This window comes from Zalophus californianus, chromosome 1 (assembly GCF_009762305.2).
Source record: "Zalophus californianus isolate mZalCal1 chromosome 1, mZalCal1.pri.v2, whole genome shotgun sequence".
In the NCBI taxonomy this organism is placed as follows: Eukaryota; Metazoa; Chordata; class Mammalia; order Carnivora; family Otariidae; genus Zalophus; species Zalophus californianus.
The window spans coordinates 149,229,479-149,351,374 of NC_045595.1; the positions used below are offsets into that span (position 1 = coordinate 149,229,479).

The 121,896-nt window shown below is 51.6% G+C and overlaps 1 protein-coding gene across 2 annotated transcripts; it reads left to right on the plus strand.

Moving 5' to 3' along the window:
- Positions 1-1,497: 1,497 nt before the first annotated feature.
- Positions 1,498-120,708, plus strand: SEMA5B (semaphorin 5B). Of its 2 annotated transcripts, none has more exons than XM_027587675.2 (22): positions 1,498-2,279; positions 79,998-80,199; positions 85,402-85,501; positions 89,103-89,148; positions 99,447-99,509; positions 99,895-99,993; positions 100,539-100,752; positions 101,419-101,704; positions 104,032-104,167; positions 105,330-105,537; positions 105,636-105,843; positions 114,560-114,677; positions 114,819-115,000; positions 116,181-116,324; positions 116,535-116,682; positions 116,811-117,036; positions 117,240-117,458; positions 117,898-118,068; positions 118,172-118,309; positions 118,653-118,697; positions 119,145-119,350; positions 119,580-120,708. In XM_027587675.2, the coding sequence occupies exons 1-22, from the start codon at positions 1,824-1,826 to the stop codon at positions 119,736-119,738; spliced, it is 3,774 nt and encodes a 1,257-aa protein (XP_027443476.2). In that variant the 5' UTR covers positions 1,498-1,823; the 3' UTR covers positions 119,739-120,708. The 2 variants fall into 2 exon arrangements, with proteins under 2 accessions (XP_027443476.2, XP_027443475.1); XM_027587674.2 differs by lacking the exon at positions 1,498-2,279 and adding an exon at positions 38,389-38,554.
- The last annotated feature ends 1,188 nt before the right edge of the window (positions 120,709-121,896 follow it).

Here is a 121,896-nt window from a genome sequence, read left to right on the forward strand (position 1 = left end):
TTGTCTACTCTCCCAGCAGACAAATGGGCAACTCTCCTGCTCACCCCGTTTCCCTGCAATATATGGAGTATTTTCCTGTTTCTGTATTCATGGTGTCTATATATTGCACACATTTATATTTTTGCAATGACAAAAACAGTTTCATGGTTCTGTAGGGAATGAGAATGGGGAGGTGAGTGTGGGGCAAGCAATTCTCACAGCTGTGGACGTGTCTCAGGGTTGGGAGACCTGTCCCCACCCCAGCCTGGAACTCTGGGAGAACTGCTTTCCTTCTCTAGATCTCATTGTCCTTACCTATAAAATAATAGGCTTGGATTCAATGCCCTGCATTTCGTCTTTCAACTTGATTTCTACCCCTAATTAAATGGGTGGGCTACCAGGCTGGTATGCCCTGACACACACCTTTCTTCCCTTTTTTCCTCTTCTCTGCATCTCTCTCCTCTTGTCCAGAGTGTGTCTTACTTTTGCAAGTTCCTCTCCATTCTGCACTTTATGAGTTCTGGCATTTTTGTTGCCCTAGAAAGTCTTTATTTCTGAGATTGTGCACTGTTTCCCTTTTTACAGTGTCCCATAAACTCCCTTCTTGGATTCTTTCTTTCTTTCCCATCATTCTGGCCAAATTGCGTCTCATCTCAGTTCAGGTGTGTGTGTGTGTGTGTGTGTGTGTGTGTGTGTGTGTGTGTGTGTAGAGAAGTGCCTCTCTGGGGCTCTTATTGTCCCCATTCCTCTGCTTTATCTGGGATTTCCTTTACCCAGAATTTTGTTATATAAAATGATTCACTGTAATTCTTCCATTTCTGGCATATTCTAGAAAATCTTTTAATGTTTTCCTTCTTCCGACTTATCCAGTTTTATTTCACAGTTCTCTTTGGTTATCTCTTAAAATTACACTTCTCGAGGTTTAATTTTTCAGGTCTTTTGTCTTTATCCTTCATTCTTCCATTTTCTTAGGTCATCTTTTTAAATTTTTAAAATACCTTTTTTTGTTCAGCAGAGGGCTCCCTTCCCATCCCTCGTGCAGCCCGGGCAGATAGGATTTGAAGCCCCCCTCCCCCCGCCCCGTCTCTGCCTCCTGCTTTCTTGCAGTCAGGAACACTAGATACTTAAACTTGTAAACAATCAGCCTTGATCAGTGTGATCGCGGTAAACCTTCGCTCTCAACCGAGAGCACTCCTCTGCCTCACGGGATCGCTAATCTCCTGGATGTCCTCTCAATGTTCCTGCAGCCCCTACTGTTGCAATATCTCCGTAAGATAGGTGTTGCCAACCCTAGTTCACAGTTGAGTAAACCGAGGCTTGGAGAGGTTCACTCAAGGTCGTGCAGAGTGTAAAGTTAACCCTGATCCAGCCAGTTCCGGCTTTCCAGTCCCGCCCAACAGCCTCGCCTCACTCCCTTCTACCGCAGTTTATTCCAGATTTCCCGTTTTGTACGAGATTCTTTCCCCTCTTTCAATCCACAGGCAGGAAGATCGTCTCTGGCTAATAGGGCTGGGGAATTTGGGAGCTGGGGGTGGCGAGGGTAGGTGGGGGAGACTTTCCTCAGACGCCAAGGGTTGGGGTGGGTTCGGGTGAGCTGACCCCTGGAGGAAGTCAGGTTAGAGATGGGGGTCACCGAGGACAATAAGGCAGGTTGTGGCAAAAGGTAGCAAGTGCTCAGGGGGACCTGGGTCTCGCCGTTCGAACACCGGCTGCGGAGCGGGACTCGTGTCCACCCACCGTGTGACACACACTTGGCAGGCCAGGGGCGGGAGTCCGGCCGAGCCCGGGAACGTTGAGATGCAGGGCGCCCCCTCGCGCTCCTCCGCGCGCCTCGGGGCTGGAGGATGAAGCGCCGGCCGCGGCAGGTCCTCGCCAACCCCCTCCTCCTTTTTGCTCCCGCTCCCTCCCTCTCTCCCCTCGCTCCCAACTCCTCCCCCCGACCGTCTCTCCCCCCCCCCCCACCCCGGTCCCCCTTCGGCTCCCTCCGTCTCCTCCTCCCGGCTCTCACCCGCGCTCCGGGTCGAGAGCTAGTTGGAGCGCGGGGACCGCTGCCAGAGCCCAGCTCCGCGGAGCCGGGCGGGTCGGCCGCGCGTCCAGCGGCTGCTGGAGGAGCCCGAGCGCAGCGGCCGCGGGCCGGGGTCGGGACTGCTCGGAAGCGCCGAGCCCAGAGCCGGGGCCGTTCCTGCGCTGCCGCTCCATTCCCAGACGGGCCGCCAGCCTTCCTGGTTCGCCTCCGGCGCTTCGTGCCACCGGGAGCCGGGAGCCGCCGAGAGCCGGGCACCTGTGCCCGCAGCCCGGAGGTGAGTCCCCGGAGCCCCGGGCGTTTGCCCTGCGCGGGCTTGGGCTGCAAGTTGCAAACTTCAGCAACTCGGGTGGCCAGAGGGGTAGGGGCCCCGAGGCGCCAGCAAGTTGGAGCCAGGTCGGGGAGGCTGCAGGCGGGAGGAGAAGGGAGGGTCCCTGTGCTTCCTCGCCCTCCGCGCGGCCGCTTTCCCGCCGCCCGCCTGCTCCTGGTCCCCGCTGCGCGGGGCCCTCGTGGGGCCGCGGACAGTGCGTCTGGGCTACAGCCCTGATGGGGACCCGCGGCCCGGGCCTGGAGGACGGGACGGACGAATGAAAGGCTGAGAGAGCGCCGGGAAGAGGAGACTGGCGCCGAGATGGAGGCTCCCGGAGGGCCGACGAGGAAACCGGGTGGAAGGAGAGTGCGGGCGGCAGAGCGCGTGGGAACGCGTGGCCCCGCTCGGAGTGTGAAATCTCAAGCTCGCTGGCGTCCCCGCTCCGCCGCCGCCTGCGGGGTCCCCACCCGGATTCTTCTCAGACCCCCTGCCCTGGCAGGGCCCCGCGGAGCCCAAACTCTACCCTGCCAGGCCCCAGACGCAGCGACCCGGGAGCCCCGCGCTCCCGCCTCGGCCAGTGGAGAGGGGTGCGGCGGCGGGAAAGGGGGACGCGAACGGCGATTTCCTGATTTATTTTTCTCATGGTAATTTGTCTTTGTGGTTGGGGCTGCTCATTCACTTTCTCCTCACGTCGTGCGGGAGATCCAGCGCGGAGGGAGGGAGCGGGGGGCGCTCGGGCACAGGGAGGGATGGAGACAGGAGAGGGGATCCGGGACCCGCGCGGGGCGGGAGCCGAGAGGGAAGTGGCGGTAGAACGCGCTCAGGATGAAAGCGAGGCTGAGGCGACCCGGCCGAGCGGAGCCTCGAGCCGGCGGCACAGGGGGGGACAGAGCCGGCTCCTTTGCCTGCGGCAAACTTTAAACAACGAGGAGGAGCCACCTGAAGCGCCGTTCTTGCCTCCTCCCCATCCCCCGGTGCCCAGTGTTCGGGTCATCCCGCCCGCCCCGCCGCCCCGAGCTGGAGTGGGCCCCGAGTTGGATGGGGACGGGTAGCCGCCGGTGCCTGCCCGCACCCCTGCGATCCCCTCCAGGCTTCCCGCGGTGGGAATGAGAGCAGCCTGAGCTGGGAAGGGCAGCCCACCCTCGGGATGCGCTCCTAACCGGCCCTGTGCCCGAGCAAACGCAACTGGGTTTGGAGGCTTGGAAGCTTGCCTGTGTCTAGACCCCACCACGATCTTACCTTTTCTGCCTCCAGCTCCCATCTTTTTCCTTCAGCCCCTAGCAATTCCAGTGTCCTTCCACATTTCTCAGGCTCCCCGCTTCCCTTTCTCCCCAGCCTCCCACTTCGGCCTCATTCTGCTCTGAAGGCAGAGGCGCCTCTCCCAAGCGCCCTCCATGACCGCCTCGACGTCCTCCCCACCCCCACTTTCCCTCATCTTTTAGCCTATTCTTTACCATCACTTTCCCCCCCCCCCCACATTTCTTGTTGACATTTAAAAGTGACCTCTCACCTTTTCTGAGTCTGGATAGGTGACCTTGAGGAAGGGCCAGGGGGGATCTTGAGCCTGAGAACTGGACCTCACAACTAGGAAAAGGGGGACAGATTAAGAAGCAGATTGGGAAAAACCGCCAGTATTCTGCCCCAATGTAGACTCCCAACAGAGGAGGAAGGGGGAGAAAATATCAAAGAGAGAGGGAGTTCGCAACTTGGTCATCCAGAAGACGGGATTGTTTTCCGAGACCTGCTCAGCAGGAAGGGCTGCCTCTCCCTGTGCTAGGTTAGGAAAAGTGTATGTGTGGGGGGGAGGGTCAACAACTACCAGCACCAGTTTGGGAGGGGGTGGCAGATCTTCCATCTCTTTTCTGTTTCCAGGGATTAAGTGCCAGAGCCTTTCTCCTCCAGCATTATCATCACTTGGACATCAAACGCTTTTTAAGTACCTACTGTGTGCAGTACACCAGGCTAGGTGGCCATAGATACAAAGAGGTACAGGGCTGAACTCATGCCCAGAGAGGCTCCTAAATTCACCAGTTTGATCCGAAGAAGACATTTGTGTATTTGTTTGGGGAGGGAGAATGTGAATGGGGAAATTCACAAGCAGTACAAAACAGCAAGGAGTTGGTACCAAATGGTGACCTAGGACTTAGGACAGGATTGTTTGGAGAAAGCTCCATGACTCAGGTGGGACTGAGAGCTGGGCTTGTTGACTCTGCCTCCCTCCCCACCAGCTGTCTGTATCAGGAGGGTGGGAGAAGAGAAGAGACGGTCAGGAAGGGGCTCCCTTTCCACTTCTAGAGCCGGACCAGGAAGACAGAGAGGCTAAGGGGTCCACCCTGGCTCTGTGGATTGACCTCCTATTCAGGACTGGTGGAATCACAGAAGCTTTTCTTTTTTTTTCGCAGAAGCTTTTCTGTTTTGGTGTACCCTTCCTGGCTTGTTTGAAAGCCCTTCTGTTACTTCTTATTGAGGCTTGAACCTGGAAGAAGAGGGCTTGGAGATTGTCCATGGCCGGGGGGGGGGGGGGGGGGGGGGGGGGCGGTCACAAACTGCGATGCCTACAGAGGGCAGGCAGGTAACAATGTGCTGATCAGGCAGTTAGAATGGCTGGACAACTGGATGCTCGAAGTCAAATTGTCCAAATAAAATGGCCTAAACAAAACCAATGTGCCGCCCTTGAGCAGCCTCAACTCCTATATTTATAGATCAAGAAATTAAGATCCTAAGAAGCATTATCTCTTTGTGTGTATGTGTTCTCATGTCTCCCAGTACCTTGGGGATTGGTTAGAACATCCCACAGCCTGGTCCTACCTCTGACCTGCTGGACTCCCAGCTCGCTCTCATCCTCAGGGCCCATTAGGATTCTTCTATGATGACTTCTCTAGATGATGAATTCCTTGAGGTTAGGGAGTCATCTGTCTTATATAAATCTGAGCATTTCACCTCCTCTGATACAAGATTCCAGATGCAGAGCCAGAACTGGAGCTCAGGTGTCTTCCTTCTCCCTCCCCAGCACCCCAGGAACCCAGTGAGCGTAAGCCAGCTTTGTTCTTTACAAAAGAGGAAGAAAACCCAACCATGACTTTTTGCTTCTCCTAAAGTAATAGGACCTTATTCAGGGGTTAGATAAGAAAAGTCTAGAAGCTCACATAGGATGTTCAGGGATCCCAAGGAATATCCAGAAAGTCCTGAGCCCTGAGTGTGGGTCTTAAAAGGGGAAGAGGAGTCCCAGCAAGGGGAAGAGGGATGGCAGACATTTATGGAGGATTAGCCTGGCAAGGCTGAAGATTGGTAGGTAGAGTGCGTACACGTGGGAGGAAGATGCGGTTGGGTGCAATTATTTTGAACATTGATCATGACACTCTTGTTTGTAATCTTGGTAACCCTCCTATATCCCTTGAGGAGGTTCAACAAGGTAGCAATTCAGATCACTACCGTATAATCAACCAGTTTACTACTTTCAATCAGCACTGAAGTGATAGAATGGGCACAGAGGGCAAAGGACAGTTATCTGATTAGAAGTGCATGCTACCATGTAAGCCTTAAATGACACTGGGCTGAGCCCCATGCCTCCAGCTGCCAGATGTTCCCTGAGATCTTCAAGTGTTAGCTTTGTTATTGCCTAGGTGCAAGGTAGATGAGACCAACAGTGGCAGTAAGCTCACATGTTCACCATTTACTAAGCACCTACTGTATGCCAGGCGCTGTGCTAGAAGCTATGGATATGATGGTAAACAAGACATATCTCTGATCTGAATGGAGGTAAATTGGTATGACTTGGAGAACATGATTACTAGCATTGCCTCAACTTCTGTGATGGAATTTACTGGGAAGGTTGGTTTGTTTTTTTGTTTTGTTTTGTTTTTTCTTTCCCTCTGAGTTTGGGGATCTGACAGCTAATATGGAGTTGTCCAAAGGACTTGGAGTCCAGGGTTTGTGGGGAGGGCTGACAGAGCCAGGATGCCACCGCCTCACATCTTCCCTCAGTTCCTCAGATTTCTCACTCATCAAGTGAGCCTGAATACCTACCTTGTACCTGTGGTGTACACAGAGGCAAAGCCAGGTACTTGAAGATCTGGGGATGAGAACTGTTGGGAGGGAGTGCTGGTTTTTTAATTCTTCAGGGTCTGAACCCCACTGGGTCCTGGGACCATCCTTTGCCTCATCCAGTCGCCTAGATCATTATTGTCTTCATTGACTGGTGTGTGTGTGTGTGTGTGTGTGTGTGTGTGTGTGTGTGTGTGTGTTGGAACTAGGTACCTCCAATGAATGAGTTTCCTTCACATTCGGATCTTTGCATTTGAGTTTAGCCACCACTAAGTTGGTCTTAAATCTATGATAAAGCTTAACTAGCTTGGTCTTAAATACATGAAAAGAAGCCAAAGCAGGTGGCTTGACTAATGGAGTTTCATTGAATTGCCGAATTGAGCCCTTCTTTTACAGCTTCTGTAAACAGCTGTAACACCTGGATTTCACAGGGCTCTAGTGTTGTGGAACTCCCTTTCTCTGACTTTCCATTTGATAACATGTGTCTTAGCTAAAGAGATCGCTCAATGATGAGTAATCTGGAAGGGGATCTTTGCATATGCCGTTCTCTGTCTTAGATGAAGGATTCTCCCCCAAGACTTACTTTTTGAAAAAATTTCGCTTATGACTGGCTTCAATGCTAGAAAGTAGCAGGGAAAAATTCCAGCTGGGAGCAGAGTTCTGAAAAGGAAACAGGGTGCTGAATGTTCTGTGGCTCTGCCATGTCACTTTCCCTCCCTTCTGCTGTAGTGTTTTGCTTTAGTGAGCCTAAGAGATGAAAACCAAACCTTGCAGAATGCACTCTTTAATCCTGACATTAGTCAGGGTCTCACCAATGAGAGAGCTATCACTTGATAGCTTCAAAATGGAAGGAAAAAGAAGAAGAAAAGAAGAAGAAGAAGAAGAAGGAGAAGAAGGAGAAGAAGAAGGTGATTTCCTATCCAATTTGCTTCCGGGCACAGTGGGGAAAACAGGAGGAGTGCCCCTGGGATGGAGACCAGGCTTGGGAGAGTTTGACCTTGAGCACACTTCCCAGCAGGTGGGCTGTTCATCCTCCTCCACTCTGACTTGAAACAGGAGGACAAGGATTCTGTTGGCCTGTTCCTGAGCAAATATGAAAGCTTTAAAGACAAGGCTGTGTGTGCTGAGTTGTGCCATGACACTGCCCTCATTGATCTGAGTTTAATAAGGATGACTTAATCAGACTTGCACCTGGAACTCGTTTGAATCTGAAGCCTTGTCGATATTATCAGAATATCTTTGCATTTGAACCAAGAATGTCTCTGGCTGGCCTCTTCTGTGATAAGGAAGTGTTGGTACTGGAGGATGGCTGGTGACCATCTGCTCTGTCAGTCCCCTGAGGATCAAACTGGAGCAGGTAGGTTTAAATTCTCAAAGGAGGAGGTTAGGTTAGAAATGAGGGAGTCCAGGGGCGCCTGGGTGGCTCAGTCATTAAGCAAAGCATCTGCCTTCGGCTCAGGTCATGATCCCAGGGTCCTGGGATCGAGCTCCCATGGGGCTCCCTGCTCGGCGGGAAGCCTGCTTCTCCCTCTCCCGCTCCCCCTGCCTGCGTTCCCTCTCTCGCTGTGTCTCTCTCTGTCAAATAAATAAATAAAATCTTAAAAAAAAATAAAGAAATGAGGGAGTCTGCCCCCCTTGAGCACTTCGGCCAGACCTCGATTCCCCATCTGTGAAAATGAGGTGGTCAGATGAACCCTGAGACTTTCTGGCCCTCGAGGTCAGCAGTCTTGAATGGAGACTACAGTCACTTCTCGATTTTCCAGGAAAATCTCTTTTTTTGTGGTTCACTTGTGGAGAATGTTTTGTCTAAGACCAGTTTCCAGTTCTCTCCAGCCCCACTGCTGGTAAGCCTCCTGACAGCCAGAATCTTCAGAGAGTGCATTCTCCTTTTAGCCTCTGCCTAAGCCAAACATCATTTGGAAGGTAAATCTGCCGCATATTAGGTATATGCGTGTGTGTGTGTGTGCGCGCGCGCGCGTGTGTGTAAATATGCTCATACCTGTCCATGTATAAACAGATGCAGTGCATTGCAAAGCTGTGTTATCATTTGATCGTCTGGCATTTTGGATTATCGGCATTTCCGTTCATCTGCCAGAGTTGATGTAAGGCTGTACCTAGAGAGACAATTTCAGGGAAATGGCTGGTGGGGTAGCAATTTAGATCTATCCCTACCTGCTAACCCCACTGTTCCACCTGAACCCTAACTCCCTCTGTACTGCCCTAGTCATTGTCCTGAAGGGCCCCCAGGAGCTCCCCTTCAAGGAGTACAAAAGAGCTTGCAGTTGGCTCTTAATTATTCAGGGATGGATGGATCCAGTGTGGAAAGCACCCGACCCAAGCCTGTTCTTTCCCTTCTTTTTGTGCCTGGGGTAACTCTATACCTGTAGTGAGAAGCTGGGGGGAGATCTTATCATTTAATACAAACTTTTGTTTCTAGCAGCTTGTTGTCTCTGCTCCTCTTCCCTCAAGGCGCCTGGGGGAAACCAGGAGCCCTCTGAGAGACCTCATCCACCTAGAACAGACTGCCTTTAAGGTCTACACATCGCTCTGTTGACCAGGGTGTGTTTCTGCCCCAAAGCGGGACAGAGGAGGAAAATACCACTAGACTAAGTCCAGCTTCTGAAGAATCAGGTCCCTACAGGTGTCCTGGGATCCTGGTTTTCTTCCCTTCTCCCTTTTGTAGAGCCACCTGTACTTGGAGTTTATGGAGTCAGCTGGTCACCTGGGCCCCCTCAGGAGTCTCCGTGGAGAGCAGTATCCTTGTGGCAAAAACTCCCAAACGGCCCAGCTCCAAGGAGCCCTTCTGTGACTGCCCCTCCAGGTTGAGGGGCATTTTCCTGCCTAGACCAGGTACCTCGGGGCCACCTGCTCCCCCTTTCAGCATCTTTCTAGCTTGCAGAGTGAGTCTCTCTGGACGTACAGGGCCCAGTCTGGAGAGCAAGGCTCCAATGACCTCTGTATTCAGGTAACAGTAGCCTGGCCCAGCTCAACTCTAAGTCATGATTTCTATTAGAATCACCTGGAGAGCTTTGACAACCTGTAGATGACCAGCCCCATCCTAGACCTTAATTAAGTCAGAGTCCCTGAGGATGAAGCCTGAGCAATTGATTTTTTTTTTTTTGAGCTTCTAATATGTAGCCATGGTTGAGAGCCACTGACCTAAATCTTCTTTCCTAGGCTCCCCCTGGCCTCACGCCAATGGCATGCAGAATCTCTTTGCCCTCAGCCCTTCAAAAGAGCCAGGTCCTTTCTAGTAGTAACCAGTTACAGCTCCTGGCATTCAGATTATAGCTACTGTTTGTGTTCCTGTGTTCTGAATTTAATGACTTTCTATTATAAGTTGATTGTGGGAGCACCCTTCTAGTGTAACTTCTTTGTGGTCATTTCTTCTTAAAAAGCATATATAAAAGTAATGCATATTCCTTCAACATTGTTGCTTATTTCCTTCTAGATATGTATGTAACAAAATTGCGATTGTACTCTGTTGCTTTGTAACCAGCCTTTTCCATTTAATAACATATTGTGATAATTTTCCCATGTCTGAAGTATTCTTCTCAAATGGGCTTTCTTTTTTTTAAATTTTTTTATTAACATATAATGTATTATTTGTTTTAGGGGTACAGGTCTGTGATTCATCAGTCTTACACAATCCACAGTGCTGACCATAGTACTTACCCTCCCCAGTGTCCATCACCCAGCCACCCCATCCCTCCCACCCCCCTCCACTCCAGCAACCCTCAGTTTGTTTCCTGAGATTAAGAGTCTCTTATGGTTTGTCTCCCTCTCTGGTTTTGTCTTGTTTCATCAAATGGGCTTTCTAATAGCCGCCAACATTCCATCCATCTAATGGATGTGCTGTAATGTATTTAATGAATCCTCGTGGGTTGGACATCTAGGTTGTAAACCATTTTTTTTTACTATTATAAATAATGCTGCAGTGAACATCTTTGTATGTAAATCTTTGTACCTATTGATGATTATTTCCTCAGGACAGATTTCTAGAAGTGGAATATTTATGCTTTTTTTTTTTAACATGGACCATCTAGACAATTTTTGATTGACTTCCTATCACAATAAAAATTTTTCATATTCAGAGCTGAAAAAACAAACTGTTTTCATTGAGCTCCTCTGAGGCTTTAAGCTGGCTGCTTCACCCCACTTGACCTGAAGGTCAGAATCCTTGCCCTAGCCTAGTGCCTCAGCTCCACCTCCAGGTCTGTTCCACAAATTACTGCTTCCCCCCTCCAGGTGAGCTCCAAGTCTCTCCTGCTCCTAAACACCACCCCCCCCCCCCGCCCCGCTTCTTTAGTTTCTTCTTTCACCTGCTTGGCTTTTTCTTCTTCACATCTCCAGCCCAGGAATTATCAGCATTCCGAGCCTTCATGCTATTGTTCCATAATAACAGCTATTATTTATTGAGCTGTTACTATGCACCAGGCAGTCTGTTGAACTTTGTATACCCATTCTCTCTTTAATACTTATGGGCCTTATGTGTGTGTATTCCACACGAAGAAACTGAAACCTTGAGGGAGAAAACAATTTGCCCAAGGTCACCCAGTTAAAATGTAGCAGAGCTGGGATTTAAACCCAGATTGTCTGATTTCAGAGCCTAGCTTCTTAACTATGTATATTTTGTATACTTTGAATGTCTGTATATGTATGTACACTTTGTTCCATCCTTGGCTTATTGTATGAATACGTTGTTCACAAATGCTCCGTCAGCATCCTGTGGACATAGACTGTGCCTTTCTCCAGCAGAAGAGCAGTTCTCTCGTTGGAGTGGCAGGAGTGGCTATTCCTTGAGACCCCCTTTTCCTTTCCACTTCCTTGATTCTGTCCTCACCCCTTCCTCCAGGTACCCCGTGCCAGAAAACATTTCTTGCTTCCTCACTGACCAGCTGCCAAGATCCCAGCATGCCTTGCAGCTTAGCAGGTCCAAGTTTGACATATCCCTATTGCAGTTTCCCCACCCAGTCAGAAGAATTTGGATGCTCCTTGCCCAGTATGGCTTATAAAGCTGTCAGGGAGGCATGCTATAGTAATGATTGGGGGATAGGCTGTCTGACTTCTGTTGGATGTCAAATACTGTTTAAAGTGGAGGCGTGGATACATTTTTGTATTCTTGCCTCTTTAACATCGCCATTGCCCACCAGATAGAGAAATAGCAACCAAAACTATCCTTCTGATTTGATTCTAACCAAGAGCTAGGTGGTGATGTAACGGTGCTTGGATGAAAGACACCACATCAGCCACGTGTTAATAACAGCCAGGGAAAGAAATGACGTGTCCACAGACCTTCCCTAGAATCCAGGAAGTCTGATTTTAGGAAGTCTGATCTTATGATTAGGGATTCCAAAAGGGAAGATGGTTTATGGCAGGTGAGATTTGAAAAATGAAGCTTCACATTTTTATCCATGAGTGGGATGACACTGGAGTAAGTGAGCTTATCAAATTTGTTGATGACAGGCTGTGATGGGCAGCTCCTATAAAAGACAAAATAAATATTCAAAATGATCTCAACAGACTGGAATGCTGGGTTTAAACCAACAAGATGAAATTTAACAGGGGCAGATGGAAAGTCACATTTAGATTGCACAAATTAATTGCTCAAGTTCATGAGGGGGATGGGGGTGGGAGCAGACTTGATTTGGCTGTAGATCCTGAGGAAAAGATCTGATGGGTTTAATTGTGCACAGACTTTATAGGAACCAGCAGGGTGATGGACTTGCTCAAAACAATACCATCTTCAATGGCATGAAGAGAAGTGCAGGGACCAGATTGGGTTCTCCCTGGTCATTATGTCTTCATCTCTGGACATGGATTTTAGAGGGGACCCAGACCAACTCCAGTGTGCTCTATGGAGGGCAGCCAGCAACAGGAGGGGTTTGGGAAATGCAGCCACAGAAGGTCTGGTGAAGGAAACTCATCCACTTAAGAGAAGGGAGAAAGCCCTGGGGGTCATGGTGGCTGACTGCCGAAGAGGCAGGACTTCCTATAGTAGAGAACGCAGTTCATCTGCCTGGGAGAACCGGAAGACTCCAGAGTGGAGAGTACAGGAAGATGGATTTTTTCAGAATGAGCATCTTCCCAACCAGATGGGTTGTGGTGAAGCAGCACCAGCTGTCAGTCTTGCTGCCCAGGATGCTGCTGGGGGACTCCCGTACTGGAGACAGATGATTGACCTGGCAGTGAACCTCTATCTCTGTGTGGCTCTGAGTCTGGAGGACACCTGCTTCCTTTCCTGATTGCTCCAGAGCAGTTGTTCTCAAAGTGACGTTCCTGACCAGCAGCATCAGCACCGCCTGGCACCTATTAGGAATGCAAGAGTTCTTGGGCTGAACCCCAAACCTACTGACTCAGTGATTCTCAGGCTGGCGCCCAGCAACCTGCCCTTTAACAAGTACCACAGGCCATTTTGACGCTTGCTGAGGTTTGAGACACTACTTTAGACCACACTAGGTTCTTCTTTCTGTGGCTGGGTGCTTGTGGCACTTCTACAACCCATAACACTTTACTGGGGAAGTAGTGTGGAAACTCGGAAGGAATGTGGGCTTCGGGATGAGACAGACTCGAGTTCAAACCCAGCCCAACTGGCTTTTGTTCGTGGGTTTCATATGAGTTCCTTTCCCTCTCTGAGCCTCCTTTTTGTACTGTAAAATGAGGGAGGACTGGTTTAAGGGAGGGTTAAGTGAAGTAGTGTAACTCTTGTAGATAGATTATGCTCACTGTTAGTGTCACGTCATCCTGGGAAGGGTCTTATTAGCATAGGAGTTGCTCAAAGGGAGGCCTGGTGAAGCCTCCTTTGTATCCCCTCTTTGAACCCACCAGCAGGGCACTCCCTCAGGGTAGGAGTTGGTTAACTCTGGGGCTGCCAGTTTCCTCCCTCCCTGGACAGTGGAGAACCAGGGCCATTTTCCTTCCCACCCCTATTCAGGACCCCATCCTTGTGAGCATGAGCAGGCTCATCCTTCCAGTGGCCTGGATCTTGCCAAACCTGATCTTCTGAGGGGTATGAGTCTAGCATGCAATTTGACCCACAAAATCATTGATGAGGGCCCAAACAGCCCTCAGTAGCCTCTAACTTTACATGAGTAAGGAGCCTGAGTTGCTGGCGTCAGCCAGGCTAGGGAATGTGAGTGGGTCCTTCTGGGAGCTGGAAGGTGCCAAGGTCACCTCTACAAGTCCCTCCTGAGTGGTCAGCAGGTAGAATCTTTAGTTCTTCTTACCCACAAAGGTACCCATTCCATTTTTGGTCAACAATGTCTAATAGAATGTTCTTACATTTCTCCGAAGTCTGTGTCTCTCCCTGTGGGCTCCATCTCTTCCCATATGGCTGTTCTGGGTGAACCCCAGTCACTTCCGTGCCACAGCTTTTCAAGCTTTGGAGACCAGTTGCCTTCCCCACTTCCATTAGTGCTCCTCTGACTTGTCTCTTCATCCCTGGGCACAGAACTCTGAACGTCCTCCCACTTGTCTTAAATTGCAGTCACCAGGACCAAATCTGGTCTTCCAGGTGAGGCCCGGCCAGCACACCCACATCAGTGCAGGTACCTTGAACAACTTCTGTTCATGCAGCCTCAGTTCTGCCCTGGCTATTTTTGGCAGCCGCGTGGCCCTGCTGACTCTTTCTGAGCTTGCAGCCAACCATTCCCCTCAGGTCTCTTTATCCTAATCTGTAACTTGGCCCCATCTCCCAATTGTCTTTGTGTTGCACTAGTTGCACTAGTTGCACTAGTTTGCTAGTTTGCTAGGGCTGCCGTAACAAAGTACCACAAACTGGGTTACTCCAACAACATTGTCTCATAGTCCTGGAGACAAGAAGCTTGGTTCCTTCTGAGGGCTATGAGGGAGAATGTTCCCCTAGCTTCTGGTGGTTTCTTGACAGTCCTTGCTGTCCTTGGTTTATAGTAGCATCCCCCTAATCTTTGCCTTTATCATTGCATGCTGTTCTCTCTCTACACCTGTCTGCCTCCAAATTCCCCCTTTTGTAAGGACACCAGTCAAATTGGTTTAGGGGCCCACCCTACTCCAGTCTGACCTCATCTTAACTAATTACATCGGCAACGACCCTATTTCCAAATAAGGTCATATTCTGAGGTCCTGGGGATTGAAACTTGAACGAGTGAGTTTTAGAGGGACACAGTTCAACCCATAACAGTGGTGTAGCCTTTTTGGTCTTATGTTTGGGACTCTCTATTTTTCCTAATTCATTTCATCTTGTCTAAGTTCAGTCCATCTCTCTAGCTGATTAAAATCTTTCAGATTCTGGGGGTGTCTGGCTGGTTCAGTTGGTGGAACATGCAACTCTTAATCTCAGGGTCATGAGTTTGAGCCCCACGTTGGGTGTAGAGATTGCTAAAAAATAAAATCTTAAAAAAATTTTCAGATTCTGTCTCTGACGGCCAACATATCTGCTAGTAGCTCCCACCTTCAGACGCTTCCCGTCTAGTGACACAAGGAACTGCTGGGATATTGAATGCAGAGGGATAATTCAGAGCCCTACGTGCACCTGGATGCTTCTGTCCAAGGGGACTTGATCCATTGGCAGGTACCCATGGGCATGACGGTGCAGCCAGTTCCGTGCCCTGCTAATATTCCCACCTTTTAGCTTCCTTTCTCTAGCTTCTATGCAACCATTTCCTGACGAGATTGTCAGATGGTTTCAAGATCAGCTCTCCCGGCAAACCCCATTTCCCTCCTCTACCAGCCTGGTGACCCTGTCAACAGAGAAGATGACCTTTGGCCGACAGGATTTTGTTACTGAACACACACGGCCTGCCCGTGATCTCAGCCACCTTTCCCGAGGGCCCACCACCCCTCATTTACAGTCTTTGCAGGAATTTTTCTCAGGTAGCACATTGAGTTCCCTTTGTGTGGTTTGCAAAAACCACCCCAGACCCCTTTCTGGAAGTGAGGGCTGCGTAACCTGCCTGAGGCCTCCCAGCGCCTCTCGTGCTTGCCAGGATCCTGTCAGGCTTCCGGCGAGACCCCCACAGCCTCTCTCAGCCCCGTCTGCGTGTACCCCGGTGGTGCAGCTGGGCCAAGTGGCTCCAACGCAGGCGGAGCAGCTCAAGTTTTTACAGTCTGTGCCCCAGCCTCCAGCTCGGGCTTCCTGCACCCGGGGCTCCCCTCACGCTTTCCGTTCCATGGAATCCCACGCCCTGATGGGGAAGACAGAAGCGAAGCTGGAGGAAGAGGTGAAGGCCCACCAGAGAAGTCCCCAGGCCTGCGGACACCAGATTAGTTCCCTGCAGCCTCCTTTCCCCTTCCAGCGTTTCTCTTTCCCCAATTCCTCTCCCGTCCTATAGTCTCTCCTTCTCTTTGACTCCTTGAGGGTAAGGCATAAGTGAAGTTGAGACGGGTGCGTCAGGAGCTGGGCAAGCACCGGGCTGGACTGGGGCAGGGGAGGGCGGCCGGACGTGGAAGGCCTCGGACACTTTGCTGAGGAGTCTCATGTGGAAGGCAGGCGGGAGCCCCCACAGTAGGGCTTGAATTTCTGCCTCTACCATTTACTGGTAGAGTGACTTTGGGCAGATGATTTCTCCTCTCTGAGGCTCAGTTTCCTCATCTGTAAGGCGGCCATAATACCTGCTTCCGAGGGCGATTGTGGGGACCGAATTAAATGAGCTCCTTTTAGTAAAGCAGGATGTCTGGAAAAGTACCTGGGGACTAAGGGTGCCAAGCACACCTGCCTTTCTGCAGAGTGGACTGGGGAGCTGGAGGTGGTTGTGGTGGGGCAGAGGGAGGCCTGTGGGGAGGCTGGGGAGGGGGTGAGGCCACAGGCTGGGTCCAGCATCGGGGTGAGGGCCCTGACTGCCATGAGGCCATGGGAGTGGAGAAGAAGGAGTTAGTCTGAAAGAAAGGGGAAGGAAGAAGCCCTAGGATTCTGAGCCATTTGTGGGAGAGGGTGCAGGTGTTAAGAGGATTTCTCAGAGTTTACTGAGAGCTTAAGTTGTACCAGGCCATTTAAAAAGCTGTTTTCTGTATTTTAGCTCACAAAGGCCCTAAGAGTAGATATGACTTTATTACCCCCATTTTACAGATGGGGGGACTAAGATACGGAGATATTGGGTAACTATTAAGCCAATCCAAGCCTCCAGCCCAGGGGGACCTGCTACTTCCCAGCTCGTACTCTCCTCCATCCGACAGACATCCTTTTCCATTCCCCATCCCCCTTCATCCACCACATTGCCCCCATCCCTGGCTGGATCCCGTAGGATCCTCACCCGGTCTCCTCTTCATGGTTGTGGGGTGGGACGCAAGGCCCTGCCCTTCTCCAAGGACACTTCCCAGGGCACCTTCCGTGAAGCCCTAACTCACATCACTGTCAGTTCTCCCCATTCCCACTGTCAATCTGAGGATAGATTTAAGTTGGACTACAGGGAGCGCTTCCTAAGTATGAACTGCAAGAGAAATTAAAACGACTAGTTGAAGGCAACTCTGGCATGACTTGGCTGGAGATCTTTAGGGCTGAGGTGGAGCGGTAGAAGAGGGAGAGGATGTGGAGAGCGGGTGTGGCTCCTGCGTCCTGGACCTCTGGGAGGATGGCTCTGGAAGCAGGAGGAGCGGCGGTGAGGTGCTCCTCTTGGCAAGATGGCTGCCACTCGTAATTAACCCATGGCTTTAATTACACTTCACAGCCTGGTCCTGCTGAGAGAGAGGATTGCTCTGAGATTGTCACACTGGGCTAAATGTCAGAAGGAGTTTCCACTTCACAAACTCCTCTCCTGGAGAGGGCAGGGCCTGGGAGAATGGCTTTGCATGGGCCCGAGCCTGGGGGGATAGGAATGGGGGCATGCCTGTGACTGTCGCCTGCCCTGTCCTGCCCTGGTCACGTCTGGGGAAACCTCCCTGACTGTGACTTAGACTTCTGCTGGCAGTTGGGTGCTGCGGCCTCATCCAGGGGCTCTGATAGCGGGGAAACAGGGAGCCGGGCAGAAAGGAGCCCACGGGACGATGGCACAGGTAGCCCTAGGGGTGGATGAATGCCTCCAGCCCCAGGGATTAATTGTGGTGGGATCTGCTTTGTATTCTCAAATAACAACCACTGTGTGGGAACCTACCATGGGCCAGTCTCTTTTAAGTCTTCCTGGAGGGCTCTAATGGAGGGATTTAGCTCCTGGTTTCTACAGGATGAAAAGACCTCAGGGAGGTGAAGAAACTTACCTAACATCCCACAACTATATAGAAGTGAGGGGCAGGAAGGATTGAACCCAGGCCCCAGCGAACCCAGAACAAATGCTCTTTCTACCTAACCCAGTAGCTGGTCGCCTCTCCCAGTAGCAGTCTTCTGTAGATCCTGTAGATCATTTCATAGACAGACCAGGGAAATGCACTTGGTGGTGGAGGGGAGATAGGAAACTAGGGGGTTCAGGCATTTGGGGTATGCAGTGTTCTCTGCTGCAATGTTGTGGGAAGCCTGGGGCTCTGGATTTCTCTGGGTCTTTCTGGGTCCTGAGGAGGTAATGGGGAAGCTTTATGGTAAGCCATCCCTACTCTCCCATAGCACAGCCGTGCTCTCCTTCCCCTTGACTCTCTCTCTCTCTCTCTCTCTCTCTCTCTCTCTCTCTCCCCCACCCCCAATCCCCAGCTCTGTCCTGGTTCTCAGGCTGTCCCTCTCCCGTGACCTCCCTGGGGCAGCTACCTCGCTGCCATCCTGAGCCCTCTAGTGACCACTCCCAGGCCTGCACCTCTGCCAAGAGCCAATGTCCCGGACACTTTCTGAGCCTGCAGGATAGAACCCTTGGCCCTGACTCACAGGCTGTGTATGTGTGCATATATTTGGGTAGGGCGCTCATTTCACAGAGGCCTGAGGTAGAGTCTGCTGCCCTAACGGAGGCCCCATCTCCCCTCCCGATCAGAATTCCTATCCCTGTTGCTCTTGGGCAAAGCTCCAGATTCCATCTCCTGTCATCCCAGATGTCCCACGGTGCCCTATGTTGGACTTGCACAACCCTGAGCTTGCTCATGTGTGACAAGGAAGGCTAGACCAGGGGGGACGATGTCTTGGATGCTCAATCAATGTGCCTGACATTCTGCTCTCTAAATTACCAGGGAACTGGGCGCCTGGGTGGCTCAGTTGGTTAAGCGACTGCCTTCAGCTCAGGTCATGATCCTGGAGTCCCGGGATCGAGTCCCGCATCGGGCTCCCTGCTCGGCGAGGAGCCTGCTTCTCCCTCTGACCCTCTCCCCTCTCATGTATTCTCTCTCTCTCTCATTCTCACTCTCTCAAAATAAATAAATCTTTAAAAAAAAAAAAATTACCAGGGAACTATCCCAAGAGTTGTCCCCTCATCTTATGAATGGGGAAACTGAGGCTCTGGTAGGTAGGTAACTGGTCCCAGGTCATACTGACTGATTCCCTCTGTTTCCTCGCAGCCCTGACAGGGGAGGGCTTGCAAGAGAAAGGGGCTCAGCAGCTCAGAGAGGGGCTTACTACCCACCCGCCTTTTCAGCATATTCAACAGTGGCTTTTGGGCCTGCTCACCAGAGGCTAGGCTCCCAGGACAGAGCACCAAAGCTTTACACCCAGATAGTCAGCCCAAACCACACCCCATATTTGTCTTAGAGATTTGGGGTGGTGAGGCTGGAAGGGGGGTTTGGAGAGGCTCGCATCTCAGAAGGACTAGTAGAAATCAAAGTCCACTCACCGCAGGTCTCAGATGATCTTTCTGTGTTAAGAAGACCCATTTTGTGGGTCTGACACAAGCTGGCGCCCTTTATGAGGGGGCGTGAAGGTCAGTGGGGGGGAGGCTGGGCTTCAGATGCCGGGTGGTCCGTGTGCATGGACCATCCGTCCTTGCAGGCACTGAGGAAACTGACGTTTCTCCTGTTGGGTTTGCTCTGATGGGACTGTGCCAAAATTCTTCCTGGTTCTAAACTCAAAACCTTGTGCAGTATTTACATTGTGGGTAAAAATGTTTGCAGTGAACTGGGGAACCACAGGGCTTGTAAGGATCTGGGATAACATCTAGTGTAGGCAGCAAGAGCTGGGATGTGGAGGTTGTAGTGGGTCTAGAAATTCGGCCGTGCCAGTCTGTGAACTTGGCTTCCCAGCCAAGCCAGTCCTCCTCATTGAGAGACAATGAACATCGATGAAAGATGGGCTCCTCTGGGTGTGGGGAAGATCACAGTCATTGTCAGGGTTGGTTTGTCGTTGTTGTTTTTTTAAGATTTTTTATTTATTTATTTGATAGACAGCGAGAGAGAGGGAGGGAGCACAAGCAGGGGGGAGGGGCAGAGAGAGAGGGAGAAGCAGGCTTCCCGCTGAGCAGGGAGCCTGACGCGGGACTCGATCCCAGGACCCCGGGGTCATGCCCTGAGCCGAAGGCAGACGCTCAACCGACTGAGCCACCCCAGGCAACCCGTTCTCAGGGTTTTGAAGAAACAACCTTCTAGAGTTCTCATTATCTGGTGATGATATTTCCATTTCAAAGTGAGAGGTGGGAAACCAGGGATACCTGGCCTTGGTTGGGTGGGGAGGTTGAGATGTGAGGAAATGGCAGCATCTCTGTGTCAGGGTTCCTGCAGCCTCACCACCCCACGTGTGAGCCCACATGGAGCAGAGAAGAGCCAGGGTGGGAAAGAGAAGGTGGGGGCTGGCAGGGGTGTCCAGGATCGAGCTGGGTGCCCTGGAGTTGCCTGCTTGGTCCTCTGGGCTGTGACAGCTCTCCCCGCAGCACAACCCAGGGACCTTCTTTGGGTTCACAGACTTGAGCCCTCAACCTGCCCTATCAGCCTCTCCAGTTCCACCTTGACCAAGCTGTCCAATAACGAAGATTGTTGAGTTGAGCAACCATCACGCGCCAGGACTGTGCTGGGCACTGGCGAGACAGGGGTGAAAAAAGCACAGCTCTTGCCTTCCAGAGGGTAATAGTTCCAGGGGGAGGCAGGAAGCCCTTTAGCCCCACTGCAGTCTGCGGAGTCGCTGGCCTTGCCTGCCCTGCCTGCGGGGCTACGTGCCTAGGAAATGCCCGGGCCACTCACTGGCTCCATAGAGTGTCAGGTAATTCACCTTCACCTGCTCTGGGCAAAATGACGAGGAGGATATTGACAAAACCCAGGATTTAATGGAGTGCTTCACTGTTATCGAAGAGCATCCACATCCTTAGTTCCTTCTCCCAACAACCACAACTTTCCTTTACTGAACTCTATGCCGGACATTGTTCTGATTGCTTTGTACGTTATCTCACTTAATTCTTATGCTGATAACAAACAGTTCTGAGTTTGGTACTCTTATACTCATTTTAGAAATGAAGACAGGCGCCCAGGGGGCACTGTCGGTTGAGCATCCCACTCTTGGTTTCGGCTCAGGTCCTGATCTCAGGGTTGTGGGATTGAGCCCCACGTCAGGCTCCACACTCAGTGTGGAGTCTGTTTGGGATTCTGTCTCTCCCTGTGCCCCTCCTGCTCGTGCTTTCTCTCTTTCTCTCTAAAATAAATAAATAAATCTTTAAAAGAAAGGAAGGGAGGGAGAGAAAAGGAGGGAGGGAGGGAGGGAAGAGATTCTCCAGGAAGAATATGTCCTAGTCACACATGTACTAAGAGGCAGTTTCAGATCCTTGTTTCCAATTCCAAACTCCATGCTGTGTCCCATCACACCACATAGTATCTGCTCTCAGGGGACTCGTGCCAGGCTCTGGTGAGCCCTGGTGTTCTGGACTTGCTGAGGGCTCCCTGCCCCACACCCAGCAGAGCTAGCCATCTTGGCTACTTGCTCCATTCCTTAAACCCTGCTTGCTCCTCTCTAGATCTGTTTAGAATTGGACTTGGAAGATGCCCACCCACAGTGCCCATAGTTATCCACAGTGCCTCTCCCTTCCCTGGGCATCTAGGGCACTCAGCAGGGGTGCTGTTCCTTTTCATTCCTCTAGCGCACAGGAGTGCTTAAAAAAGGCAACAATAAAACACAGAAGGAGTTTCAGAAAGAGAGGGACAAGATGCGTCTTTTCCACCTTTGAGGTCCAAGTTGTGGGGGGAGAGAGCCCAAACCATTCCCTTCTTGCTCTGGGTTGTCCCGGCACTGGCCAGGGTGGCCATTTGAGGAGCGGGGACTGTTACTGCCCACTTGCCATGCCATGCCATGCTCTGGTGGGGAAGGGCAAATCTGAGCTGGTAGCGTTTCCCTGGGGCCCTGGCCCTTTATCCTTTGTCATGTCCATTTTGAAAAGGGATGTATGCTTTAACAGTTCTCTTACCTGGCAGCACAGTGGAATCATCAGGGTGTTGGGGGGTGAGGGGTGGGGGTTGGTTTAAAACTACTGAAGCCCAGACCCCACCGTCAAAGAGGGATTCCCTCGGCCCCGGCGGGGGGAGAGGGGGCTGGGCATTGGTCTAATTTTCAGGGCTCCCCAAGTGAATCTCAGGGACAGTCAGGGAGAGAAACCCTGGGGCACCTCTTTCTGCCTTGCCCTCGGCCCTTGGTGCTGCCCATACTGCCTGAGAACCTGTGATGGTCTCCCTGATGTGAGCTCCGTCTCCCAGGGCAGGGAGAGAGCCCCGTTTGTCTTCGTGTCCCTTTGTCCAGCTCAATGCCTGGCACCGAAGCCTCAGTCAGTGTGTGTTGGGTTGTTAATGAAAGCTGAAGCAGAAAACATCCTGGCCGCCCCCTCCCTTTCTCTTTCTTTCAAAGCATGGAATGGGGCATGTTCTCAAAAATAGGGTCCTTGATTTTATATCTCCAGTGTTGGGTGAGGAGTAGAGTCCTGAACCCCCTGCAAGAGCTCAAGGTCACTGGTGAGTGTCTGTGGCTGGAAACAGAGCTGGGGACATGGGCAGGGTCCTTTACGGAGCAGCTATGAAACTGCATTCTCTCGTATTTTATCTCTCTGTCTCTGTCTCTCATATATGGTTAGAATTGTGAATGGAGGTGGTAAATCTCTAAACACAGGGGTGGGGTTGGGCTGACGTGCAAGGGCTGAGGGGACAAATTTTGTCTCTGGGTTTTTACCTTGAGTATGCATGGCTCCCTCCCTCATCCCACAGGGAAGCCTGTTGAAACCTGCAAAGATAAGGAAGACCCTTCCCTCAATCCCCAGTCTCTCTCTTTACAGACACCCCACTGGGTGTTCTTCTCCTCAGTGAAGTGAGGAAATGGAAAAGAGAGTAGGAGTCTCAGCCTGCTCCCCACACTGAGAACCCCTCCCAGAGAGGAGAGAATGGAGTGCGGGTGTGTGGGTACGAGTCTGGGTACGAACTCCCTTTCATCTCCAGTTGAAATGCTGCGCCTTGATTTCCTGCCAGCCCCGCCATGGGCCCACGGGCCCACATCTTCTGCGGCCTCATTGAAGACTGGGTGGCATTGATGCAGTGGGCCACACTCGGGAAGCTCAGGTTTCTCTGCCCCACAGCCTGAGCCACATCAAAGGTGCACCTGCGGTCCGGCAGGCAGCCCCCTCCCACAGCTCTGGGCAGCTGCAGGCCCTCCCCCTCCAGCTGGAGGCCCCGCCTCCTGCCCCAGCCCCTGAACCCAGGGCCCAGGGGAGAGCCCTGTCCAACAGGTCCACATCCTACCTGCTACTCGGATGGCCATGCCTCTCTCCTCCCATCTCCAAACAGGCCCAGTTTGCCCCTTCTCCACAGACGTGCACCTGCCTTGGCTGCTTCCTGGATTGCCTCTGCTTTGTGTCTCATCTGTCAGGTTTTCAGATGTGCAGTCTCTGCCTGCAACCTCCGTCACTCCCTTCCCCCGTTCCCACCTTAGCCTCTCACACTCCGGTGACCACTGTCCCTTTCCCTGAGCGACTTTCTCGGAGGGCTTCCAGTGACTCAGCCCGGTGGCCATTTCTCAGTGCTTGGCCCCCTGGGATCCCCCACCTTGAACACTCTCCACAACCTCTTCTCAAAACCCCGTCCTATGCACCCCAATGTTTATAGCAGCAATGTCCACAATAGCCAAACTATGGAAAGAGCCAAGGTGTCCATTGACAGATGAATGGATAAAGAGGATGTGGTATATATATATACAATGGAATATTATGCAGCCATCAAAAGGAATGAACTCTTGCCATTTGCAATGATGTGGATGGAACTGGAGGGTATTATGCTGAGCGAAATAAGTCAATCAGAGAAAGACATGTATCATATGATCTCACTGATATGAGGAATTCTTAATCTCAGGAAACAAACTGAGGGTCGCTGGAGTGGTGGGGGGTGGGAGGGATGGGGTGGCTGGGTGAGGGACATTGGGGAGGGTATGTGCTATGGTGAGCACTGTGAATCGTGTAAGACTGGTGAATCACAGACCTGTACCTCTGAAACAAATAATACATTATATATTAAAAAAAAAAAAAAGAAGATACTAGGAAGGGAGAAATGAAGGGGGGTAAGTCAGTGGGGGAGATGAACCATGAGAGACTATGGACTCTGGAAAACAAACTGAGGGTTCTAGAGGGGAGGGGGGTGGGGGGATGGGTGAGCCTGGTGATGGGTATTAAGGAGGGCACGTACTGAATGGAGCACTGGGTGTTATACGCAAACAATGAATCACGGAAGACTACATCAAAAACTAATGATCTGGGCACCTGGGTGGCTCAGTCGTTAAGCGTCTGCCTTCGGCTCAGGTCATGATCCCAGGGTCCTGGGATCGAGCCCCACATCGGGCTCCCTGCTCAGCGGGAAGCCTGCTTCTCCCTCTCCCACTCCCCTTGCTTGTGTTCCTGCTCTCACTATGTCTCTTTCTGTCAAATAAATAAATGAAATCTTAAAAAAAAAAAAAAAAAACTAATGATCTAATGTATGGTGATTAACATAACATAATAAAATTAAAAAAAAAAAAAAGTCCTTCCCGGGGCTTCTTTCTGGCCGGCCTGCACACCTTGTCCTCCTGCTCTGCCCCCCAACAGCTTGGGACCAGCTCGCCTGATGCAAGTGGCCCCTTCTCCTGGGCCCTGAGCGGTGGAACGCCTCAAAGAATCCTTTCACAAATACCTGCTGTGCATCCCGCAGCTGCACGTGGCCCTTCGGGTGCTTGCGAGTGGGAAGCACTGATGAGAAGCCCAGCCCCACGTAGTTTCTTTTCTAAGCAGGAGACACAGAGAAAAAATCACAGAGAATCATGTAGTGTGTGAGAAGATGGTAAACATATGATAGGAGGTGGTGTGAACAACAGTTTGAACATATTCTCAAATAGACCGATACATGCAACCCCATGTATCCCTTACTTCGCTTCAACAGTTGACAATACTTTGTCCATCTTGTTTCATCTATTCCATGCCCGCCACCCCGCCCTGCGCCAAACTTTTATTTATCCTGGCATATTTTAAAATAAATCCTAGGTTTCATGAAATCTTATCGACAGAGACTTCAGTGTATATCTCAACTGGTTAAGATGTATTTACGTTGTACACGAACACTGCACCATTGTCACGCCCAACAAAATCAACAGTGATTCTTCTGGGACTGGTTAACTCTGCTGTGTCTGACAGTCTTGCCTCGCCAGGTGTTGGAAGCCCCTTGAAGGCAAGGACGCTGGTGTCAAAAAAAGCATCCAAAGCTTGGAGACAAGGCAAAAGGCTGATTGCATGTCCTAGCAACAGCATACCGTTGCCTAACAGGTCCACCCAAAGGTTATTTAACGCTCTAAGGGGATGTACTTTTGCTTGACTTTCAATGTATTATTGATTGGGGGCCAGACTTTATGAAGTTAAATGTTAACATATAGGTTGGTAAGATAACACAGATCTTTACCCAGCAGAGATGCAAATGATTTCTGTTCAGTGGAAGAGATAACTCCAAAGTTATGGGGGTTTTTTTTTGCCCTGTGGGTCATTAACCAGTTGTGTCTCGGCTTCAGAAACTCATTTCTGCATGCCTTCCCTGACGGATTATACAAACCCCCATTTTCAAATTCTCTTTGGAGCTAGCCTTACCATCCCTCATTAATGAGTTAAATTATAAATTACATTTATAGGAGAGCATTTGGAAAACTATCCTTTGACTGTGGCTTATCCATTTTCTGCCTCTTTCCTTTGTTTAGTCTGCTGCTTGGCGTGGACTAGATGTGTTTGTGGAACTGGATTTATACTTGACTCAGTCTCCTGTTAAAAGGGAAGAATCGAGGTTTCAAGTTGAGAAGTGCTCAACAGATGTCAGGGAGCCGGGGGGTGAGGGTAGAGGTGGCTGGCGTGGGTCCTGTGCTCTACCTATCCCGGAGAGAGAGAGGAGGGTCAGGTGCTGTGGATGTGGGGCTCTCCAGAGCGCCCTTGTCCACCCTCTGCTCACGGGAGCAAGGCCCCGTCCAGCTCTAACGCGGAGTGGGGAGGAAGGACGGGAGCAAGAACAAGATGCATGTATGTGCATGCGTGTGTTTACGTGTGTGTGGCAGGGCTGTGCCCAAGATGGTGCGCTGGTTTGCCAGTTTGCCCCCACGTTCAGAGGGCGAGGGTCACGGTGTGGGAGTATTCTCCTATGTCCCCAAATTACTACCTTCTGATTCCCCATGCTTTTCTGAGTTGGGAGGGGGTTCTCCTTTAGAGCGTATCCCACTTAACGCTATTACGATTTAGGCCTGGGGATGCAAAGGAGGCAGGAATATTGACAATGAAGTGGAGACTAGTAGGAGGGATTGTAGGTGGTGAAAAGCAGCTGCGCTTTTCATCTCCTAAGGGGTCGTGTTTCTGTTCGGAGAATGGGGGTGGTTGTGGGGGGTAGGTGGTGGTGGGGTAGGTGCAGGGAGCAGAGCTGATGGGGGTGGGGGGTGGGAATTGCCTGTGGGTTCCCAGGACTGGAGCCGCTCCGTGTGTAGAAATAATTCCTCCCTTTACTTAAGTTATCCAATTATCATCCTGGCTCCCTCAGCCTCTGGAGTGCCTGTTCCTCCAGAAAACCAAAGCAACATGGAGTTAGGGGAAAGCTGTGCCCTCCAGGGCCCCACCCCAAGTTTCCAAGTCCCCCAGTTCCCAATCCCAGTGTTCCGTGTGGCACCAGCCAAGGCGAGCAAGCACCTTGGAAGGCTGGTAACAAACAGGGGTTTTCCATTTACCTTAAAGGTTGGATGTGTTCACAATTTTATTTAAATTGGCATGGAAAAGCTTTAAAACATCTTTTTCTATTTCTGTTTGGAGCTAGAGTAGCTTTTAAAAGCTACCTATTTAATCAGTGGTGGGGGAGCACCATTTGGGGGGCATTGTTGGTCCTGGAGCCTGGAGGGTGATAGGAAAGAGAGGGCATTTCTTCTCTCCCCGACTTTCTTCATTTTCACTGTCCTGGCTTGGCAGGCACTCCCATCCTGCTTTATTGCCCTTTCCTCATTCAGTTCATGTACCACCCCCAGCCATTCCTCAGGAGACATTTGCCAACTCCAGACACTGGAGACACAAAGATGAATGAGACACATTTCCCAGCTGGAGATGCTCTGAGCCCAGTGGACAGTGATCCTTCATGAGTGAACAGTGCTTTCTGGTTGACGGAGCACATTCACATTTGTTGTGGGTTTCAAGCCTCATGAGAATTGGGGAGATAAGCCAAGGCAAGCATTATCCATCCCAGAAGAGGAAACTGAGGTTCAGAGAGGTTGCAGGCCATCTCCAAGGTCACACACATGGTGCTAAGTGGGCCCAGAACTGGAAGAGCCTTCGGGTAATGGCCAGCCCCATAATCTCTGGCTGCACACAGGCTGGTAACTAAAGGTCACAGGAGTTGGAGAGGTGGGGGCAGAGTGTCAGAGAAGCTGAGGGCTGGCCTGCAGGACATGGTGACTTCTGTTTGCAGTCACTTCTGTCTGACCTGGAACCCATGTCTCCCTGGCTGGACTGTTTGAGATCAGGACATCACGCTCTCCCTTGTCTGGAGAAAGGTAAAAAGTACATATCTCCCCTTCAGGCTAACCACCCTTTGGTCCCTGGAAGTCATGTTCTGGTGACCATGGAGTCCTGAGTCTCAGTTCCACCCCCACACTCAGCCCGTTGCAATGAGAGGGACTGGGCCTGGATATAACATGACTAAGGTCTTGAAGAGTGAGACAGGATGGGGGGGTGGTCAATTACAAAGGGAACCTGTGAGTAGAAACTGGTGGTGGTGCCATTTGTGGTGACAAAGAATGTCCTTCCTGGCTGGGGAGGGAAGGGGGCTGTCAAGCTGTGGGGGTGGGGCCTGGCGGGGAAGACTGGGCAGGAAGAGGTGGAGGAGGGGAGCAGCTGGGTCTAGGAGGTGGACTGGCTGCGATTCTTGAGCAAGAGACTTACCTGATGGTGGTGTGTGTCAGGTACTGTTGCGACGTTCCTGTTGGGGGTGGGGCAGAGAGGTGCCTGTTCCCAGAAGGCTAAGTGCCCACAACATCTGCTGTTTCTGACATTTCATGCTGGCCTTCCTGTTATAAGAAAGTACAAAAGAGGCTAACTCTTATGAGGCCTGGCTCTCTCATTCGTAGGGCTTTAACCTTTGCAGAACATTCTGGGTTCTCAGAGAGGTTGCATGAAGTTTAGTCTGGCTGGTCATCAGTTTTTTCTGGGGGAACTTTAAGGAAAGAAGAGTGTGGGCCACACCTGTGAGACTCGGATATGATAAATCTAGGTGGGGCTGGCAGTCTGAATATTTGTTCTTGAAGAGCAACACCATAATACTATTTGTTTGGCATTGGTAATCAGCTACCTTGTCAGGAGATGAGGGGCAATCAATTTCCATCAGCACGCAGGAGTCTGGGAGGAGGCCAGGCGTGACATCTTGCTGCCTGCCGGGGACCCTCTTTACAGTCTGCACACTAAAGCCCAGCTCTCCAGGGAAGCTGGGCTGGGTCATTCCAAATTTCAAAGTCTTCTAACTCATTTAAGATTTGTCCACTTAAGCAACAGAACTTGAAAAAATTGTCAGCCACTGTGTTTGCGATTCTCTGTAAAATGTATTACATGCGCCCCTGCCTTTTTAAACAGTCACACAAGCATAAATGTAACCTTTTCTTGATGTCCCACGGGTATGTTAGGAACCTTAATTAATGTATGGGGCTGTAATTCAGTGGGGCTTGGGGGACTCTTGGCTTATACCAAATGGCCCCCTGAGGTTTTGCGTTTTTGTGTCTGCTTTTTAGTTTTTCCAGCTATGCTTCTTGCTGACTGATGTCCCTTCTTGCTAGACACAATGTACCTGTCTAAAGCAAATGTCTCTTCACTTCCAACTTGCGTTTATGATATAGGTCTGGGAAATGGATAACTAAAGTCCTTGTAATTGGGTAGGAAATCTTGTGGTTAACTTCCTATTATTCATTCCACACCCTCTCCCCGAGTAGCAGCAATGACATTTGGGATTGACCTCAGCCTAAGGAGGTGGCCTGCTTGGTTTAAGGGGACACTCTTTTCCTTCATTAGTGGTTGGGTCATAAATGGACACATGACAGAATTTTGACTAATGGGATTTGAAGAGAGATTCTCCGCTGATTTCTGAGAAAGTTCTTCCTCACTAGCAATAGAGGGCCACAGGAATTCATTCTCCAAGTAGATAGAAATGAAGAGACAGACACACAGCCCTGATTGCTCTTGGCAGCCAAACTGTAACTTTCAGAACTTTCTTTGCGAGAAAAAAAAAAAACCTACTGGGGATGGCAGAGTGGGATGTGGCATGACAGAGGTTGGCACAGTGGAAAAATTGGAAAGAACCGTGAGCTGGGTGGGTTTTTTTTGGCATGTCTACACCTCCTGTCGTGTGAGTTATTATATTTGCTTTGGTTTCAGCCCCTTCCAACTGAGTAGGGTTTTGGGTTACTTATGACGAAGAGCATACCAATGGATAAATATCAAATGTATGAAATAAAAGCGAGTGGGCTCTGGGTGAAGCATGGAGATCTGCAGGGCGCCCTCTCCTTCCTGTGGGCATTTATGTGAGCCTGTGGCTCTTTACCTACCAAGTTTATTACAATGTTAAAGACATACCACAAACTCTTAACACTAGTAATTTTTTCGTAGTGCTTTCCAGGTTACAAAACACCACTTCAGCCTTATCTCAGGAAAAAGGTAGGGCCTGGATCATCCTCCTTTTACAGATAAGAAAACCAAAGGTCAGTGGATTTACATGAAGCTTAATTTTATAATTAGTTCTTAACAAATTTAATTTTGAAGTGGCATCCAAAGCACTTCCTCTGAGAACAAATAACCCTGGGCTTAAAAAGGAGCCTCTCTTATAAGACTTCTAAATGGGTGCTCCTCTGGTCGCTAAGAGACATAAATCACGTAATGATCAGCCACTGCGGGTCAGGTCTTCAGGATGGCACTGTCTCTACCTCCCACTGCCACCTGAAGAATTGCAATTTGCTGTCAGCTTAAAGCTCTTCAAGATTCACAGCTTGAGCTTCTCACCTAGCTAATTGGTGCTTACTCTTCAAATTGGGTTGCTCTCCCCAGTGGAAGAAAAGCCGGAGTTTGCCTCCGTATGCTCTTGGAAGTTTTGCAGCTAAAAATGCAATAGTGAAACTTGAGGATTTCCTGCTCGGGACACGCGTCACGATGGTGGTCCACACAATGGCATTTGGGAGCCCTGAAGTGGGTCTGCTGCTGAGGGAATGCATTCCCCCGTGTATATCAAAGCTGTGAAGGGCTCCTTCGGTATACAGTGCGCAAGGTTCATTGAAGGGTTAAAAGTGATCTCTACCACATCCCTCCTTTGATGCCTTTCTGCCTGAACCCAGCCCAGAGCCCCCAAAATGATGCTCTCGTATGGTCTCTTCCCTTCTCCCTTTCCATCGTCCCATGGACCTAACCCGTTTTTGTTTTCCTGCACTTGAACTTCTGCCGGGGCCTCTCTGACGATGCTTGCCACGCTGGGTGCACAGCCTGTTCTGATTCCTATCCGTTTGGTTATGGCGAGCTGATCTCTGCTGCATTTCCAAACATCAATGGAAATTACTGTGTAGAACACTTATTTTGACATTATTTCAAAAATGACATTGTGTGTATGCCTTGTTTCCTGCAGGGCGAGGATTATGCTTTACCTTGCTCTTGTATGATGCACAGCATCTAGCATTTACCTTATCCTATAGCATTTTAGAGTTTTCAAAGAAATGCATTACCCAATAAATACCTGAGGAATGTCATCGCCTTTTAGTGTTCTACTTTATGGAGTATCTGTGCTTCCTCCCTCTGCCTCTGAGTACCTTGCCTGGCCACTCACTGTGAGACTAAATTCGGGACTCACGAAGCTTGGGCTTTTAAAGGGGATGAGGGGGCGTGAACATAGTTTATAATGTCTGAGTGCATTCCTCAGGACATTACGAATACATTCTGAGTGTCTGGTCCCCAGGAGTCCTGAAGGGGAGAGCAGTGTGAAAAGCAAAGTTGCACACCCTGGGGTTAGTGTATGGAATACTAGGAGAGAAAGGTTTGAAGGTCCCCTGCTCTGCTCTGATGTCACATCTGATGATGAGGTGGAGGGTTTCCCTAACGATGGGGACACAGGTGACACAGGGCTATTCCAGCCCATTTGGGGCTGCTACAGCTCTTTGTGAATTTTCTGCTGCCACCAGCCGTGCTTAAAAAAATGGCGGGGGTGGGGGGTGGCTGAGGGGGCTGGGGGGCCTTGGTGGCTCGGTTGGTTAAGTGTCCGACTGTTGATTTTTGGCTCAGGTTATGACCTAAGGGTCCTCAGATTGAGCCCTACGTCAGACTCCACACTCAGCAGGGAGATCAAGCCCCGCCCTATGTCAAGCCCCCAGTGGAGCCCCATGGGGCTCTGCACTTAGCGAGGAGTCTGCTGGAGTTCCTCTCCCTCTCCCTCTGCCCCTCCCCACCCCCTCAAATAAATAAATAAATCTTAAAAAAAATGGTGGTGGGGGGATAGCTTCTTCTCTAAAGTAGTGGCTTGGGTCCTCAGACTTGTTTCTCTTTATCTCCATGATACTCCTCCTGCTACTCTGGCCTCTGTGGGAAAGTCACCCTCTGAGATTCTGAGGGCTGTGGCCAGTCTGGGCCACCATGTGGAAGAATGAGATGCTGGGGTCCAGGGGAGACAACGGAGGGAATCCCACACTCAGACTCACCTAGGGTTTCCCTCTCAAGCCTCCGTGTCTGGCTCTATGGCTTCTTCTCCCGCTCTCCCTTTTCATGCAGCATCACTCTTGCCTACCCCTCCAGCAGCAGCCCAGTACCCTGAGCTTTGAGGGGGCTCTTGGAGACAAACTCCACCCTGCTCCTCCCAGGCACCCCTCCCAAGGTTCGGCCAGCTCCTTTGGCACCGCAGCCCCCCCCCCCACAGAGGGAGCCAAGCCTCTGGGAGTCAGTGCATCTCCCCACGGCATCCTTCATTTCCCACTTCAGGTGGTGCTCCTGGGTTGGACCCATCCACCACGCCGGTGTCTGGAAGTGTGGAGCTGTTTTTGTCGTCAGGGCGACTTAGGAACTCTCTTGTTGTTTGGTGGCAGAAGCCAGGGATGCGAAGTCTCTGCAGGGCTCAGGGAAGGCATATCCCTCCAAACATGCCGTAGGCTCCTCCACTGAGAAACACTGTGCCCTCCAGGCTGAGTGATGAGCTTCTGATCTTCAGGTGCACCAGCCGGTGCAGCAGAACCAGAGGTCTGAGTCCCTGCTCTGCCACTTCCTGGCCCCGTGGCTAGTTTTCTAGCCTGCTTCCTCATCGTAGCATGCAGTAACAACCATGCCCCCACTTCACAGAGTTCAAGTAGAATTCGATGTGTTAATACACATGAAGACTTAGGACAGCCCATGCGTTATGAGTGTCAGAGAGGCTTTCGCTCTTCCTGCCTGGGCCTCCAGGACCAGCCCTTGGCCTCAGGTCAGACTGTGGTCCTGGCAGACACTTGCCTCATAAACAGCTGGGCCCCTGGCCACCAGGACTGAGAACCTTGGCTCCAGGTATGGGCCCTTGCCCAGGGTCCTGGACCTGAGCCACCCCAGGAACCTGTGCCTCCTCGACTCTGTTCCTTGTCCAGCTCCTCTCTCCTGCCCTCACTCCGTTGGACCATTCTGGAGGGCCGCTCCTCTGATCCTCTCATTAGAAGTCTCCTGTATTTCTCTTTTTCTGTCTCCATAGTTGTTGTATATGTTTGTTACTGTTTCTTTTTTAGAACCTCTATTAGGCTGTGGTACTCAAAATGCATATTTTTGGGCCCCATTCCAGAGCTTCTGAGTCAGGATATCCATCTGGGGACCAAGACTCTGCATTTGACTTGCTGCTGGTAGCATCCACAGAGCCAGCCTCTAGCTCCATAGGTCCAGTGTATGTGTCTGTTCTTGTCCAGGAAAGAGAGGACCACTGCTGCCCCCACTTCCAGGAAGCACGAGGCCCATTAGCATGTCACAGCTGATCACCACAGGGCTCAAGTACATATATCATCAACTAAAAATATCTACTTAAAATTCCACATTTGTATTCTCTTTCAGCTGGGGTCACACCTCAAGCTAGAATCGCTCCTTTGGGAAAAGGATCGATGAGAGCGGTGAAGGGTGGCATTGCTTTCCTTTAGAAAAGTGGTGTAGTGGGAAGGAGGGTCTTTGGGCTGGAACTCAATGGCTTGGGTTTCGAGCCCCGATTCTATCACTAGCCAGCTGTGTGACCTTGGTTGAGTCACTTAACCTCTCTGGGCCTCACCCTCTTCATTTCCAGCATAAGGGGGTTGAACAGGTTGGACTTGCCAAAGTTCTCTTCCAACGCTAAAAGTTTCTAAGTTTACAAGTCTATTTAAATGTGCTGACAGCTTTAGAATGGCTAATTAATGAGTTTTTAGTGGGAACGCAATTAGGTGATAATGAAGGCCTCAGAAGTAAATCTCTCCCACTTCTTGTAATGAGTTGAGTGGATGAGACTCGGATTGTGTTTTCACCTAATGGAGCCCTTGGGAAGAGGGAGCCTAGAGCCACCCGGCTCCTACCTGGGGGCTCAGGGAGGCCAGGAGTCAGGAACAAAGCCACGCATAGAGGAAGCTAGGTGGCACTGTCCTAAAACAAAATGAGTCACCCCTCAGGGTAGGCTTGGAGCCCTGTGAATAGAGCGGAATATTGGCAGCTCTGTAGATCTGGGGAATTGTACTTCTGCCTTACATCCATTTCCAGAACATGTTCACCTGCGTTGTCTTGTTTAATCCTCCTACACCTGATGAAATAGATAAGCTTGGGACTTTTATCTCCCCCATTTAACAGATGAGAAATGGAGGCTCAGAGGAGTGACTCACTCAAGGTAAGGTTAAGTTGCTAACAAGTGATAATCAGGATTCAGCTCAAGCCTCTTGATTCCAAAGCCCATGTCCCTTCTACCTTACCAGGCTAGCTTGTCCTGCCTGGCGGACCATCTCTACTGGCCTCCCTATGGAGGGTACTCTGAGGGTCTACAAGTCACCCAGGATACAGAGGGCGTCCGATCTGCGATCAGAGGGCTCCTAGGGGGCTCCATGGCTCTTGACAGACCGTGGCTTTGTAGCCGAGAGCTGGGCTCACCCACGCCTGCCACGGAGCCCAGCATGGCAGTTCCGAGCATGGCAGTGCTCAGACAGTGTTTGCTGACCCCCTGAGGTTGCATTTAAGGGAGGAATGCCCTAAAGGGGGGGTGTAGGGTTGAGAAAGTGTGATCCACAGAGGTGGGGAGGATCTCTGTCCCGGGGAGACAAACAATAAGGAAGTCCACCAAACAATAAGAAACCCCTCTATGTGGTGTGGGGAGGGCAGGGTCTCTTGGCCTGGGAGTAGAGGCCAAGTCGCCTGCTGATGACTTTGACTGCAGAGACAGAAGACCTTGACCTTTCCCTTCTGAGTGAAACAGGGTGCAAGTATTATGCAGAGATGCAGTCTTTGCTGCAGAGGAAGGGAGGAAGGGAGCACGCCAGCAAGCATTTATCTGCGTCCTGCCCTAGAAACGCTTCAAGTAATAAAATCAGGATGACTTAAGAAATCTATCACCCCTCTGGGCCTCCCACAGGCACCCACGTGCCCCGGTGGAGATAGGGAAGAAGCCTGGGGACCCAGCCAGGTAACGTGGCCTCAGTCTCCTCATCTGTAAACCGGGGGATGGGGGGAGATGGTCCCAAGGTCCCCACCTGCTCTGAGCTCAGGTGGTCTAGAGGAGGTCTTTGGGGGGGGGGGGGCAGAAGGACTGAGAAGAGATACCAGAAAGAAAGGGGAGAAGGGAGGAGACAGAGATAGAGGTGAGGAGAAGAAAGCCGTGATAAAGTGAGAAACACACAGAGCGCAGAGGTTTAGTCTCCGCCCTGCCACTGGTGCGTCAGAGCCTCTGAGCTGTGCCTTCCACACTGGAAACATGGCACTGGGGATCCGAGGGTAAAACAAGCAGGGCACAAACCATAAAGTACCACACACGTTAACATGCTGAATTCGCAGTCAAAAGCACAGAGGAGAGAGGCAGGGAAGGCTGGGGGCAGGGAGCCAGGGGAGATCCTTTTATGAACCTTTTCTTTCCTGGGGACGTGGATAGAGGAGAGGGGTGGGGAGCGAGAGAGAAATAACCAAAGATGGACCAAGGAAGACATAAAACCTTCCCTTGGTGAGGCCGTCTGTGTTCCCTCTGGGAGACAGAGAATGCAGGCGGCTGCCAGTCGTGGGCTGTATCTGCATCTCCAGCTGAGGAGCCTTTGCCTGGGTGAGGACAGCCCCGGTGGGGCTCGGGGAAGGGAGACGGCAGACTGAGGCTTTGAGGTGTCGTGGAACTCCCCAATTTCTGTCAGACTTGAAACTCTTCACCGAGGAGGCTGGTGTGAGGGGGGCGAGGTAAAATCCTGAGGCGGTGATTTGAGAGGCAAAAAGAGAAAACTCTGGATGAAGGAATTCTGGGAAGCCAAGCCACGACAGGACCTTCAGTCCATGTGGCCCAGCTCTACCCACGGTCCCTCCTGCTGCTGCTTGTGTCTGGATCTTCATCTTGGCACGAGGCAAGGCCAAGACAGGGGGGCGGGTGGTGGTGGTGGGGGGGCAGCACAGGGCCGGGGTCAGGGCAGCCAGCTCCCCTGGCAGGCTAGATTTATGATTTGGCTGAGTTGGAGAGAGCGGGAGCCTGCGGCAATCCAGGGTATGAAAAGAGGCCCAGTGTTTCCTGGAGGAGCCACAGTGCCAAAGGCAGGGGCATCCATCTGGCCTCTCTGTGTAGTACATTTATCACCCTGGAGCCTGGAACCGGCTGGCCTCCCCTCTGCCATCTGTAGCCGCAGCTCCCACCTTCAGCAGCCTCTCCTGCAGGGCCTGCAGCCCCAGCAGGTGCTCCTAAGGGGGTAGCCTGCTCCCTTTCTTGGGACCCTCTCACACTGGGCCCTCCAGCTGGTGGCCATCCTAGCTGGTAGCTACTTAACTTCCCCTGGGAATAAAAAGCCTCGGTGTCAGAGAGGTGAAAGGACTGCAGACACAGCTAGTACTGTAGTTTCATGCTGTGTTCTGGGAGCTCTGGGGTTTCTCCGAGCTACCCTGAGAGTTGCTGAGAGAGGCGGAGCATCCAGGGCCCAGCCCCCTGCCCACCAGTGTAACTCTGCGTCTATCTGATTTAGATAAAGATGTTCTAGGTAAGTTTTCATTTGAAGAATGGGTTCTGCTGCTGAAAACAAAGTTTGAAGGCCACAGATCTGGTCTCATTTCAAAGAGGACGATACAGAGGGCCAGAGAAGGCCAGTACCCTGGCCAGTTTTGCTGGCAGAATGGGGACTGGAGCCCAAACTCCTTGGTTCCCCCATTGCTCCACGATACTGGGTTGCCTCTTTTGAGGTGTTGGCATGAGGATTCATGGCCTAGAAGTGCTTTCCTTTCCCCCTCCCTGTCCAATAGGGTCAGGCCTACCTCTTGAGCTGGGGTGCCATGCTCTCTTAGCTTTTCCTCTACCAGCAGGGTCTTCAGGATGTAAATCACGTATAGCCTAGGCAAGCCCATTTCAAGTGGGAAGTAAGACCTCCATGGCCAACCCTCCTCAGCAGTGGAGCTGTCTCCAGGCCCAGATCCTTTGGTGGTGGCCCCCTATATCATCCCTGTGGGCATTGGTGATTATTGAGGGTTTTCTGGGAGAATCTGGTAAAGCTGGCTCTCTTCTATTTAGGCTTCAGTTTGTCAATTTTGGCTTCTTCTTCTTTTTAAAGATTTATTTATTTAAGTCATCTCTATACCCAACATGTGGCTCAAACTCACAACCCTAAGATCAAGAGTCCCGTGCTCTAACTGAGCCAGCCAAGCGCCCCTATCCATTTTGGCTTCTGATTATGGGTGCTGATCCAGGCACTCTATGCCTCAGTCCTGGATTCTTTTCTAGAAAACCCCAGACTAACATTCATTCTGGGCAGGCAGCTCTCTCCACCACCACCACCACCACCACCGACTACGCCCATTTCTCTCCTACAATTTCTATGGGTCCTGTTCTCTAGCACGGTTGCTCCGTTTTCTGTTCTGCCTCCTCTGCTGGGCTCACTTTTCCCCAACACTCTGCCCTTGAGCCTCTCCTCTCCAGATCCACGCTCTGCCTCTGCTCCTTCTACACGCCTCTCTTGGTGTCTTAGAGCCCAGCCCTTCTCTAATCAGCCCACCTGGAGACCACTGTCGGAGGCACCACACCCCTCTCAGGATTCCACAGATGAAGAAAACCAGGGGCCAGGCATTCCTGATACAGGCCAGGCATGCGGGAAGCACCTTATATATTTTATCTCATTGACTCCTCACAACAGTCCCATAAAGTAGATTTTACATTCCCAGTTTTCAGGCAGGGACACTGAAGGTCAGAGATTTGGCAGTTTGCTCAAGATCCCACAATTAGTAAGTTTTAAAGTCCTAGTTGTGCCTAACTCCTGAGCCTAAGCCGTTACCCACGATACCAAGCTGCCTAGGTGGTCAGCTTGCACGGTCAAGCTCGTGACCTTTAGGTCTGGCGTGGCACACTCGTGGTCTTTCTCCAAAGCTCCCATCCTATTCCAGGCCCTCCACCCGGTTACCGGCTTCCCCATTTTCCCCGACGGGAAGTTCCACGATGGTCGGCTTCTCCTTCTTCCCTAGCCCAGGGCCCCCCCAGGAGGGTGGAGAAGAGGAACGTGGCTTTGTGATGGGAGCAGATGGGGGAGGTTTCTAGGCTTTCCATCTTAGGGAGCATGGGCCTCGGGATGGGAGCATGGAGGCCAATGACCAAAATGGGGACGGCAAAGGACCTGGGCTGGAAACAGGAGAGATGGTGCCGCTGACTTTTGTGAAACACTGCTTCCTCCGAAGTTGTTCCCCGAGAGTGTGCGGCAGAGGAAGCTGACTGCTGACAGCAGCAGCTGTGGAGGCGGCAGGAGCTAGAGGGGTGGCATTATCACCCTGCGGTGCGGGAAGGGGGGTGGTGTCTCCTGCCTGTTCTGGAATCTGTCTCTCACCACCCATCCCCCTGCTCAACACCCTCGGGCTCAAAACCCAGGAGGAGAGAGAGGGACAGACACCCCAGGAAGATGCACACACCCTGCCTCTCACACTCCTGCTCACATGCACACCCCCACACAGACATGCACACGAGCGCGTGCGCGCGCGCGCACACACACACACACACACACACACACACACACACACACACACACAAACTCTCGCAAGTCTCTTTCTCTGTCCCCGTAAGCATTGCACCACTGCTCTCTGGTCCAGCCAAAGTTGGAGTATTTCTGGGATGAGCAGTCTACTCCATGAGGATAAATCATCCTAAGCCATCCTTTGGCGCCTTTGAAGAAACTCAGGAGACAGAGCCTGCCCTTGGTGGGGTGGCCGGGAGGACAGCCTGGGAGCTGGCGATTGGTGTGTCACCGGCTGGGGCGGCGAGCTGTTTCCAGCGCTTTTGTCTGGTGCTGGGAGCAGGGCTCAGCAGTGAGAGGGACAATCGGAGCCACTCAGGCGCGCTGCGGCGTTGTGTCCTGCTTTCCCTGTGGCCAGACCGGACTGCCAGGGCCCCCGGGCAGGACCGAGATGTTGTCTTGCTAACCTGAGCACAGAGGCTCGGGTTGCTTTTACCAGCAAATGTTTCTGAGAGCAGTGGCAGCAGCCTTGGTCCTCTGGATGGAGAAACACTAGCAGGGACTCAAGCCCTGGCCCTTCATCATCCCAAGGAAGCCCCCGCCCCTTTCTGAGACCTGGCAGCTGGGCTTGCCTGTGACCCTGGGTCTGCCCCCAGGCTGGGGCTAGGGGCCTGAGCGCTAGCACTGGGGGCGAGGAGCAGGTGCGTGGCTGCTCGCCTGGGCTTGCTGCCGGGCTCATGGTGCTGGCTTCGCCAGGATTGCTTCTCCTGCCTATGCTGTGTTTGGCTCTTGGGTGTCCACGGCTGAGCTACTAGTGGTGAGTACTTGGACAGATGTCCCTTTTCATGTTCACCGGCCATGCCCACATGAGTCACAGTGGCTAGCTCAGCAGCTTTATTTTCAGAGACTAGACATGAATTTGCCTCACCTCATGCCAGCTGGGTGGGGTGGAAAATCTAGGGAGCAGGGCCCACCTGGGGTGAGGAGGTCACGCACCTGGGGCTGCAAGTGTTTTTCAGAGGACTAAGGGAAGGAGAAGCCTGTCTCACTGATTCCCTCTCCTGGTTGGGTAGAGATGTGTCTAAGAGTGTGTGGAGGAATGGCTGCCCCCAAAAGCCTGCTCCTCACAGGTGTTTCAGGCTTTGGGGCCAACTTGTGCTCTTGCTGCCCAACCCCTGCTGGTTGAAGGCCTGAGTGAGGTTCCCCTCTTCTTTTCTGCCCCGTGGCTCATTGTCTCTTCCCACCATGACACCGCCACCCTGGGGCCGGGGGAGAGGGCCCTTCAGTTCTTCTCCCTGCTCGCTGGACGCTGGGCTGCTGAGGGCTAGGTTGCTGCTAGCACTACCAGCACCGAGCATTGGGACGGGGGCAGGTCTCCACCTCGAACGTGCCAAATGAGACATGACGAGGCTGGGGAGATGCAGGGGCTTGGGACCCAGGGGCTCTCTGTTAGAGCTCCGTTCCCTGTCTACCCCTCTAAAGCGTGGTTCTTGCTGGTTACGGATATGTTTTCAGCGTGGGCCGCCTCTGGATATAAGGAGGTCTGGGAGGCCACCGTATGCTGCATGAAGTCATATTTCTTATATTCCTACATGGGCCCTCCGCTGTCTCTTTGGACTCCACAGTCAAATGCCCACTTTCTAGCATTCCACATGTGCCAGTGGTCATGTTTTCTGCTCCCTTGGGATTGCACAGTCTTTGCTTATATCTGCGTAAGTTTCATACAGTAAATGTGTTTGGACATGACTTCTGAGGTCCCTTTGGGGAACATCTCCAACTTTCTGGAGATTGTGGGGGGACGACTCTGTACCCCATGTCCCATTATACCCCAATCCTTTGGGGCCTGTCTGAAATCCAAGGCATAGCTGGAGAACTGTGATTCTGACTCATTTGAGAATTCTGATCTTAAGATTCCCAAATCACGGCATGGGGCGGGGGCAGCAGTGTGTGGTTAGGGTGGGTTTTCTCAATGGTGGTGCCATTGACTTTTGGGGCTGGATAATTCTTGGTGGGTTGGGGGGACAGTCTTATGCCTTGTAAGATGTTTAGCAGCATCCTTGGGTTCTACCCACCAGGAGCACCCTCATTTATGACAAACAAAAATATCTCCAGACATTATCAAATGCTGCCCCAGGGACAAAATTATACCCATTGAGAATTGCTGGTTCAGGTTAATGCTGCTCCTGATATGTCTCTCCTTTGGCCTCATGGGTGTGGGTCCAGTGTGGCCAAGTGAAATGCAGCCATCTCTGGCCTGGGAATGCAGACACCTGGGCTCTGAGCTTGAGTGATCTTGCTTACATTCCCACCCAATCTGGCCTGAGAATCACCTCTAGCCCTCCACTGTCTCCACCAACTTCCAGATCTTCCAAGTGGAAACATTGTGGTGAGGCTCAGAGGAGCCTGGGTAGGGCCTTCCCTCTGTGGGGGATGAAGTCTGGGAAAGAAAATCCCATTGCAGGGTATCACCGTTTCTTCCTGACATTTGCCCAAAAGCCAAAAGTGGCATGGAAGCCAGGATGGGTTCAGTCCCCAGGGCAAGTATGAATGCATACACATGTGCACCTGTATATGCACATGCACTTGCTTGCAGCTTTCTGGATCCTGTACTGAATGAATGATGTGGAGGTGAGCCCTGCCTTGGGAAACTTGCAGAGTGAGGTGGACATCCTATTATGTACCAATAAAGAAATAAACCAATTGAAAGGATTCTGTGCCTTGTTTGGATTAAGTTTCATCCTTCTAGGCAAATCATTTCTGAGGAAGAACAGACAAGGGGAGAAGAAAGCTCTTGAGTTTCTTGTTTATTGGAATCTCTGTGGGGTCATGGTGGTCTTGTTCTTTATCAATCCAGGAGGACTTCCTGAAGGAGGAGATATTTCAGAACCTATAATGTGGGTGGGAGACAGCATGGTGTGTGTGTGTGTGTGTGTGTGTGTGTGTGTGTGTGCGCGCGCGCGCGCGCGCGCGCGTGTGTGTGTGTGTGTGAAACCCTTGGACCTTTTTGCTGACAATGACTTTGGGGGACAGGTAGAGAAGTTGGCTAAGGACAACCCTCTCAAGGGACAGCCCTCTCAAGGTTCCTAACCAAGGTTCCAGCCCTTTTTCTCTATGCCTCTCCTGTACTCTGCTGAAACTTGTCTTCAGAGCTGGAAGGTAGACTCTCTCGCCCCCAGCACAGAGGAGGGACTTACAGAGAGTCCCATGTTGCAGAGAAATTATGGCCAAATTCTAGTTTGTGGATAGAGCAGAGAAGTGCTTCAGGTGGCACAAACCGGGAAATCATTGCCTAATCAGCCTGCTGGGCTTTGAAATGCCTCGTGTGATCCATTTGCAGCAGATTATGTCTCCTAATGATGCTTGATTCTGGTGGGTAGGTTTACGGGCTCCAAACGAATGGCATCTACACTGCAGGGATGCGGAGGTGGCTGCACTGTGCCACCTGGCATCTCTAGTCACCCCAGATGAGCCACAGCTCATCGTCCTTATGCCCGAGTCTCCACAGTCTCCACCCAACTACATGGACTGTTTTCCCCAGCAACTCTGGGAGCCTTTGACCTTCCATTTTCCTGGCCCCATCTCCCTCAGCAAGCCAGTTTTCTCTGAAAAGCTTGATGGGCCTGGATAAGGGGAGAGAAATCTGATTATATGGGGAGTTTGGGGGCAGTAAAGAGCTCTGTGACCTGCAGCTTTTGAACCTATAGTGTCGTGGTAATGCTCTGAGCTTTGCGGTGTCGTGGTCCTAAGACAGAGCCGGGTACTCACCTACTACTCTGTTGTTCTGAGCTGGCTGGTCTTAGAGGAACACAGGGCTCGAGGGCAGGGCCAGGCCTGGGTGTGTGACATTTCCAGGACTTCCATGAAACTCATCCACTGTGGAACAGGTACACAGAGGTCACCCAGAAGGACAGAGGCCCTTGTTGCTCCCACAGAGGGCACACGCATATGTATGTGAGACACGGCACAAACCAGGATGCCCGCCTGGGGTCTTGGTGGGCCACTTCAGGGTCAGCTTACAAGGGAAAGTCACGGCACAGCGGTACAGCTCCGCACGTGGGACCCTTCTCCATACCAGTGAGGCCTGGCAACATTAGGCAGCAGCCCTAACACAGCCCCCTCTGGCCCACCCGCTGCCTCTGTGTGGCCGCTGCGGAACACTGGGAAACGGCAGGGCTCTGAGCCTGGGAACTGGATGGGCGGTTACAAGAAGCTTCTGAGAGGGTCACAGATTCCCAGCCAGTCCCCCGAGTAGTGGCCAGATTCTGTCAGACTCTGTCAGAATGTGTGCTGTGTGCTGGTCAGAGGCAAAAAAAGATTTTTTTCCCCATGGGGAGCAAGGAGAGAGAGATGTGGAGAGGGCATGCGGAAGGGGCTTCTGTTCATGCCATCCGTGCCAGTGAGCAAAAGGAACGCTGCTGGCCAGCCCCAGCCTGGGAGTGACACTGAAAGCTTAAGCAGATGTGATTCCTCCTGAGGAACGAGACTGAGGGCAGAGCCCACCTCTCTGGGAGCAGGAGGCTACATTCATCAGGGCGTCCATTTCTTTATCCAACTTTAATGGAGCATTTGCCAGCCCTGCACCAGGTGACCCCATCTCTGGCTTCTCGGAGCTCATGGCCAGGGGCAGGATGGAGGCTGACTGAGACGTGGTGGCCCGCACACAGCTGTGGGAGCCCACTTGAGGTCCAGATTAATTGGATTTTTGGCTCTTCTCCCAGCAGAGCTTTCCAGGCCACACCCCAAGGCATTTAGGGAGATAACTGAGATGCGGGGTCAAATCCCAGCTGGACCCGGTGGAGCTGTTCCCAAACTGCGAAGTCCTAAAGGGGCTTGTTAATCTCTGCCCCCCAGGGCTGGCGGAAGGCTCCTCAGTGCCCCTCGATTCTCTGCTCTCATTTAATTGCTCTTCAAAATCTGTTTGCTCCCTGCCTGCCTTTCTTCCCCCTGCTGCCATCTGCCTGTCCAGCTTTGGGACCGTCCCTTCCACCCCACTTGCCCATTCAGACCCTCCAGTGGGACCCACGTGTTTCTGTAGGGTGTTTCTGTAGGGCCTACCTGAACACACGGAGGATAGAGAGGGGGCGTGTTAGATTTTAATTGTGTCTGGTGTTTTTCCTCTCCTTCAGCTCACCTCCACGTTCCCCCGTTCCATGGGGGGAAGGGCTCCGGGAAAGGGGCTGTTAGTACTTGGTTCTACCATTAAAGCCCCGAGGCTTGTCCCTCACATATAAAATAAAGGGGTGTTCTAGATAGAACCGGGGGTCCTCCTCGTTTGGTCCTCAGACCAGCAGTATCAGCAGCATCTGAGTGCTTGGTAGGAATGCAGATGCTCAGGCCTCCCCCCAGACCACCGAGTCAGAAAGGCGGGGTTGGGGCCCAGCAACCTGTGTTCGACATGCCCTCCAGGTGATGCTGAGGCAGCTCACGTTTGAGGACCACAGTTCTGGAACACTTTGGGCCCCTCTCCAACTGCAGTTCTATGGCTGAGCTCATCATTTCTCACCTTGCAATAACTAGTGACTTGCAAAAATCCGGTAGCCACATTCTGGAGCACGGCCAGTCATCCTGAGGGCGTCATTAAATTCTCAAAATTACAAAAACAAAAAAACAAAAACAAAAAACAAAACCAAAAACCAAAGCCAATTCAAATCGAAACCAAGCCCACTCTTCATACCCTACGTTTTTTTCCAGAAAGGGCTTAAGGTGGTTTCCATCCCAGTGTCTTTAGGGAGGAGCCTGCAGAGGTGAGCCGCAGTCTAGAGAACAATAATAACAGGGCGTCTGCAGTGTGGGCCACCGCCCTGAGAACGGCTGCTGCGGGCAGCCCCCTTGCAGGATGCCCCGCTCGGATCCTTTCCATGAGCCCCCCCGCACGGTGGGGCACACAGGCCTGCCCCAGTGACTTCAATAACGCCTCTCTCCTGGGAGGAGTGGAATGCCCTAACATCTCTCTCCTGCTGCTGGCATTTAGCCCGTTGCCGAATTAATTCAAGCAATACTAATAACCAGTTTGCCGGTGAGAAGACCTCTTGCAGACCCCTAAATTCTCCTCGCCGGGGTGCTGATAACAGCCTAGGAATCCTGTCTGGCCACCTGCAGTCATTCACAAAACAGCACGGGAAAGGTCTGGCGCTACACTGGATTCTGTGATGAAACCAAAAGAAATAGAACCTTTGTCCCCGCCCTCTGTGAACCCTTGGTCTAGCAGGGGGGCTGTGCCGCTGTCCACAGCGTTTAACACGGGCTTCCTCCCTCCCCCTGCAGGCCTTTCCCCTGGCCCAAAGCCTCTCTCCTTCCTTGGTGCAGACAGATGGCATCAGTTTCCTGGAGGTCCTCAAACCCCCGCTGGTGGGGCTCCATCGGGTCACGCTCAGCATCCCACTTCTTGCTGCTTCTGTGAGCGGCCGGGCCCCAGCTGAGACCTTTCCCGGCCTTTCTCTGGTCTCCAAGGAGCCTGCAAGAAATGCAGCCTGAGAAAACAGCCTCTCTTCCCTCCCCCCACTGCTCTTTTCTCCCTGCCCACTCCCCCCAGCTCCCCCAGGCTCCCCCAGGCCTGCAGCTCCTGCCCTCCCACACTCATGTTTTATGCAGAAACATCCCCATTCTCATGGAAAGTGCAGCAAAGTTGGGGAAGGAATTCCAAATCTCTTTTGAAGAGGGCAGAGCGAATGCGGGGTTATGGGGGTTAACCTTGGCTGAGAGTGTTTTCCTGGCTGAGTGGATGCCCGTGTGTGTGTGTGTGTGTGTGTGTGTGTGTGTGTGTGTGTGTGTGTGTGTGTGTGTGTGTGTGTGTGTCCCTTGTTTCCCTTCGGTCCACCATTTGCAGGGGAGGGGTGGGGTGGGGAGTTGGGGAGAGGACCGACACACACAGACACCCACTTTTGTCTGGAGCCAGCCTCACCTCCCAGTGCCCCATCCAGCCTCTCCTGCTTTCTGGGGAGCACCAGGAGGGTCTTAATTTGGATGTAAATATTCTCAGAAATTTGGGAGGCATGGGCACAAGAGATGGTATGTTTTTTCAAAGACTAGAAAATGAACATACATATAAAACTTTCTTTTGGTGATTTTCACAAAATCGGATGCTCCTTTGTTGTGAAACATCAAAATGGTTGTAGATAATTGATTTTTGAAAAAAATAAATAAAATTAGCTTGTTGGGTATGTCTAATTCCTACAGTCTATCCTTGCTAATAATTCTATGTTTCCTGTGGTAAAAGCACCCGCCCTTTCAGAAGCCTTGCATCTCTTTTCTTCTGATCGTTTTTTTAAGAAGTAGTAAAACCTTGAACAGAAGACTCCATCCACAATACACTTAGAACAAGACAAAGGACAGTATTATGTTTTCTGGACTTGCTGCTGGAGGAACAGAAAAGCACTTATTTTCAGGAAGGGAATTGTGGAAAGAAAGAAGAGGGGAACCTTCCAATCTCACCGGACACAATTTGCTCCACAGAACTTTCTCTAAGCAGCCTGATTCTCTGAGCCCTCACCTTGAGTCATTCTTGATTTTTTCAGAACTGCATTTTTATGGTCTTCCCAGAGTCCTGAAAACTGAAGACTCGCCTAGATTGAGATAAGCAGCTCTCCTTTTTCACCTGTTTATTTATCTCTTGATCTGCACCATGTTTTTCCAAGTATGGCTCCATGTGTGTCACATGCGGTAAGAGAGCTGGGGGCAGATTGGAGCATGTTGGAAGGATTTGCTTGGGACCGCCCCCCCCAGCTTTCCCTAGACCCAGGCCCCCCAGCAATGCCCACTGTCTGCAGCACTGGGCAGCTGAGGCACGTTCTCGTGGCTCAGTCAGGTGCTGTGGTCAAATTCTTCCCACCTGCCCACAGATCTGCCTCTGAATCCTGGACCCAGGGCTTTCACAACAATTTGAGCTGCTGAGGACAAAATTTTTCCCCTACTTGATTCAAGCAATTTATTTTACTTTCCTCTGTACTTATAAGTGGAAATGCATTTGGATTCCTGGGAACAATTGATTTTTCTGGAGGTCATTTAGAAAGGAATGTCAAACAAGGTGCATCATTATATCCAGACGAAAAGATTTATGTAGTTCGTTTAACATAAAATCTTACTGCATAATTTTTAGAAACTGTTTGGAAATATAAAAACACTCCATTCTCAACACTTTATTCATTCTGAAAAAGTTTTAGAATCCAGAAATATATTTGAAATTATCTGTTTCAAAGAGGTCCTTGGGACCAAATGGCGGGGGGGGGGATTATTTTTTTCCCCTTATGTGTTTCTTCTAGGCCTCCACATTTTCAGTCTTGTCCCTGGAGAATCTCCTGTGTTGAGCAAATTTAGAATGAAGTCTCCCTTCCTCGTTCCTCCTCTGTAGCTTCCTTTGTCATTATTTTTAAAGAAAAACATTTAGGATGCCTTCAGAATTCTACCATGGCTTTCGGGCCCCAAGTGTGTTTGGTTGGGGCAGGGGAACTCAAGATTGTCAGAGAGGGAAAGAGCAAAGAGGTGAAGACAGGGGCCCAAACCGAAGAGCACAGATGGACATAAAGAGACATGGACAAGGGGCGCCTGGGTGGCTCAGTCGGTTAAGCGTCTGCCTCCAGCTCAGGTCATGATCTCAGGGTCCTGGGATCGAGCCCCACTCCTTGCTCAGCGGGGAGCCTGCTTCTCCCTCTCCCCCTACTCGTGCTCTCTCTTTCGCTCTCTCTCTCTCAAACAAATAAATAAGATCTTAAAAAATAATAAAGAGACATAGACAGATTGGCAATCCCACTTGACAAATGATAAAGAAGACTTTAGTGGCAAATCCAGACACCGTCGTAACAGTGAGCCTGTCCCCTGGCCATGAAGGGAGGGAGGTTCGCCAAGCACTTTGCCAGGCATCTTCCTTCGCTGTGGGTGTGGGGAGGTTGGGCAGGCAGGCCAGAGAGGAGCTGCCCCCTCTGAGCCCTTGGACCAACATTTGCAGCTTCCGATACCTGGAGGATGACCCTATGTGAATGAATCTATGGGGGCCACTTGGGGGGAGGCAGCCAATGAGAAGGGAGGGGGGAAGGTTGGTTGGAGAATTGCGGGCAGACTGTCTGAAGCAGAGCACTGCAGGATGGTAAGGGTGGCTTCTATCTGCCCTGCCAGCCATTTATTGATTTACCCCTCTTCATAGCAGGACCGCTTAGGAGGCTGCTGAGTTAATGTCTTTCAAGGGCCAAACCCTGAGGGTGACCTGCCCTTGCTTCTTTGTCCTCCTTTCTCTTTTCCCTTCATGTACCACGTTCCCGCTACCCCCTCCCCTTCTTCATAGGGCGGTAATGGGATTCGGAGTCATAATAGCCACCAATTATTGAGCAGTTACTAGCTGCTGGGCTGAGATGAACTGCCTGAGCCTTAGGTTCTTTTTGGTCAGCTTGAGTACTTCCAACCTTTAAGGGTAAGTGAGGGCTATAGGCCCCCTTCACACCTCACTATCAGGTTGCCAGGAAAGGCAGTCTCAGGCCACATTCTATTTCTCCATGTTGATTGGTGAACCAGCACATAACAGTCGTACAACCTGTCCTGGAAGTTTGAGGAAGTGCCCTCTCTCTCTTCTTTTCAGTGGGCCAGCAGCACCTCGCCTGAAAGGTTCCCTTGAGACACATGTCACAGGATTTGGCTAACCATCTGGTGTGTGTGTCGGGGGGATCTGAACCTTGGGGGGGATGCTAACCAAGTTGGGGTTTTTCACCCCAAAGAAAAGCTCGTAGGGAGGGGGGCCTGAAGGATGACTCAAATGACTATTTTTAACACTAGGATGATTTATCTTTTCCTTTTAACTTTGAGATATAATAAAATAAATACAGAAAACCACAACATAGATGTTTTAGTAACGGGCTCGTGCCTCACACCACCGCCCAGGTGCAGAAAGAGAACACTGGCAACCACTCCAGAAACTTCTCTGCATTCCAATCTCAATCTCCCCGACAAGGCAGCTTGACTACCTGTGTGTCTTTATGGTTTGTTTTTGTTTCCATGATGATTTATTGTACGAAAGAGGTAGGGCCTCAGCTTCCTGAACCCAGAACAACCCATAATTCATTGAACCTACAGCAGGAAAGATTAAAATGAGACTGCATAAAGAATTTAGAATACTAGAAATCAGTGACACCAAGCTAGAAAGAGAAAGAAAATCCATGTGGTGACTGAGATGTGGTTCTGGTCGGGGATGGGGAAATAGAGATCACCCCAGTCCTGGGGCTGCCCTCAAAGGGTTAGGTGGGCTGATCAGCAGGACATGGGGAGGCTCTGTGGTGGGGGAGATGGAGACAGGTGGCACTTCAGCCCACAGCACCCTGACTGGCTGGTCTCAGAGGTCACCTGGTGTCTTCTGTGACCAGAGGCCTGCTTTTCCTCCTGAAGCCTCTAATCCTGCCATAGCCCATCAGAGAGAGTGACTCTTGAAAGAAGGAATGACCAGCTGGGGGACAGGCCTGGGATCTGAGCCCACCCCATTCCCGGGTGACCAGGGCAGCCGAACAAACACACTCTGGCTCTAGGCCCAAGGGACACCAGGCAAGGTGCCTGGAGGAAATGGGGCAGTGGAATAAGAGGAAAGTGAATGGCCTCCCTGCTTTCCCTCCATTCAGTGTGTGGTTTCCATGGGGCCCCAAGTGTGTTGACAGGCAGCAGACCTGAGTGGGGGGAGCCCAGGGGATTGGGGCTGCAAGGCTGCAGGGACAAGAAAGGAGAACTAGGGGGGCGGGCAGGGATGGTGGGGGCACTTGAAAAACCAAATGAAAAGTTGGCTGTCGAATGCTTTTTGCCAACCATAGTCAATTCTTAATTATCCCCGTAATGGGAGGGAGCAGTGGTAAGAATGATTCAAAGCAGCAAATAATCCCAAACCATTTAAGCTACATGATTTTTAAAAAGAGAGAGGAGATTTCCCTTCCTAATGATGTCTGGCTCAGGCTGATGTTAAATGAGGGAAGTATTAACAGCGAGCTCCCCAGGGATCAAGGCTAGAAGCAGTCTTATTTAACATGTTTATAAATTATTTAGAGTTCACATTTCATGATTTTGTGAACGGGTGCGGGGAGGGGGCTGTAAGTCCTCCCAGAGGCCAGAGGAAACCCTCTTCCAGGGATTATGCACTCGTTGGAGGGAATCCCCAAAGTGGGAAATGAAGAAGAGATGGGAGGTGCTAGGCTAACCAGGCCAGTCTCACAGGAGGGCACGGGTCAAGAGGGATACCTTCCCCATCCCGCCCCCACTCCCCCCACCCCCGCCAAGCCCATGGCTACAAAAAGAGGAGCATGAGTCTCTGCTCTAGAACATGGAATGGCTCCCAGCTTCTCCCTGAATTAAATGCACCTAAGGCCTTCCATAGCATGGTCCCAACCTCCTCTCCCATCATTCCAGCCATGCTCCTGACATTAGGAAAGACAGCCTGCAGGGCCTGGTGACTTGCCACAGTCACGTGGCTAAATGCAAAGCACTTGGAATTGTACCCAGAATTCTGACTCAGAGTCTTTCCATCCATCCACATCACACTGCATCCTGGCCGACTCCCAAAGCCACACCTCAGTTCCTGCCTCTTCTCCTCTGTCTGCTGTCAGGACTCTGTTGCTCTCCAGTGCCACCTCTTCTGAGGAGCTGTCCCTGCTCCGAAAGTGCTTTCTCTCTCTCCCTCTGCTCAGAAAACCAGTGGCTGATGTGCCTCTCTTATGGCTCATGTCAAGCTCTGCCTGTGTGACAGCCTTGGTGTTCTTGTCTCATTCCACCCAGACACCCTAGAATTTCTTGCTTAGTCCATCCTCCCTGCAGTACCCGCGGAACCCTGTCTTGCCATCGGCATGTGCTGTCTGGGGGTTACTTGAGTAGAGAGAAGGGGAACCTCCCCTGGAATGGGTGTAGCAAGTTAGAGCTGACTGTCATAGGGCAGGCCTGTTCTCCAAAACATGGTACCATGATTTCCCGACAGAGCCCTCGCCTGTCGGTTTTCACAAGAAGTCAACCAACACCAACTGTCTACACATGAGCTCAGGCTGAGGTGAAGGCCTCCTTTTGTCGCACATGGAGCAGTTCCCACGACCGTATGTCTCCCAGAGTTTGGTGCCCGGTCCCCTGCCTCAGCATCACCTGCTGTAGCCGGCCCGGTAGGAACCCTGTGGGGCCTGGGACGGGCACTTTGACCAAATCGTCACGTGTCTCTAATGCACAAGGAGGTCTGAGTACAGCTCCCAAAGGGCAGGCGGACAGCCCTCTAGGATTCGTGGGGGTCACGTGGCAGAGAGTGTGCAAGCACACGTGCATTTGCACACCATGGACCCACAGGAGCCAAGTGTGTGCTAATATGCATATTTATGGGTGCCACTCTGGTAATTGGGCCCCTTCTTATGTCACCATGCCCCCAAAGTGCCACCTGCTGGCATGCCTTAAAAATATTTTGGTGAGGGGGCACCTGGCTGGCTCAGTCGGTAGAGCATGTGACTCTTGATCTTGGGTCATGAGTTCAAGCCCCATGTTGGGCATGGAGCTTACTTAAGAAAAAAAATTGGTGAGACATGCCACAGCATGGATGAATCTTGAGGATATGATATGATGCTGAGTGAAACAAGCCAGTAACAAAAGCACAGATACTGTATGATACCACTAATACGAAGTTCCTAGAGTAGTTACATTCATGGAGACAGAAAGTAGAATGATAGTGACTAGGGGCTCTGACAGAGGAGGAAATGAGGAGTCAAAGTTTGTGGGTACAGAGTTTCAGTTAGAGAAGTTGAAGGAAGTTCTGGAGATGGATGGTGGTGGTGGTAGCAATGTGAATGTACTCAATGCCACTACAGACTTAAAAATGGTTAGAATGGTAAATTTTTGTTATGTGTATTTCACCACAATAAAAAATATTCTAATACTTTGAGCCATTGCCCTGCCCCTGGGAAGAGCCCTGCTAGCTAGAATGTTCAGCCCTGGCCTGGCCTTGAAACTCTCCAGAGAAGGTGGGACTGCATTCACCACGGCCCTGCCCAACATCCCACACCCCTGGAGACACGGAGACCTTCCTTGGGTCCTTCAGATCCACACCATAGTAAGTCATCCTGGGACAGGAGCCCTTTGTGTCCTGCGTGAGTCAGAGACTGGCTGACGAAACAGAAGGAAATGATACTTTTTCACATGGGGGAAGCCAAAGGCAGAGTCTCCGAGAAAATGTGGATGACATCAAAAGCTTCCAAGTGATGAAGTGTTGGGTCAGCTGGTGTGTATGGCCCCAAACAGTGTTGGCTTCCCTTTACCCCAGATGTGTAAGGCTATACATTTAGGGAAAAAGAGGTAAAGTCATGTCCACGACCGGGCATTGCCAGTGGCCTGACATAGCCCAGCCAATCTAAGAAGCTGTTGGAAACATTCTCCTAAAGGCTTTGGACTGATGTGCTGCTTTGGACAAAAAGACCAGCCAAACACCCAGGCGTTACAGTGAGGGTGCTAGAAACAGCACGGCATTTGGGTCTGACCTCGGCAAACCTTGGACATGTAGCCTGTTGCTCCTTCTTGAAGGGATTGTCTTTCCGAGGTGAGACTAAGTCTACCAGGACTCCAGGACGGGAAGGAAATCATGAGGTGGGGGCCATCCCCACTGTGAATGTCCTCTCCTTATTAACTCTGTGGCTGAGGTGACATATGAACTTGATCTGCTAGTCCCCAAAATCAGAACGAGGATGTGGCAAAAGGCAGCTTTGGCACAAACGTGAGCAAGTGTTATTTACATGGCAGGTAATAAGCATCTATGGAACTTACAAACCCCAGAGGTGGCATAAACCAAATGCAGGAATAGACTCAGGGAGAGCCTGGAAATGTTCATGGATGACAAGCCGTAATGGGTGGTCAGCGGATGCTGGGCTGCGGGGCCAGCTTCTGAGCTCTGTGTCAGGTGGAATGGCATTTCCCCTTGGAGACACCCTGAGTGCCCTCAGAGAGCTGGATCTGCCCCGTGGTCCCAGTTCTGATTTTTCTTACACTCTCTTTGCCTTGTTTTGTCCTCAGAGCGATGGCTGTCTCTGGTCATCCCCTCTAGGTGATAGCCTTTCAGAGCCTTGAAGATTTTGACTGCCTCCCCCACCTCCTATTCACTGATATCTCATTCCTGTTCCGGTCTGTAGAGTCCCAGCCCGTTATCTTTTCTTTTCGAGGTGTCCCTCTGAACCCCCACTCCTAGGCACTATGTAATGGCAGGGCGAGCTGAAGAAGTTAAAAGCACGGGGGCTGGATGACTAGGGGTGAGGGAGCATGGTGGCTTTGAGATCATGGGAAAGGGGCAGACAGAGCAGCCGGGAGCCCCAGGACACAGTAACAGGTGCCCAAGGGGCCTGGAAGGAGGAACCGTCCTCAGCCTCCCCCCCTGCTCGGTTCTTTCCCTCCCTCTTTGCCCAGTTGAGTTGATCATGCGTTTATGGAGTACCCACACACTCCATGGAATGCTGAGGGCGAATGAGTCTTCCAGAAAGGAGCCCCTGTCCTTCCTCTGTACCCCTGCAGAGCTTCACTCTGGGCCACTTGGCCGTGGCCTCCATTCCCCTAACTCATGTTACTCTGTGAAGCTGGTACTGGGAGACAGGCTAATCAACCACCGAGTGTCTGTCTGCCTAACTCCCTCTACTCCCAGGCTGTTTGCTATTTAGCTGTTAGGTTTTCAGGGACAGAACTTTGACCCATGGTTTATGGGAGTCCATTAAAAAACAAGCTGTGTTATAATGGGCTTCTACTGTCCTGGATCCATTTCCCTCCTTTCTGCAGGAGAGGAAGAATGCTGGCTGGCTGGTGTTTGGGAGGCTGTGATCCCGCAGCCCGGCACTCTGCCTCCCCCACGGGCCTGTGAGCATTCAGCTGCTCACTTCCCCAGCTGAGTGAGTGGTTCTTTTCAGGGCCAACCAACTGCACACAGATTCCTGAGCCATGATCTCATCGGCTCATGAGAAGCCGAGCACGTCCACCGACTCACACTGGAGAGAGAGAGGGGCATTCTAGGGTCCGAGCGGGGTTAGGGGAGGCTCAGGGGTTCACCCCTTAGGTTAGCGGCAGAGCTGGTGTAGGCACAAATCTTCCCGTCTGTCTGCCATGTCTGTCTGCACACGCTGCTGTGGATCCCCACCTGGGTCAGGACTGGCTGGCAGGCTCCCCATCTGCCATGGCTGCCTCCACACCAGAGCCCCCAGGACACAGTCTTGCAGGGGTGGTCTGTCCCTGGCTTGGACATCTTCCTGCCCACACTGTTGACTTCAGCATTCCTTTAGTTGGCAAATATTTATTGAGCTCGAACTGTAGTGCTTCCCAAAGTGGGCCCGTGGAGCTCTTGGATTGGAACCATCTGGAATGATGGTTAAAATGCTGGCTCCTGGGCACTATGCCAGACCTAATGCACCAGAATCTCTGGGTGGAGCCTGGGTATCTGCATTTTAATCAGTTCCCCCAAGTGATACTTTTGTGCCCTAATGTTGGAGACTCGCTGGCTGTGATGGTTAATTTTGTGTCAACGTGGCTGGGCCACAGTGCCCAGATATTTGTTCAAAAGTTATTCTGGATGTTTCTGTGAGGATATTTTTGGATGAGATTAACATTTGAATTGGTGGACTTTGAATAAAGCAGATTGCTCTCTATAATGTGGGTGGGCCTTATCCAATCAGTTGAAGGTGTGAATAAAATAAAGACTGACCTCCTCTCAGTGAAAGAGAATTCTGCCAGCCCACCCTGCAGATTTTGGGCTTGCCAGCCTCTATGGTCACAGGAGCCAATTCCTTAAAATAAACCTCTCCCTCTGTCCTACACACACACCCGCACATGCACACGCACACACACACATCCTTGTGGTTCTGTTTGCTCAAAGAACCTCGACTAATACTCTGGCTTGCTGTGTGCGAGACCCTGGCCCTCACATCACAGTCACGCCTGGGCAGATGTCAGCTTAAAGCAGACCCTGGCCTGGCTCTGCCCACCAGTCCTGGCTTTGCAGGCACGGGCTCTAAAGTCCCGACAGACTGGCTGGGCAGAGCAGTAGCCGATGTGGCCCAGCCCTGACTCTTCTCTGCGTGGAGTGTCCTGGCGCTGCTGCCCTCCACAGGACAGGGCTTAGATTTTATTGCCAGAATCAGCAAATAAAAATATGGGATGCCCAATGAAATTAGAATTCCAGATAAGCATTGAAACCTATTTTAGTAGAAGTGTGTCTCATGCAATATTTGGGACATACTTACACTAAAAGAATTTATCTGCAATTCAGATCTCACTGGGCATCCTGTATTTCATCTGGCAACCCTGTGACAGCTCTGCACACTTTTCTCTTGAGCCTGGAGTCAGCGATTGGTTCTTGTTAATTGTATTCCCTTTACAAAGGGCTTTCTCTGATGTGATCTCACTCCATTCCTGCAATGGTGGGGAGGGAGCGCAGACATCGTCGCCATTATCCCCATTTCGCAGTGGGAACTGAGGGTGGGAGGCTGTCAGAGCTTCCCAGCTGAGATCAGAGCAGTCCTGGCTGCACAGTGGAACCACCTGGAGGGATTTTAAATCACTCCCATGTGTTTGGGTGATGTGTATGATGTCTGCAACTTTGAAATGCATCAAAAAATAAAATGGATGAAGGCATGGGGATGATGGATAAATATGTAAGAAAGCAACTATAGCAAAACATTGATGATAGAATCAAGGTGGTGGGTATACAGGTGTTCACTGTGCAATCTTTTAACTGCTTTGTATGTTTGAAAGTATTCATAAAAGGCTGGGAGGAAAAAAAACCCTGGATGCATAGGTTCCCCCCCCCCCCCCCCCGCCCAGAGCAATTAAATTGGAATCTATGCAGGTGGGGCCTAGGCAGCAGTATCCGTTTCAACACTACCCAGGTGATCTGAGCTAACCCATCACTCCTCCGTGTGTACCAGGCACCACCTGCAGGGTACAGGTACCCTACATCAGTGGTTCCCCGGCTCAGAGTGCATCCGAGTGTGGAGGGCTGGTTAAAACAAATGACTGGGTCTCATCCCCAGACTTTTTAACCTAGTAGAACTGGGGTGGGGGCTGCAAGTTTGCATTTCGGATAAGTCCCCAGGGGATGCAGATGTTGCTGGTGCCGGGACCACACTTTGAGAAGCACTGCCCACACAAACACAGAGGAACACAGGGTGGATCCATGCTAAGTGTAGTATAAGCCACACGCTGCCTCTGTTGGCAGAGGAAGCCATTAGCTGCGGGAGGGTCAAAAGAGGCTTTTGCAGAAGAGCTGGCATTTGTGTGAGCCTCGAAAGATGGGGAGGTCCTCACGGGAGGAGAGTGCATTCTGCCCGGCAGGAACAGTAGAAGCAAAGCCACAGACATGGAGGTGGGCAAGTGCATGAGGGGTAGCTGGATTGGGGATGAACTGAGGGAGGTGGAGATGGAGAAGGAATGGCCGGAGAGGAGGCAGGAAGGGGAGCTTGTGCCAAATGGAAAGAGCATTTGGATTTGATCATGTGGGCAGTGGGAAGCTGGGGAAGGTGTATTAGCAGCAAAATGATGTGACCAAATCATCGCCATGGACTGTTGTTCTGGCAGCTCTGTGTAGGACAGATTGGAGAGGAGAGATCAAAGATAGGCAGCGTTCTTAGGGGGCTAAGCGTGAGCGTCTGCGGTGAGTGACGTGGAGGGTCCGCATAATCACAACACTGATAATGATGATAAAATAATGGCTGGCATTTATCGAGTGCTTTCTAGGTGCCAGCCAGTGCTATGTGCTTTTGCAAACATTCCTTTTTAGTCTTCGCAACTGCCCTTCTTGGTCTTACAGGTGAGGAAACCGCCTCGGAGAGGCTAAGGACTGCCCAGGTCGGGACTGGAACCCAAGGCTGTGCGTTTTGTATGAGTGCTCACACAAAAGCAAGGAGGGTGGTGGGGAGGAGGAGGCCAGCAGGTCCCTGCCTGGGTCCTCACCTCCCCAGGGAGTCATCAGCGTGCCCTGGCTCAGGGTCTCATGCACTCCCCTGCCGAGGCTGAGGCCCGAGCCCGGAGGGGTGCAGCTGGCCAGGGGGGCAGGCATCCCTATCCCTCCCCACCAGCCGGCAGCGCGGCTTTCCTGGCAAGCAGAGGCTCAGCTGTGCTCCCTCCACCCTGCCCCCGGGCCCAGCGCCCACTCTCTGTCCCTCCTTGTCCAGTGCTCCCCACAGCTGCCTGCAGACCACACCTGTAGGCACTTAACTAAAGCTTCTAGGAGAAAAATGACCTTGCTTCCTACTCCCTTCTAGGTCCCTGCTGTCCTTGGGCCTGAGCAGAGGACACTCCTAGGCACCTCCCCAGAATTCTTGCAATTCAGGTGTTCCTCTACCCGGCCCCTACCATGGTCCCTATATACCCAGGCAGTTCCATTACTGAAAAGGAGGTGCGTATGGGGGCAGGACCTGTAGGGTGAGTAATAGATAAAGTCCTCATAGAAACATGCCTGCAGTTAGTAAGCCTGGTAGCTGTTATTCTTATTATAACTGGGCTCCATGAATGCAGAGCTTAGGGACTTTGGCACCAATGACCAGGTTTAAAGAGAGACATTCATTAAGCACTGGAAGGGCTTTGTCTGATCTTGACCATCTTTCTGTCTCTAAGAAGGGCTGCTTTTATACCAGGTCAGAAAGAGCTCACTGTACTTCTCTTAAAGACCCCCCCCCCCCCGCTCCTCTCTTCCCATCCCCTGGCCCAGGGCTGAAGCTCTCTGTTCTGCCCTCCACCAAGCCACAAGGCTTGCTCACCTCCTGGACACTGTCCACCTGGGAGGTCTTTGAACACGGGCCCTGCCCTGCCCCCACCACCAGACCAGAAAGACCTGTCTCATAGATGCCTAGGGCTGGGGCAGCAGTGAGGGTCTTATTGTAGCCGCAGAAGTCTTGTAGTCTATGTGTTCCCATATTGAGGGTGTGTGCTTGGGGCAGTGGTGGTGCAGTCTTCATTCAGGCCCATTTTTCACCTGTTTGTGCAGGAGAAGTGGGGGCTCACCTGGCAAGGGAGGGTGATGGAAGCATTTCCTGGAAAGTCTCCTTGCTAGGGCTAGACCAGTGGGGCTGTGTGTGCCCTGTCTCTGTCCCAGCCTCCCCTCCCCATCAGCCAACCACCTGTGAGCCTTCTTCCTCCCTGGGCTGAAGTGTGTAGCATGTGTGGGGAGCAGATGGGGGATGGTGTCCCTGGGCTTTTTCTCCCAGCTTCCCTCAGCCAACCGTTTGCTGCCAGATGGATCTGGGTGCTGATGAGGTGTGTACAGGGAATGGCAGCCAGCTCCCAGCCAGCCCATGGCCTTGCCCGATGAGTTGGGACACAATTACGTTCTGGAAGTTCAGGGATCTGAGCTGGCAAGACACAGACCAACAGGAACTGAGCCTGGTAAAGAAAGAGCTCAGCCCTTCAGGAGGAAACCCTGCTGGAGTCGCTCCCTGCCTCCCCCTCCCCCAGCCTGGGCTCCACGGCTGGCTGCCCTCCCTGGGAATCTTCAGCCCACCCACTCTGCTTGAGCACGGACTCCAGCCTCTGATCGCTCTGCTGTTTTATTTATTGCACAAACACCACCACAGCAGCAATAACATAGAAAAAGTCTCCCTCCATTTCGTGACCTTAACAGACGAGCTGTTCAGTTTTCTTTGTTCCCTTCTAGTTCCTGTCCATATTACATCCCTCCCTCCTTCCTCCTCCACCCCACCCCACTCCTTTCCTTCCTTCCTTTCTATAAGAGGAAAGGGGGCAGATTCTAGCACCTTCTGCCAGGCTCTACCCCCCTCACCTGGGTAGGGGAGAAGACACTCCTGCAGGATTGAGGTCTTGGCTGGCGGCATCCCAGAAGCTGAGCTGGACCAGCTTGTGCATCCTGGGCTTGGCAGCTCATTTGCTGGCCCCCTTCAGGGGTCTGAAAGCACCCAGGCCCATTTGGCAGCTCTGACTGGGAAGTGGGGTGGGGGGTAGGCAGAGAGAGAGGACCAGAAATGTAACCTGAACATAGGCGGGAGTCAGGGAGGCCAGGGATCCAGGCTGGATGACTGGCTATTGTTTCTCTCTCTTGCCCTAGTCTCCATACTGCTCACTCCCCAAAGATGGTATTAAGAGTGGTTTTTCTGGAGACGCTGGGATTCGGTCATTTCTAGCTCCCAGATTTCTGAATCAAGGTATGTGGACACTCAGCAATGAGGAGGGGGCCCTCAGGCTCCCAGGCCCAAGTTGCTCAGAGCCTTATCCAGTGTGAGCCATCAAGGCTTGACTTGGGGAGAAGATCGTATCCAAGATCTGGAGAGGGTGCAGCAGGGGAGGAGGGGGTGGGTTAACTTCACACGCTGAACATTCGGATCTGTGGCCCCTCTTACGGCCTGCAGACTTCATAGGGGATCTGACAGGGTCATCAAAGGTCAGGGGTATGTGTGCTCCCTGACCCCAGCCTTTCCACTGAGCCATTTCACCTGCACCCAAGCCAGCATCCTAAGCGCTCTCACCAACTCCGGGGAACGTCTCTCCCCAGTGCTGGACCTCTTAGCCTAGGAGAAGGAGTGGAGCTAGAGGGTTAAACGAAGAGCTGAAAAAAGTCAAACCATAGCCCAAAGCACAGATAGTACAAAACACCGTGCAAGCCGTGACCAACTTTTATTTGCCGCAGGTTCTGAGGGTGACGGGTCTAGGCTGAGTTTTGCACATACACACTGGGTGAGGGGAGAGATCCGGTGCGCCACAGCTGACACACTTCACACGGGGCAGCAGAACCCTACCTGTTACTGTGGGGTTTCGAGTTGTGTCAATACATTCAGCCAAAGCACACTCCTCACAACATCAATGCACGACTCCAAAAAAGTCAGTTGCTGCTGTTTCCCTGGAAATACTGAAGAGCTAGTCTTGCAGAAAGGTCTCACCAAGAGCCACCCTAGTCCCTGTCACCACGGACAGCAGCATTAGAAGCCTTACGTGGCTGCAGGAGGAAGACAAAATAGACACTGGAAGAACTCTCTGTCTGGAGAGGTGGGGGCCTTTTCTCCCACCTGTCTAGACTGGAGACGCGAGCCAACCACCGTGGGTCAGTCAATGAGTTCACCCGGTCAAGAGGCATTTGTTGAGCACTTACTGGACTCGTGGTACCACCATCTTCCTGGCATTTCGTCTTTGTGCCGGGTCTCTGAAGTGACTGTCACTACAGCCAGTGTTGTCATGATCCCTCTTTTAAAGAGAAGGGAGGCAGCGGGGCCCAGTGATTCGGAGCACAGCGTCCGGCCAGGCCCCGCCTGGGACTGTGCCTGTTGACTAGCTCAGGGAGAGAGGCAGGGCACGCACAGCCCACGCTCTTGTCACCACACCCCACCTGGCTTCCCGAAAGCCTCAGGGAAGGCTTCCCTCTGCAGAGGCATGGCACCACCCATGCAGCCGTGTGTGAACACCTTCCTCACTGGGCATTCAGGATGGGAGCCTCGCATTCATTCATTCAACAGACATCAGGGCTGGGGATCCAGAGAGGAGTATGACATTATTCTTGTCAGCTCTTAGTAGACCTGTTAATATCTTTGCTTCTCAGCCCACACTAGATTCAGAAAACATTTCCAATCAATTACCTTGAGCAGAATTATCACCTGCCACATTTTCCTTCTGCAAGCTGGCTGCTTTATGAGTATCTAAATTTTCAACCACGAGTGGGCACATTATCTAACGTCACTTTGGCTAAGAGCAAAGATTCCCTACCTTTTGTTCCACCATTCAGTCATTCTCTCACTCAACAAATAATTCAGGGTCTACAGGTCAGGGATTGTGTTAGGAGCTGGGGATACAGTGATGAGCTAAAAAGACAGGATTCCTGCCTGTAGGAGTTTACAGACATTGACCAGACAATTCCCCCGTCCTGCTAGGATGTATTCCCAAGGACTAAGGTGTTTTGTTCCGGAGTGGCTCCCTCAGGCATGGCTTTCCTCGGGTCCTAGACTGCCCCAGACTCAGCCCATCTTGTCTGCTGGGGATGATAAGCCACTGGGCAGTGCCCAAGGACCCGGTGTTGGTGGATCCTTCCCTTTGGAAGGAGGCAGAGGACACTTGTTAACTCTTGTGGTCTCCTGGCTCTTGATTAGCCCTTCTTGTGAGCATTGCCCCAATGGACAGGCTTAGCGGGGCCTCTGAAAAGAGGAGGCCATTCTGCTCAACTCCCAGAAAGAGGGTAAAAGAGGGGTCTTGTTTCTCTAAGGAGTTTGGTGGCTTGGGAAAGGGGACACCGCAGTTAGGCAGATGTGGATTCCAGGCCCAGAACTCACTTACTAGCTGTGGGATTGAGCGAGTTGTGAATGTCTGTGCACCTCGGCTCCTCAGCACTAAGTGGGACAGTAATCCTCACCCTGTAGGACCGCTGCAGTGATTAAATGTGATATTATTCGTGAAAGTTTCCGGAATGTTTGCCATTTATTAGAGGGGTGGCCACCCTTCCTTCAGTGTCCAAATGACTTTCAGCTTCTTAAGGACATGATTGCCTCTGGAGTTGACACTTCCTGAGAAAAGGCTAGCAAATACTAGAAAGTAAGGAAGTATCAAGCCCCCTGTTGTAGGACCACGAGGCTAGAATAGTTGTTCTCGGAATGTGGCCCTGGACTCAGCAGCACCTGGGAACTTGCTAGAAATGCAAAGTCTTGTGCCGCACCTCAGAACCACTAAACCAGAAATTCTGGGGAAGGGGCCCAGCAATCTATTTTAACAAGCCCTCCAGGCGATTGTGATGCATGCTGAAATGTGAGGAACCTCTGGGCTGGAGATTGCAAACTGGCTGTCAGGGGGCCAAATTCTTTCACAGATGTGTTTTGTTTGGCTTCTGTCATCAGCTGGAGCTGAGCTGCAGCTGCCCCTAAGGAGTGGCTGTGCCCTTCTGAAGGGGTTACAGTCTTCACTCTGCCACTCCTTCCGGTGTCACACCAGCTGGCCTCCCTTCCTTGGCTGCCCAGCCCCTGGCAGCAGGCATCTGAGTTTGCAGCCAGGGCTCTAGGTCAGGGTCTGACTCACAGCGAGGCAGCCGCTCTGCTTCAGCTGATCCTGAACGTCAGGAGGTCGGGAGAATGTCCTGGGATGCTGAGCCACCCAGCCCAGCGAGCGACAGGAACAGGGTGGCCTATTCTCTAATTCCCAAAGCCAGCCGTCAGGTCCTGCTGGTTTCACTTAAAGTGTTGTGAATTCCCAGCACATCACACACACTCACATTCAAGTGTAGGTCCAAAAATACCTTCCACAGCCAAACTGAGATGATTTTTACATTCCCCACTACCTTGGATTATCTGCCTGGCTGCTCTGGGCCACCCCTGCCATTGGCCCAGCTGATGAGCAGTGACTGGAAAGGAATGGCTACCGTGGAGTAGCAGAAGGGCCAGCAGTGAGCAGCTCAGCTGGGGGCAGGGACTTGGCCTGCCCCAGAAGTCTAAATCCAGGTGGGATCCTGGGAGGCTGGGAGGGCCAGGGGCTGTGGTGTCTGGGGGGATGGAGCAGGTAGAGGTGGAGCTGGAAGTTCTCATTGCTGATGTTGGAACAGATAATCATGACTGAAAATGAAAAGCTCTGGGCTGTGGGAGAGGGACTGAGCTGGCCTCAACCTTGGACACAGAGGTATGGAGGACACTCGAGAAGCTTCCCTGCTCTGCACCCCCCACCCCCGGCCCAGGGCCATACCAATGCCTGCCTCCCTTCTGGAGCGAATACATCTCGACAGCAGCCCCATCTGGAGACAGGAAGCAGGCTGGCTAAGAGCACAGGCTTTGACATCAAACAGATGTCAGGTCAGATCTCAGCTCAGCCACTTCCTATGTGACTCTGGACAAGTGACACAACCTCTCCGTTTTCTCATCTATCAAAGGTCCGTAAAGCCTGTTTTATAGGCATACGGTGAGGATGAAATGAGATAGCACTTGTGAAACAATTAGCGCACTGTCATAGAATAAAGAACACAATAAGCTTAGGTATAATTATAATTATTAGACAGCAGAAACCATGTATTTTCACCGGAACACCAGGTATTGAATTTGGCAAGTTGGCGTCATTGGTGAGGAAAATGGATTCAGATGTAAGCAGTAATAAATGAGCAGAAGATCATGTAATTCTCAAAAGAGCGTTCTGCAAAGAAAGAGACAGTGTCCTTCCCTAATACTTGGGCCCATGGCATTTTTTAGGGCCCTTGATAAGTGTTGGTTCGTGTAGCAGAGGAGAAGCAAGGATGTCCTGTTAGTGATGAGCACCAGACGCTGATGAGGCCACTAAGAGACGTTCATGTGAAACGACCCCTCCCTCCTCACATCCAGCTGCTGTGGAGTGGGGAGGATCTGTTTTGCCTAGAGCTGGGGCAGGGTCGGGGAGGGGCGGGCAGCGATGGGCAGAATTACCTGAGAGGTCCACACAAACATTATTAACCTCAGGAAGATCCAAATTTGCCTGATTTCCCCCTGCCCTTTCTCACAAAGAAATGGTATTTCCCATTGTGTTTTGGTGTGGGGTTTGGGATGCAAACAGCTCCCCTCTCTTCCAATCTAAAAGGGACAGTACTGGGGCACCTGGGTGGCTCAGTCCGTTAAGCATCTGACTCTTGATTGCAGCTCAGGTCATGATCTCAGAGTCTCATGATCTCAGATCCAGCCCCGGCTCAGAGTCTGCTTGTCCCTTCTCCCTCTGCCCCTCCCCCCCACCCCCCCTTCCCACTCGCTCTCGCAACTCTATCTCTAAAATAAATAAATAAATAAATGGGACAGTACCGGGAGGGCTGGACCCTTCCAGCCCTTTCAGCCCCCACCCCACCCCACCACTAGATCACCTCCCAGGACCACTACTCCTTCTGACTCAGGTTCATTGCTTCTGGGGAGACCAACCCTGAAAAAAGGGCCTGGAGTGGGGGATTAGCATCCATGCATTTCTGATTCTGTCCAGCTGTGTAAATGGCTTAGTGAAGACTAAAGCAACCCATAATTATCACCATTATAATGAGCGGGGAGAGCACGGATGCAGAAGTATAATCCAAATTAAACTGCAAAGGGGAGTTACACTATCCTCCAAGGCTCTTTCTGCCGGAGTACTGTGTGAGTCTGTGAGCCTAAACATTCCTGGGGGCCCATCCTGACAATCAGGTGACATGGAGACCAATTGATGTTTGGATTTATAGCTTTCCAGGAAGACGTCGTGGGGCCTTGGAGAGGATTCACACATTTCCTTGGAGGGAAGGAGGTGTGGAGGGGGGTAGGACAGCTTGAAGGTGCAGACCCCGGGTCTGCTCGAGGTTCTCGCCCTGGAGGGGGTTGAGGGCTGCGCCTGGCCCACGCTTTGCCTTGCAGACAGCGGGAGGGGAAGAGCCCCAGACCAAACGGTTTGTGCAGTTTGGTCTTGACCCCAGCGCACTCCTTCCCCTAGCTCCTTGTCAGCCCTCCTCTGCAAAGCCTCTTAAGAGCTTGTTTTTGGGCAGATTCCTGAGAAGCAGAGCCTGAGCTGGGTGGGACTCCCGTGCAGGTGGCTAACGAATGGGACAAGCCGTTTGGAAGCACCTGCGAGGGTGTGAAGGAAGCGGGACAGGGCAGAGGACGAGGCCAGGTGAAGATGCGCCACCCGGGGAAGCCTGCTGATCCCCCTGGGAGCTCTGGGGCATGAATTACACAACAGAAGTTGGTACACCCAAGGCAGGGGGCTGGGCTTTTATACTTCGGCGTCAGTTGTGATTGCCCGTTAGTCTCCCAGACGTAAGTCCAGGAGGAGACTGCCCTGGGCTCAGGGCCAGCCTCTCGAGAAGGTTGCTGGGGGTTGGGGGATGGGTACTCTGGCCCAGGAATGGGGGTCTGGGCAGGGTGCCAACAGCACCTGCTACGCAGCTATTCCAACTCCACATTTGTCCTCTCCCCTTTCTCTCCTGTGAAAAGCCACATTAATTAAACTCAAGAAGTTCCTCATGTATTTCTGAAGACCGTATAGAGGTCATTTGTGGAGTGGTTGGGAAGGGGGAGTCTAAGGTTCTTCTCTATCCTAAAGTCTATAAGATTACACTCAAAAGTGAATAATTATTGGGATAATCCCTCGAAGACTAATCACACGTAAAGGATTTTTTTAATAAATATTCTTACAATGCAGTTTCCTGCTGACGTGATTCTCAAAAGGGCACTGCGAAACAGCTTTTGTTGTTGTTGTTCCCATTGCACAAACTGTTGCTCAGAGTGGTGCAGTGTTTTACTTAAGCTGACTCAGCTAGGCAAAGTAATCCATTTCTTTTTTTTTTTTTAAGATTTTATTTATTTGACAGAGAGACAGCGAGAGTGGGAACACAAGCAGGGGGAGTGGGAGAGGGAGAAGCAGGCTTCCCACTGATCAGGGAGCCCGATGCGGGGCTCAATCCCAGGACCCTGGGATCATGACCTGAGCCAAAGGCAGACGCTTAACGACTGAGCCACCCAGGTGCCCCCAAAGTAGTCCATTTCTAACAGTAAAATTTCAGGTAGTACTACAGACATCTGGGGACTATTCTTTTTAGGAGAGCTCTTTCCTAAAATTACTCTTTAACTCATCAACCTCTTAGCCCCCCTCCAAAGCATCAACCTCAAATGAAAATATTTATCAACTCTCTTCAGTATTCAAGACACTGGTAGTGTCTGGGGACTTTAAAAAGATTGTGACATTTGCCTAAGGGGCTTTCAGTCTAACCAGGGAGCCAGATATATAACAAACAGGGAGGTTGGATCCAATGCCAACTAAGAGGATAGGTGGGCATCATAGGAGCTGGATGTGGGGGGCCTTCTGAAGGGGAGAGGTGTTCCAGGCTGGCCTTGGAGAAGCGTGGGTCTTGAATGAGCTAGATTCCAGCTCGCTGCTAAATAATCCCTTCCTGCCAGCTCGTTGTCACTGGGAGACCTGTGCCAAGCAGTGGCACATCCATCCGTTCATCCATTCATTCATACAACACGTGCGTGTCAGCTGAGTTCCCAGTACGTGGCAGGCTCTGTGCTTGGCTCTGGGGAGGCAGCGAGGAGAGGGCTTTGCCTGAAGCTCACCATCTAATGCAGACATGGCCCACACTGCTGTCATCTTTCCAGTCCCTAATCCCGGGTCCTGAGCAGTCCAGGCTGGGAAATGCTCTGAACAGCAGTGGGTGTTCTTGACTTCACTCACCTCTAAATAAGCAAGTGATCAGTTTGTTCCCTCCCTAGAGAGAAGAGGTAACAAAAAACACCACCAGAATAACTTTAAACATGAGGACGTACTTAACCACTCAAAGGTGGTTAGAGGTAACTGCAGTGGCTGGCCTTTGCTCACTGGCAGCATCAGGATATGCTGTAATCTTGTCGGCCTGTCTCTCATAGTGCCAAAATGGCTGCCATAGCTCAAGACATCACATTCAAGGAAAATCACCAAGGAAGGTGGCGGGACGGAAGGGGTTGGTGCCAGCTGACTCTATTCTCTTGCAAGGAAAGCAGCACTTTCCCAGAATCTGCAGCTGACTTCTGCTTATTTCTCATTGGCTGGAACTATGCACAGAGCCACCCCTAACTGCATGAAAGTTGGGAAAGCATCTCACCTGGGGCTGGGAGCGTTGCCACTCTGCGACATGGGGGTGTTACTGAAGGTGGTGGGGGAATGAATGTCTGGTTTTGCCGCAGGAAGAGCTGTGGACTTCCTTGGACAATCCTAGGCACTCAGCTTCTGCCCCTAGCTCCTGCCAAAGAAATGTGTGGACTGATCTGAGTCCCTCCTGCTGAATCATAAACCCGCTTTGTCCTAGCCTCTCCTCTTCCCCTTCCGCACACGGGGACCCTCCCTGCCCCTCCCCCCCGCCCCACTGCCAGCCCCGACCTCCCATCCCATTCCCCACATCTGCCTTCTGCCCTCCTGCTTTTTGCTTTACTTTTTACCCATCATGAAGCCCTTTTGGGAAAGGAAAACGGGCGGGAGGATGAAAGAGAAGGGAAAGTGTTAATTAAACACCAGATGTTTAACTCTGCTAATTAATGGCTCTGTTAACCCTGAGTGGCGTCAGCCTTCTCTTATCTGTCTCCTTCACCCTCACTACCCTCTGTAAACTTGGAAAGCCCAACATCGGTGCAGGGGGCCTGAGACCAGCAGAGGGAAGGAGGACGTGCTGACCTATTGGCATTGGGAGCGGAGAGGACTAGCAGGAGGGAGACCGAAGCCCTGAGGTCACAAACAGTCATGTTTTGTTTAACGCACATAGGGATTTCAAAAAATGCAAGTAACTGCCGGCATGTAAGCAATAGGGAATGTCACATAAATCCAGACGTATAGACTTTCTTTTAAAAATGGACAGGTCAGGGCCCGTGTCCTGAGAAGGCAACAGCCAGCTGGAGAAGAGGGAGCTGAGTCGCAGCTGTCCTGTCCAGATGGGGTCCGTGCCTTCCCATCCTCCGCTGCCCCCTCCCTGTCCACCTAGCTCGGGTGTCCCTGCTGCGCCTGCGGACTTCTGGGTTTGGGATCCGCTGCAGAGGTACAAGTGCCAGACCTTGACAATGGGTTGGATGTGGGAGATGAAGGAGGGGGGCATCTGGGAATGCTGAGATGTGAGGATACCTGAGGTGGACTGTAGTTCCATTGACAGAAATGCGGGATGAGGGAGGAGCAGGTTAAGGGAGAAAGGTGACAAGTTAATTTGGGGCAGGCCGCAGTGGACATGTCTGTGTGACCTGCCATGGAGATGGCCACGTGGTCTGGAGTTCGAAGAGAGGGGCTGAGATCTGGGGAGCTGACAGAGCTGGGGTGCAAATTGCAAGTGGGAACCCTGGGAGGGGGGAGCGGGGGCTGAGACCACCCTGGGAGCAGTCGGAGTGAGAGAAGAGGGAATTGAGAATAGAAACTTGGGAGAACCACATGTCTGGGAGAAAAAGCTAGAAATGAAAGTTAGGGCCATCGTAAAGTTTGGGGAGGAACCTGGACAGTGTAATGACAGAGAAGTAGGTATAGCGTCCAAGATTTTGATGGCACCTTCCTCTGTGTTATTTGCTTTGAAGCCCGAGGGCTATTTCCAGCAAGCTCTATGGCCCCAGGGAGGGAAATGGGGCTAAAGCCCTTGTTCCTTCTGGTGCCCTGCGGTTGCCGGCTCCCCAAAGACACGTGAAATCAACCATTTACATCGTGGCAGTTTTAACCCTTTTCAGGTCATCCAGAGCCTTTTCTCTAATAACTTTAGAAGGAAAGGCTTTGTCTCCCAGGGAAAGTTTCAGTGTCATCCCAGAAATGACCCAGTAGGCAAGCAGCGGCCCTGAGTGCCGTGTGCACTTAAGGAGGGATGCAGCTTCTGTAACCGACACCGACGCACAACTCCTTGCCACCCCGAAAAATCTCTCCTCTCTAAGGAAAGGCAGAAGGCACAGGGCTGTGGAGCCAGAGAGGCCTGGGGCCAGCCCCCAGCCTGTGGCCTCCCTCCCTCTCACCTCTGTACTGCTGCGTTGCTGGTACGTGTGTGGAAGGAGGGCAGCTTGCCATGGGGATGGAGTGGATGGCTTTCACAGGGGCCCGTCACCCCTGGCAGAGGTTCCTTCCTGCTCCTTCTGACACCCCCAGCACAGAAGGCAGCAGATGTTACTGGTCTCACTTCATTTCAATAGATTTACAAGCATGCCTTTATGTGTTACTGAAAAATTGGGTGTAAATCCTATTTTAAGAACACGGTGGAACTCATTACTTGAAGAACGCGTTGGAAAATCCTTTTGGGAAGTGAATAATCACCCTTTGGTACAACTTTTGCGCCAAGATGCAAGAATTTCTTTGTCTGAAGTGCAGTTCACCTGGGAGGTCTTTCCCATGACGTCCTCTTTGCATTTTGTGACCATCTTCTTTCCCACGGGTCACACCATTCCCCTTCCTGTACGTGCTGTGTCCCCATCCTTAGTCCTCTCTCCCCACCCCCTCGGGCTCTCCCACCACGCCCCCCGACCACCCCCGCAGCAGTAACCTCTCGCCCCCCACCCCTCCGCCCCCAGACTGTGTGGACATGACTTGCCCCGGTGACCCTTTACTGGCTTCTGCTCTTCCTTCTTCCAAATTTTGGGCACAGATGCGTCTCTGGGTGTCAGAAACGTTCGCCACGTGCGCATAGTTGGGCAGGAGGACGTGTGATGGGTGTGGTAGGCCCAATAATGGCCACCAAAGATACACACGTCCTTATCCCTGGAAGCTGTATGTTACCAGAAGGGACGTTGCGGCTGCGATTCAGCTAAGGACCTTGAGGTGGGGAGATTGTCCTGGATTACCCAGGTGGGCGCATTGTAATCACAAGGGTCCTTAAACGCAGAGACTTTTTCCCAGCTGTGATAGAGGGGGAGGTAAGTATGCAAGAATGGCTGGAGGGAGGCGGTGTTGCTGGCTCTGAAGATGGGAGGAATATGGGCAGCCTCTAGAAGCTAGGGAAGGCAAGGAAATGGATTCTCCCCTAGAGCCTCCAGAAAGGAATACGGCCCTGCCGACACCTTGATTTTCGCCCACAGAAACCCATTTCCGACTTCTAACCCGTAGAGCTATGAGAGAATGAAGGTGTTTTCTGAGGCCACTCGGTCTGTGGTAATTGGTTCCAGCAGCAGCAGGAAGCGAATATGGTGGCAAACCCCACAGTCTGTCGGGGAGTCTGGCCGCACGCCTACCCTTGTCTCTTTAGCCTCGTTCACCTTGTGTTCATGGACTCGCCCCAAATCCTCCCCTTTCACCGAGTGATTTCAGCTAGTCCCGGGGTCTGCCTCTCTTGGATGCCCTGTGGCTCCCCTCCCTCTCCTGCTGCCCACACCCCATCCCTGAGCCACACAGCCAAGGGGCGGGTGGACAGGAAGGGGCTCGCTTGGCTCCGGTCTGGGGTCAGGGGGCCCTGCGGGAGAAAGACGGTGGGGCTGGCAGTGGACCCACGCTGAGGGGAGAGCAGAGAGAAGACCTGATCATTTGGGGGGTCTGTAGCACACCTCCTGAGATCTCCTGGTCCTCCTCAGCCCAGTGGATTTTAAGAGCTCTTTTTTTTTTTTTTTAAATTGTGGCCACATACACAGAAGATAAAATGTACCATCTCAGCCATTTTGAAGCGTACGGCTCAGCAGTCCTGGTACATTCACATGGCTGAGCACCCGTGACCGGCTTCCGTCTCCAGAACTCTTTCCTCTTGCAGACTGAAACTCTGTACCCTTTAAATAACAGCCCCCCATTGCCCCCTCTCCCTGGCTCCTGGCAACCACCACTCTACTTTCTACGTCTATGAATTCGGTCATCCCAGGTGCCTCATGTAAGTGATATCATACGGTATTTGTCCTTTTGTGTCTGGCTTATTGTAATTCAGCATCGGGTCCTCAGAGTTTATCCATGCTGCAGCAGGTGTCCGATTTTCCTTCCTTTTGAGGCTGAATCATCTTCCATTGTATTTAGTTTACCATTCATCTGCCAGTGGACACTTAGGTTGCTTCCCCCTTTTGGCTGTTGTGAATAATGCGGCTGGGAACACGGGTGTACAAATACCTTTTCGAGTCCCTGCTTTCAGTGGTTGGGGGCGTATACCCAAAGTGGAATTGCTGGATCAGATGGTGATCCTACTTCTAATTAATTGAGGAGCCACCCTACCATTTTCCATGGCAGCTGGCCATTCTACCTTCCCACCAGACCGTGTTAGCCAGTTGTTAGGGTGCAGGCCAGTGGCATGAAGCACACTCACGGTGCTCTGTGGCCGTCAGCACCCCCATCTCTTCAGGAGCACTGGCTCTCTGGGTGTTGAGGAACCGCGCTCAGGAGTGTGAGTTGAAATGGGCCCTCCTTTGCAAAGGTTTATGTCGAGCCAGTGAATCTGTCATTGAAACCCCCAGGAAGCCTGGGCCTTTAGCTGGATTTGCTTTCTATTTTTGAGCTGTAGGCATGTTTTCAAATGCAGTTTTCATTTGATACAGCAACTGAATATCTGATCGCAAAATGTTTCCACGGAGAGAGCTTGCCCATGGGGAGGAGAAAAAGGAGGCTGCTCTGATGAATAGATAAGCTTGATTTGTGTTTGGCAACATCCTTAGCATTTAATTCCAGCAATTAAAGTAGGCAAGTCTCCTTTGTTTTCCTTTTCCTTGCAAAAACAATAAAATATTACAGAATGTTTGAGGGGAAAAAAATCCCTACTCATTGTCACGCCACCTTAGTGGGACGACCAACACCATTCGTAATACTTATGTGTGCAAGGCATAACCAGACTTTCATTCACCTTACTTCACTTGAGCTGCTCTGCAGCTATGAGGCGGTGTCCTGGGTCTAACCCACGCATCCCCCTCCCGCGCCGGTTCTCTCCTCGTGCGTTTGGTCCATCTTCCTCCACACGTGTGTCATCTCCCACAGAGTTGCCCTCATGAGGTTCATGCTTGCTTGCTTTCCCAAGTGATATGGACGTTCCCTTTGTATCCTTGTTTTCAGTTCTTACCTCGTGTGGACATATTTTGTTCACGGGAGCAAGCCCAGGCTCACTGATTATAAATACAGAATGACTGTGGACCGTGCGTTAGAGGGCTGTCATTTGCAAAAGATCAGCCTGAGCCCTGGTGAGAAGCTCACGAGGCTATGTCAGATAATGCCATTTTCCTGTGTGGTGCACTGAGACTGTGCAATGGGCAGGCTCTGGAGCCCAACTGCCAGCATCTGGCTGCCAGTTTGACCTTATGCAAGCTACTTAACTGGTCTGTGCCTCAGTTTGCCCACCCACGAAATGGGTATGATAATAGTATGTGCCTCACAGGGTTATTGTGTGGACTAAATGGCATAATGAGCATAGAGTACCACCTGATATATGATAACATGGTCTGTGTTGTTGCTGTGGTCGTTGCCATTTATTTAGTTTTGGTTCTCCCACCACCTCCCTGCCCAATCTTGAGATAGGTACTCTCCCTCAAGCCTCAGTTTTCTCATCTGTAAAATATGGGGTTGAACTAAAATGATCTTCAAGAGCCCTTCTTGGTCAACTTTCTGTGGTCGCCTTTTAACTTTTATCTTCCCCCTGGGTTTAACCGCAGCTGGGGGTGTGTGGGTGAGACCGCAAGAAGGAATGCCCATCACGGATGGGGCAAATGCACGGTCTGGAGTTTGCTAGGAAGACAGGGCAGAGGAGAACCCAACCAGGATCTGTCCTGGCTAGAGAGCAGAGAGCACCTTGCAAAGGCAGGGAATGAACTTGGTCCTGGGAAAGAGGGTGGGGGTGCTCACTCCCAGGTTCCAGAGCTGAAAAGTGCTGGGAAGTCTTTCTGAGCCTCTGTCCCTCCCCCACCTGGTCCCAACCTTCCCTCTGGGCCCCAATCGCCCAGATGGTCTAAATGGGAAGAAAAGAGGAAAATCCGTATCCAATCTGCTCTATTCAGAGCAATGGGAAGGAATCTGCATCTCAATTTTATCTTTGTGCTGAGCTTGGCTAAGCTTTGCCCCCCAAGTGGTGAGTGATGGGTGGGTGGGAAGATGGCATTGGTGGCCCCGTTGGGGGAGTGAGGGGCACCCCCAGGCCTTCCCCCCCTTACCAAACCGCGGACAGAATGCATTCTTTCCTGCTCTTGGTTTCCCCTGTTTCCTCTTCTTTTCTTTCCTTCTCTTTCTCTCCCTCTTTCCCAGGCAGGCAGCCAAGTGGAGATTTTGAATGGCAGCAAGAAGGGAGGGGCCGGGAAGGAGGATCAGCGGAGCACCCTTCCTGAAAGGTCCTCAAGGGCTCCTGGGCTGAGCATGAGGTGGGGACAAAAAGAAGCATCTCATTCTTTCCCACCCAGCCTGGCCCCTGGCGGTACGGCCCGTGCTGGGGAGTGCGCTGTGGCTGTCAGCGCTCTGGCTGGGGTCTGGACTCTGCCCTGTCTGTGGGCAACCTCTGGAATTTCCGTCTCCACAGCCGCTCAGGACCTGGAAAACTGGCTCCCACAGCCCAAACTCACAGGAGACTGATTTGCAGTGGGAAGTCAGTTTAATAATTTATAGCCAGAAAGTGCTCTCCCTGGTTGGGAAGCCAATTCAGGAAACCAAATTAAACTCCGAAGGCTGCTTGGAGAGTGTGTGGAGTTAGGGCTCTGAAAGGTGCCAGGAGGGCTGGGACCAGTTCTCCTCGAGGGAGGATGGGGTGTGTGCACTGGTCCACAGCGTGGGCTTCTGCAGCAGACAGTCTTGGGTTCAAATCCCTGCTCTCTTATTAACTGGCACTGGGACCTTGGCCATGGTCCTCAGCCTTGCTAACTTCCCTTTCCTTCTATCAACTGTGAAGGATGATCTTTGAATGATGATCACAAGGTCATCTCTCAGCGATCTTGCCAAATGGCCATGAGGTCTTGCAGGGAAAGAGCTTAGCACAGTACCTGGCACTTCTCAATACACAGCAGCCCTGTTTATGTAAGCCCTCATCCTTAGGGTTATAGGTTGTCTTTTCCGATTACACCCTTTTCATCAACCAAAAGAAAAGGGGTCCCCGGTCTCTCTGGAGAGGATCCCCAGCAGCAGGAATTTGAGTGGTCTCCACTGCTGCCGGGGATTCCGCTCTCGGACACACCCTCTCCCAGTCCCTCCCTGCTTCTGTCCAGGGCCACTGCCTGCAGTTGAGCTGGGGTGTCCTCTGCAGGGTGCAAGCGGGGCCGAGATCCACCGTGCTCCAGGTGTGGGGCTGGGGTCTCTTGGAGCAAGAGGTACCTGCTTCCATTCTCTGAGCTGCTCTGCAGACCAGTGGCCTGCTCTAACCCCTTGCTCTTGCTGCCGCTGCCACCCGACTTCCCAAAGCACACATCTGACCACATCCTTCCGCTGCCCCAACCACCAGCTAGTCCTCCTTTTCAGCAGAAGGAACCCTCCTGATGCGCTAGGTTTTCGTTCAAGTCTCACCAGGATTTGGCCTGTCTTCCTCTCCAGACTCAGCTGCCTCTGCCTGGTTCTCCAGCCTTGCTAGATTATGTGAGGATGGTCCAGGGCCAAGCGCTGTTTACCATTCCATCATTCTGGAATGCTCTTTGCCCCTGATGGCCAGGGAAGCTCCCTCTTCTTTCCTTCAAGGAGTTTTCCCTTCTACAGGAGGCATCTTAGACCTCCAGCCCCTGGCATTCCTCTCTCTTCCCTTTCCCAGGGCACCTTGCACCTGGCTGCAGATCCCCCTCATAATCTGCTCCCTGCTCATCTTCCACTCAGGCCTCCCTCTCCTTTGTAGGACTGTCACCCGCAGGACACTGGGACCCCTTTGTTCGTCCCTGTCCTGAATGGTTCGGTGAATGAAGATGGTCTCCAGTGTGGAGTTCAGCTTCTCCCCACCACAGGAAGGTCTGGGCAGGTAGCTGTCCAGCAAGCAGTGGGGGACACTTTGGGCTCTCTGGGGGGGATTCAGTGCGCGCTGCCTCTCTCTTTCTCTCTTACACACACACACACACACACACACACACACACACACACACACACACACACACACACTCCACCCCTGCCCCCTTCATCCTTTGCCCCAGAGAGAAGAGCAAAGGTCCTTCTGTAACTGGGCCTTCCAACAGCTCTGGCCCGGGCCCTCTGCCCTTCCCTTGCTTTCCTTCCCTCACACTCAGCACTTTCATCCCCTCCCCTGGTTGCAGCTAATCCTCCTCCCACTGTCTGTGCTGGGAAAATGAGCCCTGGAGAAGTCCCATGGAAGGCAAGGAATCCTCAAGGGGGTGCCTGTGTGGGTGTGCGCTCTCTCTCACATACAAGCACATGCATCACATGCCTCCCAGCATCATTAGAGTGACCCCATATCGAGGACCGCAGGGAATTGGGGCAGCAGCGGGAGAGAAGGCAATGATTTGGGAAAATGCTTTCCTTATCACTGATGGTTTCCAAAAATAGCAGGAGTTGTCTGGTACTACGGGTCCCTTTTCCCCACTCCTCGAGAACACTGCCACAGGGCCAGTGACGAGTGGCTCCGAGACAGGATGAAGTGTAGGCTTTCTGTGCCCCCTTACCTGTCCAACCCTGGGCCCCGGGCCACCGTGTCTATCTGGTGATATACTGCTCCTTGGAGAACGTTCTCCTCGCCTCCATTACACTGTAAGCTCCTTGAAGGCAGAGACCATGCACTTGTCCGGGGCGCTCCCCCTCCCTCACTTCTCCTGTCTGTACAGGCACCCGCACATACGTGTTCAGCTAATGCTCAGGGAAGTATGGTATAAACGAACGAGTGGATGAACCTGGGAAGACACTTCAGTAACTAGTGAGTGTTTCATGTATACGAATATATACCAGTGGATTTCATAAAGGGCCCACTCTGTGCCAGACTTAGTTCTCAGGCAGGGAACTATAAGCCTTATTTTACAGGTGACAAAACATAGATCTCCACAGGCCTGGTGACCTCCTGAGCTCAGGACTACAGCCCTCAGGAAGATTGGGGGCCTCTGCTATGCACTGCCTGTGGAGAAATTACCAGATTATTTTAATGTCAGGTCAGACAAATATACTAGAAATAGAAATTCCTGTTTGTCTGAGGCATATTTGGTTATGGGAATGAAAACCGAACTGTATGGTATAGGAATGGTGTCTGGCTGGTGATAACTGAGACCTGAAGCACAAGGGCTTAAACAGATGGGGAGTGAGTTATTCAGCAACAACAATAATACTAATAGCCAACCCTTGTACTGTGTACTTTAGGGCAGGTGCGATTCTTTTGGGGGGTGGGGAAGGGCTGAGAGAGAATCTTCAGCAGGCTTCATGCCCAGGGCCAAGCGCCATGTGGGGCTGGATCCCACAACCCTGAGATCAGGACCTAAGCCAAAATCAAGAGTCGGAGGCTGAACCGACTGCTGCACTCAGGCACCCAGGGCAGGTGCCGTTCTCAGCCTCATTCAGTCTTCACAACACCTCTCCGAGGTAGTCTCCCCATTTCACAGGTAAGGAAACAGGCACAGAAGCGTGACGGGCAAACATTACAGCACCAAGTCTGGAGGTGGGCAGAGCCGACTGACTCTGTCGACCTCCCAGGTCCCACCACCTAGCCTTCTGCAGCACGATCCGTGTCATGGGCTCAGGGAAGCCAATGTAGCCCCGTCCATCCCAGCTGTAGACCACGCAGGGAGAAGGAAACCCTCCTCGAGTGCTTCCCCGCAGCGCCCTCTGACGACTTCCTCACGCATCGCGCTGGCCACCCCTGTCTGGTCTGGTCCGCTAGCAGAGGCTTTGAGCAGGGCACCTTGCCCCCCAGCGCCCAGCAGTGCAGAGGCTCCTTTAGGAAGGAGCAGGCAAGTGTGCGCACCAGGAGTCAATAGTGTGAGGCGACTCCGGGTCTGACAGGACTCTGGCTGGCTTAAGCAAAAATGGAAGATCTTATGACAGGGATCGGGGAAGTAGGCTCATGGCTCACGGACGTAGGAGGTAGACAGACCTCAAGAAAGGGCTAGGATTGGGGACCGGAAGTCTGTTAGCATTCCAGAGAGTCTCCGCTGTCTGACTCCTGTCACGGCTGTCTGTCTTCAGATGGCCATCTCATCGGCTCTCCCCCTCAGCCCACATGACAGACAGAAGACAGCCACCCCACGGGGCCCACAGTGCTTGTCGCAGTTTCCTCCACAAAGACTGACTTGACCCTGGGGAGGGATGGGCGTTACACACCCACACTGCCACGGGAGGACATCTCATTGGTCTGTTTGGACCCTATGACTATCCTCGGTGCAAGGGGCTATGGTGGGGTGGGGGTGGGTGCATGTAAGGCTGCGGGCGACGCCTACCCCTTTGACCTGTGGATGGAGGGGAGATAATTTCCAAAGAAGGGGGATTCTCAGGAGTTGGAAAGTCACCCCCCCCAAACAAGTGCCTAGCACTCTGCTCACAAAGACTAGTCATGTAGTGCTCAGTGACGTGGGGATTGACCACTCTTCTCCTTCATTCAGGATGGCACCCTTGCCTGTGGCTGACATTTGCAAAGCGGCAAGGCCTGGCTTATCGGGCTCTGCCCTGACCATCAGCACCCCACACTCTGGCCCCTTTCCTCGCTGCCCTGCTCCTTCTGCCCCTCCTTTGCACCCCTCTTAGGGTCTCCTGGCTTCCTTACCAAGGGCAGAGGAGGTCCTTAAAGAGGCCTGTGCATGTGTCCCTGTGGGATCCCTGAAGTCAGCACCTTGGCCCACACTCGCGTTCCTAAGGCTTGGAATGCTCATCGGAATAAAGGCTTTTCCTGTCTCCTGCCTGATTAGCGTTCAGTCTGTCTCTCTCTAGGGGGCTGTCTGGCCTGTGTGCAGTGTGCATGGCTCTCTCTTCCTCTCTTCCTCCTTCCTCACCTGAGGGGAGCTGATCTGGAATCCGGGTCCTGGCCCCAGGCCTTCCCCACCCCCATTCCTGTGCTTCCTTCTGGGCCCTTCTCCTCAGACAGCAGCCATGCTGTGCTGGGGCCCAGGTGGACCAGGTGATATTAATCTAGTAATTATTGATTCAGGAGAAACTTGGAGGACATATTTACATAAAAACCATAATGTGACTGGAACTTCTGCTGTGGAAATTAAGTACTTTAAGGCCTGGGGCCTGGAGGAAAGGATGGGGCCAGGGGAGGGTTGGGAAAAATGAGGGAAGGGCAGTTGCCATACCACCTTAGGTGAGGGGCTGATGGAGGCAAAGCCCCAGCTAAGGTCTAAAAAATATTTGCCTATGAGTCGAATATCACCGGGGAGATGTTATATCAGTCAGGGTCCCCCCAGGAAACAGATGGCACACTCAAATTGGAAAATGGGAGGGCAGTTTAATAAAGGAACTATTTATGAAGGTCTGGGAAGGGGTTTGGGAACCATATGGGGCTGCTCACTGGGCTCTACCCTGCAGCTGATAATCAGGAGGTGGCACCAGCCCCAGGCAAAGGGAGGAGGGGGGAGCCGGCAATTGTTGAAACCAGGGGCTTAACTCTGACCTTCTGTTGGGGGGGCGGCCGCTCACCCTGCTGCCTCCTTTCTCCCTCCTTCCTCCCATCTCTGCCAGTGCCCCCATTGGCCAAACAGAGGGAAGGAGTCCCCTGTTGCAGTCCAGGCACTGAGCAGGGCGGAGGGGATAGAGTAGAGGGACAAATAGAAAGCATCTAGCACAAGTGTTGAAGGGCAAGAGGAAATTCCATAGCAGTGCCAAGCCCCATGCAGCAGGAAAGACCCAGTTTAGCTCTCAAGAATAACACCATGCGAGCGGCCATGTGAAAATCACCCCAGGGAGTATGCCTGGGCCAAACCTCCCTCCTGGTGGGTTTCTGCTAAGAGGGATGGCCAAGCTCTCCCGGGGAGGAACAGAGAGTTGCACGTTTGAACCCCGAGGCTGAGGGGACCATGGAGGTGCTCTAGGGACCAATGCCCCATGGGATGCGGGATGGGACTGGGTAAAGGCAAGGGGCGCTCTGCTGGGGGCACAGTCCCCAGAGTCACCAGGGGATTTCCTTGAAGCCTCAAAGCAACACAACGACAGGTGTTAGCCCATCTCACAGGCATGTGAGGAAACAGGCAGGAGGAAAATCATCCTGTTCTTGTTTTCCAGACCTGGAGTAAGGTAATGGTGATCGGAAGGGAAGAGAGAGGAGGGGTTAGGAGCAAAGGGTCTCAGAGCAGGAAGGACCCCCCAGGGGCCTCTAGTCCCTGCAGAGGTTTGTCAGAATCACCTTTGGGGATCACTCACCTGTCAGCCCCAGGACCCCACCCCCAGTGCAAGTGATTCTGATTTGCTCCCGCTTCCAGCTGGGAATCCCTGATCTAGTTCAACCTTGTATTTCACAGATGAGGAACGTGACCGCAAGGAGGTCACTCCGTGGGTTAGGGACCTGTGAGGGATGTGGTGTCAGCAAGGCTTGGTGACACATCGGATGGGCCAGGGAAGGAGAGAGGTGGGAGCTGATTCAGAAGGTCTGAATCAGGCTCCAGAGGAACCGTTGTGCTCCCCCACATTAGACATTTTAGGGAACTAAAACTAGGTCTTTAGGGGCGTCTGGGTGGCTCAGTCGGTTAGGCATCTGCCTTTGGCTCAGCTCATGATCCCGGGGTCCTGGGATTGAGCCCCATGTTGGGCTCCGTGCTGAGCGGGGAGTCTGTTTCTCTGTCTCCCTCTGCCCCTCCCCCCGCACTTCTGCGCTTGCTCTCTCTCGCTCTCTCTCATAAATAAATAAAATCTTAAAAAATAAAAAATAAAAGGCTTTAAATTTTTTATTGAATGGGTAATATTAAACATATTTAATAATCAAAAGTGAAAATAATATAAAAAGGTATATATTGAGGGGCGCCTGGGTGTCTCAGTTGGTTAAGCGACTGCCTTCAGCTCAGGCCATGATCCTGGAGTCCTGGGATCGAGTCCCACATCCGGCTCCCTGCTCAGCAGGGAGTGTGCTTCTCCCTCTGACCCTCTTCCCTCTCGTGCTCTCTATCTCTCATTCTCTCTCTCTCAAATAAATAAAATCTTAAAAAAAAAAGGTATATATTGAGAGACCTCTCTCATGATTTTGCTACTCATCGTTAACCTGCTTTACAGTTAGTTTGGGTTTATTTTTCCAGTGCATGTTAATGCTAATACAAGTACATATAAATATATATTCTTATTTCTACCCTCTTTTTTTTTTTTACACAAAAGTTTGCATGCTATTACACTGCTCTGCATTGTGGGTTTTTTTTTTCACTTAATATACATGGAGATTTCTCCTTATCAAAATCTATAGAAAAATCCCCCTTCTTTTCTAGAGCTGCATAGTATTCCATTACAAATATATGCCACAGCTTATGTAAGCGGTGTCCAGGGGCGAGATATTTGGTCGTTTCCCTGTCTTCTGTTATTTCAAAGAATGCCCCAAGGGATCATCTTGTGCATAAATCACTTTGCATGTGTGCAGGTGCCTCTTTAGTCTATTTTTGCTTCTCCACGATCTGTGGCGAAGGAGCAGGTTTTACATTTCAATTTACAATCTGTCGCAGATGGATACTTACATAAAATTCAATAAAAGTGAATTAGTGGAGAAGTGAATTGACCAAAAAAACTGTGAAAAATACAAACCCCCACATTTTATTAGATCCAATAGACATAAAAATTACTCTGTCACATTACCATAAAGGTTTTTAAACACTCCCTCTCAAGTTTCTGCGTTTATCTTACCACAAAGTCGTCACAGGTTGTGGATGGTCACTGATCCATGGACCCCACTTTGAGTAGCACAGGTTAAGACTCCCAGAGATTAGGTCAAAGAGTACACGCCTCTGCCGTTGTGCCAGACTCCTCTCTCTGGTGGTTGTACCGTTCTGCACAGTGGTATCCATGAGCGTGCCATACCCTCTTTCCCAGAGCCTCGCCAAGAGGGACATCTAACTTAGATTTTTGCTAAAGTGATAGGTGAACAGTGCGTACCTCTGTCTTAAGTTTTAATTTGCGTTGCTCTTATTATTTTTTTAAAAGATTTTATCCATTCGTTTGAGAGAGAAAGGACAGAGAGAGCACAAGCAGGGGGAGCAGCAGAGGCAGAGGGAGAAGCAGGCTCCCCGCTGAGCCGAGAGCCTGATGCAGGACTCCATCCCGGGACCCAGGATCATGACCTGAGATGAAGGCAGATGCTTAACCATCTGAGCCACCCAGGCACGCCTGCATTGCTCTTATTATGAGTGAAAATGGGGTCATTCGTATTTTTAAGCCCTGTTTGTATTTATATTCTTTGCCCATTTTTCTAAAGGATTGTTGATCTTTTCCCTCTTGATCCCCAGGAATTACTTATATGTTGGGAATATTAGCCCTTTGTCTGTGATATGTATTGCAAATATTTTTTCCAGTTTGTCATTTACCTTTTTGATTTTGTTTGGTGTTCATTTTGGCGGGGAGAGGAGCCATGCAGAAGTTTGGGGTTTCATGTAGTTAAATTTGTCAATATTTTCTTTAACAGCTTTCGGATTTTGAGTCATGGCTCTCTATTCCGGGGTCATAAAGAATTCTGCCCACATTTTCTTCTAGTATTTTTATGGTTTTATTCTTAACACCTAAGTCTTGTATCCAGTTGGAATATTCCCTAGTATAAGGTGTGGGTTATGGATCCGAATTTATCTTTTTACAAATGGCTACCCGCTTGCCCCAGCTCCACTTATTAAAACCCCTAGGTACTACCTTTATCATTAAAACTAATTTTAAGCCATTTGGGGTCATAATAGAAAAAGCTCTATAATTTGTCAGTTTTTATCCAGAAGACCATTACAAGGGAAATTAGCTCTCAAGATATGATCTATAACTTTGTGTTATGAGGGCAAGGTAAACTGTAAGTCACATAAGTAAAACTATAAATTTATTTACGCCAACAAACCAACTGAGCCCCGGGAGACTGCTCACAACCATGGAGGAAGCGGGGGAGAAGTGGGCGCGGCTGACGGAGCGCGTGGTGAGGTTGAGTATTTGCCTTGCAGATCTTCCCCGGCCTGCCTCCAGGAGCTAGGACCGCAGAGGGGCCCACTATGGTGTTCCCGGGACCCCTGGCTGTCACCCTGTTGCCACCCAGCCTCACACTGCTGGTGTTCCACCTGTCCTGCTCCCAGGATGTCACCACCAACGCCAGCAGTGAGCAGGAGCTGTGCGCCCTGAGGGAGCACCCCACTGTGGCCTTTGCAGGTGAGAGCTGCTTCCCACTCGCTCCTGTTTCGCCGTGCCTGGGTCTTGAAGGACTTAGGTCCGGACTCCGCAGGGTCTCCGGCTGTCGGAAGTCCCAGATGTTCCCCTGAGGATAGATGTAAGCAGGCTGGGCAGCCATGGGCCGGAGGGCTCTGATTCGAGTCTCCAGACAGTTAATATTTAGGCTTTCATCTGTGTTCACCTGGGGGAGGAGGGCACCTTTCTCCGGGATTCCTGCTAGAAGTGGGGGTGTGGGTGCCCTGGGTGGAGTGGGCGAGGGTTTGTTGGCCATCCCAGCTCTAGCTCCTCTGGAAGCGTGACCTCTGTTTCGTAGCTCCCTTGGGAGGCAGAATGGAGATGGCTCACTCTTTGGAAGTGCCTGGAGATCTCTGGAAACTTCCTGCTGCTCTAAGACAGTTGCAGGGATGCCTGTCTTCGGGGCCCTGGGAACCCACAGGGAAGGGGAACTTGATGACTAATAACTCCCTTTGTCTGTCAAGGGAGGGCATGAGATGTCCTATTAAAGTATTTCCCAAACTGGGATTTGTGAATCACTGGACATATTCTGAGGGGTCTGTAAATTCTCAGTAAGAGTTTCTAAAATTAATATTTATATTCGATGATAATCTAAATCCAAAACAAAACACAAATACTGGAGCATCCCGGATGTTCTCCCGTGACCTGGTGGCCAGTTTGGGGCTCCCTGGTGGGGCCATGATCACGTCAACACTTCCGGATCCATCACCTGCACGGCAGGTCACACTGGATTCTGCAGATGCAGCTTCAGGGGTCCCCAGGTTCTTAAGTCTGATAAACACCTGCCGAATTTCCACATCACAATAACCGTGGCAGGGAGGTAGGGCAAGGATGGTCAATCTCCTTTAACAAATGGGAGGGCTGAGGTAGAGAGGTTTGGAGAATCTTGTCAGGGGCAGGCCTTAATGTCAGGCATCCAAGTGCTCTTTCTAGTCCCCCTGGCAGAGTGACGGGTGCTCCACCTTCAGGTCGCCCGGGCAGGAGGTTGAGAAGCCATCCTCTGGGATTCCACACAGCTAATCGAGAGGGGCGAGACGGAAACCAGAGCAGAAAAATAAATGCAAAAGTCTGAGGCTGGCATGGGATTTGGGGGGCGGGAGGGGTGGTATGGATAGGAGTTGGGGGTGGCAAGGTGGGGAGGCTGGGGTGGTTTAGAAGGGTGGCATTCCCAGCTGTGGGCTGGCCCCTGTCTTGGGGAGGAGAATTTGCAGCTGTCTTCTGAGTTCAGTGCTGTCTTGTTTGAGCTGGGATCCAAGGCTTTGAAGGCTTAAGTGGATTAAAGTAAATTAGCAATGTCCTTAAGCCTACAAAACACGCGTACACTCTCAGACTTCTGATGGCTCCCAGGGTTCTGGTGGCTGTCCCTGAAGGGAAGGACCAAGCAGGGGATGGAAGCGGTGGGATTCTGACGGCTGTCCTCTTGTTGGACGAGCCGTGGCAGCTCCTGATGGACAATTTCCTTTCAGGGGCCTTGCTGGCGGACACAGTTGGCCTGGCTGGTTCTGGGGGCAGGGACAATGGAAGGAGAGCCGGGGAATTCTGTCGCCACCCCCCAACCCCCAGCCCTGCCAGGCTGGTCTGTACTGGCGCGAACTGGGGAGGGAGTGGGGGTAGTAGAGAGGTGGAAGGTGTGTTCCTTGAGTGCCTGGCTTTCTTGACACCATTGTTTTTTCCCCTTGACACCATTTTTAATCTGCAGGTGTGTATCACTTGAATGAAACTAACTTCCCGCCCACCCTCTTTCTGAATAGAGGAATGGGGCTCCGATTGACATAGAATAACTAAGGAATCCCCTTTGCCCCAGCAAGCAGAGATGGCCCATCATCCCAGACTGACAGCCCCGGAGAGAAGCATCATCTCTGCATTTCCTCCCCAGCCTTCCTGGCCTGCCCTCAAGCCACCCAGTTCTCTACTCTGACAGCTTTGAGTTTTCCTATCCATTCACCAAATTTTTTTATTGAGCCCTACTTGACACCAGGGACAGAGCTGGGTGCTGTGGGACTTCAGAGGAGAGTGAGAGTTCATTCTGGGTATTCGAATATCTCTTGTTCCTTAGAGGTCACACCCTTTGGTTCCCCAGCGCAGTTGGTCCTGGACCAGAACTGGATCTCTTGTCTCCTCACATCTTTTAGTACTGCTGAGCACACAACGAGGGACTCAGTTCATGTTAGGTGACTGACTGTGTTCTGGGTGATGCTGCATTCCAGAGAAGTTGCCACATGACCCAGCCCAACGCCAACCCACAGCTTCCAGGATCCCCTCAGATGTTACATTTTATTTCTGACTGATCAGTAGGCTTCCAACCCCGTAGCTGTGAGTTTCCTGCTCCTCTGACACCTGACTGATCTGTGAGTAACCCCTAAATACCCCAGAGGAACATACCGGTTGCAAAATCTGACAGGCATTTTTCCATTTTGTAAGGTCAAATTTTCTCCTACGGGTTTTTTTTAAGGGGGGCCCACCTGTGTTTGTCTTTGGCCTGCACATTCTTCCTTCTGTCACAGCATGGAATTTCTAGGAGGCAGGGAGAAGCCAGTATGGAGTTAACACTGACAGTGGTTAATCCACAAAGTGGGTAATTGAATTGACTATAATTAAAAATCACAGGCGCGTCATGGAGAATGTCATTTTTCTCTTAAAGTTGCCGTCCGAAGCCTTCACTGCACACAGAGCTCTCAGAACGTGATTGGTGTTTTAAAGACAGCCTTCCCTCTGGTCCTGTTTGCCTGTTTAATAAGAGGAAGCTGGCTCCCTTCCCGAGACCGCTCCCCCAGGATCAATGTGCCGCACCCGCCTGCATCTCTCCCCCCTCGCCCCTTTCCCCTTGCCCTTGTCGGTGGTCCCTTTGGGGCTAGGGGAGAGGGACAGAAACTGGAAGTGGCTGCCACCCTCCACTCCTACCCCTGCCCCTCCCTCCATTGCCAGCCATCCCCCCTCCTGCCCGGTTTCATCTTCCCTTCCCCTCCCTGCCCCAGGAAAGGGCCTGAGTGAAGACCAGGCTGAGAAGTCCCCAGACAGAGTTTCTCCTGGCTTGCTGCACTCCAGTCACACCCCCTCTTCCCCTGTTCAGCTGTCCACATCTGGGAAGATCCCCGTCGGAGGGGAAGAAGAGAACTGAAGTATGACCCAGTTGCTACTGTTGGGGAGCACTCAGTCTGATGGGCAGGCAAGCCCCTTATATCCGCCCCCCCACACACAGAAAAGAGACTTGAGCACGTTCAGAGTGACAAAAACATACAGTGTGAATGGAACAGACAAGGTAGAGAGAGTATGGAACAAAATAAAAGCAGGGTGGAGAGATTATAATCCAGGAAGTCTTTCTGGAGGAGGAGGACCCTTGGCTTAGTCTCTAAGGTAGTATACTATTCTGCCAGGACTTCTGAGGGTGGCCCAGCCTACTGGACTCCAGATCTATTCCTTATATCGATATTGCTCAGATGCCACTAACCTGTAGTCACCTGCTGAGGGCAGAGGCAGACCCAAGGGGTTTGCTACATTTTGCTGCAGAGTTTCTTTCTTCTGTTTTTTTTTGTTTTTTTTTTAATCGTGCATATCAGTTTTCTGAAAAACATCCAGCTCACAAAACCTCGAGTTCTCCAGGGAGTGATTAAGTGTTCGCCTATCGTGCAGAAATGAAGGGCTGCTTTTACTCTGTAGTGGAGGGATAATGCGCAATGATTTATTTCCCTTGGGTTACACACACACACACACACACACACACACACACACACACACACGCACGCACGCACACTCCTCCGGACCTTCTGTGAGCCAGTTGCTAATGCGCTGTGGGGAGACAGCCCAGGGCCTCACATTTCTTCCTCATCTTTATCCCCATTGACATAAAGTTCTCTGCCCCACGGCTCCCTCATTATTGATCAGTTCCCTCCCGCCCATGAGGCCATGGCTGAGGGGAGCTGTTAAGGAGGCCGTGGACCAGGATGCGAGAAGGGGGTGTCCAGTGGGAGGGAAAGAGGGAAGGTCAGCTAGGCACTGTGCTCCAGGCATACCCTCCTCAGACCACTGCCCACCCATCCAGAGGGCTGTGAGGTCTCTGCCCCCCCAATTCCCATGGTAGGCTTTGGCCTTCCTTGGAGACAATGATAGACACTGACCCTCCATGTCGCATTTCTCCCACCTCCGTGGAGCCTTGTCTGAAAACTTGATCCTTTGTATATAGAAGGGAGTTGAGGATTACTCATGTATTCACTCAACTCCTTCCAGGTGCTGGGCAGAGCCTATAGATCTAAGAAGCAAGATCTTCCGTACCCCCCAGGGAAAACAATGGGGCTAGACCCCCAACAAGATGGGGGCTTTGATGGCAGTAAAGTAGAGACCTTACCCTGCCTTGGGGGAGTCAGGGGAGGCAGGTGGGGGTGGGCGGTGAACAGGACTGTTCCATTGAGGGAGCACCAAAGGGCAAAGGTTTGCAGGCTTTGGTGGGAGAGATCTGCACAGTGTTCTAGGTTAGTGTGGCTGGGGTGATAGTTTGAGGGGGAATGTAAAAGATGAAGCATCATTCTGAGTCTCAGTGGATCACTAAGTAGTTAATGTGCCAGGCATTGGAACTGGGAAGACAGTGAGTCCAGAACCCAAAGTCCTCCACAGGAGTTGCAACTTTTCCTCGGGGCAACTGGGAGCTATTAAAGGGTTCTAAGCTGGAGAGTGACATTGACCAGATTTGCATTTTAGAAAGATCACTCTGGTTGCCTTGTAGGAAGTGGACCGGAGGGGCAGGAGTGGAAGCCGGGCTAGATAAGATGCTCTTGGCACCAGTCCAAGCAAGAGACGATAGTAGCTTGGAATGGGAGTGGGTGCAGAGGGCAAGAGGGATGGATTTCTTGGAGGTGGAACAGTCGGGATTTGGGAGTGTTTTTAAGTGCTGCTGAGAGTCTAGGGGGGGTCAAGGATGATTACAGTTTTCCCTTTGGATGGCTAGGGGTCAGGTGGAGCCCTTCTCTGAACTAGGGAACATAGCAGGGACAACGACAACACTCCCACTCCCTGTCCCCCAGCTGGCTGCTCACAGAGGGGGCAGGTGGAACCCACGTCTCAGGGGTGTCCCTGCCTCATTGCTCCCTGACTTCATCCTTACTTTCCCCCTTCCATTCTGGGGTTGGATGCTGGTGCAGCAGTAACCAGAATGCTTGTCTGTCCCTCCACCAGATCTGAGGCCGTGGGTCTTTAACTTCACGTACCCCGGAGCACGAGATTTCTCCCAGCTTGCTCTGGATCCCTCCAGGAACCAGCTCATCGTGGGAGCCAGGTAATGAGGTGTAGGAGGGTTGGTGCCACGAGTGGCAGTGTGCTTAGAACTGGGTGGAGGGAATATTATTTGGGATGAGCCCACTATGGGCAGATCCTCGTCTTGGGCCAGGGTTCCTCTCTGCCAGACCCTTTCTGTATCTGAATGTTTGTCTCCCACAAAAGGAAGCATTAGTTGGAGCAAGGGTGGGGAGTGGGGGGGGGGCGGTGAGCTCTACACCTCCAGATCTCAGCAAGCCATATTCCTTCATGGCTGGTAGTTACTGAGAGCAGAACACCTGCTGGCCACCTTCTACCTCCTGTCCCTACCCTGCTGCCAGGACTGCCCAGTCAACGGCCTGCCTGGGAGCTCCATGCAGAGAAGGTGCCCAGGAGCCCCCTGCTGGCTGGCTGGCCGCCTGCACCGGGGATGCGGACTCAGGCCGCCAACTTCTCCTGTGAAGCCCTTCACTTCCCTCTGTGTTGCCTGATCTTGTTGAACCCCACTGTTCTGGATCTAGGGAGGACTTGTGGAGATGTTTTGGAGTGGAAGAGAAGGAGATAGTTCTCATAAAATCATGGACCATCAACTCTAGTAGGGAAGGGAGCTTAGAGATGTTTACTCCAGTGGGTCTCAAAGAGTGGTCCCTGGACCAGCAGGACCAACAGCACCTGGGAACTTGTTAGAAATGCAAATTCTTGGGCTCCACCCCAAGCCTGCTGAATCCGAAGCTCTGGCGGTGGGGCCAGCAATGTGGTTTAGCCAACCCTCCAGGTGAGTGTGACGACTCTCAGGTTTTGAAAATCACTAGTCTAATCCACCTGCCCTGGACTTAAACATGAAGAGGCAAGGAACAGGAGAGGGTGAGGGGAGCTTCCCGAGATCACTTAACAAGATGACAACAGAGTACCATATACGCAGTAAAGCACCTACAACATGGAGTAAATGAGGCATGTAATAAATCACCTCGTCTTCACATCCGCCCCAGGCAGGGCGGTCTGTGATTATTCCCATTGTATGGACTAGCAAGCTGAGGCTCAGCAGGGTCAGGCCACCCGCCTGTGTTCACAGGGCTCTTTCTCATCCATTCTGGGGCTTCCCCACATGGGGGGGGGGGGGGCCACCGTGAGCCTGGCTGTGCCCTCAGAGACAGGGAAAGTCAGGCCTGCACTTGGTCCATTGCAGCCCTCACAGCAAATGAAGTGAGTCCTCAGTTTCTTCTCCCCCTTTCTCTAGGTCACTTTCCTTCCTCCTTTTCTTCTTCCAGACGTTTCCCCCATTCTTTCTGACCCCCTGGGTCTCTGGAATTCAGGCTGGGGATATTTTTCATTCCTGTATACCTGCCTTGTTCCATAAGGGATTTAGGGGCAGGTCAGGCTGGGGAGATTTCTCTCTGTTTTCATCTCCCAGAAGAGCAGACTGCGATGCTGTGATGAATGATTTTTGATGGGATAAAAATTAATAAAGTGATGCAATATTTCCCCTAATTTTTTAAAGCTGTAAGCAGATGCCTGCATTACCTGAGCAGACAGCTGGGGCAGAGCCCGAGCCCATCTGTCCTCAGGCCAGGACAGAGGGGGAGGGGAAGCTCTGCAGGGCAGGGGCTGGGGAGGTCCAGCAGATGCCTGGAGCCAAGGTCACCCCGTGAGGCCTGCCCAGCCCCAGGACAACGAAGAAGCTAAGTGGAGGCTGGGCCTGGTGCCAGAGCTGGGGAAGAGAAACCTTCAGGTGGGGGTGTCTCCTTCAGGCCCCTGGATTCATTCAGCAGCGCCCCCCTTCTCCTGCTGGCCACAACCTTTCTCCCCAATGCTCTTCTCAGTACAGCTGAGGTAGGCCAGAAAGTTCTAAAGCACTTATTCCTAAACACCTCAGGAACCAAAAGAGAAATGGCCAAAAGAAGATATTAGAAGGAAAGAAAGAAAATTCTTAGGGAAATCCAAGACTTTACATCTGCTTGACATTAATAAGGCCTCTTAACACGCATCACACCATTCCCTCATCTCCACAGGCCTGTGAAATGAGAAAGACAGGCATGCCTTTTCTCCATTTCACAGATGCAGACACTGAGGCTCCCAGAAGGTTCCCAGCAGGTAGCTGAGCGGGAATTCTCCCTGCCTCTGCCGCAGGGTCTACTCCGTGAGCCGGCAGTGGCCCTGTCACCCTCCAAGTCCGTGCCTGGTCATAGTGGCCTTGTAGCTCCAGAGTCCAGGCAGAGCGGTGTCCTCCCCGCCGGCTGCTGTGAGTCCCCAAGGGGTGGTTAACAGATCACCACTGTTATCTAAGGGCTTTTAAACATTAACGCTGTTATTTTTAGAGCAGTTCTAGGGTCACAACAAACTTGACGGGAAGGTACAGATGTTTCCCCCATAGCTCCTGCTCCCACGCATGCATAGCCTCCCCCACCAGAGGGGTCCATTTGTTGCAATTGAAGAAGCACGCTGACATGTCATTATCACCCAAAGTCTGCAGTCAGCGTTATGGTCTCTTGGTCTACATTCTGTGGGTTTGCACAAAGGTATAATGATATGTACCACCATTACGGTGTCCTAGAGTAGTTACTGCCCTAAAAATCCTCCGTGCTCCACCTGTTCATCCTCCAACCCCACAAGCACTGATCTTTCACTGTCTCCATAGTTCTGCCTTTTCTGGAATATCATAGCTGGAATCATACAGTACGTAGCCTTTTCAGATTGGCTTCTTTCACTTGGTATTATGCATCTAAGTTTCCTCCATGTCTTCATGGCTTGATAGCTCACTTCTTTTTTGCTCTGAGGAATATTCTATTACCTGGAAACACTGCAGTTTATTTATCCGCTCACCTGCTGAAAGGCCTCTTGGTTGCTTCCAAGTTTGGGCAATTGTGAATAAAGCTGCTATAAGTGCAGGTTTTTGTGTGGACCTATTTCCTTATTTAAGGTTTTTGAGCAGCCGGCTGATGTGATGGAAACAGCGTTTGAGGCAGATGAAGCTGGCAGCCCTGTGTGGGCTGGATGGTGCAGGACAGGAATCGGGAGGGGATGGAGGTGGTGATTTGGGCAAGAGGAGACACGGTGGTCCAGGGAGTGGCTGTGGGAAGGGCAGACCCAGAGTCCCTGCAGGAGATGAGGAGGCAGACAGGCCTTGGAGGGGCCAGAGGCGCCATGTCGTGAGAGATGGCTGGCCTGTCTGAGGAGCGGAGTGGTTCGGGGTGGAAGGAAGGAGATGGCTTGTTTAGGTTCCTGCAGGAGCCTCCATGAGGCTTCAAGTTTACCAGAAGTGGGCTCCCTGGCTGGGAAGATGGTGGTGGGGCTGGTCCTACCAGCACAGCCGGCGGGGGGGGGGGGGGGGGGGGGGGGGGCGGTTGCAGAGACAGTGTGGGGTTTGGGAGTAGACAAGTCTGCCGTTTAATCCCAACTCCTTCACTTACTGTCTCTGCGACTCGGACATTAATCCCACCTGTTTCCTCATCTGTAAATGAAGTTTTCTCTCTCTACTCCCGGGGTTGCTGGAAGGTTAAAAGAGCCAGTGGAGATGAAGCTCTCCCTGGGTTGGCCCACCATAGGCCCTCCACCGTCTGCACCCAGCCCCCCACAGAGCAGGAGCCAGGAAGCCTGACTTATGATTTTTGTCTCTGTTTTCACAGGAACTACCTCTTCAGACTCAGCCTTGCCAATGTTTCCCTCCTTCAGGTACATTTGCCTGCCTTCCCTCCCCGCCGTCCCCTCCCCTTCCCTTTCCTGTGATTTCCCTGGTATTTGGGAGCTAGGGCTGGGGTAGCCCAGGAAGCAAGATTCAGAATTCAGCCTTTAGGAGCAAAACCAGGAACCCCATGGGCATGGACTCAGGCTGGCTTCCAGGTAACTGCTGGGAAGGTAGCTGCAAGTGGGGTTGTGGTCACATAAACACGGAGGCACACATGGGGCTTCTGCATTGTGCAGACGAACTGCACAATGCAGGAGGGAAGGAGCACCTGGGCGCAGGTGACCAGCTGGCCTTGTTTGCCTGGGAATGAGGGGTCCCAGGGTACAGGAATTATGGTGCTACATCTGGGACAGTACTGGGCAAACTGGAATGGTTGGTCCTTCTAAGTCCTACACGGAGGTCTGAGTTTTGGCCTCAAGAGAAAGGGTATCCCTGGTTCCTTTCTTAGCTTGGCCTGAGTGATCCCATTCTAACTCAGCATTTTCACTGAGCTGTGATTGATTTATTATCTGCTGCCAAGAAGGATTCCCCAAGCATAATTCCCTAAGTGCTCTGGGAGGCATTTTAATGGGACTCCTTGATCCAGAACATTTATCCCAGCTTGAGAAACAGATGCCAAATCACCTCGGCAGAGGCAGAACATTCTAGAGAAAAGAAGCCCATCTCTTCCTCAACGAGGGGAAAGACTCAGTTCTTGTGTTCTGGGAGGCTTGCGTGTTTATTGCATCAGAACTGGGGAGTGGGGGTGGGGAGGGACTATAAGACAAGCAGAGGCTCTGACCTCTCGAGCTCATGTGTTGCCAAGACAAGACCATGAGTGCTGCATCGGACCTTAGTACAGAATGGTTGAAGGAGGTGGTCAGGCGCTAGGCTGTTCGGTATAGGGTTTCACCGCAAAGGGCATTTGGGGAAGGGGATGCCTCCCTAGTGAGCAGTTGTGACATTCTGGTCTGGTTTCTTCTAGCTGCACCCGGGTGTATATCCACAGGGACCATTGCAGCTGGTTGCCAGAGGGGAGGTATAACGGAGCAGAAAAGTTCCGACCATCAGAAGGGAGGGGCCCAGAGGAACTAGAATAAATTGAAAGGAAAATGCCATTCATCTGTTTATGGGTCTGTCTATCCTCCAGTCCTTACCTTAAGCAGCCAACCTGCCATCCATTCATCCGACCACCCACCCGATAAACAGTTATTGAGTACCTTCTGAAACCTGGGTTTAGTCCCAGGCATGGTACTAGGCATTTGAGATCCAAAGGTCAATCAGGCTTAGTCACTGGCCTCAGGAATAAGCAGAGAAGATTACAAATGGTTCCCGGTACTGGATGGGATTTCTGTGGCATGGTCCTGGGGTCTGGGCTATAGCAGCATCCGGTGGACTGCCAGCTTGGTCACAAGCATCCCATCCAGAACTTACTTACCATGTGACATCCACAGAAGATGAAGCCAAGATGCCAAGCACAGCAGGTCAGGGCCTGGGGAAAGTTGGTGCAGAGGTGGTTGGTTCAAAGTGGGTGGGAGGGAGTGGATCCAGGGGCCCTGCCCTGAGCTCAGATAGTTGGCTTCCTTGGTTCCCAAGGTCTGCAAATGAAAGTCTTCTAGGAGCAGTAAAGCAGTCAAAGAGAGAAGGAGAAACAAGCACAGAAATAAAAGCAATGCGGTGGGAAGCAGGCAGGCGGGGTGAATGCTAGATTCAGCGATGGCCCAGAGGTGCTAGGAACCCATCAGGCTCCGCTTGGTCAGCAAAGACTTCTCCGAAAGCTACCCTTGGGCTGGAGCTCGAAGGCTGGGGGTTTGCCAGGCAGCTGACGGGGGGAACACAGAGGCGTGAGATAGCATGGAGCGCTGAGGGGCCCAGTGTGCAGGATCATGGGGCGTGAGTGGGAAAAGAGCAGGAGGTGAGGCCCGGGGGAAAGGGAGGGGCCGTACTGCAGAGGGTCTTCACTGCTGAGCAGAGGAGTCTATATTTTATTTTGAAGGCAATGGGGGTCACTAAAGGGTTTTAAGCAGAGAAGTGGCATGACCAGTTTTGGCGTTTAGATCACCTGGCCTGGTGCAGGGAATGGATTAGTGGAGGAGCCAGTTAGGGGGCAACTGCAATAGCCCAGGTGAGTGGTGGGGAAAATTGAACTAAGGCAGTGGAATGGGTTGGAGAGAAGGAGGAAGATCTTCAGGGGACAGAAACACACAGGGTTACAACATCAAACAGCTCCAGGGCGCACCTGGCACAGTCTTCTGCATGAAGGTGACCCCTAGAGTTGGGGAAGTTAGCAGCCCTGGAGGGCTTAGCCAAAGCCTTGGCCCCCGATGGTGCCATCTAGGTTTCTGCCTTCCAGAGCTGGGTAGCATAAATCAGGTTGGGGATGGAGCTAGCCTGGCTCGTGGCAGTGGTTCACCCTTGGTTGCCCACTAGAATCACCAGGAGATACTTAAAACACACTGATGCCTGGGTTCCACCCTCAGAGATTCTGACTTGATTGGACGAGGTACAGCTGGGCACTGGGATTTTTAAATCACAAGTGATTCCAGTGTGCAGCCAAATTTAGGAACCACTGCTCTAGGAGCTCAGTATCGTTTCTGTAGGTGCTGCCCAGCTGGTTTGGCACTCCAGGTGTCCTTGACAGCCGGCCCGTCGGTCCCAGGTCCCACACCTGATCAGATGTTAGGACTCTCTGACTTGCTGATGAGGCCTGGCGTTGGGCTCATCCCTCTCTGTGTTGCTCTTGCCTCGCCCTAGGAAGATATCTTAATGCCACTCCCATAACTCACACTGGGGGCTCACAATGGGGGCAGGGGCTCAACTTCAGCAGCTTCTCTGAAGGGCGCTGCAAATCAGCCACAAGTGGACCAGGAATTGGTTTTACCACCTTCCCAGGATATCTCTTTGGGGCCTGAGCTCAGGAGTCCAGAGTGGATTCTCCACGACAGAACTAAGGAGAGGAATAAATACGTTTCATGCCCACATCCCCACCGTAGTGGGAACCACCTGGCCACAAAGTGGAGAGAGGGAGAGAGGTTGGAGTGGGCTGTCTAGCATTCCCTGGAGAGGCTGGGGGTGAACCCCGGCCTCCAGTCCCCTGGTCTGTCATCTGGCCTGCTGAAAAAGCCATGACTTTTGACCACAGAAGCCTGACCTCAGCAAGTGGCTTCCACTGCCCTTTCTGGGACTTTGGGTCTCTGCTCATAAGCTTTCAGTCTGCAGCATCTGCTATCACAAGTGGCTCAGGGCAACCGAGTGCTAAAATGGAGCTGACCACTGCCCACGGGAGGAGGTAGGGCCCAGCCCCCCACCCCCACCCCAGCTTCCTCTACTCTCCATACTGCCCGTGGGTATGCATGGTTCTAACTCTCCTTTACAGCCAACTGATCCTCCCACTGGCCCCAAGGTAGGATTTAACCAAACTTAAAGCTCAAGGCTTTATTGTTAATTGAAATAAAGAAAAATCTAAATACAAACAGTTTATGCAAACCAGCGTCCATTAAAAGGACTTCTAAGTACCTAACCCCTATTAAACAATTTATGTAAACGACTATTCCTTCAGGAAAATCGAAATGCTGAGCCTCCTCCCCAATTCTCCAAGCACTAAAGGGAGGGGAGACATGTGAAACAGCACAGAGGGCAGTGTGCGTGTGTGCGTGTGTGTGTGTGTGTGTGTGTGTGTGTGTACTCATGCTTGTATACAGGGAAGGGAAGTCAAATCAGCTCATCTGTAATTTTCTGACCTTTGCCAGAGGGCTTCCAGGGGATGAGGTGACCGGAGGCCTAATTGCAATGGATTTAGGGGGATCTTGGGCTACCAGATGTCCTGAAAGTGGAGAAACACAGACCATTCTGCACATACGAGTCAGGACGCATGTGGGGCTTTGTTGGGCCTTGGCAGACAATGAAGCTGATTCTGAGCTCTCTTCCAGTTATCTCTACACTCTCCAAGCTAGTCTGGTGGCTCTCAAGTTATTTGAAATCTAACCTCTGCTGAATGGTGGACTTAATGCTCAGAAGATGTTTTAATGTTGAGCCATTGTCACTGGCATCCAGGGGAGGTGCTGAGTCTGCAAGGAGATTTCTCCAATTCCTGGCCAACTCACCTGTTCTCCCCCATAGCAGAAAACCATGCAGTTTCTAGAGATTGCCATACTGGAATTTCTGGGACAGTCCTAGTTTAAAGCTTTATGCATGGCAGATTGATTGATCACACATGTCTATCTCCACTTCTTCACAAAAACCCACTAAAATGACAGTGAGGAATTTTTAAAGGTTCAGCTCCGCAATGACAGAGAGACGTCGATGGAGAAGAGATTAAACAACATTTTAGGGAGATGGAACGTGGATGGACAGTCATAACTGATTTAGGAGAGCACAACAGTTTACAGAGGAAAATATGCCAGAGAAGTAAGCTGAACCCCCCAGAAGGGCTCAGAAATTGGGATGTTAGGTATTGAGGAATGTGAGGATGGGGTATAAAGATAAGAGGGGGAAATCATTGAAATTGTCTAAATTGAGAGGTTGGAATCCAGGGCTCCTATCCCATCCCACATAGCAATCCCTTCATCCATTTTACCCCTCCCCCAACAAAGGGAGACTAAGACCCTTTCTCTAAAGAGCTAACTGGTGAGTCTCCAAATTTAAGACTCCAAGAAGGCTAAAGAACACTAATGGGGTATGGGGCTAAAACAGTGTTTCTCTTCTTTCTCTTTCTGTGTGATTTATTTATTGAAGAAACCTGGTCATTTGCCCTATACTCTGGATTTTGCTGATTGCAATCCAAGTGGTACATTTTACCATTTTCCTCTATTCTCTGTATCATTTGTAAATTGATTGCTAGATCTAAAGACTTTATTCAGTTTAGATTCCAGCAAGATTGCTCACTTCGTAGGTGTTATTGTGTACTTTTTTAGGATGCACATAGTATTCTGTTTTTTTCCAATGTTAGCAGCCATTGACGATTGTTTCCCAGATCCATTAATTCTGTAGGTGTTACAATGTATGAGCTGGACTTCTACAAAGAAAAACTTCTCATCTCCTATTTGGTTACCCAACCATATAGTCATATAGGAAAGGCAGGATAAATGTTTGATACTCTTTCTTTCTTTACCACGTTTCAAAGAATGAGCTGTTTTGCTAGTGTCTGTCAATGCTCAATCTGTCAATGATGATCAGTTAATTTTATTATTTTATTATTATTACAAACTCAAAACGGCTTTAAACATTGTTGCTGTGTTTCAGTCCATTGCAGTTATCTTTCATGACTATCCATCTCTGCCAGTAGGGGGCCTCTTCAAGTTGATTCCTGGGTCCTTTGACATGATGACCCTGGTTGCCTTTGGTTGCATCCTTGCTGTTCGGTGTGAGGTGTGAGGAGATGTTCCAGACTCACCTTGTTGTACATTTCCTAACCCCAGACCTGGAATCAGCCATTACTCTAAGAGGCCGGTTCCTTTCAGTGGGAAATGGCTAGTTGATTTATTTTTAAATATAAAGAAATAGCCCAAAATCACCAGACCTATCAGGAAAGCCTCTAAAGTGAAAGAGAAAGATCAAATCAAACAAGCAAATAGAATGAAGAAACCCGTAAGAAAACAGGGACAATAAGAGAAATATAAGAAAACATTTTAAAAAATCAATTAGAAAAAAAGAATGGAATCTTCTGAGATATAAAAATGTACTGTTTTATAAAACAATAAATTAAAACTATGGAAATTAAAAATGTGATTGGGGAATAAAAATTGAATTGAAGGATTAAAAAATGAGGTTGAAGAAAAATCTCCCAGAAATTAGAACAACAACAACAACAAAAAACCAAGAAACTAAGAACCGGGGAGAAATAACAGAAAATTAGAGGATCAACACACAAGGGCCAACAGTTGACTGGATTAATGAGCTACAGAAAAGAGAACAGAGGAAAAGACGAGGAAGAGATTAAAGATGAAATTACATAAGAATATCTAATTACATAAGAAGAGGATGAGTCTTCACATTGAAAGGGCTGAATGGGTTCCCAAAAGGGACACGCACTAAGGTACATCAGTGTGAAATTCAGGATATTGTTATGAAAGAGAAGATCCAAAATGCTTCTAGAGTCTAAAGAAAAAGAAAATGGTCCTTAGAAAAGTTGGGGAATAAGAATTACATCCAACTGTGGGGTGCCTGGGTGGTTCAGTCAGTTAAGCATCTAGCTCTTGATTTCGGCTCAGGTCATGATCTCAGGGTCATGAGAACCAGCCCTTCATCTGGCTCCATGCTGAGCGTGGAGCCTGCTTAAGATTCTCTCCCTCTCCATCCCGACCTCCTCAAAAAAAAAAAAAAAAAAAAAAAAAAAAGAATTACATCAGACTTCTCATAGCAGCACTGGAATCTAGGAGACATTGGAAGAATAAATGCCTTTAAAATTCTGAGTGGAGGTTATTTCCAACCTAGAACTCTGTATCAAAGCTATCAATCAAGTATGAAGATAGAATGAATCAAACATGCAAGAATTTTAAAAAATTGAACTACCATGGGGTGCCTGGCTGGCTCAGAAGAGCATGTGGCTCTCGATCTCGGGGTCGTGAGTTTGAGCCCCATGTTGGGTGTAGAGATTACTTAAATGAATAAATAAAAAGTTTTAAAAAATTGATCTACTATGTTCCTTTTCTTAGGAGGATACTGGAGATGTGTTTCACCAAAATAAGCAAGTAAATCAAAAAAATGGGAAACATGGGATTTAGCAAAAAGGAAAGGAGAGAAGGTAAGTCCCAGGATAACAACCAAATAGGAGGCGCGAGGAGCAGCCAGTCCACACTGGGACAGGAGCCTGGAGGCTGGGGCGGGAGGGAGAGGACAGGAACGAATGGATGATCAGAGCCATTCGTGTTTACAGTTAGTAAATGATAATGAGATGGATTTGTAACACCTGTTGGACATTTGGGAAAAAATTAATGGTACGTACGTTGCAAAACAAGCAAATGAAGAAAATCAAGCCATTATTCAGTCCAGGAAAGACAAAAACTCGGTCAAGGAGGAAACCTCATCAGAATAGGCATTATTTTATGGATTCTCAGATGCACATTTTGACATTTTAATGAGTCTGAAGTCAGGCCATGTCTTTCAGTTGATGGCGTCTTAGTCACCGTCAACCAGACTGCTGTCCTGATTGAGCTGTCCTCGCCTATACAGGTGTGAACTTGGTCATTATTCTGATAACAGCAACCCATTAACATTCAGGCCACAAACCATTTTAGGATCATAAGAGGGGGGAATATGAGTCCTGATTTTTTGGAAAACCTTCTGTGGACACCTTCTGGTAAGACCAAGAAGTACCAGCATCCAAACTTGCAGAATGGGATCCATAGCTCAGAAGAAAATTCTGGAGACCAGAGTGGAATACGGTTTAAGAATTGCTGCATCACTGAAGCCCTGGGTGGTTCAAAAAAATGATCCTCTAAAGCAAGCAAACATAAAACAAATGAGCACTAACTGACAACTGAAAAGTGACTCAGAAGAGGCAAACTGAATTCAAGAAGGTTTAAGAATACTTAATTGGGCTTGTTTCCATTTTTCTTTTTTGTACACACAAGATTGATAGATGATAAAAATTGTATGTCTAAATAAGAGCACTTTCGATAAGTTTACATTAAAAATTTAAGTAATAACGATTTGACTGGCAGTGTATTTTCTTCCTTGGTGTTTCATATTACAACCAACTTTTATATTCAGCGAAATACAGGGTACTGGTTGGTAGTCGTGAACAATTTTTATATATTCATAATAATGTAAATACCAATGTTGATTTTAATTTAAAAATAATTATATTAACATTTTAAGTACTTAATATTACATAATTACAATGGGAGGATGGAGAGAAGGGAAATGTATGTGTGCTTTGGGGTGGGGGAGAACGGGATGGGTGATTGGGAAAAATCTTTACCTCCATATCAGGAAGTCAGAAGAGAAAGTCTGAGATTGATACATATTTTTGAGAAACAGGATTAAAAAATTCAATTCAATTAAAAGAAATTCTGTTAAAACAAACACACACAGAGAAAAAGCTAAAAGCATTGAAAGTGGTTGTCCTTAGGAAATGGGATTGGAGTGGAGGAGGAGTGGGTTGCTGGTTGTGTTTTTTTTTTAATAATTTTTTCATATCATTTGACTTTTTCAACTCTGTACATCATTACTTGGATATAAATAATTTTTGAAATAAAATAAAAATTTTAAAAATGACTCAAACGAGCCTGTTCTGTGCTGTTACCATTTTAAATATACATATCCTGTTCAGGCCATATGTTCTAACTTTGGGCTTGAGAGATCTATTCACTGTAAGAAGCTGCAGGATGTAACAGAGAGAGCTCAGCTCTGGTGTTAACTGTCTGGGTTTGCATCTTAGGCTTGTTGCTTATTAGCTTTGTGACCTTGGGTGAATTGCTCAACTTCTCTGAGCTTCATTTTCCTCACCTGTAAAATGAGCAAAAGTCTACATGTTTCACTGGCGGTGAGGATCCAAGAGAGAGGTGCTGTCAAGTCCGCGGCACAGTGCCTGTCTGGGTATTCAGCTCAGGGGAACTTGAACTGCTTTTGATTATGCACAACTGTCTCACTGACCCAGCCAGTGGAACTCGCATCCCCTTATGAGCAAGACCCCTTTGCCCACCAGCCCCCATCCCTCCGCAGCCACCCACAGTTTGGACCTTCAGGCCCGGCCCTCTGCAGTGTCTGTGGGCCATTGCTCTTGTCGGCCCCAGGGGCCCCAGAGTTGCTTGTTTCTGTCCCTCTTTCCTCTCACATCAGACTCAGCCAGGGAGCTGATGGGGTCCTGAGGATCACAATGCCTCCATTGTTCCTGTCCAGATAAACCCCATGGCTCTGAGGCCAGATGCCAGGGGTCCTTTGCCCTCCAAGGTCCAGGAGCAGAGGCCTGCCTGAGCTCCAGGCCTGGCGTGGCAGGAGGAGCCCAGCCTGCTCAGAGGGCTGATGGAGACGTGAGCAACTTGTCTCCCCCCCCCCCCCCCCCGCTCCTGAATCCAGGCTCTGCCGGAGTCAGCCTTCCCTCTGCCCCACAAAGCAGCCATCTTGGAGCTGTGGGTGGACAGCTGCCTGCAGCTTCCTCCCCCAGCACCCTTCTCCCACATCCCGGCCCTGGAGCTCTGCAGGCAGGGACTTCATGGCTAGGAGGAGCTTTGTGAGAAATTAAAAGCAGGTTGGCTTTTTTGTTGTTGTTGTTTCCCATTTGGATAGAAGATCTGCTTGCTCAGGGCTCCCTCTCCCAGGACAGGTAGGCAGTTCTTGTTTATACATGTGACCCAGAAATCTATAACGAGCCACACACCAGGGCTGTTGACATTGCCTGGACATGGAGGGTAGTGCTCCCCCTGCAGTTGCTCTTCAGAGGCTGGGAGGGGTGTGAGAGAGTAGAGACAGAATAGGTGAAGAGGAAGGGGGGTTCCTAGGTGGGGACCAGCCCTATCCTAATGTCATGGACACTTGGGAACACGAGTCCCTGAGTGAAAGCTGGGTGCAGGTAAGGATGCAGTGCTCATCAGGGTGGGCAATGATGCAGCAGGTGCACCCCACGATAGAGCGTGAGTCATGCTACGAGGGAAGCAGACAGCACAGCGTCAGGGAGGGGTAGCAATTACAAAATGGGAAGCCCAAGGTTCTGAGACAGTGGGATAAAGAGAAAAAACACACAGAGCCTTTGAATCAAGAATGTGGGTTCCAGTCCTTGCTCTACCACATGGCAGCAGCAAGTCACACAGAATCTGAGTTTCTTCACCGTTAAGGAGGGAAAACAAACAAACAAACAAACCATTTTGCAGGATAATAGTGGGAAAATTAAATAGATCTGTCTCTAAGGTTTGCAAATCTAGCCTTTCCTCCCTCCCTGCCTCCCACTCATTTGAGGGACATCTGGCACATAATGGAGGCACGTTTTCCATCGTCCACTCGGTCTGGGGTGGTCCTGAAGGTCCTCCTTGGCCACTTCCAGCTCCCTGGCTGACCTGGGGGAGGAAAGATGGGGAGGTCCCAGGACAGAGCTGCATGGGGATAGTTCAGCATGAAGACATTGTTACTGCTGGCCTCCCTGACCCAAGCAGGTGGGGACGGTATTGGATTGAGGGGTCATTCCTCCTTAGGGTCTCTGAGTAAGGAGATCTGGCAGGCCTCTGAGTCCACGTGGATATAGTGAGGGGGGGCCCTTAACCTGCTGGCTGTCATTGACCCTTCCCCAGCATCTGGTCCCCTCCCAACCCTGACTGCTTCCTGCCCGGCGGTGAGCGGCGCAGGGTGTGATGTCTGTGTGCCCCTCCCATAGGCCACGGAGTGGGCCTCCAACGAGGACACGCGCCGCTCCTGCCAAAGCAAAGGGAAGACTGAGGTATGTGGCTCCCGTGGTCCAGGGGCCTGGCTTAGAGCTGGCAAGAGGCTTATGGTTGTGGGGATGGAGGGGCACCATGTGGGTACAGGGCTGCCTGTGGGAGAGGCCCAGCCTGCAGGTGCAGGGAGGGGGAGCTCTGGGGGCAGGTAAGGATGCAGCGCTCAGCATCGGGGTTGGCAATGACACAGCAGGTTGGCCTGGGGGTTGGGGGGATGTGTGAGGGGAGGGGATGTCTACAGAGGCAACCTGAACTTCAGATCAGGGCACATCGGGGACAGAGGGGGTTGTTCTCAAATGTTTGTGGTGCAGTGGTGTGAAGGAAGACACCCAGCCCCACATGTGGTGCCCTTGTCCCTCTCTTACTTCTCTATCACTGTTGCTTTAGGAGGAGTGTCAGAACTACATGCGAGTCCTGATTGTCACTGGCCGGAAAGTGTTCATGTGCGGGACCAACGCCTTTTCCCCGGTGTGCTCCAGCAGACAGGTGGGGCCCCCTCAGGGTAAGGCAGACTAAAGAGGGCATGGAGAGGTTCTCTCACCCAGGCACCACACAGCCTTGGAGTGGGGTAGCCAAATTTAGTAAAAACAAAAAACCCCGAAAACAGAAAAGAATTCCCAGTTAAATTTAATTTCAGATAAACAGCAAATTATATTTTAGCGTAAGTATATCCCATGCAAGCTTTGGGACATACTTATGCTAAACAATTAGTCATCATTCATCAAAATTCAAATGTAACTGGGTCTGCTGTATTTTATCAGTCAACCTCACCTTGGAGGGTCCTGACTGGGGGGGAGGGTGCAGGGAACAGAGGCTGATGGAGCTCCTGGCACAACCTCCTCCCTCCATGATGGCAGCTCCCTCAGAGGGACTGTGAGCGGGGGGAAGTGAGGAGGAGGTTGGAGACAGGGAGAGGCTCAGAGACACCAGGGACCCAGAAGGAAGCAAACTCTGGGTTTCAGGGGGGCGGGGGAGAACAGGCAGCGCCTGGGTCTCAGGGAAAAGTGCCCCTATCTCCCCGTCGTCCCCAGGTGGGGAACCTCAGCCGGACCATAGAGAAGATCAATGGTGTGGCCCGCTGCCCCTACGACCCACGCCACAACTCCACAGCTGTCATCTCCTCTCAGGGGGAGCTGTACGCGGCCACCGTCATTGACTTCTCAGGGCGGGACCCTGCCATCTACCGCAGCCTAGGCAGCGGGCCACCACTTCGCACCGCCCAGTATAACTCCAAGTGGCTCAATGGTAAGGGGGCACGGCCCCGGGGGTGGGGGCTCTCCTGCCAGCCAGCCTACCCTGAGCCCTACCAATCCTCCTTCCTGCCCCCCCTCTGAAAGGGATCACACTGGCTTCCTCAGGAGGCCCAGAATCGGGCAGATGTTTGCCCAAGGACTGGAGTACACTGGAGATGGACTCCAGATGAAATCACAGATGTACCCAGAACAAATGGAGGGGAAGCGATGAGGGCAGAGGAAGAGTTGGGAATTCATTAGGAGGAAAGGTTATAGGAAAGAAGAGGTTGGGAGAGGGTGGTAGTAGTTTCCTTTCCCTTGGAGCTGAATTCCTGCTTCTCTACTGATTGGCCTGTGGCCTTGAGCAAGTACTTGACCTCTCTCTGCCATAATGTTCTCATCTGTAATCAGAGGATAATCATAGTACTTACCTCGTAGGTTGTTACGAGGATCACAGAAAGTACTTCTAATAATGTCTGGTAGGCAGTGAGTATTCAGTAGCACATATTAACTATTACTATAACTTCATAGTGGAGGTGGGAACAAGATTAGTTAGAGCCTCCCAGTCAGCAAACTGTCCAAGGGTGTCAGGATGCCCATCTGGGAAAACGGAAGTCAACTCTGTCCCCTTCCTCCCCACTGGCCCGACCCACCCCTTTGTTCCTCTCCTGCCCCCCAGAGCCAAACTTTGTGGCAGCCTACGATATTGGGCTGTTTGCATACTTCTTCCTGCGGGAGAACGCGGTGGAGCATGACTGTGGACGCACCGTGTACTCTCGGGTGGCCCGAGTATGCAAGAACGACGTGGGGGGCCGCTTCCTACTGGAGGACACATGGACCACGTTCATGAAGGCCCGGCTCAACTGCTCCCGCCCAGGCGAGGTCCCCTTCTACTACAATGAGCTGCAGAGTGCCTTCCACCTGCCTGAGCAGGACCTCATCTACGGGGTCTTCACTACCAACGTGTGAGTCCCTGGCCCTCTGCTGTCCCGTCCCTGCCTCGTGGACTGGTGGGCATGGGCAGGTCCCTCTCTGGGCCCCTGTTTCTCCTTCTGTAAAATGGGGAGTGCAGCCGGTCTTTAGGGTAAACTTGCTCACACATCACACACTCCTAACTTGCTGTGGCTTGCTGCCTCTGGAGGGGTAAGCACTTGTTCTGGATTGCTGTGAAGGGTAGGCCAAGGTCAGATCTGAAGAAAGTAAACAGAGCTGGATTATGGCTCTGTGCAGGAAGAAATTGCTGTGGTGAAAGGAAAATAGCCTGCCTTGGATGAGGTGATGGCAGCCCCGGGAGGGGTCCAGGAGCAGCCCTCTACGGGCAAGCTCAGAGAGAATTCTCTCCAGTCCCTTCTAACCTCAGGACTCTATGATCCTGCTAAACCTAACCAGCAGAGCCTCCTGGCAGTCCTGATGGCACTGGGAGACACAGGCTGGGATTCAGAGCCCCTTTTGTTTCCTGGGTGTATGTAAGGAAGGGTAGCCCTCGTGGAGATCACGAGGCTCCCTCCCCCCACCTCCTCCTGTGTAAAGGCTGACCCAATCAGGTGATTTCACGTACAAAATGCTGAACGGGCAGCAGAGACCAAGGAACACGTTTGTTGTACAGGATGCTGGGCGAAGTTCTTTGTGAGGACCTCGGAAACATATGAGCCTAGAGTGCTGTGTGCTGACGCTGGGCCCCAGGTAGCGGGGACTGGAGGAGGGCCATGCTAGCTATAGGAAGCACAGTCTGAGAGGAGGGACAGGGATGAGAGCAAAATGGGGAAACAGGAGCAGAGAGGCCATCCAAGGCCGGGGGACACCCATCCATTGCAGCCCATGCAGGCCATGAGCCGACAGCCAGAAATTAATGACCAGCCAGGCAGTCAGCACAAGATAGTGGGCAGTCATGAGCAAGGGGCAGGAGCTGCTGGAGAGGCATCGGGGGACATGATGACCTTGGTATGGATTGGAAATAGCTTCTGTATTATGTGCCTTCTCCATGCCAGGTGCTTGTCACGGTGGGGAAGGGAGGGAAGCAGGGGTGCCAGTGAGCAAAAGCAGACCTGGCTTTGCCCTTAAGGAGCTTTCCTTCTAGAAATAGTGGTTATTAAACACCCAATTTTAACTGTGATAAATGCTACAAAGGGAAAGGGCAGTGTGCAGGGAAGCCTCTACCAGTATGGAGGGGTAGTGGTCAGGGAAGGCTTCCTGTAGGAAGTGACATCTACTGGATGAGTGGGAGTTAACTAGGGGAGAGGAGCATTCCAGCCCGAGGGAAGAACACACACAGAGCTTTGGAGTGGGAAGACAGAAATGTTTGAGGAACTTAACGGAGACCAGTGTGACAGGAGCCTGGAGGGTGAGGAAGAGGAGAAACAGGAGAGGAGGCTGAGGAGCTAGGATGGGAAGAATTACGTCCTTACAGACTGCTCAAGGGTTTTGATCTTGATTCTAAGAGCAAGGAGAAATTATTGAAGGGCGTGAAGCTGGCCAGAGACCAGCTTGGATGCGCATTTTGAACTGTTCCCTGTGGCTGCTCTGTGGAGAATGGATTCAAGGAGGCTGGACAGGCTGTAGGAAGGCCAGCCACGAGATCAGTGCAGCGTCCAGCCAGAGTGATGGGGGCTGAGGCCAGGCAGAAAGGGCAGGGAGGGTGATGGACACATTTGGGAGAGGATCTAAATGCCGAGAGTAGAACTGGAAACATTTGGCCGCATGGTATGGGCTCTGTGACCTGTTCACATCAGACTCATAGAGACACCTGATCCCAGGACTGAACGGGTCTTAAGAGGTCATCCGGCTCAGGGTGTTGTGGGCTGTGCAGCATGAATCAGTGGTTTGATAACCAGCTTGAAAAGTAAAATAAAATGAAGAAAGCAGAATAGAATGGAATAAAAATAGTGGAGTATAATACATTTAGTAAGGGTATTGTTTCATGAAAATTCTTTACAGATGTGTGTGCTTGGGGGCGTATTATTTGGAGTTGTAATATGAAGTATATTTCTGACAGTGGGCTCTGGACTAAATGTTTGAAAAACACTAACTTTATTTGACCCTCCTGCTGGAGAAGGGAAAGGGATGAGGAAGTAACACAGAATGATCCCCCAGGGCTTCTCATCCGTGGGCCTTTCCCAGAGTTTCCAGAGTGTGAGGACCGCACCCTCCTTCCGTGTGGAAAGCACCGGGCTTGTGCTAGGTCCTCAGCAAGCCTTGGAGCTGTGCCGCACACAGTGCCTGGACGGCCGGCTGTGGGGCTTAAGGGACCAAGGCCCGCAGGGAGGGCAGCACCCCACCACCTCTTGTCTTTCAGAAACAGTATCGCTGCTTCTGCTGTCTGCGCCTTCAACCTCAGTGCCATCTCCCAGGCTTTTAATGGCCCATTTCGCTACCAGGAGAACCCCAGGGCTGCCTGGCTCCCCATCGCTAACCCCATCCCCAACTTCCAGGTATAGCTTCTCCTCCCCTTTCCCGCTCCTCACAGACCAGCTTTCCCTAGATGACCAGCCCCCCAGCTGATTCCCAGCTGCTTAGCGCAAACACCAAACCTGTCCCAGCTGGTCTGCACCCATCTGTGAGGCCTGCGATAGTTCTCTAAGACGGTGGAGTGAGAACGGGAGAGTGGGTGGGATGCAGAGCAAGGGAGCCTGCTCTGAGCCATCTCTAAATGTGACTTCACACCTCCAGGGAGACTCAATATAGGAAACTAGGAGAGCACTCACAAGCTGTCTGGTCAGAACTGAGGGATTTTAGCTGGAGTTTGCTTGCAGTCTACCTAGCCTGGGTATTAATTCCTGGAGGGTCTGAGTGACAGGAGTGGTCAGGGCCCAGCCATGGATGATGTGAGCATCCCCTGGTGCTATGCTGGAGAAGAGGAAAGAGCCCTGAGGCAAAGGAAGCTAATGACGGTCAACCTTCAAATCCATCAACTTCCTGCCCACGGGGCAGTATGGAGCATGGGAAGACCTCAGACTTTGCAGTGCGATCATCCTGACCCAGATATAGCTCTCCCTCTGTGTGACCTTGACCTGGGTCAAGTCACCCAACTCCCGGAGTCTCTTTACCCTTGTCTGGTACTAGGGATAATACTCTTGACCTCAAAGATAACTGCAAGGGTTAAATATGCACCTGACACAGTGCCTGGAATGTAGTAAATGCTCCATAAATGGTAGTGGCCCTCCAGCTTCTCTTTGGAAGGCATAAGAACTTTGAGCTGGCAGGAACACAAGAGAGGGAAGGCAGGTTGTGGCCCAACATGGGGGAGGAGCACCTCCAGCAACAGTATAAAATCACACCACACTTGTTATCCACACTCAAATGATTCATTTTTAGATAACCCAGCCCCTTTTTCATCTCCCCCGCCCCCCCTTCACCATCCTCTGCAGGTCCCTCCTCCGCATCTTCTAGCCTCATTTCCCCTTAGTTCTTAGAGGCATCTCTCCCCCCGCCAAGGGGTTGCAGGGAACGCAGCGGGGATGTTGGGGGGGGGGGCCGGGATCAGGTAATCACGACCTGCCCGTGGCCGCCTGGGTCATGATGAGGAAGGAGAGGGATGGGGGACTGGGCAACCCGGCAGCTGGGCACGCGTGACCCTACCCCTTCCCGCGGTAGTGCGGCACTCTGCCAGAGGTGGGCCCCAACGAGAACCTGACGGAGCGCAGCCTGCAGGACGCGCAGCGTCTGTTCCTGATGAGCGAGGCTGTGCAGCCGGTGACACCCGAGCCCTGTGTCACCCAGGACAGCGTGCGCTTCTCACACCTCGTGGTGGACCTGGTGCAGGCCAAGGACACGCTCTACCACGTGCTCTACATAGGCACCGGTGAGCCTTCGCCGCCCAGTCTGGCCCCGGGTGGGGAGGAGGTTGAGGGGCGGGGGCGGGGCTGGGCCTTCAAGGCCCGCCTCGTCCGACCCCTCCAGAGTCAGGCACCATCCTGAAGGCACTGTCTACGGCGAGCCGCAGCCTCCGCGGCTGCTATCTGGAGGAGCTGCACGTCCTGCCCCCCGGGCGCCGCGAGCCCCTGCGCAGCCTGCGCATCCTGCACAGCGCCCGCGCACTCTTCGTGGGGCTGAGCGACGGCGTGCTGCGTGTCCCGCTGGAGAGGTGCAGTGCCTACCGCAGCCAGGGGTAAGCGGGCGGGGTGGGGGGGGGGCAGCGGGAGCGGGACGGGGGGAGGTGGGGGGCGGCAGTGTGTGGGGTGGGGGGAGGGCGGGCCCCTGGCCCCCTCCAGGCTTGTGCCCGCCAATCGCACCTCAGAGGTGGCTCTCATGAGACAGAGCTCTGAAGCCACCTGGGGTGGCATCCCGGCACAGTCTCCGGTTGTTTGCCTTTGGACAAGTCACTTCACCTCGCTGAACCTTGGTTTCCTTGTCATAAAATATCTGCAGGGTTTTTGTAAAGGTTAATGGGGACGGTCTGCATAAACCACTTATCATTGCCTGGGGGAAGTGTGTGCTTTAGCAAATGAGGGGGCTGTTGCTATCCCTTTTGTCAACCCCAAAGCTAGGGCCTGCCAGCCATCTCTAGCTTACTTGATTGCGTCTCAGTCCCTTTAATTCAGAGAAAGGTCTTTATCTTTGAAACCACAGGACTTAATACCCAGATGTGAGGGGAGCTAGGAGACGATGCTCTGAGTCAGCACCAGATTTTTGCTTTTCTTCCTTCCTGACTTAGAAGAGGCAGAGAGGCCTGGCTTGGGTCCGGTGGAGATGAGGAACCATGTGGAGCTGTTGGTTGCATTTGCTTCCCAACTGCTGCTGAGACCTTAGCTTCAAGTGGATTCACGAGTTTGGCAATAATGGCACTGGCATCTCAGGGGGAACACAAAAGCCTATTCCAAAGCCAAATGGAAATGTATCTCCGATTCCTACCATGTGAAGCTCCTCTGAGCTGTGCCCCTCATTTTTGAGATAATCAAAAGCTGCCTTAGCTGGCATAGTCACAGACACATTGCCTCCTGTGGCCTTTGCAACACAGAAGCCTCCTGGCCGTGCCCATCTGTCCTTGAGAACTGAGAGACAAATGGTACCCCTGCTGCCAAGGGTCGTCCTCCAGCTCCTGTGGGGTGTGCCGGGCGCTGGGCAGAGGGCCGGAGGGCCGGGGAGGAGGCTGGATGGTCACAGTGTGGCAGCCAGGGAGGAAGAAAGGGAGAGCAGTGGGCAGACACTCAGGTTCCCCTCGGCGCCAACACATGGCTCCAGCAGCAAAACACCAAACATGTACTAAGCCCTACCATGCTCGGAGCACTTTGCAGGGTGGTGGAGGTGAGAGAAGGGGGACAAGATGAAATGGGCCCAGAACACTCTCATTTCCCTTGGCGCTGTGGATGTCTGGCTGGAGAGAGAAACCTGGGCCTGTAGTGGACATGTGGGGAGAGACAGTGGGGCATTGTACGCGGGGCTCCCGTGACCGAATTGGATGCGCCTGGGCTTCTCCCTCAGCTCCATCATCTGCTAGCTACACGATCCTGAGCAAGCCACTTATCCTTTCGAGCTTTCTCCTCAGGGGAAAATAGGAGGAAATTGTGATGGAGCAAATGATAGTTCATTCTGGGAGAGCTGTTGTAAGCATTGGGAATTCTATTCATGAAGTGCTCATGCATGGTAGCTAGTGTCCTTAGTCCCTTCTTATCTCCACAAATGCATGTCAGGGCCCTTGCAGCCTCCTGGGCTCTCTGCAGTCTCAGCACCTGTGACATGGACTACAGGCAGCAATGGCTTGGCACAAATCACAGGCTCTCTGTTGATGGCATTTCCCCCGTATCTTGTGTTCTTTAACTCTTGCATTGTTGTTTTTTTAAAGATTTTATTTATTCATTTGAGACAGAGAGATACAGAGAGAGAGAGAGCATGAGAAGGGGGAGAGGCAGAGGGAGAAGCAGGCTCCCCGCTGAGCCAGGAGCCAGACATGGGGCTTGGTTCCAGGACCCTGGGATCATAACCTGAGCCGAAGGCAGATGCTCAACCATCCAAGCCACCCAGGCACCCCTCTTATGTTGTTTTTAAACTTTTCACATGGTCTTGTTCTTTAGGAGCTTGTAAATACTTGAAGGCAAACCCACTGTCCCATTACTTTTTAGACTTCACCAGGGGCCCACGCCCAGCCTAAGGCACAAAGTGGCCTTCCACACAGGACTGATCCTTCAGCTCACTGATCATTTCGCCTGAGAGGAGGTTGGTGCAGGAGAGGAGAGGGGAATGGGACCGAGGCCAGCTGGGAATGCCAAGGGAGGATTGGATCTGAACCTTCGCCTGTGGGCACTGAAGTGGTCTTTGAGCAGGGGAGTGGAGTGAATAGGTGTTTGATAAAGATCAATCAGACAGTAGTGAGCGACGTTGTCAAGGGGCAGAGGGTTGGCCAGTGTGAGCTAGTGTGGCTCCGGGCCAGATATGAAGTAATGGGGTCTGCAGTGGAACCAGAGAAAGGAAGATGCCGGGACATTGCCCCGCTCACATGATGCTGCAGAGAAGAGACAGGGGAGGTTTTGTCGTGTGGCCAGGTGGAACAGCAGGGTAGAAAGAGGTCAGTTTGGAGTCTGATACTTTCACTCTATTTGGATTCCTGAATTTGGGATAAGAGCGCTTGACATGTACAGTGAGATGCTGCTATAAGGCTCTAGGTGGATCTGAAAATGTGAGGTCTCATGATTGCAAAGTTAATAAAATGACCAGAGTGAGGCTGTGTAACCACCAATCTGTGCACCCCAGAGTCTGGAAGCCAACTATCACACTATATCAGAATTTGTGCTATTGGGGGGCGAGTTGTCACAGGGTTTTACTGTGTCCTAGGATCGACATTTCATGCTTTTTCCCCTCATTCCTTCCAAAGTTGGCAGGAGGATGAGGGTGGATTGGCAGAGTCCTTTTCAGGCCCCCCTCCACTGCCCAGAATCCAGGAGCTTGTCTCCAGTCCCCTCCTTTTGCTCAGGCAAATCTCAGCCCCATGGGACGTAACCAGGACCCTGGCCTGGCCAGAGAGAGACCAGGGCTCACAAGAGGTGGGGAAGAGGGAATGAGCTGCTGATTGGCTCTACAAAGCAAGTGTTTTATGCATGAACACTCCCTTCCTCCTTCCAGCGTGCCTTTCACGCTGCACTGGAGGGGGCGTGGGGGTGTCTACACTGGTTCACTCAAGAAGGTGGCTCGGAGAGTCTCCTCCCAACCTCTCTCCCTGACCGGAAATCATTTAAGATGATGGCCACTTGCTCCCAGGCTCCACCTTGGACAGCTCCCATTGCGCTACTGTTGCTACTGGGTGCTGGAATCCGCCCGCTTTCAACTTCCACCATCCATCTCTGTCCTGCCTCCCAGCTCATGGAATGAACCTGTTCCCTTTTGTAATGGCTGCTTGAGACACTGCAGTAAAAAAGACATGGTGATATATTATTGGTCTAATGGCTGCTGTTATGAAAGGAACTCTCAACTGCTACCCATTCTTACAGTCAGACACGCTTTAATTCTCTCCTTGGAGCTTTAATTTTAAGAACATTCCCTGCTCTATAAGCTTTGGAGTGGTCTTTGGCCAAAAGCCGCAAATGTGGACAGGAGGAGAGCTCAAGCATTGGCTCCAGGGGAGTCGTGTAAGCCCCATCAGGCGGCCAGGGCCAGGGGAGGGCAGGGCAGGCGTGTTTCTGGAGAATCTGGTCTCTTTCTTGTCTGGGGGAACTGAGAGCTGGGTGAGAGGGTGAGGGAGCCTGAGTGGGGGTGCTGGGGCCAGCATCCACTCTGGGTTTTCCTTCCCTCCTTTCCTATTCTGTCACGGATTGGAAAGACAAGGCACTTCATCTCTTTGATTGGGAACCCTGACCAACGTGGCCCGGGACAGCAATGCTCAACCATGCTATTCGTTAGAGTCACCTAGGGAGCGTTTAAAAGATTCCAGCCTACTTTGGTCCATAAAGCCCAGATATAGGGGGGTTTTTTATTTTGTTTGCTAAAGCTTTTTATTTTTTTTATTTTTTATTTTTTTAAAGATTTTATTTATTTATTTGAGAGAGAGAGAGAATGAGAGATAAGAGAGCATGAGAGGGAAGAGGGTCAGAGGGAGAAGCAGACTCCCCGCTGAGCAGGGAGCCCGATGTGGGACTCGATCCCGGGACTCCAGGATCATGACCTGAGCCGAAGGCAGTCGCTTAACCAACTGAGCCACCCAGGCGCCCTGCTAAAGCTTTTTAAAAGATCACTAGGAGATTCTAATTTGCAGTCAAAACTGGGAACAATTTTTCTAGAACTGGTTATTTTTTTATTTATTTTTTTCCGTCTTTTAAAAAAATTTTTATTTTAATTCCAGTAAGTTAACATACAGTGTTATATTAGTTTCAGGTGTACAATATAGTGTGATTCAGCAATTCTATACATCATTACTCAGTGCTCATCATGATAAGTATACTCTTAATCCCCTTCTCCTGTTTCACTCATCTTCCCACCCACCTCCCCTCTGATAAGCTTTATTTTATTTTTTTATTTTTTATTTTATTTTATTATGTTGTGTTAATCACCATACATTACATCATTAGTTTTTGATGTAGTGTTCCATGATTCATTGTTTGCGTATAACACCCAGTGCTCCATTCAATACGTGCCCTCTTTTTTTTTTTTTAAGATTTATTTATTTGAGAGAACGAGAAAGAGAGAGAGTACATGAGAGGGGGGAGGGTTAGAGGGAGAAGCAGGTTCCTCACTGAGCAGGGCGCCCAATGTGGGACTCGATCCTGGGACTCCAGGATCATGACCTGAGCCGAAGGCAGTTGCTTAACCAACTGAGCCACCCAGGCGCCCCTATACGTGCCCTCTTTAATACCCATCACCAGGCTAACCCATCCTCCCACCCCTCTCCCCTCTAGAACCTTCAGTTTGTTTCTCAGAGTCCATCATCTCTCATGGTTCATCTCCCCCTCCGATTCCCCCCCTTCATTCTTCCCCTTCTGCTATCTTCTTCTTTTTTTTTTTTTTAACATATAATGTATTATTTGTTTCAGAGGTACAGGTCTGTGATTCATCAGTCTTGCACAATTCACAGCACTCACCATAGCACATACCCTCCGCAGTGTCTATCACCCAGCCACCCATCCTTCCCACCCCCCACCACTCCAGCAACCCTGTTTGTTTCCTGAGATTAAGAATTCCTGATATCAATGAGGTCATATGATACATGTCTTTCTCTGATTGACTTATTTCACTCAGCATAACACCCTCCAATTCCATCCATGTCGTTGCAAATGGCAAGATTTCATTCCTTTTGATGGCTGCATAATATTCCGTTATATATATATGTGTGTATATATATATGTACACCACATCTTCTTTATCCATTCATCTGTCAATGGACATCTTGGCTCTTTCCACAGTTTGGCTATTGTGGACATTGCTGCTATAAACATCGGGGTGCATGTACCCCTTCGGATCCCTACATTTGTATCTTTGGGGTAAATACCCAGTAGTGCAATTGCTGGATCATATGGTAGCTCTATTTTCAACTTTTTGAGGAACCTCCACACTGTTTTCCAGAGTGGTTGCACCAGCTTGCATTCCCACCAACAGTGTAGGAGGGTTCCCCTTTCTCCGCATCCCCACCAACATCTGTCGTTTCCTGACTTGTTAATTTTAGGCATTCTGACTGGTGTGAGGTGATAACTCATTGAGGTTTTGGATTTCCCTGATGCCGAGCGATGTTGAGCACTTTTTCATGTGTCTGTTGGCCATTTGGATGTCTTCTTTGGAAAAATGTCTGTTCATGTCTTCTGCCCATTTCTTGATTGGATCATTTGTTCTTTGGATGTTTAGTTTAAGAAGTTCTTTATAGATTTTGGATACTAGCCCTTTATCTGATATGTTATCTGCAAATATCTTCTCCCATTCTGTCGGTTGTCTTTTGGTTTTGTTGACTGTTTCTTTTGCTGTGCAAAAGCTTTTTATCTTGATGAGGTCCCAATAGTTCATCTTTGCCCTTGCTTCCCTTGCCTTTGGTGATGTTTGTAGGAAGAAGTTGCTGCGGCTGAGGTCAAAGAGGTTGCTGCTTGTGTTCTTTAGGATTTTGATGGACTCCTTGGACCCTACATGAAAGAAGTAGCGTGAGGCAAAATTGCTTTCCTCCAGAATCTTCTGCTTTTATCTTGTACAAACTGATTCAAATTTTCTGCTCTTCTCCATTTTCTCTACTGGCAGACATTTGTTTTTGATGAATAGAATTTTATTTATTACTATTATTAGTAGTATAGCCCTAGTCATGGCTCTCTTTCATTTAATTAATGTTGCTTCTAAAGTGCCATATCACCTGCTTCTGGAGTTTGATACTGCCTTCTGAGAGCTGAGGGAAATACCCTCAGGAGCGGGCTTCATTGAGTTCTGATTGGCTGGATTTGCTAGCAGCAAATTTGGTCCAAATGTCAGCCAGAGAGCAGAATCTCAAAACTACATGTTGCTGGGACTACTTTGCATATGTACTGTATCTAGTCCCACGGTGTCTAGTTTGATGCATCCTGCTGGTGAAACACCCCCAAATCAAACCATTGATCTCAGATGAAAATATGAACACACTTATATTGTACAATTTACAATTGTACTTGAGTGAATAAAATGGAAACAGATTCTTGAGTAACAGATGAGCATTCTGGATTCCCGGGTGGGCCAGAGGGTACTTGCTGGGGTCCAGCAAGGCCCTTGCCCATTGAAGCCCCAGGCATCACCTCCCTTAAATGAGGTCATGGGCTGCCGGAGCAAGGGGCAGCATTATCTTCTTCAGCCTCCTCTGGCAACAAGGGGAAGCCCCACCTCCTTCTTTGTGAGCTCTCTCATATAACCTCATTTGTCTTTGGAACCTGACATGGTCCATTGAACTCACTGAAAATAAAGAACTCACCTGACAGGAGACTCTCCTTAAAGCTTCGAGAGGAAAGAAAGATTCTATCCTGGAAACAACAAAAGGAGAAAACCCTTCACTCTTTCATGTATTCCTTTAACCCTTGACATCCTTGCCCCCTTTGGCCCATCAAAAATCCCTCTGCAGAGTCACGCCATGGTGTGGACTCCCCCACCTCCTTGCAGCCTAGCACCTCCTTTACCTGAGCCTTGTCTGCTTTCTGGCCTCCAATTTCTTCCCCCCACTCCCAGTGCTCTCTCTGGACCCTCTCTTGCAGGCCCACTGCTGTGGAGCAGCCAGGCCTGGTAAAAGGGGTGGAAGTTGGGAAAAGGAGGCAGAAGGGACCCAGGGAGCCCCTGGGGTTGGCAGTGGGTTCCCCCGGGCAGAGGGAACTTCTTTCAGGCTCCAGAATCTGATACTCTATTTACTCAGCAATGAACAGCAAATCCTGATTCCATAATTTCCATACTCTTTTTCTCCTCCTTGAAGTCTTACTAGTAGAGATTTAATTGTTTTTAAACGTTTTGTTTATTTGATTATTTATATTTTAGTAATCTCCACACCCGAAGTGGGGCTCAAACTCATGACCCTGAGATCAAACATCACACACTCTTTTGACTGAACCAGCCAGGTGCCCCCAGATTTAACTTGTTGTTGTCGTTGTTGTTAAGAACTATAAAGGATGGGGCGCCTGGGTGGCTCAGTCAGTTCAGTGTCTGCCTTCAGCTCAGGTCATGATCCCACGGTCCTGGGATCGAGTCCCACATCGGGCTCCTTGCTCAGCGGGAGCCTGCTTCTCCCTCTGCCTGCCTCTCCCTCTGCTTGTGCGCTCCCTCTCTCTCTCTGACAAATAAATAAAATCTTTAAAAGAAAAACTGTGAAGGATAAAATGAATAAGTCTGAAGGAGAAAGAGAAGAGAGGAGTCCTAGAACGTGAGAAGTGGAGGCATTCGGGGCATTCATTGGAGTGTGAACCATTACCTTCTCTGGGTCACTGCAGATAGACTAGCCCTGAGGGCCCAGGAGAGGGGACATGGGACGTTGACCCCTCTCTTGGCAGCCTGCATTCATTCTCATGATGCTGATGCACTAGACTCTGGTTCCTGCCCCTGAGCAGCACAAGCATGTGGATGCCCCCAGAGGCCCCGGACTATGCCTCTGTGTCCCCTGTGTTTTGAAGCATGGGCCTATGTTCACTCAGTGGGCGAAGTCAGACTCTCAGCTGGGAGGCAGGAGCGTGGTGGAAGAATCGTGGTTAAGAAGTCTAAGCTCCTAAAAAAAATGAAGCCTAGGCTCTAGCCCCGGCTCTGCCATGTGTAATCTGTGTGATCTAGGGGAAATTCCTCTTCGCTCTCTGTGGCTGTTTCTTCCTTTATACAACAAAAAGGTTGTATTGCAGATCCCAGTAATTCTCAACTTGGCTCCCATTAGAACCACCTAGGAGCTTTTAAAACCTCCCCACCCCCCAGAGACTTATGGGTGGGGGCAGTATCGGTATTTTCTAAAAAGCTTCTTTAGTGATTCCGATGTGCAGCCAGGGTGGAGAACCACCGGACCAGAGCGTCCCTAATCCATCACTAATGTTTTATGGCTCTATTATCATCATGTCTGACAGAGAGGCGCTACTTCTTTGGATTTCTGTTCACCACATCTTCTCCTGTGGCCCTAGATGAGGAGCATGGGGCACCCAGGCTTGGGGAAGGCAAGGTTAAGGGTGTGGGCTCTGGAAGGCAAGGGTTTGAGTCCTTGTTCGGCTCTCTGGGTTTCCTCCATATAACATAAGGATGATGAGAGTACCTTCCGCACTGCATTGTTGTAGTAAATTAATTCATGCTTGTAGAGTGTTTAAAATGATTCCCGGCACACAGGAAGTGTTCAATGAGCTTAGTTATTACTGTGGAGGGCAACTGGATGGATAAGGGCACCAGAGGGGGCGAGTGAGGCTGGGAGGCCCGCAGGCTTGAGTCTCAGGACTTCTGTCTGGCAGGGCGTGCCTAGGGGCCCGGGACCCATACTGTGGCTGGGACGAGAAGCAGCAACGTTGCAGCACGCTTGAGGACAGCTCCAACATGAGCCTCTGGACCCAGAACATAACAGCGTGTCCTGTGAGAACCCTTTCATGCGCCCCACCTGGGACCTTGCCCCCTGATTCAGGCTGTGACTCTCCATCGGTATCCCCATGTCCCCTGGGACCTGGTGCCTTCCCTATCCCTGCCTCGTGTGACCTGTTTGATGTGTATCTGCAGGTACGAAATGTGACTCAGGATGGGGGCTTCGGCCAGTGGTCACCATGGCAACCATGTGAGCACTTAGATGGGGACAATTCAGGATCTTGCCTGTGTCGGGCCCGAGCCTGTGACTCCCCCCGACCCCGCTGTGGGGGCCGAGACTGCCTGGGGCCAGCCATCCACATCGCCAACTGTTCCAGGTATGTGGGGGTACAGGACTTGAATGGCGGCTGCCTTGGCCTGGAAGTGGGGGGGGGCGCAAATAGAGGAAATGGGGCATCCCCAGGCAGGTGTTCCCGCAAAGGGACAGAAACCACTCCAGAGCTTTGCAGGGGACTGGAGAGGTGGCTAAAATATGAGCCCTCCACTCTAGTGAGAGAGAAGTCTCTGCCTTGTGGGGGCTCTCGATACAAACAGGTAGGCTGGACAGGCACGGGAGTCACAGACCATAGCCTCAAATAAGTCTTGCTGTTCCAAACACGAGGGACAGCATGGGGCAGTGGTCAAGTAGGCAGACCTCGTGCCAATCCTGGATTGCCATCGTCTGGAGGTGTGACCTTGGGCTCTCTTAAAATCACTCAATTCCATACATGTGTATTGATTTAACTGTCAAAACAACCTCATGGGGTAGGAATACAATCATTATCCTTACTTTTTTTTTTAAAGATTTTATTTATTTATTTGACAGAGAGAGAGAGAGAGCGAGAGAGGGAACACAAGCAGGGGGAGTGGGAGAGGGAGAAGCAGGCTCCCCGCTGAGCAGGGAGGGGGCTCTATCCCAGGACCCTGGGATCATGACCTGAGCCGAAGGCAGATGTTTAATGACTGAGCCACTCAGGTGCCCCCATTATCCTTACTTTAAAGACGAGTTTTATGAGGCACTGAAATTTTCAGTAACTTGCTCAGGCTCATATAGCCAGTAAGGGATAGAACCAAAACTTGAAAATTGGAGTCAAAGTAGACAACAGTGAATGGTGTCTGAGGTTGGAGCAAAGCCTAGGGTGTTGTAGGACAGGGGAGAGAGAATGGGATTGAGTGCAAGGGTTGGACAACCAAGAAGGATGAACACAGGTTGCATATTGCAAAGGCAAATAGAGCCTTTTCTAGAGAATGTGTCCTTTTGCCCCACAAGTATCTCCGTGCCCTGGGTCCTACCTCTATACCCTTAGCCCTGAGCACAGCCTGATATATGGGAAAAGGCTCTCAACACATGTTTGAGGAATGAATGAACACAGGAACGAATAAACAGCCGGCCTGGTTGGGAGCTGCCCTTTCCCTTATCACTGACAATAATATAAAATCCAGCTGCCTAGCTATAGATAGATCTGAGTAGCTAGGACTCGGAGGATCATCTGTCCCTGTCCCCTCTGACCCCACCAGGAATGGAGCGTGGACTCCGTGGTCCTCGTGGGCCCTGTGCAGCACGTCCTGTGGGATCGGATTCCAGGTGCGGCAGCGAAGTTGCAGCAACCCTGCTCCCCGCCACGGGGGCCGCATCTGCGTGGGCAAGAGCCGCGAGGAGCGGTGAGCGAGCGTGTGGCCAGAGGTTTCTGAGACAAGCTAGCCCTGCGGTCCCAGACTTGTCGGGCCTCCTAGAAAGTGGCCTGGATTCTCCGAGTGAGCCAGTGGACCCTTGTCCTTCCCAGGCTTGCACTCCCAGGGTCCTCTTGTTAGGGAAGGGGGTGCCTGCTCCCTAGTGCGATGACTGCTCCCCCCACACACCCTTCCCCGCAGGTTCTGTAACGAAAACACGCCTTGCCCGGTGCCCATCTTCTGGGCGTCGTGGGGCTCCTGGAGCAAGTGCAGCAGCAACTGTGGGGGCGGCGTGCAATCGCGGCGGCGGTCCTGCGAGAACGGCAACTCCTGCCCTGGCTGCAGCGTGGTGAGGCCCGGAGGAGGGCGCGCGCGGGCCGGAGGACCTGCCCCCAGGGGACGGCAGGCGGGGGCCGGGGACGCGGGCCAGGCCTGGGGCTGCAGGCCCACCACACAGCACCCGCTCCCATCCCGAAGGAGTTCAAGACGTGCAACCCCGAGGGCTGCCCGGAAGTGCGGCGCAACACACCGTGGACGCCGTGGCTGCCCGTGAACGTGACTCAGGGTGGGGCGCGGCAGGAGCAGCGCTTCCGCTTCACGTGCCGCGCGCCCCTGCCGGACCCCCACGGTCTGCAGTTTGGCCGGAGGAGGACGGAGACCAGAACCTGCCCCGCGGACGGCTCGGGAACCTGCGACACAGACGGTACAGCGCCTTGCCCTGCTCCCTCCCAGGCGCCGGGCGCTGGCGCCGGGCTGGGGGAGGCTGGGAGTCGGACAGGGCTCGGGGGAGGGGGGGGGGGCGGTGGATCGTGTGGTTTGGAAGAAGCCGGAGGCCTGTGGGGCAGGAGTGGGGCCGATGGGTGTGCTCATCACTGAGGCCAGTCTCCCCACCCGTGCCCCACCCAGCCCTGGTGGAGGATCTCCTGCGCAGCGGGGGCACCTCCCCGCACTCGGTGAGCGGGGGCTGGGCCGCGTGGGGCCCGTGGTCGTCCTGCTCCCGGGACTGCGAGCTGGGCTTCCGCGTCCGCAAGAGAACGTGCACGAACCCGGAGCCCCGCCACGGAGGCCTGCCATGTATAGGCGACGCCGCCGAGTACCAGGACTGTAACCACCAGGCTTGTCCAGGTGACCCCGCGCTTAGGGAACCCTCATCAAGGAGACTCCCTAGGCCACACCTCATGCCCAGATGACCAATTCTTTTTGCCAACTCTGTACAGTGGGCCCTACAGCAAGTCTGTGGCCTGACCATGGACAGAGCACCTTCTCCCACCGAGCAGGGCCTCTCCTTGTCTTCCTTGTCACTTATTTTCTCTCCCCTAATGGGTTAGCCAGATAAGAGGCTTGATTTGAGGTAGAGTTGGTTTTTGGTGTCTCCTCTGCAGCCAGCATTTCCCCCTGCACCCCTCAGGAGGAAGGGGCAGTCCCTAACAGTGGGCTGAAGGGGTGCAGAGGATGGGCTCAGGGTGGTCCAGGGCAGCGTGGCCTAGCTTGGGATAGGGTAGAAGAAGTATCTTGGGCCCTGCCTGCACCTGCAGCCCCTTTCACACACCCTGTCCCCTTGCAGTGCGGGGTGCCTGGTCCTGCTGGACCTCGTGGTCCCCATGCTCAGCCTCCTGTGGTGGAGGCCACTATCAACGCACACGTTCCTGCACCAGCCCTGCGCCCTCCCCAGGCGAGGACATCTGTCTTGGTCTGCACACAGAAGAGGCACTGTGTGCTACAGAGGCTTGCCCAGGTATCAAAAACATCAGGCCAGGGCTGGGGAGCCCCTTGGGTCCCTCTGAACTCCCTCAGGGGGTCCCAGGGCGGTTAACCTCATCCGAGCCCACAACCCACAGAAGGCTGGTCACCGTGGTCTGAGTGGAGTGCATGCACGGAGGACGGAGCCCAAAGCCGCAGCCGACACTGTGAAGAGCTGGTCCCAGGGCCCAGCGCCTGTGCCGGTAACAGCAGCGAGAGCCGCCCCTGCCCTTACGGTGAGATTCCCCGTAGGTCCTTAAGCCAGCACCTTCGCACCAACCCTTCCCACCCTGTGCCCCCAGCTTCCTTCCCCTTCTGAAGAATCTTAGTGGGTCTAGGATGGAACACCAGGGTGGGAGGTGCACATACTTCGGGCTTTTGCCCCTTCTTCTCTAGTGAATGGGCTGACCCCTCTTAGAGACAAGGTCTGAGTGGGGACAGAGTGGGGGAATGAAGGCCCCCAGACCATGTCCCATGGCTCAGTGCTGACCCAGGGGCCCTCCTAGAGATATACGTAGCCACAGAGGGACCCTTCTCTCCTCCCTGCCCCAACACTCTTCTCTGCTTGTCTTCCTGCAGTGATCCTGCCTGCCTCCAGCATGGAGGAGGCCACCAGCTGTGGAGGTAAAAGGACCTTGCCCCACCTCATGACACTGTCTTTCCACCTCTCCTCCCCAAAGAGGAGACCAGCCCAACTCTGAAATCTGGAGTCTCTCCACTTCCTGCTCCAGAGAGACAAACCTTGCGGAGGTCCTGCCTGCCCTGGACCATGTATAGGGGGGGTCTGGGAGGTTTCATCTCTGCCCCCCAGTTAGGAGGCAGTCATCGAGTCTGTATTCAAGAAGAGTTACCCAACTCCACACCGTCTGGTTCCCTCCTCTGACCTAAACCACAGGTGTCTTGTGAGAGAGGCCCCTGGTGGCAGGCTGCCCAGCCTTCCTGTTTCCATTGGGTCTGGCTTCAAAGCCCTTTCCTTTATGTCTCAGAGCCTCCTACTGGGAGGCGGTCAGGAGTGGAGTCTCTCCTCTTCGTGCTGGCCCTTTCCTTACCACTTGCTTCTGCCTCTCCCAGGGTTCAGTCTCGTCCACCTGGTAGCCACAGGCGTCTCCTGCTTCCTGGGCTCTGGGCTGCTGACCTTGGCCGTGTACCTGTCCTGCCAGCACTGCCGGCGCCAGTCCCAGGAATCCACACTTGTCCACCCTGCCACCCCCAACCACCTGCACTACAAGGGTGGGGGCACCCCCAAGAACGAGAAGTACACACCCATGGAGTTCAAGGTGGGAGACTTCATATCGAGGCTGAGTACGGGGTGAAGGGTGCTGTGGTTCTGGCCCTGAGCTGGGTGCAACTGGGCTGGGCACTGGGGAGGGCGCAGTGGTGCTGTGAACTGTGTCAGCGGTCAGAATGTTGGTTCACTGACTGGTTCCTGATCCCCTTGCCCTGGCCCGTCCCCTTTCCCCACCTCTCCCTTACCCCTTCCTCTCTGGTTCCTTCCTTCCTCCACAGACCCTGAACAAGAATAACCTGATCCCCGATGACAGAGCCAATTTCTACCCACTGCAGCAGACCAATGTATACACAACCACCTACTATCCCAGCCCACTGAACAAACACAGCTTCCGGCCTGAGGCCTCACCTGGACAACGGTGCTTCCCCAACAGCTGATAACACTGTCCTGGGGACTTGGGCTCCTTGCCTTCTTAAGGCACAGAGCAGGTGGAAATGGGACGGTTGGAGCCAGTTTGGTTTTCTCCTTCTGCACTAGGCCAAGAACTTGCCGCCTTGCCCTTGGGGGTCCCATCCGACTTCAAAGAGCTCTGGCTGGCGGTGACCATGGGGGAGAGGGCTGGCTTCAGGCTGGCACGTGGCTGGAGTTCCAGCTCAGCCCAGGTCTCTCATGGCCTCCTTGCAACCCACTACCGTGCTCATCTCCCCTGCCGTGTCTGGGCTGTGGACCTACTGGGCATGTGAGGAACTGGAGAGGAGATGGCAGGACAGCAGGCTCTTAGGTTTGGGCTGGAAATGATGCTCATGTGGCCCTCACGGGCCGAGGCTGTCCCTCTCTGGCTGGCCCCAGGAAGCGCCTGGGATCCACCCTGATTATCTGTGAGAGGAACTAAGCAAATGGCCCCAGAAGCTCTGGATTCTCCGCCCAGGGCCGGGCCACTGTGGTGCTGCCCCAGTGTGACCTGGAGACCAAGGCTGGCCCAGGTTGTCCACCTTTGCCTAGCAGTCTGTACTTTGCCTAGGGACATCCCTCTGGTCAGAGGCAGTGAGGGCTGGGGACTGAAGATTGATCTTTGCTAAGAAGCCCTTTAGTCTGGCTGGCACAGGCCTCAGCTTTGCCCTCAGAATGCAGGAAAAGTGGTCCAAAAGAAAGGGAGGCAGGAGTCCACCCTCTGTGCCGCTATGGAGACTGTCTTCCAGTTGCTGCTCAGTAGAGCTGTTGGCCGAGACCTGCTTGGGAGTCTCTGGGGCCCTTCATGTGTTCAGGAACACACACACATGCACGTGCGTGCGCGGGCGCGCACGCGCGCGCACACACACACACACACACACACACACACACTCAACATGCTGCAGCAACAAAAAGGATGTTGGGCTGTGGCATTATTAATTAAAGATGGTATCTGGTCTCCAAATGTAATTCTGTCTTCGTGCGTATGTGTGTGGGCTCCTCTTGGCATGCGCTAGTCAAGCAGAGCAATGCACTAGGGTAATAGATGGTCTTCTCAGGGTGGAGGGAATGATCCACATAGAATTGGATTTTCATAGAGCGTATCTTCCCACTTGTGAGAATATGTACATACACACGTTGCTCTAAACCCTTTTAGGGACAAATTCCTAAGTAGGGACACAAGGTACACACCAAAGGCAACACGACTGGAGATTTTTCTGCCTGGTCCCTTAGCAGCTCTTCTAGGCAATAGCTCCAGAAGGGAAATGCATGAGTCCAACAGGGGAGTATGATGAGGTTATTTTATGAGGTATTTATAAGGCTAAGTTTAATAAAAACCAAAACTGACTGAAAAAATGAACAAACCAGTGAAGTGGGAGAAGCCCAATATAGTTTTTGCTGGATTAAGTAAAAATAACCTCAAAGCCTCAGCCCACCAAGTCACAAATGAGTGGATGGACATGTTAAATTCAAAGAGCAATTTCCCAACTTAATTGGCTGGATCAATTCTCCTAGGACTCCTAGAGAATGCTACTTGTAGGTCAGGCTTTAAAGCCTGTGATCCTAGTGGGAAGGAGGAGGACTAGAGCATTCCTGGACCTGCCTGAGTCCTGGAATCCCTGTGCTTACTGGGACAAAGGAAGTAGCAGTGTCAGGCCAGGGCGGAGCCTGATGAGAGACAGCTCGGCAGACCTATGAGTACTTCTGCTTTGGGATTTCTCACTGGGTTCCTGCTAACATAACGAGTCCAGAGCTTATGGGACTCTGTGGGGTGTTAGATCTTAGGGTCTCTGATTCTCTTAGACCTGGTAGAAGCAGTGAAGCTTAAGAGTGTTCAAGGGTCCAGGGCCTACTTCACAAGGGCCACTTATATGTCCAAGTGGAGGGACTGGACAGGTGTGTAGGAAGTAGTAATGGAGAAAACCTCGCTAATGCTCACCCCTATTCCTATTGACTGGAATGGCATTGGTGGGAATGAAAACCTATGGGTGCAGTGGCAAAACACCACAAACACACACCACACTGAATTCTCTTTTTATAAAAAAACTGTTGTGCCTTTGGATGCATGACCATCAGAATGCATTAAGGGATCCACACTGCATGCAAATTAGCTTGCATGGTTGGCAAAGGCTGCTCCATAGCCAG

Bases quoted from the DNA above. Each gene is read 5' to 3' on its own strand.
- SEMA5B (XM_027587675.2), top strand. From the start codon at position 1,824: ATGAAGCGCCGGCCGCGGCAGGTCCTCGCCAACCCCCTCCTCCTTTTT. The intron at 104,168-105,329 runs GTATAGCTTCTC...TTCCCGCGGTAG, and splicing joins ACCCCATCCCCAACTTCCAG to TGCGGCACTCTGCCAGAGGT. The intron at 119,351-119,579 runs GTGGGAGACTTC...CTTCCTCCACAG, and splicing joins ACACACCCATGGAGTTCAAG to ACCCTGAACAAGAATAACCT.